Source organism: Ictidomys tridecemlineatus, chromosome 5 (genome assembly GCF_052094955.1).
Source record: "Ictidomys tridecemlineatus isolate mIctTri1 chromosome 5, mIctTri1.hap1, whole genome shotgun sequence".
Lineage (NCBI taxonomy): Eukaryota > Metazoa > Chordata > Mammalia > Rodentia > Sciuridae > Ictidomys > Ictidomys tridecemlineatus.
Genome location: NC_135481.1, coordinates 145,649,251 through 145,793,429, shown reverse-complemented (window position 1 = coordinate 145,793,429; position 144,179 = coordinate 145,649,251). Strand labels below are relative to the sequence as shown.

Sequence of the window (144,179 nt, the reverse complement as noted above, 5' to 3'; positions counted from 1 at the left end):
ATAAGTGATATTGGGATAAAGGAAGGTGTGGAGATACAAATAAAAAGAATGCAAAATCTTTTCAATGAAATAATATCAGAAAGTTTCCAAACCTAAAGAATACAATGGAAAATCAAATGGAAGAGGCTTACAGGACCCCAAATAAACAAAATTACAACAGACCCATAAGAAGGCACATTATTATGATATTGCCTAATATAAAGAATGATAGAATTTTAAAGGCTGCCAGAGGAAAACAACAGGTAGGTTTTAGAGGTAAAACTACAAGGTCTTGGAATAATATATACCAAGCATGAAATAAAAATGGATACCAGCCAAGAATACTATACCCAGCAAAATGAATCTTCAGAATTGATGATGAAATAAAAAACTTTTCATGATAAACAAAAGTTAAAAGCACTCACAACTAGAAATCCTGCACTATAGAATATATCCAATAAGATATTTCATGAAGAAGAAATAAAAAATATTAAAATAGCAAAGGGAAGAACAACACTATAAGTAAAATGAATAATTGGAGAAATGAATTCAAATGTTCAAAAGAAATAAATCAAAATGACAGGGAATAAAAATAATATTTCAATAATAACAATGAATGTAAATGGCCTAAACTCATCAACCAAAAAACATAGGATGGCAGATTGGATTAAAGAACAAGACTTAACAATATGCTGTCTCCAAGAGACTCTCCTCATAGGCAAAGACATCCACAGACTGATGGTAAAAGGATGAGAAAAACATATAATTCACATGGCTCTCATAAACATGCTGGTATTCTAGCTTCATATCAGATAAAGTTGGCTTCATGTCAAAGTTAGTCAGAAAGGGACAAAGAAGGACATTTCATGCTGCTTAAGGGAACTGTATATCAACAAGACATGAGAATCATAAATATTTATGCCCCAAACAGTGTAGCATCTACATACACCAAACAATCCTTCTAAATTCCAAGAAACAAGTAGACCACGACACAATACTGCTGGTTGACATTTACACACCTCTCTCACCACTGGATAGACTCTCCAAACAAAAACTGTATAAAGAATCTATAGAACTAAACAATACAATTAATAATTTAGACTTAAGAGACATATAGAATATTTTATCTATCAATGACTGAATGCACTTTCTTCTCAGACACACAGGGATCCTTCTCTAAAATAGGCCATATTTTGGGCCACAAAGCAACTCTTAGCATATACAAAAAATAAAGAAAATACCTTGCATCCTACCAGATCATAATGGAATGAAATTAGAAGTCAATGATAAAATAAAAAAAATAGAAGCTACTCTAACACCTGGAGACTAAATAACTTGCTATTGAATCATGAATGTACAGCAGAAGAAATCAAGGATGAAATAATAAAGTACTTAGAGGTAAATGAGAATAGCAACACAACACATCAAAATCCCTGGGACTGTATAAAGGCAGTACTAAGAGGAATGTTTATTTAATTGAGCTCATTCATTAAAAAAATAAAAAATAAAAAGTCAACAGACAAATAAACTAACATTACAACTCCAAGCCCTAGAAAAAGAACAAATGAACACCAAAAGCAGTAAAAGACAAGAAATCATTAAAATCAGAGCTGAAATCCATGAAATTGAAACAAAAGAATCAATCCAAAGAATTGACAAAACAAAAAAAGTTGGTTCTTTGAGAACATCAATAAAATTGATAAACCCTTACCCAAGCTAGTAAAAGAGAGTGAAAACTCAAATTTCTAAATTTTTAATTAAAAAGGAAATATAACAATGGATATACTGAAATAGAGATGATAACCAGGGCCTATTATGAAAATGTATCCTCTAATAAAATACAAAATATTTACAAATTTCTGGAGACATATGACCTAGCCAAATTGAATCAGGATAACATAGAAAATTTAAACAGATTAATTTCAAACAATGAAAGTGAAGACAAAATCAAAAGCCTACCAAAAAAAGAAAAACCCAGGACCAGATGGATTCTCAGCCAAATCCTACAAGATTGTTAGTTAGAAGAACTAACCAACACTCCTCAAATTGTTCCATAAAATAAAAAAGGAGGGAACACTCCTAACTCATTCTATGAACCTTGTATTGCCCTAATACCAAAACTAGATAGGCACATTAAGGAAAGAAAACTTCAGACCAATATCCCTCATGAACATAGATGCAAAAATCATCAATAAAAATTCTGGCAAATCACATACAAAAACATATTAATAAGGTATTGCACCATGATCAAGTGGGGTTCATCCCAGGGATGCAAGTTTGGTTCTATGTAGAGAAATCAACAAATGCAATTCATCACATCAATAGACTTAAGACTCAATAGATGCAGAAAAATAATTTGACAAAATATAGTAGCCATTCTTGTTCAAAACACTGGAAAAACTAGGGACAGTAGGAACATACCTCATCATTGTAAAAGCTACATATGCTAAACCCAAGGCCACCATTATTCTAAATGGAGAAAAATTGAAAGCATTCACTCTATAAACTGGAACAAGACAGAGATGCCCTCTTTTACTATTTCTTTTCAACATAGTCTTATAAACTTTAGCCACAGCAATTATACAAATGAAAGAAATTAAAGAGATACATATAGAAAAAGAAGAACTCAATCTATTCCTCTCTGCTGGTGACATGATTTTATATTTAGAAGACGCCAAAAAAACTTCACCAGAAAACTTCTTAAATCAACTGAAAGAGAAATTATGAAAACTATCCCATTCACATTAGCCTTAAAGAAAATTAAATATTTGTAAATCAATCTAACAATAGGTGAAAGATCTCTACAATTCAATCTCCAGAACACTAAAGAAATTGACGAAGACCTTAGAAGATAACAAAACTCTCCCATGTTCTTCGATAGGCAGACTACTATTGTCAATCTATCATAATACCAAAAGCACTGTACAGATTCAATGTGATTCCTATTAAGTTTCTGATGATGTTCTCCATAGAAACAGAAAAATCAGTGATGAAATTCATTTGGAAAAATAAGAGACACAGAATAGCCAAAGCAATGTTCAGCAAGAAAAGTAAAGCAGGAGGCATTCCAATACCAGACCTGAAATTATACTACACAACTATGGTATCAAAAACAACATGGTATTGGCACCAAAACAGAAAGGAACAGAATAGGAGACACAGAGTCATGCCCACATAAGTAAAGTTATCTCATACCAGACAAAAGTGCCATAAGTATACCATTAGAGAAAAGGTAGCCTCTTCAACAAATGGTGCTGGGAAAATTGGAAATCCATACAGAGTAAAATAAAATTAGACTCCTATCTAATTTTAGGAGTCACAAAACTCTAAGCACATGAAGGTCCAAAGCATTAGATTAGAGACCCTGTGCCTTCTAGGAAAAAAAAGAAAAGTAGGCCCAAATCCCCACCATGTTGGCTTAGGAAGCAAATTCCTTAAGATTCCTAAAGCACAAGAACTAAAATCAAGAATCAATTTATGAGATTGTATAACATTAAAAAGCTTCTTCAGAGCAAAGGAAACTATGAAGAATGTGGAGAGACAGCATACAGAATGGGAGAAAAATCTTTACCACCTGCACCTCAGATAGAGCATCAATCTCCAGGATATATATATAAAGAACTCAAAAAACTTAACAAAAAAATCAAATAACCCAATCCATAAATGGGAAAAGGAACGGAACAGACACTTCACAGAAGAAAAAAATACAAATGGTCAACAAATAAATGAAAAAAATATTCAACATCAACTAGTTAGAGAAAAGCACATTAAAACTGCACTGAGATTTCATCTCATTCCAGTCAGAATGGCAATTATCAAGAATACAAGTAACAATAAATGTTCGCAAGGGTGTGGGGGGAAAAAAGGTACACTCATATATTGGTGGTACGACAACAAATTGGTGCAACCACTATAGAAAGCAGTACAAAAACTCCTCAAACTTGGAATGAAATCACCATTTGACCCAGTTATCCCATTCCTCAGCATATACTCAGAGGACTTAAAATCATCATACTACAGTGACACTGCCATATCAAAGTTTACAACAGCTCAATCTTTAATAGCTAAGCTGTGGAACCCATCCAGGTGTCCTTTAACAGATTAATGGATAAAGAAAATATATATACAATGGAATATTACTCAGCCATAAAGAAGAATTAAATTATGACTTTTGCCAGTAAATGGATGGAATTAGAGACTTTCATGTTGAGTGAAATAAGCCAACCCTCCAAAACTGAATGCCAAATGTTCTCTTTGATATGTTCTCTTGGATATGTTCTCTTTGATACACTGGGGGAAGGGATGAGGGGTGGTTCATCAAATTGAACAAGGGGAAGGAGGGAAGAAGGGAAGATAGGAATTGGGGAAAATGGTAGAATGACTTGGATATAACTTTCCTATGTTCCTATATGCATACATGAGCAGTGTAAATCTACATCATGTACAACCACAAGAACGAGAAATTATACTCCCTGTATGTATAATGGTCAAAATACATTCTACCGTCATGTATAACTAAAAAGAACAAAGAAAACAAAAGAAAAAGAATACAAAAATAATATTTGTTATTACAAACTTCAAAAGGAGAAATCTTGACCCAGATTATTTCTCTTTTAAAAGTAACCAAATATCTAAAAAAGTAATAACATTAGTTCTATAGGTTTACAGAGAATACAAGAGGAGAAAATTAAATTGAAATGATTTTATGAGTGCAGTGCTACCTCAGTACTTAAATGAGATTAAGACAGAACCCCCAAAATAACAAAGATTAAAAAAAAGAGTAAAAGAAAATAGTACACCAATATCCCACATACATATGGCACAACATTTTCACCAAAATCCGAACAAACTATATCCAACAGCATATTAAAATACTGGATGGTAATAAAGAGTTATTTGTTTCAGAAATACAGGGCTGGTTCAGTGTTTGAAAATTAAGAATCTTCCCAAGCAATTCAAAGAAATCACTGGACAAAATTCTATATCCACACCTGATAAAAAGTCTCGTACAGTGTTAATAGAGGGGGACATCTTCAACTTCATAAAGAAGATCTTAAAACCTAGAGTTAACATTGTTCTTGACAGTGAAGAATTGAGTGTTTTCCCCCAATGATTAAACAAGGCAACACAGAAAAGGAAAGACAGAGGCCTACAGATAGAACGGAAGGAATAAAAGTTTCTACTTGCTGAAGAAATTATTCTTGTATGTAGAAAGTCACAGGAATCTAAAAGTAACAACAACAAGTCCTAGAAATAATGTTTAGAGAGATCATAGGAGAACATATCAGCACACAGGAGTCTGTTTCATTTCTGAGTACTACTAAGAAATATACAGACAGAAAATTTTTTAAAATCATGATATTTACAGCAGAGCCCCAAATGATGAAATACGTAAATGTAAATCGAATAAAAGAGGTGGTTAAATAAAGCCAAAGACAGAGAATGAAGAGGTGACACTATATGTCAAAAAATCACGAAAAGGCAAGGAACAGGTTCTTTTCTGGGATTTTCAAAAGGACCACAGCTCTGTTCTTCAGCTGACACCTGCTTAGTAATACTGATTTTGGACTATTGACCTCTAGAGCTCTGAGTGAATAAATTACTGTTGATTACAGTCACAAGTTTATAGTAAATTTTATGCAGCCACATGAAATTAATACACTGGATGAATAAGTAAATTATGGTATATCTAGTTAATGTAATATTATTCATCAATGAAAAATAAAATTGAAATGTACAACAATTGAGTGGACTTCAGAGGCATTATTTTGAGTAAAGGAATCAGTATGTTTTATTTTTTCTATAAACCGCAAAATTGTAGTGAAGAAAAACATGTTAGGTGTTGCTAAGAATAAGGGTTGAATGATTAGTATGACATAAAGGTGTAGTAAGAAGGAAGTTTTGAGGGAGATGTGAGAATATTTCACCCTGATTTTGGCAGTGGTTATACAAATGTATGTATGTGGTGAAATTTGACAGATATACACATCAATAAAATTATATTAAAACTGATAAAGCTGATAAAATTCGATATACTAGTCAATTTCTGGTTTTGATAATTATACTATTGTTCTCTAAGATATTATGACTGAAGGAAGCTGGGTAAAGCATACCTGGTAATTCTATTATTTTCAAAGCTTCAATATGAGTCTAGAGTTATTTCAAAATCAAAAGTTAAATAATGGGGGCTGGGGATGTGGCTCAAGCGGTAGCACGCTCGCCTAGCATGCGTGCGGCCCGGGTTCGATCCTCAGCAGCACCACATACCAACAAAGATGTTGTGTCCGCCGAGAACAAAGAAAAAATAAATAAATGTTAAAATTCTCTCTCTCTCTCTCTCTGTCCCCCTCTCTCTCACTCTCTCTTTAAAAAAAAAAAAGTTAAATAATGATTTTATTTGACATCTCTGAGTGTTTTCTCTGTGAAGGTATGGTGCTTTGTCTATTAGCTTGTTTAATCTTTACAACCCAAATAAACAAGCACTATTATTGTTCTGCCCATTTTGAAGAAGCTGGAGCATAGAGAAGATGAGTAATTTTTCAACATTTTAAAATCAGAGATTTGTTAGAACCAGACATGAAACTCTGGCAGTGCGACTTCAGAGCCCATCCTCAAAACCACTTTCTTTGTAGGGTGGCACTGCTGCCAGATTTGTTTTAGAAAAACAACAGGAAGTGGAAGAAATCTGTGTGTCCATCAATCAGGGAACATGACTCTTAGAACGCATGGTACATAATACCACCTGCTAGAAGAACAAATAACAAAACTTAAAAGATATAGGAAGAATTCCAAGGCTAATATGAGGCTAAAAAAAATCCAAGATGCATAATAGTTGGTATATTATACCATCACTCACATGGAAGAAAAGTTAGCAAAGACAAAGACACAATAGAAAGGGTGGTGTGTGGTGTGTGTGTGTGTGTGTGTGTGTGTATGTGTGTGTGTGTGTGCGTTTTGAAGCATTTGGAGTTGACAAATAATGGGAGTTCCAGGGGAGCAAAACAGAGTATACATGGTAAGAAGGACTTGGAGCAGAAACTGCTAATTAATACACGACATCCATTTTCTTCTTCCTTTTAATTAGAAAATCAAGGATTTTTGCTGAGCAGTAGCTATCCAATAAGAGGCTCTTTTGCAGCTAGCAGTAGGTGTACCATCAAGTTTAGAACAGGAGGAGGTGATCTGAAGTGATGCCCAGGGCTCTGGGCCAACTTCTTGAAGAGGTAGCTGCTTCCAGGATTTCTTCCCCATTCACCATGGCTGGAGAGTGGTGCACAGGCACCAGGCATCAGTAGGAATCATGAGGGTATCCCTGTGGGGGGTGGAAGAGTAATATGATAGGACTTCTGGAGTAGAGAAGCTGTGTCTCTAGCCAAAGGCTGCAGACATAGGAACCACTTGGGGAGAGAAATACATATGTCTATCCTGTTTAAGCAAGTCTGCATTTGGATGTCCTCATGTAATAGTTTAGCTTATTGCATAATTATTACAAATATTTAATTTTTATTGAACTCTGTTTTTGAATTAATTTAATATGTACTAAAACAATTTAGATTTTATCCCTAGCAATCAGAGAAATGCAAATTAAAACTACTCTAAAATACCATCTCACTCCAGTAAGAATGGAATCCATTGTTAGGTGCAGGACAGGCTGAGTAAGTTGTCTGCAGGGCATGCCAAACAAAGTTAGCTGCAGGATGACCTGGCTTCTCAAACCCTCTGTCTGGTTCTTTATCACCTGTTTGCTTCAAGCCCAAACGCCCAAGCCCCTGCTCAAGGCTGAGTGCTTTGCCCCCCTGCTCAAGGCTGAACACTTAACACCCTTGTGCCAACAAGGCAGCTTGCAGACCCAGAGACCCCATTAGATTTGGGCTATAAAAACTCCTTCCTGCCAGGCCCCTCTCTCTCTTGCTCTTTCTTGCTCTCTCTGTCTCTCTTGCTCTTTCTTCTCTCTCTCTCTCTCTCTCTCTCTCTCTCTCTCTCTCTCTCTCTCTCTCTCTTTCTCTTTTCTTCTCTTTTGCAATGCTGCAATAAAGATCTCTTGGTTGCTCTGAGTGTTGTGGTCACTTTCCTTTCATCCATGATGAAGACAAACAACAACAAGTGCTGGCAAGGATTCGAGGGAAAAAGGTATACTCATACACTGCCGGTCGGACTGCAAATTGGTGCAGCCAATTTCGAAAGCAGTACGGAGATTCCTTGGAAAGCTGGGAATGGAACCAACCACCATTTGACCCAGCTTTTCCTCTTCTCGGACTATACCCAAAAGACTAAAAACAGCATACTACAAGGACACAGCCACATCAATGTTTATAGCAGCAAGATTCACAATAGCTAGGCTGTGGAGCCAACCTAAATGCCCTTCAATGGATGAATGGATAAAAAAATGTGGCATATATACACAATAGAATATTACTCAGCAATAAAAAATAACAAGATCATGGCATTTGCAGGGAAATCGATGGCATTAGAGCAGATTATGGTAAGTGAAATTAGCCAATCCCCAAAAGAACAAATGCCGAATGTCTTCTCTGATATAAGGGAGGTGACTCAAAATGGGGAAGAGAGTAAGAGCATGGGAAGAAGATTACCTCTACACAGGGAATAGGGTGGGAGGGAAAAGGAGGGAGAAAGGGAATTGAATGGATGGTGGAAGGAGACCCTCATTGTTATACAAAATACACATATGAAGATGTGAGAAAAAAATAACACTACCTTAGATTAGGTAGAGAGAAGTGATGAGAGGGGAGGGGTTGGGGACATAGGAAGATAGTAGAATGAAACAGACATTATTATTACTGTGTGTATATATGTGAACACATGACCAATGCGATTCTGCAACCTGTATACTCAGAAAAATGAGATATTGTATCCCATGTGATTCAAATGTATGATATGCCAAAGTCATTGTACTGTCATGTGTAACTAATTAAAACAAATTTAAAAAAATAAAAAATAAATAAATATCGAATTGCAACTTTGCTGAGAGCTATAAAAGGGATGATCACGGTCCAATGGAGGTCAGCAATATTGTTGAGTGGTTTTAATGTCAGAGAATGGTGCATTGAGAAAGAGAGAGTTAATTCAGGATTTGAGGAGTGGGAAGGAACTGTGTAGACTAAGGAAGAAATGGAGAGCACTCCTAGCAATACAGTGGGTACCAAGGTCCTGGGGAGGGTGGAGTTGGTGGTACAGGGGTGAGTGTATCTGCTTTCCAGAGATCCTGGAGCAGGAAAGTGGGCTTAGTAAGAAGGGCTTAAAAAAATAAGACAAAACAAAACAAGGCCAGTATCAAGAGGGAGGTAGTTTAAATTGGAGAAAGAGATCAGTAGATAAGGAAGACCACCCTGGATCTCAGAGGACATGATAAGGATTCCATCGTCCTCTAAGAGAAGTTCTCAAAGGGATCTTAAGTAGTCAAATTTATGTTTTAAAAATATCCTGTTTGCATTGTGTAAAATGTATTGGCAACTGGTAAAAGTGAAGGACAGGAGACCATTGTGAAACGATTTGCATGGACTAGAGAAAGGCTGGTGGGCTATGTACAGTCTCTGTGGTAGAGATGGAGAGCAGAGATCTGGAGACCTGTCTCAGCACCGAGTCAGAAGAGGGAAGGAGGGAAAAAGTACCTCCATATGATTCCTACCTATGTGGTCTTAGCAATCAGATGGGCAACACAGGGCAGCAGCAATCTCAGAAAAGAACCAATGGAAAAGAAAGACAGGGATTTTCCTTTTGACATGTTAATTTTAAGGTTCATTCAAATCTACTTTAGTACCAATTGGATTTCTGATGTAGTGTTTATGGTCATGTAATTAAAATAGGAGTCATAATCAATGTTTTCTCCCTTATGTTGTTGCACTGTGTAAACCTTTCCTCCCATTTTACACGTTAAATGCATTGAAGGCAGAAACAGTTCAAACTTCTTCAGTGTCCCCAAATTTTTAATTGATAAAAGTGATATTTGAATGTGAAAATAATCTCTGAACATATTTGATGTTTGATTAAGTATACAAGTGTAAAATAAATTTCTAAAAGAAGAACTATGTTTAATTAATTATTTCACCCACAAAGCACAGAGTACTAAGAATATTTTGCACATAACTGGCAACACAAAAATTTTTTAGGCCTATAGAAGTAGATGGGAGGGATGGGAGGTGGTACAGCAGTTGCCTAGCATGCATGAGACCCTGGGTTTGATTCCTAGAACCTTCCAAACTTTTAATATTAATTTATGAATATTTGCCCAGTCAAGAAGACATGGACAAATACATATATTAGAGAAACATTGATATTGTCTGAAGAAAAATCTTCAAAGTAAATGATATGTATTTCAAATAGGTGGTACCATAGATCTTAAGTTATCTATCTATCCACCCATCTATTTAATTTGTTATGGGGTTGAATCATGTCCCTGCAAAAGAATACCCAGAAGTTTCAGTTCTGAGGGCCTTCCAACTTTGACCTTATTTGGAAATATGATTGTAAAGACATAATCAGGATAAAATGAAATCATTAGGATGAGCCCTAATCCAACATAGCTAGCATCCTTATAAAATGGGAGAATCTCGACACACACATGGACATGCCTGTAAGGAAGATGGCAGGAGGAGCACACAGAAAAGACACCCATGAGACTGGGGTCATGCAGAAACGAGGATTGTTGGCAAACACCACCAAAGGCAGGATAAAATGGAGGAAGATGGTCTCTAAGAGATGCCCAAAACAGCACGTCTTGGTCCATGCCTTTCTTTCAGAACTTCAGTTTCCAGAAACACACCTTAATCCCCACCCTCCACCCCACCCCAGTCTGTGCTACCTTGTTATGACCCCTAGGAAACTAGCACTAGCTCACCGATTAACTATCAATCAATCACCTGCCTTTGCATCTATAATTTGTTTCTTTTTCTTTTTTATTTGAGGGTGTATATGAAATATCAGTTATGATGTTTTATTTCCCAATTCTGTGGCACAGGCATTAATGCAACAAAACCTCAACACATCCTTTAAAACATGCACACACACACACACTCACACACACACACACACACACACACACACACACACACAGCTGACCTAACTTTTTATTTGATCCCGATAATACCTTTGGGGTTGTTCTCTCAGTGTGTGCCTCCCTGAATTTGCAGCCCTAGCAGCTAAAACACTGCTTTAAACTGCTTCTATACTGACCTTCTGAATAAGGTCCCCTCTGGAAGGTAAAGAACAGAGTTCCCACTGTGATAATGTCACTCTTCAGGTTGTTGAAAATCACTGTAAAATGCACTTGTAGCAAGGCACTGTGACAACAAGACGCATGCCCTGGAGTGGCCCACAGACTAAATGATAGATCCTGGAAAGCAGCCCCAGGGGAGTGTGGGAGGCTGAGGGCGTGCACTCGCGTGGAGCACTATGCTCGCTGCCCAGGTAAGAGTCCTTGTGTTCAAGGATGGGATAAGACCAACTGCATTATTTCCCGAGCACTCATGTGTGCACAGAAAATAGTAGAAAGGATAAAATTAACAAGAAAACCAGATGAACAAAAAACGGAGGAAATCACATTATTATTAAACATTTCCTTCAGTGAAACAAGAACATTTTTATTTTCTATATGAAAAGGTGCCTATATACCAACCAAAATACAAATTTATGAAATCAAATTACTGAGGGCTCAGGGGATGGAGGGATAAATATGATGAATATTTTTATGAGTACAAATCCACGATGAATCCAGCTAGATCAATTTGAGTCAATTGACTCCCATAAGGATCACCGTTTAGTCCAACTCCTTTGGGAATTTGTTTTGTGATAGAGAAAACCACAAACATTATGACATTTCAATCACCTTTTGCATTGATACGGGGAACTCAATTCATTAGTACAATAGATACTAAAATTGTGTTTGTGTATCTGACTTTCCGTTCTTCATTATTTCGTCTTATCCTGTTGCCTCATCAATATTAACCCACATTTAAATTAATTGTGTTTGTGAGTGTGTGTGAGTGTGTGTGTTTATCAAGCAATGCAAAACACTGAATGAGTACAGAAACGATCACGGATTTGGTACCAAAACCACAGCCCACACCTGCGTGTGTATGTATGTGTGCATGTGTGTGTGTATCCCTGAAGTGGTAAGTGCCATAACAGATACCTAGCCTTGTGAACTCAGAGTACGTCTAAATTATTGTTGACAAGTAAAGAGTCAGGGAATACGTTTGACCTGTGCCTCTCAAGGAGATGGGAAAGAGCACACATTAGCATGAGCCTAGGGACAAAGCCCAGGACTTTCAATTTGGCAGGAGCACAGATCATAGAAGAGAAGGGGAAAGGGCTAGAAATTCAAATCATGATTTCTCATTGTCAAAAAAAAAAAATGTTTGGAAATTTCCAAAGACTCACAGTGGCCTCATCAGAGCACTCTTCCAAGGCAATCACCCGGAAAGTGTCTTAGAGGGAAGGAAGTAGACAGAGAGCCCAGGCAAAGAGTGTGAATGTCTTTCCAATGTTCACAGTGAACACTCAGGAAGCTTTTAATTTCACAGTGGCAGTATGATGTAGTTTCCACTCTTAATAATCCCTGTAGGAGGAATTTAAAAGGGTGTTCCACTAAAACTCCTATGAAGTCATGGTCACATGACACATGGGTGAGTAAGCTTTTTAGAGTATTCATGGCCCCCGGTTTTCACTGTTCTTGACCTTCATAATCTTATAGGTTTAAATCATGTCACAGTTAAGTAGAGCTTCATGTGTTTTGATCATCTCTGTGTTTCTAGTCTGGTGAGTAACGGGGAGTGAATTGTAGATGCAATAATATTTTCATGACACGGATTGCCATTTCTAACACTTTAACATTTATGATCTGAAATCTATAAATGGCTCCTGACAATTTGAAAAGAAGCACCCATGAGGCATTGCTGAAATAACTGTGTATGATGTAGCCAATGAGAATTTACTCATATACTCTCTTAGCACCGCTTGTAGCTGGGCCTGTTTTTATCATCTGTAGAAGAAATTAATCAGACATAAAACATAATAAGAAAAAGCTAGTAATGTCTAAAACCCTGTTATTTAAATGATTATATCTATTTGAATCAATTCAATATTAATTTTCAGTGCCCCCCTTAGGTTGGATATGCTATACATATATGAAATTGATAGCATTACTAATGACTATTGTGAGTAGAACTACAGTAATAACTACTATTTATGAAGCAGTTAAAACTTGACAGAACCTCCTATGAGCAGTTCATTTCATAAATATCTCATTTAATTCTTACAGTAACCAGTAACCCTAAGGGCGTGTGTGTCTGTGTGTGTGCATGTGTGTGTGTGTGTGTGTGTAGTGTGTGTGTGTGTGTTGGAGATGATTCTATTTTAGGAATGAGAAGAGTGGAATTAAAAGGTGATAATTAAAAAATCAAAATAAAATATCATCTGTTAGAATGGCTACCATGAAAAAAAAAAACTAAAGGTAACAAGTGCAGTGAGGATGTGGAGTAAAGGGACTCTCACCTGCTGTTGGTGAGAATGTAAATTATGGAAGACAGTATGGATTTTCCTCAAAAATTAAAAATAGAACTTCCATATGATGCAGCCATCCCACTACTGGGTATACAGCCAAAGGAAATGAAAAGAGCATGTCAAAGAGACATCTGTACCCCCGGGTTCACTGCATCTCACTTCATGATAATCTAGAAAGGGAAAACAATCTAATTGTCCATCAGTGGGTGAAGGGATGAGAGAGTGTAGCACATGTCCACAACTGAAAATAATTCCACCATTCCACAACAGAAAATAAGGAAATCTTATCATTTATGACAACCTGGGTAGAACTGAAGATCGTTGTGAAGCTCGGCATGGAAAGACAAGCTCACCACATGATGTCATTCCTACGTGGAATTTTAAAACGTTTTCCTAATTATAAGTTGACAACAAAATCTTAGTCAATAAGAACAGGTTGATCAGTGGGTCTTAAGTTGCTAGATAGGAGTACACTGTGCCCTGTATTGGGACCATAGATTACCATAATATAATATGTATTTCAAAAAGCTACAGAAAGGATTTTGAATGTTTCGACATGAAGAAATGATGGCTTAAACTGACTTGAGTAGCTAGACAGACATAAACATGACATGGTACCTACCCATGGTACACAATTTTAATGTAATTATGTATCAGTAAAAATTAATTTGACCGTAAAGATAATAATTAACTTTCTCAAGTAAGTCATCTATTAAAGTTGAGACTCTCATAATTCACAGAAGAGAAGAGTCTACCATTGTCCCCATTTAGTCAATCAGAAAAGGGTTGATACTTTTTTTCTGTGAGCTTCAGAGAGGCTGGAAGCTGTCTTTGGGGTGCAAAGTCCTCACCACTCAGCCACATGAATGAACTGAGGCCTGTGGTGCATTCTGGGAAATTCCTAGGAGTTACCAAGCAGCTTGGTTTGTTCTTTTCATTTTGATGCTGAGATGGTATAAGGAAACCTGGTCATTCTGGGGACACCTCAGGATTGTAGAAGCAGGTTACACAGCCACACCTGCTCCCCATTTTCTTCTGTGACCAAAGTAGAACTCACACCCCAATGCTCTTGATCAAACCCGTCTCTAGAACCAACACCTGGGAGGTCCCTAGTCCCTTTCTAGAGTTCTCTTTTCTATTTTGACTCTTTGGTTCTCTCTTCATTCAGACAGAGATGGAATCCATCTTGGTATTTGACCAATGTTCTCATGGAATCTGTCGATGTTCGGAGGTAGTTAAGAAAGTTTAATTCCCCCTTTTGAAGGATAGGCATGGCTTTGAGTCAAAGAAAATTGGAAATTGCTGTACACTCAATTCCCCCTCAGAGATTTATAAGTCAATGAAAAAAGAATTGGGAAATTCTTCAGAGAAGTCACCTGTTTCATTTTGTTAATCCACAGATCCCCACAGGCTTTTGACCAAGGACCAACCCTTCATCAAGGAACACTTACTAACCTACCAAGGACTTAACTTGGAAACTCTGAAGAGTGGATGTCCAATGCACCTCCCAAGTCCAGAGAACCATGAGTTAACTAAAAGTATCAGAAACCTACTTTTGCCATTTACTCAAGCAGGGTTGATAGATGTTTCCTGAGAAAGGAATTGATGAGGCATTGTTTTTTTTTTTTCAGGACTGAAAACTACATTAGGAAATATTCAATAAATGATTCAGATTTATACTCAATGAAAGCCTTAGAAGAAAGAGAATATCTGAAAAACAAGCAAAAATATAAGTTTAAAGGTATTAGTGAAAATCCATTCAATCCATGAATTATGTGGGAGGTCTCACTTTACTGAACCAATTTTGCAATGTCAGGGATAAATTTTTTATACTTGTTAAATGGAGATTTAGCAAAGTCTTCCAAAGGAGGAGAAAAAAAAATCTACTCCTTTAATGTCCTTTATGCCATTATTCTTCTTCCTCCTCCTCCCTAATTTAAAACACACACACACACACACACACACACACACACACACACACACACATATATATATAAGATTTCTTTTAGGTTTTCTAATTTTAAAAAATAGAACAAGAACACTATCTACCAAATGAAATTTCAGTTGAACAAGTAAATGACCAATCATAAACCTACACTCAACAATAAATTATTTTAATATTTTATTGGTTCTTTTTAGGTCTACATGACAATAGAATTAATTTTGACAAAATTAAAAAAGCATGGAATATAACTTGTTCTAATTCACTCCCCAGCACTTTCCCTTTCCCTCCCCTTCTCCATCTAATGTTCCCTTCCTTCTGTTCTACTGATATTTGTACTGTTTACTTATAGAATTTTTCATAATTAGTGTCTTGTGGGTGTACATGGTGGTGAGATTCACTGAGGTATATTCATATATGAACATAGGAAAGTTACATCCTATTCATTCCACTGTCTTTCCCTATCCCGTCCCTTCTTTTCTCTTCTCCCCGCATTGTGTACTCCACTGATATTTCTTCTAGTCCTTTGCTTACCTGTTTCTTTATTTGGTGCACTTTTTGATTGATGTTCTTTAGTTTTCGTTTAATCAAACAGTGTGTATAAGTGCATCTTATATTTCCAAATTAATTATTGAAATACAAATTTTACATATTAAAAATGTCTCAAAAACCTTTTAACAACTATAATAATTATTTTATTTTTATGTTTATTCTATCATGTACAATATCACATTTACAAACTTAAAAATATAGTTACATTTCTTGCGGAGTTTTGTTATAAGTAATGCTGTAATGAACATTTTTATGCCAGAATATACTGTAGGTTGTTCACCTTTTATATATTGTAGGTTGTTCACCTTTATATTTTAGGTTTTTCACCTTTCTTTCTTTTCCAGTTTTCTAACTTTGTAGGACCATACATAAAAGAGATATTAAATCAAACTATATTAAACATTTTAGTGAATGGCAGCATCATTATTTATTACAATTTATGTGTCAAGGTTGACCTGCAAGTAAAAAAAATATTTTTCTTAATAACTGAACTGTCTTTCCTAATGATAAGGAGAGGAAAAAATTAACAAATTTTAATTCAATCTAAACAAAAAGAAGTCCAATAGAAGCACTTAAATGCACTTTTAGGAGCTGCTTTGTTATTTAGGTAAAATGATCAGTTTATTAGATTTTATTTCATTTCCATTGCTTTCTCCAAAATTATGTTTAGGGGAATCTGTAGTATGTGGTTTCTTGGTGTTCCAGAGTAGGGGAAATGAAGGTCAGACTCAGTCCTGCAGATCCTCACTGTGCCCCAGGATGACTCCTGCCCACTGGTGATGTGGGCAACATGACACCATTGTTCTACTTAGCTTTTCAGAACCCCTTATCCACCGGTTATCTATGCATCATCATTTAGTTCCAGTGGCAAAGCCACATCTTCTGGCCTCTTCCCTCGGATTCTAGGCCTCTGATGAGTTACTTGTGACCTTGCTCATTTTTCATGCCCTTGGTAGAGAACATAGGTGCCTTTGTTTGCTATAATCCCCCAAAACAGGCTTCAAGGAAACCAGGACCTTCCTGCCAAGCTCAGGTATCTACCTGTCCTCTGTCACTTCTAGCCACCATTTCTGTATTGTGTGTGAGAAGTGGCTGCCTATGGCGAATCTCCTAAAAACATCTGTGGATTTCCTCTGCAATGAACCTATGAAACTGTGATCCATATGTGCACAATGCATTCAAAGTGTCATGGCCCCACACTCAATGAAATAAGAACATGTATTCTCAATTTCTGACATCCATTGCCTCTTTACTTTGACCCACAGTGTTCAGACTCAGAAATGATAGGTTAAGGACTTTCATTTCCTCCCCTATGCCCTTTAGTTTTCCACTCTGAACATTCAGTAAAACTATGACTTGGTCTGTCAGGTTGCGCTTTGTTCATGGTGAAATGAATGGAACACTTTTCTTTCCCCCTTTTGACTAAGTCAAAGTTTCAATGACATCATCTTGTTATGGAGTCAAATAATACCATTTTGCATGCCAAAGAATAACTATGAATCCTTTCTTTCTCCTCTAATTTGTACTGTAACAATGCTAATTGTCTTTCACCATCATGATGATAGATAGCTTGAACTGATGGGGGGAATGGTCACGTATCAAAACTACATGAGAGAAAGTCTCATGATAAGATTGGGAAGCATCACCATCATTACAGTCTACTCTTCAAATGCTCTGTGGGCTTATTGGGCTCTTTGTGTTCCTAATGTTCAGTGCCTTGTATGCAGATAAGCCAAGCATCCTGCCTGAATGTGTGTTCACACCAGAGGAGGGACTGTCCTTTGCTGCTCTTGTCCTCAGCACTGCCTCTTTCCTGTCAAGTTGGTCCTGGTTGAACTAGCCACTTATTCTGTTGTTTAATTGGGCAGATGCTCTTTGAGTTCAAATAGGATTACATTTCCATAAGCCCATCGTAAAATACAAATATCATAAATTTAAAATGCATTTAATACACTTAACCTACCAAATATTATAGCTCATCCCATCCTACCATAAGTATGCCCAGAACTACAGCTGGGCAAAATCATCTAAAGCAAAGCCTATTTTGTAATATAGTACTTAATAATTCATGTAGTTTATTGAGTACTATACTCAAAGTGTAAAACCAACACGGTTGTATTGATACAGTTTCACACCATTTTGCACAGCAGAAACATTGTAAGTCTAAACACTAAGCTGTGTACATTCTGCAATGTAATACTTAATTTTGCATTCATTTTTAATGTATTTTTCTTCCCTTAAAAGCCCCTCAAAATTGGAGACCATCTCTCATTCTGCTGTGCATTTCAAATGCATTTAAATAGAGTTCACTAAATATTTGTTAAGTGAATAAATACAACAAGTACAGATTGTGACAAAAGAAGACACCAAAAAGTAAGCGTCTATAACACCTTTCTATGTTCTGTCATTTTGGCTAAGCGTTCTGAGCAACCCCCAAATGATATCAATAATAGCAAAAGAGGCAACAAAGAGTGTGCATGCTGCCAAATACCTAGTGCTAACAATCCCTCAGGCCAACCATGATCATGGCTCTAGTGCATGAACTTGCCTGAACTGTTTCAGCCCATCTCTAATGGAAATCTAATGGAAATCATAAATTACTGAAACAGGTCCACAGGTGCTGAAATTTACTACTGTGTTGACTGCTGGCAAGGTCTGAAACTGAAGAACAACACACGATGTGCTACAAAAATGAAATATTTATTACATTCATATTTTCCCTCAAGCTTTTTTTTTATAAATCCTTTTTCTTGGTGGCAAAATAACAAAGCACCAGAATTTCAAGACAAACCAATTTGCACTGGCATTTTTAGAAATTTTGTTAAATAATTCTCTTTAATGGTTCAAAGCTTTTATGTACAGATACAACTTCATGAATTCTAAATAAACCTTAAAGCCAAGGGGAAAAGGGTGGAAATGTTCTATCTCACAAATTAATCTGCACTTCACTCATCACCAGATACTCCATATGATTGATTCAAATCCCACCAGTCCATAACCTCCCAAAGCCAAATTAGTCACCAAGGAATTGAAATACTTGGTTATAGGGTGACCATAATGAACGTATGGGGAACCAATGTTCCAAACTAATGCATAAAAAAGGGAATATCATTTGGCTTGGAAGAAGACCATGGAGAAGTAAAAAAAAAAAAATACAATGAAAAATGTTGGAATCTGAGATTAGAGAGTGTAGGGTGGGAGGGGATTCATGGCAGCATGGAAACTTGACTGCAGAATACCTCCATTAGTACAAGAGCTAATATCACTTCACCTGAAGTCAATGTTGTCTTATTGGCTGAGATTTAATTAACAGTTTGTCCTGCAAAATATAGGAGGCAAACACTACACCTGCAGTTATTAAATTTGGAATGCTGCTAAGACCCTAAAAAAGTAGAAAACCCTAACTAAAAAGCAATTCTCCCATCAAAGATAATTGCATCTTACTATCACAAGATAAAAGATTCAGATTAATTCATTCTTTTAAGTCCTCATTATTTTTTAAACAAATGGAGACACAGAGCCGTGGACATGCAAAATATAATGCTCAAATTCAGAGACTTTCATTTTACAGCATTTTTATAACTATCTACTTTCCACTTTAAAAGAGTGGTTCTCAACTTCATTAGTCATCAAGCATTTTTAAAAAGTATACCTAAATATTTTAAATGACTCAACATTTCATATGAATACAAAAATTAAATAAAGAAGAGTATATTTGGTACTGATGTGACCACATCTTCACAAAGCATTGGGGAAAACTGATGTAGTGGATACATCTGTGTCTACTCAAGCAAAGACAACAGACTGGGCTAAGAAAAAGCCAGGTAACAGCCTACAACCTGAGAAGCACAGCTGGTCAGGTTCTAATTTCCTGAAGTGGGCCAGGATCGGAGATGTAATCAGATCCGGGACTTTATACCTTAGACCCAAACTCTCAGTTGAGGGTCAGGCTCTTCCAAAGAGCTCAGTTAGCCCGACTGTGAACTGGACCTCAGTGAAATTACTCACAAGCAACAGATGGAAACCACATGGGAAGAGAAGGAACAATAAAATTGGGTGTTGGGATGCTGATAGCCCTTTCTACCTCATTAGCTCATATATACTTCTGTGTTAGAATTTTCACAAGTATTCTTCCATGATCATTATTAATAATAATATTATTACTAATTTCATCTATGTTGTCATCAACACTGGTGCACGCAAATTGATGAAACAAAGCAGTAAAATTAAGGGAAAGTGACTAGGTAGCAAAGTTATTACCTGATAGGAAATAAAAGAGAAAATAAGAATCACTCTGTTGAATCAAAGAACAAAAATGAACACTTAAAAATGGTGCTTAGGAAATAAACTCATTTAAGTGAGTATGTAATATGTAAATTTTAAAATAATACGAGCTTTTAACACCTAAACTGGAGTAAGAAATATAGGTGATAGCACCATATTCTGGAAGGCTTTTCTACCCTAAGAAATTCAACTCCATTACCACACCTGACAGACTTAGAGAATGTGGAGGAGTCTGGAGGAAAGGTATGTAATTGCCTTTTTGAAACTAATGTTCAAGTGAAAAACCAAAACATACAAGATGGAAGTTTAATCTTGTATCCCCAACTGCGCATAGTTATAGAAGCACTGGTCAACGTTAAAAAAGACTAAAACTATCAGGATTAAAATGAAAATGAGAATAATACCAATATATCTTAAATAAACATTGTTTAAACTGGGGGCATATATTAATATGTTATTGAACACTGTTAGAAAGATATCCACAGCAAAGAAAAAAATGGTTTGGCCATGCAAAATAAAGAAGTCTGAAAATCAGATCAACCCTTACAAAAGTAATCTTCAATGGAAAAATAAGTTTCCTTATATATAGAAGACCATGTAAATGACTTAAGGCAGCAAAAATGGATAATCTTTCAAATATATTGTAATAATTCCTGTTTCAGTTTAACTAAGAGATTGACTTGTATATACTAATGAAAGAAATTTGAGAGAAGTAGGATTTTTTTTTATAAATTTAAAGGATAATGTTTTAGTCATAGACTAAAGAATTCAACCAGCAAAGTCTAGACCCCTTTGCTATATTAAAAGAATGACCATCTGATGCTTTTCATTCTTTATGGACACTATGGAAGGGATTCTTAGGGACTTTATATTGTATGCATTCTCTCCAATATGCCTTTTTGAATCACATTCTTTTGTAGTACCCTGCCATAGTGATTCTGGGCTTGGTTACATGGCTTGTGCCAACGGGACAATATGTAGCTTTAGTTAAACAGAACTTCAAAAAAAAATGTCTGCATTTCTATTTCGTCTTTTGGTCTTTCACAGCTCTCATGAGGTAAATTTGGTATATCTTGGTGAAAGGATATTATAGACAAGGATGCCAATCATTGCAGTTGACTGATGTACATTTGGAAGCTCTGACCTGGAGCTGATCATGGACATAGGACCAAGCTAGACCGAGATAAATGAGTTCACCTCAGATCAGGAGAGCTGCTACCCAGCTGATTTGCAGACTTGTCAATTGTTGTTGCAAGCCACTACATTTTTGATGTGTTATATAGCATGAGTGTGGCAATGGAACTATTTTGTTCAAAGTGGTATTAAATATGACTTTGTAAATTATAGAAATAATAAAACAATGACAATTTGCAATGCAGAAATGTTTTCAAATGTGATCTTAACATTAAACATATTTGTTTTTATTGCCCAGTCCTTCAAACTCCCATTTATAATAATAGCATTATGGATGGAACTGTAGACTTTCATGCCAAGTCTCTTCATCTCTAAGTTTGAAAGGAGCTGTTCTTTAGAATTTTATAGGCAAATTCTACTGGATCTCATTTCAGTGTCTGATTGCTTACTTCCTTGTCTTTTCAGATCCTAATTCTCTCATTTCTGGCCTTATTAAATAACCTTCAAACTGTGATCAACTTCTGTTGAATTGAAATCTGTTCCACATTATACAAAAGTTTTTTTTTTTTCTAAAATAAGAGTACTATTATGGTAATGCTCTATGCATAAATCAACGATAATTCTCCATTTTCTGAAGGATAAAGACATATTGTTTTGTAGAAACAAGTTTTCAATGCTGAATTTATTTCGATGGTTAATACTAATTAATGGTGATGCTTAAATGGAGTAGGCAAATATAAATTCTTTGTAACATACAATTTTAAATAAATACATTGTTGCTTTGTATATTTAACATTATCCAATCTATATGTGGGTGCTTCCCCCCCCCCTTATTTTGCCTCTCCCCACCCATTAGCAAATAGAATGGTTATGGTGGCACTTTGGTGTCTGTTTTATCTGGTCCTCAAGTTATTAGGCTCTTTACACATTATCAGTCATAGAGGACTGTTTTATACTTTTATTTGTATTTTATATTAGTCATTGTTATTTGGATGAAGCATATTTGTTACATTTAAAGTCTATTTCAATAATGACAAAACATGAGCATTCACTTGTTTTTATAAATGGTCTCAGAGGAACTCTTAGAGTAGTACTTGCCACTATTTCAATCATTCTTTTTGTATTTCTTTTTTTCTTATTTATTAAGCACACATATTTTTAATTTGTTATTTTTTAATAAGCATACTGGTAGAGTGTATTTTGACATATTATTCATATATAGAGTATAAATTATTCTAATTAGAATCCCATGCTTGTGGTTGAATATGATGTGGAGTTTCACTGGTTGTGTATTCACATATGAACACAGGAAAGTTATGTCCAATTCATTCTACAGTCTCTCTATTCCCATCATCCCTCCTTTCTGTCCATTCTCCTTCATCTAATCCAATGAACTTCTAACCCCCGACCCTCACCCATTATTATGTATCAGCATCCACATAAAAAAAAATTGGCCTTTGGTTTGGGGAGAATGGCTTATTTCACTTGGCATGAAAGTCTACAGTTCCATCCATTTACCAAAAAATGACATAATTTTCCTTTTCTTGGTGGCTGAGTAATATTCCATTATGTGTATATATATATCATATTTTAAGCAACATATTTTATAACAACCCCAATTTCTACAGTTATCTTATTAAGACCTACACCATAATATAGGGTTGTTATGCAATCAAATAAAGCAAAATTTTCTAAGTGCCAATCATGATTTAGTTTCTTTTGCCTCTCTAGATGGCATGTCTAAACCTCCTTGGATCAGTATATCACCACCCAACTTGCTTCCTCTACCCAGGTGTTTTCATCAGCAGTAATATCGCCACCAAGGCACTTAGGTGATCATGCTGATTGTAATATTTTTCCGAATCCCATCTGATATATTTATAGAACTCCTTCAGAGCTGCCATGTTGTACATATGCAAAGGATGCTATTCACATTACAGTCCATAGAAACAGTGTGTCCCCTGAAGTGGTTTTAATGATATTGATACTGAAAGTTCCATTCTAACATGTTTTTATCTTAACATCTTTAGGGAATTGTCTCTCATCTACATACTATTGCCTGTATTGGTCTTCATACTGATGGCACCATTTATACAAATATTCTCTCTGATAGTAATTTTCTTGGCATTTTCCTGATTTCTGGTTCTGATTCTTTTTGGCCACTCCTCTTGTACTGCTAATCTGCTTATGTAATGCTCAAATTTATTATTAAACATGTACTTTTTATATTATGCCTTTAAAATAAAATTAGACTTAAGGAAAAATAAAATCTGAATATTTTGTTCCAATTCTATTCCCTTCGTTCCCTTAATGTGTTTATTAATTTAGATGCTATCAGTAGACTAAATTTTTTTTCCTAAGGAATATTTAATATTCCACAAATAGTGAAATTTAGTTTCCTTTACTACATCTGACATGCTAAAATGAAAATATTCTCTGTATTTAAAGACTAAACTGTTATACTAAACTATATTCCCAAAGCATGATATGAAAGAACTTTTTAAATAGATGTGTAATATTATTTAATGTCTCTATTTATACAATCTCTTTCTGAATCCATTTATCAAAGCAAAAAAATTTATATAAAAGAGATTAAGTCTGGACAAAGTAAGTTACATTTCCATATTTTGGCTAGATATGAAGTTCTGATTTTAAGAAGATGGAAGAAAGAAGGAAGAGAGAGAAAGGAATGAATAATGAAAAGAAGAAAGAGAGCAAGGGAGGAAAAGAGGGAAGGAGAGAAACACAGGGTCACTTATATAAAAGCTAGCTTCATATCTTTGTCCTTTTGAACACTCATGGAAATCCTCAAACACTGAGAATGAGTTCTTTCATAGTTGATAAATGTCTAATAGAATTTTTTTTAAAATAAACCACATTTAATGGTTTGGAAAGACTGAGAAAGTAAATTATCTAAAAAATGCTGTTTAATAAAGTGTGAGAGAGCTAAATGAAACAAGGTAAGAAATTAGTACAAAAATCTAGAAAAAAGATAATTAGAATAGTGTACTTAGCAAGATGGCAGAATAAGAAGCCTCAAGCTTTGTTTTCACACAGAAACACTGATTAATCACAATATACTGTCCAAAAGCCCATTTGAGAAGGACAGAAATAATTAGAATTTGTCTTATCACAGATGAGCTCAAAGCCAAGAATGGTTACATGGAAATAGATATAGGCATGTCATTTCATTTTATCTTCTTTAGGTCCTCCCCTAGAATCAACCTCTGAAGTGAGGTTAAACCCAATGTACAGCTTCCCCCCCCATTGGGATTAAAAGTTGAGAGTGGAATGCATACACAATGTTCCCGATTTTAGAGGATCTAGTCACTGGGTTTTATGTCTCTGGACTCAGAGTACTCACTGATGGAGCTGACATATTTTGGTTGCTTCTGGAGTACTAATAAAAAGTTTGACAGCATGTGCAGTGCTGGAAAACTTATAGTACTACGGACAGTGAGAGAGAGAGAGAGAGAGAGAGAGAGAGAGAGAGAGAGAGAGAAAGAGAGAGAGAAAGAGAGACAGAATAAGCTCCTGAAAAAGAAACGAGGAAACCTCTTTCATTTGTAGATGACTTACAGAAATTTAGAGAAAATGCACTTCTATAATAAATTTGAAAGGTTCACAAAATTCTCACCAAGTTGACTGATGAAGGTCACAAATTCTACAAAGCCAATCTCTATAAACTGGGAGAAATCGAGTTTTTTTCCTTCTTCGCATTTTAAAAAAATTACAACAAATAACATGGCTTATGAAGAAACAGGAGAACTTGTCCCAGTGAAAGAACTAAAGTAAATCTTCAAAAACTGACCCTAAAGAAATGGACATGTATAAATTACCTGACAAAGAATTCAAAATGATTTTCTTAAAAAAGATGAATATGCCACAAGAGAATACCAGATAGACAACTAATCTAAGTCCAGAAAATTATGGATGTCCAAAACTATAATTAAAAAAACACAAAGAATTTGAAATTATAAAAAAGAGCAAAAGAGAGCTTCTGAAAGTCAAGAATGCAATAACTGAATTGAAATATTCCCTGGAACAGCTCAATGGTAGACTTGAACAAGCAATAGAACCAGGAAACTCATAAGACAAGTCATTTGAAAATATCAAGGTAGAACAAAATATAAAAAGAATCAGGAAAAGTGGAAAAAAATCTCCATTATATAGGGACACCAAAAAAGGTGTGAATTATTACATTCCTGGAGGCCAGAAGAAGAGACACAGATTAGAAGGAAATGGAAATCCAGATTCAGGAAGCTGAAAAGTCTCAACTAGGATGAAAGTAAATAGGTTTAACACTAAAACAGACCATGATAAACAGACAATGTCAAAATAATCTAAATGGCAGCAAGATAAAAATGGCTTATCACATAAAAGATAACCCTCATGATATTGTCAGTGAATTTCTTAGCATAAAATTTGCAGATAACATGGGAGATGGATGATATTCAAAGTTCTCAAATCAAACAACCGAATAAACAAACAAAAGATCACCCTGCCAAATAAGAAAACTACTTCTGACAAAACTACCCTTTAAAAACAACACTTTATAAATAAAGGAGAAATAAAGACCTTACCAGACAAATGAAACTAGAATTCACTTGCCAAAAAATGGTAAAAGGGAGTTTTTCAAGTTAAAATGAAAGGATGTGAGATGGTTGCATGAAAGCATACAAGATTATAAAGCTCTCTGATAAAAGTGATACATAAGCAAATAAAGATTTCTGTAATGTTGTAATGGTTTTCTTAAGTAGATTTCAATTCAGGCAAAGAATTTAAGCAGAAAAGTATAAAATAACTACACCTCTAAAAACTATGGTAAAGGATACAAATTTTTTTTAAAATGTAATTTTAACTTCAAAAACAAAGAGTGAGGAAAATACAAATAATGTCTTTTTTATGTGATTTAGGATAAGTTGTATTAATTTAAAATAGATTGTTATAACTATAAGATGTTTTTGTGATCCCCATGGTAACCACAAAGAAAATGTCTACTGAAAATGCATAAGACAAAATAAGAAAGACATAAAATGTTGTTACAAAAAAATCTGCAAACACAAGGAAAGTCAGCAAGAGAAGAAAAAAGAGCAATAACAACAACAAAGAAAAACCTTATGAGATATAGAAAACAAGAAAATGGCAGTAATAAGCCCTACTGTATCGGTAATTACTTTAAATGTAAATGATTAAACTCCAAAATCAAAACACACAGAGTGGATGAATGAATTTTAAAAACTAACAAACAAAAAAAGATCCAAATATATGCTGATTATAAGAGACTCACTTTAGATATAAAGACATATACAGACTGACAATGAAAGGATAGAAGAACATTTTCTATGCAGAGCTTAACCAAAAGAGAACAGGGTGGCCCTACTGTTATCAGACAAAATGGAATTTGAGTAAGAAGATGGTCGATGAGACAAAGAGAGTATAGAATGATAGAAAGTATCAATTCAACCTAAAGATGAAATAATTACACACACATACACACACACACACACACACACACACACACACACACCTAATAGCAGAGAACATGAAACAGACACTGACAAAACTAAAGACAGAAAAAGACCTTAACACAATAATAGTAGGAGATTTCAATATCCTACTTTCAAAAGAGATAGGTCAACCAGAAAGAAGATCCACAAAGAGAAGATTGAACAACACGGCAGACCCACTGGACCAACAGACATGTCCAGTACAGCCCATCCCCAAACACTAAACAAAAATACATCAGGGGAAAGAAATACCCAGGATTAAAGAAGAAAAAAACACAACGTAGAATGGAAAAACCATAGAAAGATGTCATGAAACCAAGAGTTGGTTATTTGAATAAATTAACAGAATCTTAAAAAGTCTTAGGTAGACTGAAGGGAAATAAAGGAGATGGCTTAATTAACAAAAATCAGAAATAAAAAATGTTTACTACTGATTCCAAAGCAGGAAAAAGGATCATAAGACAATCCTATGAATATTTATATGTCAACAAACTGAGTAGTTTTGAAGAAATGGATGGATTTCTAGAAATGTGTAATCTCCTGAACTGGATTATGAAGAAATAAGATCTGGACAGATTTCTAACTAGTAAGATTTGATTGGTAATTGATCAGTGATTTACAAATCTTTCTAGCAATGAGTAGCTGGGGACCAGATGATTTCATGCAGAGGTAAGAATCATTATCCAAAAATCAATTGCATTTCTACACATAACAATTAACAATCTAAGAGGGAAATTTAAAAAATTCACTTGAAATAGCTCAAAAAAGAAAAAGGTACTGTTATTGTTTGGATGTGAGGTGTCCCCCAAGATCTCAGGAGTGACACAATGCAGGAGGGTTTGGGGGTGAAATGACTGGATTACAAGAGCCTTTAGTGAATTAACCCAATTTGTGAATTAATCACTGGATGAGATTCATTGAGTGGTAACTTAAAGCAGGTTGGGTGTGGCTAGAGGAGGTAAGGCATTGGGTGCCTGGCTTTGGAGTATATATTTGTATCTGGAAAATAAAGACCTCTCCCTCTGCTTTCTGATCATCATGTGAATTGCTTCCTTCCACCACACTCTTTTGCCATGATGTCCTGCCTCACCTCTGAAAACGTAAGCCTTCAAATAAACTTTTTCTCCTCTTCAGTTTTACTGGTTTGGTCTTTTAGTCACAGCAGCAAAAGAGCTGACTAAAACAGGTACTTAGGAAGAAACTTAATGAAGGAGGCAAAAAAAAAAAAACTTTTACACTGAAACTACAAAATGTTGCTGAAGGAAGTTAAAGAAGATACAAACAGAGAGGTAGTCTGTGTTCATGGATTGAAGACTTAGTTATGTTTAAATGCTCTGTTATCCAATATGATCTATATATTCAAAACAATCTCTATCAAAATTCCAATAGCAATGTTTTTTTTGCAGAAATGCAAAATTCACAAATCAATCGTTTTGTAGACAAAAAGAGGCCTATTACTTCCTGATTTTAAAACATATTGTAAAACTACAGTCACTAAAATGATATGATACTGAAAAAAAAAGCCAGATGTGTAGTCTGATGAAACAGAACAAAGAAACTAGAAACAAATTCTTACATATATGGTCAGATAATCTTTGACAAATATTCTAAGGCTTTTCAATAAAAGATAGTCTTTTCAATTGTAAAGGTCAGGCGAGCGTCGGAGGAAGAGACCACCAAGAGACTGTCTCATGCCACAGCAAAGGGTTTATTGGGGGTCCAGCATTCTGGGGCTCAGAGCTCACTTGAATAGAGCAAAGAGCCCCGAGAACAGCTTAAGCAGAGCTTATATACTTTCCTTGGAGAGGGCAGGGAGGGAAGTTCATTGACAGGTCAGGGCGAGTAGGCGGTTTGCATGCAACCAGGTAAGTTAGTACATTCTGCAGTTTGGCAGTTGGGGACAGCACATTCTGGGAACAAGATTAGCAAACAGTTCTCAAGATTATTAACCGTTCATTCCCCACTTCTTCTTCTGGCTACTTTTAATCATAAAAGTGATCATTGGGGGGTGTCACATTCTATGTCTGCTAATGTGGTATATTGTTGTCTGATTACCATAAGTTTAACTTGTCCAATTTGAGCTTGGAGAAAGGAAACTACACGGTTGAGCAAACAGGGTCCTACAGTTAGCAATAATATGAGGATTATTAAAGGACTGGCCAGGGCTGATAAAAGCACAGTTAATCAGGGAGACTGTGTGAACCAAGACTCATACCACCCTTTTTGGGCCTCTCTCTCTCTCTCTCTCTCTCGCTGACACTCTTCAAGGCGTCTTCTTAATTTACTCATAGATTCTTTTACAACTCCAGTATGGTCGGCATAAAAACAACACTCTTCCCTCAATGCAGCACAAAGGCCCTCTTCTCTCATGAAGAGGAGGTCCAACCCTCGCCTGTTCTGTAAAACAACTTCAGAGAGAGAGGTTAAAGATTCCTGCAAAGCTGTGATGGAGGTTTCTAATATCTTTAAGTTTTGGTCTATTGCTGCTTCTAATTGGGTCATTTGTTGTGTCCCACGGACCAGGGCAGTGGTTCCTGTGCCCACCCCTGCAGCAACTCCTATTCCTAATAGGATGGCTAAAGTGAGGGATACAGGTTCCCGGCGGAACCGGGTTGTATGCCCCCCTATTTGATCTTCAAACGAACCTGCATCATGATAGAGCACTCTGGGAAATATCTGCATTATTACACAATAATTTACAGAGCTGTTAAATACCTGGCCTGAAATGCAAGGAGTTAACCCTGTGTCATATGCCCACCATGTTCCATTTTATGAAAACATAAACAATGTTTAAGTATATAGAATTATACTGTTGTAGGGACAGACAAGGCAAGGCACCTAAGATAGTACCGAAGACAGGGAAACGGTCCTATTTGGTTGCAACCAGATTCAGAGGGCATTGCTTCTTTTGTAATCCATTAACTGAACCCCAAGTTTAGGTAGTTTCAGAATTTTATACCAAACATGTAAGGGAAGGGGCTCAGAAGTTCACAGTCTGCAGAAGTTTATAAAAAGCAGTTTTTGTTTCTGTTTTTTCCTCTGTTCTGGGCAAGTTAACTTTTCAAGGACACCTGGGAGGGGGAGAGCTTTTTCTTCCCTTTTTTTTTCTCCCCCTGCCAGCTGTTACCATGGAGCTCAGTTGGTAACTTCTTTATCTTAGAAATGTAGCCATCTCTGTGAAGCCCCAGCTCAAGGCCAGAGGCCTTGTTCACATATTTTGTGAAAAACTAGTAAGGGGGTGTCTAGCTTAGGAGTGCTGATTTTTCCAGCCAGTGGCCAAGTAGAACAGGGCAACACGAAAAGAGGAAGTTTATCTATACTGAACTCTTTCATAGGGACTCTTTTGCCGAAAGTCCTAAAGTCAGCCATGGTGAAGACTTCTGGAGAAGGTCAGTTAAGACTTTTCTGTGGGCCTGGTACAGAGGGGGAGGACGGGAGTGAGTATCCCAAAAAGCCTGTGAGGGACTTTAGATTCTTAGTAACCTGTTTTCAGTGATGACAAAGCAACTTTAAAGGCCATTTTCATTACACCTTGGATAGGGGTCTGAGGGCTCTCCTCAGCTGGTTTGAGCTTTGGGTTAGCTGGTAAGAGGACCTGGTGGGACCCGGTGTGGGTACTGACAGGAGAAGAGAGGAGTGAGTGGGTGGAGGGGTACCTCAGTACCTGCTACCTCAGCAAGGGGGCAATGGTCTGAGAACCAGCAGAGGTTTGGGTTTTTGATCTAGTAATTGGAGGGGAGAAATCAGGTTGCTGAGGTAGGAGTGACAGCAGAGAGTCTGGAGCAGAAGGCTGAGGGTGAGGGTCTATTGGAGAAGCATAATTTAGGATGTGAGCGAAGGAGGGAAAAGGCCTCCACATAGGGGAATCTCCTTCCACCCTTTTGAGCACTTGCAGAAGTTAAAAAGTTCACGCAGAATTTGAGGATCTAGAGACCCCTCTGGGGGCCATCGGTTTTGGTTATCTAATTGGTAATATGGCCAATGCTGTGTACTGAATTTGATGAGGAGTTTGGGTTCCATTAGGCAGTCCCTGTATGCTCACATCCTTATGACTTACAGAAGAAGTCGGCTTTTCCCCCACACAGCCATGACTGTTTGTGGCTTCGATAGTCCGCCGGGCAAACATAGTAATCTAGGTTAGCCAACCTGCATCTGGCTCGCGTGTCCCTACATCCATAATGTTTGCTTCCATTATCTATGGTATGGAAGGGATTTAATGGAATTTTAGTGGGATCCTCTTCATCAGGGATATCCCAATAGGAAAGACCTATAGCCAGCTGACAAATGTCTGGGTGGAGAGATGGCCACCAGGTCCCTAAGGGGGCTGTATGCGAGATAGACCATACTTCCTGTTCAGTAGGATTTGTGATCAGCCATCGCTGCTGAACAGGCTGATGAGGGTTAGGACTACTGGTAGTCAAGGGGAGAGTCTATAGCCCTATCCACATGGCGAGTACACAATTTGAAAGGGTTACCAGTCTTTTTCAGTTTCCAGCCAGTGTCTGGACAGGGCACAGGCTTGAGATGAGAGGCATGGATCCAGGAAGTGATTCCGTCTACCTTTACTGCTGTAGGAGTTATAAGTAGCACCTGGTATGGTCCTTTCCAGGGGGGTTCCAGGGATGACACCTGATGTCGTCTTATGTAGAGGAAGTTTCCCACTTGATATCAGTGTGGAGTCCTTTTGTTCCCAGGTTGGTAGGCAGTGGCCAGCTGTTTTCATAGGTATTGCTGGGTTCTTTTAAGAGCTTTAAGTCTGTCAAGCAAGGGGGTGTGAAAGGAATCCTTAAGTCTTAGAGTTGGGGTTAGGTCCCTTACTGGAGGAGGGGCACCATAGAGAATTTCATAGGGGGTGAGGTTACACAAAGAAACAGGAGGAGTATTTTTTTGCACGAAACAGTGCATAAGGCAGGAGCATAGTCCAATCTTTTATGCCGGTCTCTAAGCTTAATTTCGTTAAGGTATCTTTAATGGTTCTATTCATTCTTTCTACCTGTCCTGAGCTCTGGGGTCTATAAGCACAATGTAACTTCCAATTAATCCCCAGGGTCCTGGCTAACCCCTGACTTACCTGGGCCATGAACGCCGGTCCATTGTCAGACCCTATTACCTTAGGCAGGCCGTATCTTGGAAAAATATCTTTCAGGATCTTCTTGACCACCATTTGTGTCATTTCTTTTTTTGTGGGGAAGGCTTTAATCCATCCTGAAAATGTATCTACAAAGAATAGGAGATATTTAAGTCCATACCTTGCTGGCTTAATTTCAGTAAAGTCCATTTCCCAGAATTGTCCTGGTCTGGTTCCTTGAAGGTGCTTTCCTGCAGGAATCTTGGAAGGGTAAGCACTAACCAATTGACAGACCTGACAGGCTTTTGTTACCCGTTCAGCTATTTCCTTTCGCTGTGAGTCGGTTAGTGGAAAACTCTGTTCTTGATCTTTCAGGAATGCCTGCAGTTTCTTTGAACCAAGGTAAGTGAGTTGATGTACATTTTTAATGTAGTGTAGGGCTTTCTGAAATTGCAGGCTAGGCTCAGTGAAGTCGAGGAGTTTAGTGTCAGTGTCCTTAGATATTAAGTTGTCGGGTGCTCTGACATAGTTAAATCTCCTGACTTATGTTCCCCCAGTGTGGAAAGTGTTAACATGATTACTCCATTTAGGGCTGTCAATTTAGCCTCTTCATCTGCCCTCCTGTTAGATGGGGTGGTATCTGCACAACGGTTTGTTTTCTGGGCTCAGTGAGCCATCATTTACTGCCCCTAAGGGAATAGCCCAGGAAGATTACTTCTTGCTGGCAAATTTGGGCCTTTTTGGCAGAAGCTTTATACCTGAGTTGAGCAAGCTCGGATAATAGTGCTTGGGTCCCAGACTCACAGTTTTCCTTGGTGTCGGCTGCCAGTAGCAGGTCATCCACATATTGAAGCAGGGTGACTTCAGGGTGCGTAGTTCTGAAGTTGTTGAGATCTCTGTGGAGGGCTTCATCAAAGAGAGTGGAGGAGTTTTTGAACCCCTGTGGGAGTCTGGTCCAAGTTAGTTGACCAGACTTCTGGTTTCTGGGTCTACCAACTCGAAAGCAAACAGCAACTATCTTTATACAGAAGCAAGCAAAAGAAAGCATCTTTTAAGTCCAGAACAGTATACCATTTTTGCTCAGGGTTCAGAGTGCTAAGCAGATTGTATGGATTAGGTACTGTGGGGAGAATGTCCTGCACTCTGTTGTTGATCTCTCTTAGGTCATGAATGGGGCGATAGTCCCCGGTTCCTGGCTTTTTTACTGGTAGCAGGGGAAGGTTCCAGGCCAATTGACAGGGCCTTAGGACCCCTAAGGCCAGATATTTCTGAATATGGGGCCTTATCCCATCTTTAGCTTCTTTGCTCAGAGGATATTGTTTGACATTAATTGAGGAGGCTGAGGTTTTTAACTCCACTGTTATTGGAGTTGTTTCACGGCTAGGCCTAACCCAGCAGTTTCTGCCCAGGCATCTGGGTAATCTGTTATCCATTTCTGGGGTAGCTTGCCTGTTTGATCAGTCTTGGGGGGTGTGAAGAGTTGATGTTCATCTTCTACTGACATAGTTAAAGCAATGAGTATAGCAGTTTTTACTGAAGGATTTAGAAATTCCATTTGGGGGCCTTCAGGGTTAAAAGTTATTCTGGCCCGGAGCTCGGTGAGCAGATTTCTGCCCATCAGTGGGGCCGGGCATTCTGGGATCACTAGGAAGGAGTGATGGACTTTTCTTTTCCCCAGGTCCATGGTCCTCTTAGTTGTCCAAGCCTGATATTTACTGCCGTTAGCCCTTTGAACTAGAAACCTTTTATTTGATAGAGGGCCCAATGGGGGCTTAAGGGCTGAGTATACTGCCCCTGTATCCACTTCAAAGTTTACTGGGGTCCCCTCCACTTCAAAAGTTACCCTGAGTTCGGGGAGGGGATTTGAGCCTCAACTTTCTTAGTCATCCTCCAGAGTCAGAATGGCTGGTTGGTGTGGCTGTCTCTTTCTAGGGCACTCTTTGGGAGTGTCCTTTTTCTTTACAGTAGGCACATTGATCTGAGGCCAGGGGTGGCCTCTGGTGTGGGCTCAGGTATCTCTTCCTGTCTCCCTGTTTCTTAATTTCTGGCCTATTTGTTGTTGTGACCAGGACCTTAGTCAATGCCTTAGTCTGTCTTTTGCTTCTTTCATCCTCCCTTTGCTCCCTTTCTTCCTCAGTTTTTCTCTTATAGTACACCTTCTCAGCTTCTCTGACTAAATCTCTCAAAGTCATATCTTGTAATCCATCTAAGCGTTGTAACTTTCTTTTAATATCCAGGGCAGCTTGCCCAATAAAGGCCATCGTGATGGATGCCTTTTGATCCTCTGCCTGAGGATCGAAAGGAGTATGTCTCCTATATGCCTCCATAATTCTCTCTAGAAACATAGAGAGAGATTCATTAGGCCCTTGAATAATTTCTCTTACCTTGGCCAAATTAGTCAGTCGCCTAGCAGCCTCTTGGAAACCCACTATTAGAGCCCGGCGAAAAGTGGACAGATGCTCCCTACCTTCAAAGATGTTGGGGTCCCAGTTGGGTCGGTTCAAGGGGAAGTTGGCTTCGATTATGTTGGGAAGTTGTGTCGGGCGCCCATCTGGTTCCTCTGTCATGAAGAGAGTGCCTAGGAGTTGTTGGCAGTCATCCCAAGTAGGCTGGTGTGAAAACATCAATGACTCAACCAGATCTGTGAGCCGGGTGGGGTCCTCGGAAAAGGGGGATTGTTATTTTTCCAGTTATATAGGTCTGAAGAGGAGAAAGGCCAATACCGGTAGGCTTGCATTTCTCCCCATGGCCGTTGTCAATCATTGGCCCATAGGGACGGAGGGGGAGTATCACGGGGCTTCAGGGTTTTTAATCATTCGCCACCGGCGAGTTCCTTTAACCAGGCCAGCTCCCTCCAGGGGAGGAGGGGCTGTGTGTGCTGTGGGGGAGTCATCTGGAGGGCCCTGGGCCGGCTCAGCTTCCTCCAATGGCGGAGAGGCTGAGTCAGCAGCAGGGGAATTACTTAGAAGGTGTTGGGGGTTGGGGGATGAGGGCAGGGGATAAGGAGAGGGAGGAGAGTCCAGTAGAGTCAAATATTGAGACTCAGGGAGAACAGAGGGTGGAGGAGGAGGAGGAGGAGGAGCAGAGGGTTTGAGAGATAGAATCGTGGGGGAAGGAGTAGGAGTGGGGGCAGGGAGAAGGAAAGACTTCACCCATGGAGGAGGAGATTCGCAGAGGTTCTGCCAAGTTAAGATATACGGCTTTTGATCTGGATGGCTATGTGGCCCCGGCTGAAAGACAAAGACAATATCTCTGACTTTTTGAATTAGTGGGAAGTAGAAAGATCCTTCTGGGGGCCATCCGACTCCCAAGGTGGGCCATTCTGAGGCACAGAGAGTTTGCCAGGTCCAGCGTTTTACTGAAAAAGAAAGATTCTGAGCCCTTAAGTGGACTTCGGTCCAGTGATCAAGGGTCAGGGACAGAGGTGTTGAAGTGCTCTGTCCCATAATGAAAGATACACAAACAGTGAAAGCAACGACACACGACACAGACAAGACAAGACAATAAAGACAGGCAATAGATGTCTAACACTGAGACCAGGACTGAGTAGTCAGCAAAACCCGATCGGCTGGCAATACCGAATCCGAAACAAAATATCACTGAGTCCTCTGGGGCGTCCCCCAGGGACGTGGCCTGTGGCTCTGTGACATGTCTGTCAGCCACCATCAGAGAGAGCTCACACTCTTCACCAACAGCCATTTTGCCAATCCCTAACCTGAAACCTGAAACCTGAAACCAGAAACCAGAAAGAGGCGCCTTACTTACCCCGAGAGGAGCCCATTGGGGGTCTTTCGCCGCTGCTGCCAGATCTCGGTGGAACCTCCAGATGTAAAGGTCAGGCGAGCATTGGAGGAAGAGACCACCAAGAGACTGTCTCATGCAACAGCAAAGGGTTTATTGGGGGTCCAGCATTCTGGGGCTCAGAGCTCACTTGAATAGAGCAAAGAGCCCCGAGAACAGCTTAAGCAGAGCCTATATACTTTCCTCGGAGAGGGCAGGGAGGGAAGTTCATTGACGGGTCAGGGCAAGTGGACGGTTTGTATGCAACCAGGTAAGGGAATACATTCTACAGTTTGGCAGTTGGGAACAGCACATTCTGGGAACAAGATTAGCAAACAGTTCTCAAGATTATTAACCTTTCACAATAAGTAGTACTATATGTGCCTTCATGCAAAATAAAAGTTGTATATCCATATGAAAAAAAATGAAATGGAACACTTACCTTACACAATATATAAAAATTATCACCAAATGAATTAAAGATCTAAATGTGAGAACTGAAACCACAAAAACTCCTACTAGAAAACATAAGAGAAAGGCTCCTTGACTTTGGCCTTAGCAATGTTTTCTTGGATATGACACCAAAAGAACTGACATCATAAGAAAAATAGACAAATGAGACCATGGAATTTAGAACACTTAGGTTCAGCAAAGGAAAAAAATCAACAGGGCAAAAAGGCAAACTGTGGAAAATACTTGTAAACTGCAAATATGAAAAAAGGGTTAGCATTGAAATTACATAATAAAGAATTCCTACCACTCCACAGCAAAAGTAATTCAATTAAAAATGGGCAAAGGAGTTAGCAGACATTTCTTTAAAGGAGACATAGAAATGCCCAGTGAGGATATGAATGGATATTCAACATTACTAATCATTAGGGAAATGTAAATCAAAATTGGAACAAGATATTACCTATTAACATGCCATTATTCAAACAAATAAAACAAGAAAATATAACAACAAAAATATTGTTGAAGCTTTGGAGAAATTAGATCCGTTGTGCACTGTTGATGGGAGTGTAAATGGTGCTCCTGCTATGGCAAACAAAATGAGGTTTTCTCAAAAAATTAACACAGAATCATTATATAATCCTGCAATTCCACTCCCGGTGGTGTGTTATTCAAAAGAACTGAAAACAGAATTTAAAAGAGATATTTGCATGTCCTTATTCATTGGAGTATTTTTGCAATAGCCAAGAGGTAGAAGAAACAACAGTTTATCACAGATATATGGATGAAAGAAAAAGCAATGTATATATACAAAACCAAACATTATCCTACCTTTAAAAAGATGGAATTTCTATCATATTCTAAACTGTAAATGAACTTTTAGGACATTAAGCTAAGTGAAATAAGCCACTGGCATAAATACAAATATTGCATCATTTCAGTTGTAAGAAGTATCTGAAAGAGTCAAGCTCTGAAAAAAAAAAAAGAAAAGAAAGCAGAAGGAAGGTTGTCAGAGGCTTAGGGGGAGTAGAAAAGAACATATTGTTCTAGGTTTATAAGCTGAAAATGTTCCAGAAATCTATTGCACAGCAAGTACATGTCATTAATACTACATATTTAACTATTGAATTTATTTAATTATTTAAGTAATACTATACATTTAAAATGGCTAAGATTTTAAATTTCATGTTGTATTTTTAAGTACAATTTTTAAAAATTAGAAAAGATGTCCCTCTCTTTTGTTTACTAGTGTAAAGTTCTTTCTGCACTTACAAACATTGAAACTAAGAATTATAGGAAGAGTAGGGTTACACTTTATGCCAACATTACAGTGCAAAATTTTTAAAAGTTTCTGAATGTTGATTTCATTCATCAACATGTTTTGCAAAAGAGTGGTGAGTTTTGATTAAATCTATAAATTAGTTGGAGGATAAGCAAATTCAACTGGTGTAAAAACGTTTGGAAACAAACATAATTGACTTGGTAAGCAAACAATTCAAGTAGGAAACAAAAAAGTGAAAATCATATGAAAAGAAACAGAGAAGACTGATCTCCAAAGATCAGTGAGAAAAGTCAGCATAATTTACTTTAAGTTAAAATGTGTTCTAAGACATATATATATATATATATATATATGTGTGTGTGTGTATATATATTTTCCTGTGTTGTCCAACCAGGGACAGTCTGGACCATAAAACACACTTCCATTTCTATCTCTCAATTGGTTATTTCTACTACCAAAAACATCTCAAAAAATTTCCTTCTCAAAAGTATTATTCTTTTTAAATGTTCCCCTTCCATATTTTGTTCTCAGTGCTATTTTAACATAAGCCATAAAAATCATAGAATTTCTGAGAAATTACAAATGTTTCACCAGATATATCTATTTTCCAATAATGCAGAGCTCTCCTGGTAGCATGAGTTTTAATGTCCCATTATTACTCAAGAATCTCATTACCACCATCTATTTAGCGGTAACCTCTCTGCTTAAACAGGGGCTGATCTAAGGGTTCCTTTGCCATCATAGGAAGCAACACATGGATTTCCCAGTTCCATTGGCAAGCACCATCCAGAACTGAATTTGTCATGCATTGAACTCATTGACTAAGTTAAAAATGGCCCTCCACTTTTCTTATTAACTCTTGGTAATGTGTCTCTCTGAATTAGAGCTTGAAAAGCTAAAAACTATGTTTCTGACCTTCCTGCATACAAATTAGGTCCAACAAATGAAAAACAATTTTTAAAAACTTGGAAGCATATTCCTAGGTAGAGGGAAATTCTTGAAGCTTTTGGTTCTTCTGACAAAGCCAAGTTAAAGAAAAGTGAAGGTGATGTAGTCGTTTTACATGCCATAATCTTGATGCTGTCAGAGTTCAGCTTCTGTGGTGTCCAACCACAGGTACAGCAGAGGTAATGGTGGCAGCTTCTAGATTCCTAGATGGTAGTTTTCATTGGGTGCAATTGGCTACCATATTTCCAAAGGCAACTCCCCAAATTGCCACCTTCCTGATTCCTGCAGAAATTTGTAGCTTTCCTGGCACAACATGTTTTTAGAGTGCTTGGAACCATTCCTCAAATCCCTGCTGAGAGAGCTTGCTCCTCCAGCCCTTTCAACAATTTTAGAAGCAGTTAATCCCCTTCTTAAATTTCTCAGAGTTTCTGCATAAAATCTTATAGATCTGTGCACTTTCTAAGTCCAAATAGACACTGTCACTTGAACGTTTGAATAGTGCATATTCCCCTGGAGTTTGTATGTAAACCTTTGTGTAGAGAATAGACTGCAGCTGTGTTCAATTGTATGTATTGAACATAATTGTCTTTCTTGAGATGACTTATTTTATAGTACTTGCCAAACCCAAACACAAATCATATTTACCTCCATTACTCTTAAAATTATATAACTAGGAACAGTTGCTACCAAACATTTGTAGAGATAATTCTAAAACATAGGTAATGTATAAACTGTTAATAGATACTACATATTAAAATGATTCTAGCAGGGTGTGGTGGTGCATACCTATAATCATAGTGGCCAGGGAGGCTGTGGCAGGAGATCCTACCTTGAGAGCCAGCATCGCAACTGAGATCTAAGGAACATAGGCCCTGTTCCAGCCAACAAATAAATAAATAAACAAACAAATAAACAAATATAAAGGGCTGGGAATATGGCTCAGTAGTTTAAGTGCCTCAGGGTTCAATCCCTGGTACCAAAAAATATGTATTCTAGAGATGAGTTTCAAAATTTGGCAACTATCACTCTGCGAGTCACAAAACTCTCTCATAAGGGACTTTGAGAAGTTTTGCAGTATGTAAAAGCCTTTGCTGGCACCCAACAGTTTTCCTAATGTACTTAGGAATAAAATATCTGTGGAGGACAAAAAAAAATATTACATTTTACTTAATAATAGCTTTTTTTTAAAAAAAAATTGGGAAATATTGACTTATGATGTTATCCTTATTATAGATGGGAAAATCATAATCTGAGAACACCATACCCATATTTTAAATGATTTGGAGAAAACTCTGTCAAGGACATGAGAAAATTGAGAGACCTCATTACAAATCGTTGAAATGTTTAATTCAAGAGATAAATTACACACAGTATTGACTTAGCAATTCCTTTTGTAGCAAAGAGTTCGTAAAGAAATATTCAATTTATTTCTTCAAAGAAAAATGACAACATAAGAAATCATTTGGGTGTAAGAAGCTTTCATTTTGATTGTGATGTTTCCAACTTTCAATTTTTAAAGTTCTCAAGTAGTATATTATTATATATAACCTGCCATTCTTGCACATCTATTTTCTTTCAATTGCCTTGATCAATACAGGTAAAAAAAATACTACAAATAGGGCAATTGAGACTCATTAGTGTTTGACTTTCAGGAAAAACATTCATGTATAATTCTTGTTTATTTGGAACTTTATTTTTGAAAGAAGAGAATGAAAAAAAAGAACAATTTTTAAAGGCCATAATGAGTTTTGTGGGTGAACAATAGATATACCTGCCTGGTTCACCAATGCTCTGGGTTCTGTGAACCATTAACTATTTTTCCATATATTTCTCTAATTGGAGGAAAGAAATCTACAGCCACCAATGCAAGATGTGATCTGTGATTTTCGTCTGTAATGTATCAAATATACAGATTTCCAGAGGGTACAATTGAATAGAATAAGTAATAATGACTACTCTGTCTGGAGTTGGACCCAGGCTTGTATTCGAGAATTACCTTTTACTAGTCCTGTGAGCTTGGCCATAGGAAGGAACACTTCCATGCTTTAGTTTTTTTTTCACATATTTAATGGGGCTAAATTGTCTGCCTGCCTTGTAGAATAGTTGCAAGAATTAAATGAGATAAACAAATGAGCAATATAGTGCATTAGTAGATAAATAAATCTGTTTATTTTTATGGATGTCATGTGACAGAAGTAGAAATGAAAGGGATGTATTTGTAAACCATGTCCTTAACCAGCACATGGCTGGATAGCAGTATAATTGAGGGGAAGGTACCCACATCAAACCATCCAAGTTCAAGGCTAGCTCACAAGGTCCAGCCCCAGCTATTCCTGATTGCAGTCAAGTCCAGCTAACTCTAACCAACCACACTGTAAAATCTTAGCAAGCAATTCAACCCTTTGGACTTGTGTAATTACTAATACAAAGGTGATGATATAGCTTTACTCTGAGGTCATGTTCAGAACTGCGTTTTCAGATATGTTGGAGGTACTTAGAAGAGTGGGTGGCACAGACAGAGCCTTTGCTGTCCAGGGGGTGCCTAAGCATCAATACAGTGTTGTATCTGGTAAGATCATTAGGATAAAATCCTACGCTGCATTTCTATTCTCTTGAAAGCCCTTAGAAATCTAACCTGGAAAGTGCAATGTTTAGAAAATTATCTTCTGGGGAGCAGTCTGGAACCTTCCAAACCTTCGGGGCAACAAGTCTCTGAGTATTCCCCAAATGAGCCCTGGTTCTCTTCTGGGTTCACACTTTCTGCTTCCTTCTTGTGAGATGCCATATGTGCTTGAAAACCTGCAAGAGGCTTTGATTACCCATCTACACCAGCTCCTTTTATTTGCTCTCCTGAATACTCAGCAAGATTAAAATATCAGCCCAGTACTCCCTAAAACCTGTAAAGCGTGGATTATTTCCAACCACAGTGTCTGGATGAATTCCAGCAACTCAGTACCACAAAGCACATGCTTGCTGACGATCTGAAACAACAAGGAAGTGTATAGTATTTGTTTTGACAAGTTTTGCCCCACAGTGTTTGAGAATATGCTACTCTTGCTGTCTCAACCCTGGAGATTGGAAATATCATTAACATAACAGAAGAAATCATCTCCTCTTGCAAAGAGTCTTGGTGTCTTTTCATTGCCTACAGAGGATAGTCTGTCTTAATCTACTACCTAAATCTAAAGGTTCCTGTAAACATATTCTAATTTTACTTCCTCTCCTAGCATTTGCTACATTGTGTTTATAAAATTATCCTGACAGGATGAAAGTATTGTGGGGTGTGGTGGGAACAGATTAAATTTCTGAGATCAAATTTGTTTGGGAAATACTAAGTTACTCTAAGTTATTCATTTTGTATTTTAAAGGTACTGAGAAGTCCTGCATTGCAGAAGCTTGCCTAATTTTATTCAATTCAAAAAGATACTGTCTTAAAGGAAAAAAAAATATATTCAATGAGACTGAGTTATTTCCTACTTTTATTTTTTTGGTGGTGCTTGGTATTGAACCCAGGGCCTTGTGTATGCAAGGGAAGCACTCTACCAAATGAGCTATATCCCCAGCCCTGAGACTGAGTTATTTTCTTTGATTCCACATAACATGTCTCTATATTCCATTTTATGTGTGTATATGCAAGTATGCAAATTTTCTCAAGGTGACCACAATTCTGTCTCTACCCCCCCCCCGCCCCAGAATACTTTCATCCTATACCTTGTCACAACCAGTCTGTGCCACTCCTGTTGTTCATAGTGGATCCCCTGACATATCTAACAGACAGAGACTTTCTTCCCCATCAAGAGAGCTTCAACCTTACTAATATATATCACCTACCATGTATGCCAGATAGCCCATTATTTATCATTTTTAACAATTTCAAATTGGGAGCCTAAGCATCTTGAAATCAACAACCACAATTTAGTTTAAAAATGCAAGACAAAATTAAACAAAAAAAAACCTGTATCAACTTCATAGTCAGGCGAATGAAGGAAATCTCCTAACACCCCAACTCCAGTCTCAGTGGTGGTCACATCTTGAGTAAGCCTCTGCACTTCCTAGTCATCATCCAACATCCCTCTTGGATCCCCTGTCAGTATACACTCAGATACCACATGTGCAGAATCTAGCATACAGAGGACACTCAATAAATATCACTAACATCATTATGGTGTGGCTCCATGATATCTAGCCTTTTACAGTTGCTTGACAATTTAGTCATTGACTTAATTAATGTAATGAAACTGTTTGCTCTCTAAAAAGTTCTGGAGCTTCTGTCATCCCATCTGTAATATGGCAGGCACTGGGCAGAGGCAATGGAGTGGTGAACAGAACATGCAAAGCACACTGCAGGAATGAGAAGGGGCCGGGGCTCCGGGGCAGAGCTGTGGGTTGATAGGGCACAGAGGAGACGTGCTGGTCAGCAGGGCTGCCAGGGCTGGCGCTGCCTCACCAAAGGTACTCAACTGCTTCTCTGCCCAAGTACCATGGAAATGGCACACCGACTCCCTCTCCTCACTTACAGTGGTCACCTTCTTGATCTCACATGCTAGAGAACATGCTGATTTGCTATTACACCAGTCAGCCAAAAGGGAATGATGATCGATTAAAAAAGGAATAGCATGTCTTGCAATTTTAATAGTTGAAATACCCCCCCCCCCCACGGCAGAATCTCTGTGAGAATAGAGTGGCCCTCATTAATGCTGTCCTTACAGACTCCTCATTGTTTTTACTTGTGATATTTCTTTGCACTTGGATATAGAAGCAATAAATTTCCAGGGAAATGAAACTCACTTATCAGATTTCCCAGCATCAAGTTTCATATTAGGAAAGAAAAAAAAATCAGTCTAACTGGACTCAATATAGCTGTAAACCAATATATGTAAGCCATATCAGAGATTAAGCCTTTATCGTTGTGTTTATAAGCTTCCCATTTCTGTCTGGAAAGAATAACAATTTTTCCTAGCTGTTATTTAAGGATGCAAAATATCCTTAAATAATAAATTAATATAGGCAATGTATGCAAACCAAATATTGTTCTCTGTGGAAGAAAAGCATGAATCAAATGAGCACACCTTCCCTTTAAAAAATATGTGAAATTTCAAATATTAAAGACAATGATATTTTTACTCTTTCAGTTATCAGAAGAACTTTTGGCTCTCAGAGGTACTGGAAACAATTTGTGGAGCAATAGTTCTCATTGAGCAAAAAATTTCTTTCTTCAAAATCTTTTTTTTTAAAATTTACGACCAAGTTCCAACCAGTATAATTAACATTATTTTAATTTACTATTCAGTACTTCCATTTTCTTCAAGAAACGACACTGTTTCATATTAATTTTTTAAATGTAAATACAGAAAAAATATTTACAAAAGAAGCAGCCATAACCACAAATGAATTGATGTTTAACATTGCCCTGCTAGTTTGGAGAATGAGGAATGGCTGAGACAAACAGTAATTATCAGTATCTTCATTTTATGTCTGGGTTCTTATAAACATGCACGTATAAGCATAAGTGTGCACAATAAATGTATGTGCAAGTTATTGTATATGCTATGTATGGTTAAAATTCTAATTAAAGCAGTTAGCTATAACTCTCATTTAGCAGCACGTAAAATGAGTAATTACGCTTGTTGAAAGAAGCTAGAAAACATAGCGTTAGTAATTGTGAAAGAGCATCCCGTGGACCCACAACCTTCAAATCAAGTAGAAGTTGGCAGGGAGAAAAATCAGAGTAAAAACTGAATGTGATTCCTCACTAGTGCTTTCCCTGCCCAAGTACACTGTGATGTATTGTTTATAAGCAATGTTTCTAATTTATAGTGCAAAAGGTCTGATGTGCTTCCTGTGAAATGCACATGCCTTCAGATTTATTTTAACCAAAAATTTAAAAGACACAATATGTGATGGCCATTACATATGATGAACGTCTTCAATTCAGAGCATCTGTATAGTGTCTAACTTAAACATTTGGACAAACAATTTCAATTTGAAACTCCTGTTTAAAGGAAATCTTTGTTTAAAAAGGAAAAACACTTAGGAACTGCATAGTTGCACAAAAAGACACTGGTTCCTGCAAGGTATGTACTCAGGTTGGAAGAATGTTCTTAGGTCACATGAAATTAAGAGATTTTGTAACCTGGAGGGAAAAAGGAAAAGAAAAAAAAAAAGCAAAAGTAAAAATAAAACTCTAAACTCTTGTTGTGGCATTAATAAAAACAGAAGAAAGAGTAGAGAGATTCTATAGCTCACTTTGCAGCTCACCCTCGTTGAATTTTTCCTAAAGAACTTTCCTCTGTTACATTTTCTATGACAAATTTGTTGTCTTTGATCTTTCCTTTTTCACCATTCCAGCTGGTCAGATAAGCCATAAATAGTGCACTGGTTTAGTGTAATATTTCAATTTAAATGACATTTTACCAAATTATTATTATTCCTTAACCTGTAAGTGGTTGTTAATTTTCTTTTTCTTCTTTCAATATATGTGTTCCAATTCAAACTCTGTCGGGATCTCCGAGTTAACCTCAAAAGTGCTTGCGAGATCGAAAATTTCGGTTTCGTCCATTTCCGACCTTTGCCACTAGGAGGCACTGCAGCCTGCTTTATGATGGGGCTGCGATCTGGCAAAGTGAATATTCCACACAACTATGGCTCCGGTGTCATTCCCTATTTAATGGCTGTCAGTGAGGGGGAAAGACAACGTGGCGGGTAATTAAAACCAAATTGCAGGCAGGAGATGACTGCACAAGAATGATATTGTCATTAATACTGATTTAACATGCACCTGGGTAAGGTGAGGGAGAGCGGCAGGGGAATTCACACTGAAGCCAGGGTTGCCTGATTTAAAGATGTAGTGTTTCCAGCTGAAGCATGTTTAAAAACTGAATAAAACCATCATATTATGACAGCAGAAATAAAACAGAAACAAATGTTCTACATATGTCTGAAAAAAAAAATCTTCCATTTCTTCCAGCTCCATGGACTGAGCATGTTTTTCATCCTCTGAAGTTCAAAAGTATTTTTGCAGAAAGCATTTTTCCCAGTGTTGGCTTCTCCTGTGTAGGTTTGTAATCTGTTCATGTAGTTTTCTGTTTTCACAAGACTGTGGAGATGGAACCTTTGATTGAAGCAAACACCATTGATTTACAAAACTACATATCACTGGTAAAATATTTCAATCCAACAAACATTTTAGGAGGAAAAGTTATCCTTTGAGATTCAGGGATTTTGCATTCATGATGAACACTTGACCAGAGCCATTGAAATCTGGGACTGCAACCTTAAGAATATGGTCAATAACACTCATAACTGAGACAGTAGGCTTTCCAAGATGAACCCCCACATAAGAAAAAGATTGATCCCTTGTTAATGTTCTTAAAATTATGAAGTCTTTTTATTTCTAATGGTAAATGGCAAATCTCAGAAAAAAAACCACTAGTCAGAGTTCCAATTAAGTAGTCTGTTTTTTTTAAAGACACATGAAATAATCTAGTGTGTATTTCAATAGTCTCTAAATATTTCCATAGTATGGCTAAGGTTAAAATTCCTCAGAAGAAAGTATAGTGGTTTAGATCATGTACAAATTAAAAGCAATCTCTTCTTTAAAGTTTATGGGACATCAGGCAGAAAGTGTAGGGAAGTTAAATGTGTTTATGGAGGGGGATAAATGGTTATCGTTTAGCTTATGCCTGGAAATCCTGTGCTGATTGATAAATCTCCTGGTTTCACCTTAAATGAAATGTGTGCAGTATAGAAATGGTTATCCCTCTGCCCAGCACCAAAAGAGATGAATCATTAGGGATGTCATGAAGATTTATAATCACTCCATAAAGAAAGTAAATTCAAAGAGCATTCCTTGGGCAATAAAGAGCATATTATAGAGAAAGAGCTCCCTAAACAAGGTCAGATAGGAAAAAAATGATCACATTCCATGGTTGCCGGATCTAGACAATGAGAGTTGTTTTAATATCCAAATCATGAATTATAGAACAGTGATTAGATCCTTTGATTTTTTTTCCCCTCCATCCTTTGTTTTAATGGGTTTCAGGTTTGCAGATTTTTTATGTATATATTTATTTATTTTTTTAATTCTTTCACTTTAAGGGACGGTAATGAGATTCCAGAGATGGTAGAAATAAAAACAATTCAAGTGAGCCTCATATAATTGAAAAATAGGGGTAAAAGTTGGAACTTTTGCCTTTATGAAGGAATGCACAAATTCTATCCTAACATTTTATCTGCTACTATTGATCTCTGAAGTTTAAAAGGCTAAAGTGGAAGATGCAAAGGAAAAGAGCTTTTTCCTCTCTTGCCCCTTTATAAAATGTCAGAGAAATATTTTCTGTAAGGAGACGTTCTGGAACTGGGACACTTAATGACCAGACCTGCCCAGTTTGGGCTAAATATTCTTTGACACCCGAATTTCCTACAGGAGAGCTGCCCTCTAGATATGACACAGAAATTTGTTTTCAAATTCTGTTCTCCGATTTGAACAGAAAATATCAGTGGAGCTCAGGTCCACTCGAGTCTGCAGAGTATCTGGGATCTGGGGCTTTTATGAGAGGAGAAAAAAAAAAAGGACCCTGTGGTCTCAAAGGAGAAATAACTGTGGAGATGTAGAGCATCCTCACATTTCAGTCTGTACAAAAGTCGCGCAGCATCTGAAAGCCCAGTTGCTAAGAAAACTTGCTGACACGAGTGAAAAGAACAATTATTGGAAGGAGGAGGATATTTGGTTATAATGAATATTGACTCTGGGATGGCTATGTGTGGCAGGTTCTGTGGTTCTGACTGGTGTGCACCAGGGTTCATGTGCTGGGGACATGCTCTGTAAGTAAAGGATCAACCCTCAAGTCTTTTTCTGATTTTCACTCCATTTACTGTTGGATGGGACCTGGCATTCTCCATCTCTTGAACTATTCTCCCAGGTTGCCGGTGTAACAAATATAATTTTTCAGCAAGATGGCTGCTGCCAGAAGCATGCTTAGAAATGTCCATTTTAATTAAACATTTTACTTTCAATTACATTTCACAGTTTGCACATGGTGACACACACTTTCATCACACGGACTTTCAGATTACTATATTAGTACTGTTTTCCTAGGCAGGGAAATTTGTGCTGAGGGAAAATGACTCATGGATGAAGAACTCAGTTTTATTTTTTTTCTTTGAATTGATCTATGAGAAATTATTTTCGAAAGAGAGATGTAGCCATGTGTCTAGACTTCTGGGCAGATTTGGGGATGTTCAATTGCAGGAAGCCCCCATTTAACAAAAAGGGAATCATATAGTGACATAGCAAAAGTAGACTTTTTTCTGTTGCTGTTATGTTTGCCCTTAAATGACATATGAAAAAAAAATATGCACATACAACTAATGTTTTTATACCAAAATTTGAAGGAAAAAAAAAAAGATTTTTTATAAAACTCTGACACAAAGTGTACAATGCACCCATAAAAGCAAATCGGTCTTGATACCTATCCTCCAGAGTCCTACAATGCAAGGCATAGTTCATAGAGATGCATTTTGTATCAAAAGGATACATAAATACATTTCAAGAATCTTTTTAGATGCCTCCATATTAGGAAAATATCTTTACTGCAACAAGATAGGAAACTCATTCAGATTCCTCTCTGAAACACATCACTCGAATAACTGATCGTTCCAAAAGGGAGGAAGAAGTTTTTGAAGGTGTGCAAGTTGTGTTATTTCATTTCACAGATAAAGTTGAGGAACAGCACAGGCCAGGAATCACCCTTTTAAGCGCATATCTGCCAGGGGTTTCCTGCAGAGGAAATAGTTGATGGGAGGCATTTCATACTATTTAAAATGAAATGGCTTGGGTGATCATACCCCAACTCAGACTTCTGGCTAGAAATCAATCAAGAGCTGAAATTTCCTGGACCAATGCTCTTTCTGCTGATTCCTCTACAAATAACCTCTTGGCCATTGCTTGGTTTAAGTCAGTCCAGAAAGGAACTCTTTAAAGGTAGGAAGAGGATTAATCTGATGGTTTCAGTTTCACTTTTTAACACAGCTTCTTCTTTTCTTAAATTATAATTACTGTATGAATATTAAATATGGTTACCCTTCCTCTCACCTTTCTTCTTCTCTCTCTCTTTCTTCTTTCCTTCTTTTTTTTTATTCTTTATAAGCAAATAGACTCATAAAATATATTTGGCTGTTTGTTTATTATTGCTGTGTCCATTTTAGGATAATCATCTCTAAAAAAAACCAAGGGGCCAGATTTTCTATGGCATGTCCATATCTGTTTCATGGAGGGATATTCATGATTGCATTTAATTCCTAAAGGAACACATCTAGGAAATATCTTCACAGAATTTAGATTCAACGTTTCTTAAGTTAGATAAGTATGCAAAAAAATATATACCAGTATAACTGTGAATGATGAGGGCACTAAGATTCAAAATTAGCACCCTTCATGGAACAGATAGTTCTTCAAAGTTTACATTCATAAGATAAATTTTTAAATCTCTTTTATGATTGAAAACTGAGAAGAACCATATAAGATAGGAAATCATTGTTTCTCAGATGAAGAAACCACAATACCTATGTGAAGTTTCACATTTGGATTGCCCGTGTAGAAATAAAGTTTTATCTAACAGGCTTAGTTCATGAATCTTCAGTTACCCACAGAGATGTATGTGGAAGAGGAGCCAAGCAAAAGGGTCCTATTTGAGGAAATCAAGTGTGCTCCCATGCTGACCCCTGGAAAGACTGAGCCTTAAAAACTCAGCTGAACAAGAAAACTCCCTAAAATGTGACTGTGGGCCACCCACAGCAAATAGGCAGGGTTGACCTTACGTTGCAACACATGTTCAGGAAACAGTCATACAAATGCCCTGTCACAAAGATATCTTCACACTCATTGGGGCATGTGTGTGCAGACACATGCATGTGTGTGCAATAAACACACACAACACGTGTGCAGTTGCATCTGGAAGATGGAGACAAGTCTTTGAAAATAATTATTCAAATTTGAAATTAACCCATCAATCAAAATTGGAAATCTTGGTAATTTTGTAATAACAAGTAGCTTTCCCCCATATAATTATTATTCATGTGGGGTTTTGTTTTTTTTTTCTTTGTTTTGGTACCAGGGATTGAACCCAGGGGTACTTAACCACTGAGCCACATCCTCAGTGCTTTTTATTTTTTTTTTTTTTTTACTTTCAGAGTTGCTCAGGACCTTGCTAAGTTGCTGAGGCTGGCTTTGAACTTGCAGTCCTCCTGCTTCATGTTCATAAGCCTCTGTAATGTTCTTATTGCTGTCATTTTACCATGCTAAGGGTGAAGTGAGGGTTCCTGGAAATATACAGCTAGCATCTGAGCTCTTCTTTCATCATTTACCCACAGTGACCCTGAGCAAGTAATTTACTTCTCTAGACTTATTTTCCTCTTTTGCAGCATTCTGACCATAATAATAACTGGTTTGCCTTGGCATGCACGAATTAAAGAAGCAAATGCATATAATCTGCTGAGCCTAGGACATAGAAAATAACTGACATTTAATAAAGGTTAGCTAATTATTATTACTATGCATAACTGATGATGGTGCACAGATATCATAAACTGGCTTATTTATGAGCTTAAATTTATTAAGTCATGCTCAAGTGCCAACTACAGAGCTCAACACCTAGAAATTTCTTGACAAATAATTTGGAGTGAGATCAATATTTTTCTTGATTCTGTTTTAAAATGCTAGTCTTAGTGTCGAAGCTAAGGATTAGAATCAATATGCATTCTCCAGAGAGCTATCCTTGCCTTCTCATCTCTTTATATATTTTTTAAAATTATTGTAGAATGTCTTTCTCTTAAATTATTTCAATTCTGTTGGCTATTGTGATTAGTGGTGTTATTGTGCATGCTGCTTCAATCGTCTTTCATTTCTCTTGGCATTGAATTTCCGGGTAATATAGTTAGTTTATATTTAACTTTTAAAGGAAATTGTCAAACAGTTTCAAACAGCTTTAGAAAGTGGGGGTGCCATGGGCAATATAGGAGGGTTCTAGTTTCTCTACCTTCTCACCAACATATGTTTTTGTCTGATTTTATGATCATAATTATCCTACTGGGTAGGTCATCCTATGTATTGTGGCTTATATTCATTCCTCCCTAGGGACTCATGATGTTGAACAAATTCATGGTTTTATTAGAACTTTGGTAAAGGTGTTATTGACATCTGCTCATTTTTAATTGTTTTGTCTTCTTTTTATTGAGTTTTAAAAGATCTTTATATATTTTAGATCCAAGTGGTTTTTTATCAAATATAAGTTGAAAATACTTATTGCCAGGCTGGTCCTTCTATTTTCATTCTCTTTACTCTATCTTTTGAAATAAAACTTTTGGATGTGGGTGACATATCAAATTATTCTATGTGTCAAGACCTTGGCATCATACCTAAAATCTTTTATTAATTTGATAGGAAGGTGTATTCTAGACCATTTATTGTTAGTCATTATGTTTAGGCCTATGACCCATTTAGAGTTGGTTCCTCTATCTCTGGTGAGGTGACAGGTCTGTGGACATTATCTTCTTGTCTTAGTACCACCTGTGGAGAATACTGTTCTTTCCTTATTGAAATAACTTGTCAACTTTGTTGAAAAAAAATAACTGATCATAGATGTAAAGTTTTATTTATAGTATTTCAAATCTGTTTCATGAATCTAAATGCTTATGCTTACATAATCACAACCCTTTTTTTGTTTAATCTGGATTTGTAGTAATCTTTTCATAAGGTATTGTAGAAGACAGAATCCCAAAATGGTTTCCCAGATTTCCCACTCTAATCCCTGGGACTGTGAATAAGATGAGAGAGGATGGCTTTATTATATTATATTACTAATCAAAAGGGACTTTGCATTTGTAATTAAGGGTACCAATTCGTTGACTTAATCAAAAAAGCACTTTACAACATTCAACCCACATTTGTGTTTAAATCATTCAACAAATTGAGAATAGAAAGGAACATCACAACCACAATCCAAGAAACAAGTTTAATATTTAAAGAACAAAGACTTTCCTCCTGAGATTGGGGCCACGACAAGGAATTGACTTTAGTCTCCTCTTCTCTATGCATGGGCACAAGGTTGGTCAAGATTCTGTGCATGGTCATCTTCATGTCATATGCAGGTAATGTCAGTCAGGGATTTGCTTTCCAGAACCATTACAACCACAACCCAAAACTGTTAGAACCATTGACCTTCTTTGCACACCTACCACCAAGATTGCTTCTGCCATTGGCAACAGTGCTTTATGCTTCAGCAACCATTTGAAATGGAGCAAGCCCATATTAATTATGGCAGGATTGGCTCCAGTCTGCCAGTACTTCCACACCCAATGAATTGAATGGGCACTGATCAAGGTGAGAAACTCACAGATTCAAGTCTTTACTGGAAGTTCAGCCATTTATAAAGTATAAAGTCTTCTTAGATTATTGTATGGTATTATTGATTTCCATGGTGCTGAAATGATTGTTTGGTCAACTTTGTTTACCATTGAATTTGGTATTTGAAAGAGGATTGGATGACCTCTTTATTTGTCTATAGCCAGTAGTTTATCCAGCAAATAAGAATTTAGAGCAGCAATTATAACTATGTTTAATGAGATCATGAAAAAAAAATCCATATCATAAATTTCAAAATACAAAATGTCAGGAAAGAATAATTTAATATGGAAAGAAAACAAATGAAAATTATGGATCTGAAAGTAAATTTAACTGAAGCAAACATTCACCAGGAAATACTTAACAGCTTAATAGAAGTTAATTTAAAAATTTAGTGAATGTTAAAATAGATCAATAGAAACAATTACATCTTAAAAATCACGTATGTTTTCCCTAGCAGTCTCTAAGAAATAAAACAAAGGTATGTAGACAATAAGCCAATAGAATATGCAAAATAGAATAACACAGAATATTAAATTAATCTAAAAAAGGAAGGAGAAGAGGCAAAAAAAACCCCCAAAGAACAAATGGTAGAAGCAAAAATGACAAAAATATGGAATTAACTCATATAATAAAAAAATTACATGGAGGGGCTGGGGTTGTGGCTCAGTGGTAGAGCACTCGCCTAGCATGTGCAGGGAGGGCCCTGGGTTCAATCCTCAGCACCACCTAAAGATAAATAAAATAAAGGTATTGTGTCCAACTGCACCTAAAAAATAAATATTTTAAAAAATTACATTCAGTGTAAATTTCTCAATATTTTAATTTAAATACAGAGAATATCAGACCATATAGAAGCAAACCTAATCTCTGTGCTATCTATTAGAAACACAACTTAAACAAAATATAAACACATAATTTAAAAGTGAAAGAATAGAAAAGGAGAGATAGTGTATAAACACATCATGTAAGTGAGATACTAGAAATTGAGGTATGAAAATATAAAGCACTTGTAAGTATAAACTATGCCAAAAGATACTCTCCATACCTAAAGAAAGATAGAAGGCATAAGATACTTTATATATTCACACCACTGTGCACTCTAATACATGCAGTCATGGTTTTAGCAAGACCAGGGGAGATCAGTGCACTGAAAGGTTGTGAGTATTCTCGGAGAGTATGTTGCAAGCCCCTATTGTTCATCTCTATAATCACAATTCTATTAATTTTTTCTTAGGTATTTATTTGGAGAATAACATCAACATTTTTTTTCTTAAATTGTGAAAATTGATTAAGTAGTTATTATTGCACCTGGAATGAATTGGAAATAAATTTAGGCATAATTAAAGAGATAAAAGAATAAAACTTCATTCTTCAACTGATGGCATAACTATACTTTGCTTTGTGAAGAATAAACCTGGCAATTTGAGAGTGAGCTTGAAGTCACTGTCTTTTATACCCCAGTAGTGTTTGATGATTAGACCTGAAATATTCTCTCCACCAAACTGAAGAAGGGAAACCAGGTGTTTTTTGAGAGCTGTAGTGTGGCTTTTGTCTGCTGTCTCTAACGTTCTTTAAACATGTTGTCAGAAAATGAAATTCAAAATGATAACTTCAAGTGAAGAGACAGACATGGCTGAAGAAATAGACAATGGGAAATTACATGAGAATTCTGCCCCCCCCTCAGTAAAGTGAAACAGAGGCAAAGTGATAATAATAGAAATACTAATAATAAAAAGTAAAAACAAAGTTACTTCTAATTCTTTCTTTCCACCTCAAAGAGAATTAAGATATAAGTGACATATTATGATCTCTTATAATACAGCAAAAGACGATGATGTTTAAATTACAAAGGAAAAATTATATTCACATAGTTAAGCAAAAATGTCATCTGATTCATAGATATACTTAAAAAATGCATATTAGGTTGGACTCAAACATTTTTTCAGTGTAAAATAATGAAACATACCAGAAGTATTCTTATAGATTTATGTGGAGGAAATGTTTTGATAGAGTAATTTCTAAGACGCCAAATTTTCTATTGAGCATTTCTATTATGTAAGAGGTTTAAAAGTATACAATTCAGACATTCTTTGAAATAATATATGAAGAAAATATTCCAGCCAACCAAGAGAAAAATAAAAATTATGATTTTCATTTATGATTCAAAATGATAAACATCTGAATTCATAGGAATATAATTAATTCTTGATAAAAATGTTAAATTTGATTATAATATTGAATGTTAACATCAGTGATTATGCTCTTAAAAACTGTGAAGCCGAAAAAAACTTAGTAAAAATAAATGGAACTAAAGACCGATTTTTAAGAAAAAAATTTAAATTACAGTGTTAGTGGGGAATAATAACTCCATACTTTCTTCAGGAGAATGTTTTAAATTTAGAGAAATATAAATTAAAGAAGAGGTTTGTAAGTATTGAGAATAATAAGGCAAATTTAAAATAAGATAGTTACTTTCAAAATTTTGGGGTCCTAGAGTGATAATAAATATCAAAGAGTCAAATAAAATTTAAAAAAAACAAAAAATGAACTTTTCTCACCAAAAGAATAGAAAGATAATACATTTTTAAAATAAATTTAAAACAATATTACATAAAAAATGAAATATTAGTGCAAGAAAGATAAGTTCTGATAAAATCAGTTAAAGTAAAACAGAAAAGGAAATTACAACTAAGTTTGTAGGACATTCACAGAAGAGAATATTATAATAAAAGTCAAAAGGAGCAAAGATTCTTTAAGAAAATTCTAACAAAAAATCAAAAGGTCATACACTTTTTACAAATGTGATTTCAAAAGGAGTCATGAAACAGGACAAAATTCATGTCCTATTTCCACTTAAGCTACAGTCTACAATGGCAATAAAAAGGCAATAAAGGTTTATGTCACATAACATAGAACAAAGTACAGGGACTCTTTCTTTGGTATTTCAAAAATAAAGCAAAAACACATAGTAATACAGCAAATATAAAAAGTATATTTAAGAGTAAGAAATAAATAAATATACATTTATTCTTCTTAATAGCCTAAAAAAATAAAGGTTGTGGTGTCAAAATGCTTTCTAAAGGGGTGTGTGCCTGGCTTAGCGAAGACAGTGCTTATAACCACTCAAGATTCTTACTTTCATTTTTGTTTGATGTTAAAAAAAAAAAAGCTAGAGAAAAAGATTATTTTTCTCTGGATCTGATCACTAAAAAATGCGATAGGAATATTCCAAACTTAGATCTATCTATTTGAAAAGCCACAATCTTTTTAAAATATATTTTTAATTTTTAATGGATATTTTTAAATTTGTTCTAATTAGTTATACATGATACTAGAATGAACTTTGACACATCATACATACATGGAATATAACTTCTCATTCTTCTGGTTATACATGATATAAAATCACACTGGTCATATAGTCATGTATGTACATAGGGTAATAATGTCTGATTCATTCTATGATCCTTCCTACCACCATATGTCCTCCTCTCCTTTCACTCCCCTATATCTAAGCCAAAGTACCTCTATTCTTCTCTAGCCCTGCCTTATTATGAATTAGCATGCAAATATCAGAGAAAACATTAGCCTTTGGTTCAAAAGCCACATTCTTAACCCAATAGTCACAAAATACAAATTTTAGAGAAAAAATTAGATGATATATTTTTAAAAATCCTTAGAAATAAGCAATTCTTTTCTACACTAACAACCATAACCTTTCAAATGCTTAAAATACAGAAATTCCCCAAATATTTGTCAAACCAAAAGAGTATATTATACTTACATGTACAAATTTAAAATAATAAATAGCAGAGTTAAAATAATATAATTAAACATGTGTATATAATTATATATATATGTATACATATGTATGTATGTGTGTTTGTATGTGTATGTTATGTTTTTTCAGTTGAAAACCAAACCATATACAGAATATAAATTTATTCTACTGAAATATTAATATGATTAATTATTTAGCTAAAAAACTTAGAAACTATCTTCAATAGAAGTATAAAGGTAACAGGTAAATTTTAATTAAGCAAGAAGGGTGGAAAAAATTTTAATGTTTCTCTCTAAAATTAAACAGTGAATACAGGATAATATTTGTGAAAAGGTAATGCTCTATTATCATTTCAATATAATTGCAATTAAAATTCTAATATTGAAATAAATCTGAAGATTTTTTTGGTGAATAAATAATGGAAATATTCAGCCATATATTGAAAATGAGTAGTAAGAATGACAAACTAGCACTAACATATTTTAAAGCACATTAAAATGTCTTCAAATCATCACATTTCAATAGTAGTTCACCAGTAGACTTTTTTCAATGGGATCCCTAAAATAAATCTGCAATCATGTGTGGGAATATAATGCATATAATAAAAAGGCACATAACATCTCTGAAAGAAAATATGCACTAGTTAATATATACATATTTTCTTTAATTGAGAAAGTAAATTTGTACCACACATACTAGTCTTATAACTATTTATTCTAATTTTTACATATATTTAATTGGTAAGATAATAAATAATATTTTTTTCCACCAAAATAATGGTCAAAGACCTATACAAAATATAAAAAATAAAATATACAAGTGGCTGATAAATTTAAAATAGAACTTTTATGTTAATAATAATTTAAAAATTCACATTATAATACTATCACATATGCTTCAGTAATGGACTGGAAACAGTATTAATATACAATGAGAAATGTGCAATCTAAATCAGGAGTAGGGGCACATACCAATAATCCCAGATACCTGGAAGGCTGAGGCAGGAGTTTCACTCATTCAAGACCAGGCTGGGCAATTTAGCAAGAACCTGTCTCAAAATGTAAAAACTTTTTAAAAGGGACCCAGAGTATGGCCTAATGGTAGATCACCACTGAATTCAATCCCAAATACTGCAAAAAGTAATTTTTTTAGAAAGTATATTCTAAGTATATCTTTAAGAGAGTGAATTGCTACAAAAAGCATGGAGATCTGTTTAGTAATATTATTCAATTTTAAGCATACATACTTTTAATTCAATAAACCCATTTATATGACTTCATTTAGGCTAGTCTTTCTCAATTTCTTTCAAAGAGTAGAAATGAGAAAACACTGTAATGTATTTAATGGTACCTCCATAAATTTGGTTCCAAACATGACAGGGAAATTTCAAAATGGGAACACTCCTTGTCAGTCATTATAATTCATAAAGGCAAAATCAAATACCATTAAATCATATTCAGCAATAGAAGAGACAAATAAATAAGACCAAGTTGACTTTATTCTAGGAATGCAAGGCTGGTTTAACATTTTATAACTGTCCAATGAAATTGACCTATAGATGATTTAAAAAAAGTAAATCATATCATATGATCATGTTAAAAAAAACTTGATAAAATTTAGGATTCAGGAATAGGGATGTGGCTCAGTGATAGAGCAGTTACATAGTATGCATGAGGCCTTGGGTTCAATTTCAAGCTTCAGGAAAATAAAAATTGAAATCCAGGATTCATATTTTATAAAAGTTATATGCAATCAAGAAATAATAAAGAGCTTTCTAAGTCTGATCAATGGCATTTGCAAATCTCTAGTAAATATACTCAACAATAACATATTAAAAGCTTTCCTCTAGAATTGGGGTGCATTTGTCAAATATCATACTGAAGTTTCTACCCAGTGCTAAGTTAAAATATAGAAAAGAAAAAAAGTAGCCACTATTTGCAGATTTATATTAAAAATATAAAGACAAAAAAGTAGATACGATAATAAAAAAATTAATGTATTAGTTTCACATCACTGTGATAACACCTGGCAAAATCAAATTAAAAAAAGGAAGAAATTGTTTCAATTTGCTGAGAAAAATTTGCTCTGCCCCATTGCATTTGGACCTGTGGTGGCACAGTACATCATGGCAGGAGCATGTGGCAGAGAAGCTGCTAAGGTCATGGCAGCCTGGAAGTAAAACAAGAGAAAGGAAAAAGCCAGGATCCCAGTATTCACTTCAAGGACATGCCACAATGACCAAGTTTCCTTCTACTAAGCTCCGCCTCCCGAATGTTTCAGCACCTCCCAAATGTTTTACCATCTCCTATTAATACCTGAGGTCACCGAATAGTTTCTTAACACGTGAGTCTTTGGGGGTCCTTTTATATCCATATAACAACAAATATTAAGGTGTTCCACCAGGAAGCAGGGTACTATGGAATTGTAATAACTCATAAAGAATGTTATTGGAAATAAATACTGAGCAAAATAAGTTGAACAGAATGGGATAATGGATTCTATTCCACTTATGTAATTCTCAGAAAGCAGGCAAAGCACAAACAAAATTCAATTAAAAGAAAAATGTCTTGTATCAAGGTAAAACAACAATATCTAGCTTCTTATATGATCCATAAATGTTAGCTATTATAGTGATATACAAAGTGATTGCTTCTTCCTACTAAAGACAGGCTTAAAGGAACAGTAGAAACTCTGCAACCAATATGGAACATTGGATATAAAGATGGCAATGTGCAGTCAACCCTCCCAGGCTAGGTTGCCTTTGAAGGTGTATTTAGAGATGAGGTAATCACAGAACTTCTTACACTTGATAGGTCAGAAGTAGGAAAAAACAATGCCTCTTGTCTTCCCATATTGCTCCTCTGACTAAACATCTTAAGAGGTGATGGATGCAGGAAGGAAAAATCATGATAATAATCACTACTATTAAATGGACAATTGTATATGCTAATAACTGCACTGGGAGCTCAAAATACATGGCTCATTTGTTACTCAAAACAATGAATAGGGAAACATGGAAAGCAATGTGAACGCATCACAGTTTTTCCTATCTGAAGGTCAGCCAGGAGTGGAAGGCCCTTGCATTGAGGTGTAGCTGAATGAAAGACCCTGTGCAGACTGAGATGGATTAATTCACTTCCCTTTGAGCAGTTGGTGGGTTTTCTAAGTGGGAATAAGGGACTTTCCTATTAAACTCTGCCTATTTTAATCTAAATTACTCACCCCAAACAAACTCTAAATTCCTTTCTCTTTTTGAAAAAAATTAAAGACAAATTAATGTGAAGCTTTTCACATTATAGTTTAATTATAGTTTTTAGAAAGTTTTCTTTGTGCACTAAGAAATGAGGTCTTTAGTGTCAAAGACAAAAGTGAATAGGTTTTTAGAATCCTTTGACGATTTGGAAATTTTAATCTCTGCATTTGTGACGATGTGGGTTATATCTTGGGGCCAGCTGCCTTATTTATACGCATAACAATGATGAGGAATATCTCCAGTTTAATTAAAATAAGGAGGTTGTTCATATCAAAAAGTGTAATCCAGCCAGCACTTTCATAAAAAGAAAGTACAGTTTAATTCCTTAAGAATATTTTAACCTTCTAACAAAATTTATCTTTCCAAGTTTCTATCTTTATGCATGTAAACTCAAACTTAGCCATAATCTATTATTTGTATTTTTATCTTACTCTCTAACTTTTATGATCAGCTGCTCAAGCATTATAAAATCGAACAGCTTGAGATTAGCATTCCAGGTTTTAGTCAGAAAAGCTTAACTCTCAAATACCATATTATAGTTTAGCTATTTATCCATAATTAAGTGTATAATAATTAGATAAAATGCAGAAGGATTTTAAATCCATCTTTCAAAGTAATCTAATTTATATTTATAACTTTATAATTATATTAGGGACCAATGATTACTAGAATCTTACATATTGAGAGTGAACAATAGATTAAAGATAGACTTTTATCTTTTCTTTGGTTATTTGATCTCACTAATTATACATTTAATAATGATCAATTACAAGTTAATGTACATAATTGTTTTATTAAATCCAAATCATAGTTAAATGTTTATTTAATAATGTAAGTTAGTATTGCCCTTTAATCTCTCTCAGTAAATTAGAGTTGCACTCACTCACCTAAAATTTTAAGTGTTTATATTGCTGCTTTCTACATTATTATCTTGAATTTTGGAATAAACCAATCTCCTTTTTCTAATGGATAAGATGAAGGAAAAGGCTGGTGTGATGGCACAGGCCTATAATCTTAGCTGCTTGGGAGGCTGAGGTAGGAGGATCAAGTTCAAAGCCAGACTCAGCAACTTATCAAGAACGTTTCTATAAATAAAAAATTTTAACAAAAGGGCTGGGATGTGGCTCAGTGGTTAAGTACTCCTAGGTTCAATCCCTGGTAAAAGGAGAGAGAGAGAGAGAGAGAGAGAGAGAGAGAGAGAGAGAGAGAGAGAGAGAGAGAGAGAGAGAGAGAGAGAGAGAATGATGAAGGGAAATGAAAAGAATTTTTTAAAATTTCAAATTAGAACTTGAAGAATATTTACTTTTTACTTTTCACTCACCCAAGTCCTATTTTAAACTCTTTACATCAATATTACATCATTTAATCTTCAAACAATGCTTATTATATGACAAATGTTTCGAATTAAGTCAGGTTGCAGAAAAATTTCCCCTTCACTAAATAACATATGATTTGTAAATTCTATCTGTTATTCACTATAAACTCATCAGTTACATATTCTTTCATTACAAATGAAATTAGGAGCTGAGAGAAAATTCATTACACAAGATTGAAGCAGTTACCTAAAGTAAGAGTAAATTAAGGCAAAAATGTGCATCAATAAAAGAGGGAAGCATTCTGAAAATTTGAATATATGTAGGTGTATATTCTCAATTTAGAAGAAAATTGAGGACTCTTCCTTTAGGCTTTGAAAGAATCAAGTGTGTACACAATTTTTATAGTGGTTGAATACAATACATTGAAGCAAACCTCTTAGGGAACAAAGTTCACAAAGAAGGAAGACAGAATTTTTGTGCACATCTTGTGGCCAAATCCTGGACATGGCACTTTTCATAGATTCTCACCTAATTTTCTGAACAATCCAGTAAAGAAAGCTTTGTGCCTTTTAAAGTTGACAGGTGTTCAGAGAGGTCTGAACTAACTAATAAGAAAATAGTTGTTTTAGTCAGATTTTTGCTGCTGTGACTAAAGGATCTGACCAGAACAACTATAGAGAAGGAAAAGTTTATTTGAGGGCTCACAGTTTCAGAGGTCTCAGTGCATAGAAGTCTGGCTCCTTTTCTCAGGGCTGGAGATGGGGCTGAACATCTTGGCAGAGTATGTGGCAGAGGGAAGCAGCTCACATCATGGTGATCAAGAATCAGAGAGACTCCACTCTCCAGATACAAATATATACACCAAAGCCACACCCTCATTCCCACTTCCTCCAGCCACACCCTACCACTTGAGTGACCACTCAGTTAATCCCTATCAGGAGATTAAGTCATTGATTGGGTTAACACTCTTTCAACCCAATCATTTCTCCTCTGAACCTTCTTGCATTGTCTCACATGTGAGCTTTTGGGGGACACCTCACATTCAAACCATAATAGTAGTGAACTTTTATTGCAAGCCAGATCTTATTTAATGCTAATATTTTTGTCCCGTTTCCTCATGTACGATTTATAAACTCAAAGGGATTTAAATATTAAAATGGGCATGAAGGGTCACTAATTTGCTAATATAGAACAAAACATGGAACATAAGTGAACCCTTGTGATTAGTGAGACCAAACTTTACTATGTACGTTATAAAATTGGTCTCCAGGATATGTATTATTTTAAATATTTTTTTTACAATGGTGTCCAAATTTTTGTTTAGGTAGCAAGTGTTTTATATTGTAAGCATATAACAGCTGAACATTTTAATAGTTCTCATGAGCTTTTAATTTTTAAATTGGCCTCAGAGTCCAGTTAGTTAATTGCAATTTAAGCCCCTAAAATAAGCTTTTGCCCTCAATTATGAATTTTAAACCTTTTACAATGGTAACTTGCTTTACTTCTAAGAAGCAAAATATATAAACACAAATTGAGCACATTTCAAAGTGCTCATATTTGATACTCATTCATGTTCACTATGAGGAAAAACATTTGAGACTCAATGAGCCTGGGTTGATACCAGCTTGCTTCAAAGCAATGTCTTCCAGAATGTCTCCAGACTGGACGGTAGGTGAACTCAGCTCACTCTTCAGGCCTGGAGACTGGCCCCCAATGAGATATATTGACTCATTCTGCTTCCTCGCTTAATATCTTCTCTAGGTAGCAGATTGGAGAGATGGTATCTGAGGGTGATTTGGTGAAAACAGTGGTAATTTAACAGCAATTTTTGTGGCTACTCCACCCCAGTAGGAGTCATTTCATTCCCTCGAAAGTAAGAGCTTTGATCAAAGATCCAAGTAGGGAGGCTTATGTGCTCAACATGGAGTTAAGTTGAAGAAATGGGTAAAAAACACAGAGCTGATTCCAACCTAACAGGCAGTGCTTTGCACAAGATGTGATGTGGGTATCCATTGAGACAGAACTGCAGCGAGGGTTCAGATGAAGTCTCACGTGCTGCCACAAGCAGTATTCTCTCTCTTTGCTGCTTTCCTATTTGGAAAAAGCTCATAAACACACATGACTTCAGAATGATGAGTGAAACGAGAGATAAACAAAGAGAAAATGTAACAGCTCTCTCTCTCTTGCTTTTTTTCTCATTGTTCTTAGTAAAACAAAAGAAACACATTGACATCCTGAGTGTTACAGTGGAATATTCACAGTTGCTATCTTGTGACTGTGATAATAACTCTTAAAAAATTATCTTGGAGGGTGAATTGGAAATATATTTTTCTTAACCTATCTTTAAGAACATATAGAAGAAAAATATGAGCCTTACCGAATATGACATCACAAGTGGGGCTCAAGTTCATCAAAACTGCAAAGCATATTTCTGTTCCATTCATTCATTAACTTATTTATTAAACCAAATGTAGTGAGCATATATTGTGCGCTACCTTGGTTTCTTTAATGAGATTGCAAACTCGGTATCACAAAGACATAAAGCAATTAGAGGAGGATTTACCATGGTCTGAAAAACCTTATGCTTCAAGGTCTCCCATGTGCCATGTAAGCCTCAGGAGAAGTTTGAGGAAAGTGTCTGTGTGATCATTTGTTTTTATCTAATTTATAAAAAAAAAGAAAGAAAATGTTGAAACTGCAATTGTTTATCACTTTTCACTTCATACATCTTCCCTCCACTATATTTCCCTTTATTTGTTGAAATACGAAAGTGTCCCTAGGCATTTGAGGATATGTTAAAGGAAAGTGGAATCACATGTTCATTTATATTATATCCATTTGGATATACAGATACTTAGAGTTCTCATAGCTATGTTTTTATCTAGAGGTAGGTATTCTGGTATGGGATAAGTTTCTGAGGATCCTTCTACACCCAATTTGTAACTCACCCCCTTTGTGACATAAAGGCCAGTCCAAAGTCCCTGTCTTAGTATTTGTGAGGGCAGAGGGTTGAAACACACAAAGCCAGAAATTAGAGTATGATAAATTCTTCCAAATGGTAAACACATAAAATTTAGTTAGAAGATTTTTCTTGTAAAAGCAGAGACAGAACAAATTTTTTTAACATCAGTTATATAATTGGTATTACAGTATACATAATTATAAATGTAAAGAAATATTTTTGTTTATTTGAAGATTTTACAAAATGAAATGTATTAGAATCCTTGGGTTTGTAAGACATAGACCTATACAAATACTATTGGGGAAAATATTTGACAATATATTCATTAAATAAAATTAGTTGAGATTTCTTCATTTTGATGACATTGTGAAAATTGCAAGACATAACTAAGAACATCTATAAATCTGAAAGGAATTCTTTAATCCATGAAAAATAATGGTTGATCAAATATGCTTATACAAAAGTAGTTTCCAGTTTTCCCTCAAGAAAATAATATTACAAAATAGTTGCTATATAAAGAAATAATTAAATAAAAGGCATCCAAAATTGGAGAGAAAGTGTATTGTAGATTTGTGTTACAAGACATAACTAAGATTGATTTACTAAGACTTGTTTGTAGATTTGTGTTACTAAGACATAACTAAAAACATCTATATATCTAGATAATAAAACTCTTTTGGCTTTTAAAAATTGGAAGGTCTGTGGTATTTCTCAGCTTTATAAATTTGGAATTTGGAATGGTTTCTTTTTCCATTTGAAACATTCACTTTTGTACTTATTTTTGCATTCATGATTTTAAGATGCTTTTTCCTAACTATGGTTTTCTAAATCTTGTGAAATCAAGACTCTGGAAGCAAAAATTACATAAAGCCCTATAATCAAGTATTATATTGTTCTTTATCCTGTATGAGTAAGATACAAAGAATTATTCTTAAACTCACTGCTTCTAGAAAGCATGTGGTTTTGAGAGACTCATTCTTTTATATTGTAAATTCTGTTATCAAGGTCACTAACAAATAATATACTCATAGTCTATTAACCACCAGATCTAAGGGCTTTTCCTTCATCAACTTTTTTTTCTGTTCATAAAGGTGAAATCATGACTCAGCACTCAATGTAGATGACAGCTTGGTTTAAAAAAAAATTAAAAATATTGCAAATGAAATTTTAAAAATTGACATTTTAAATATCATTAAAAATTACTCTTTGAAATAATCAACTGTAGAGAGACAAAATTCATTTAAACTAGACTGAACAGAAAATTGGAGATTACAAACAAAACAAACAGAATAAAATCCTTGAACTTGCTATTAGAATAGTAGTAATTATTCAGAAGAAATAAAGTGGAGAAAAATGATAGAAAAACTTTTAAAAAGTAGTAAAGGTCTACAGGAAAATATTTACAGGTCTAACATTGATATGCCTGAGCAGAAAAGATAAAGAATGGGTCTTCCAAAAGAAGTCATAAAACTGGTAGAGATTTCCTCATTTTGATGGCATTCCTAAAAATTACAAGACATAACTAAGAACATCTATAAATCTGAAAGAATTTATTTAATCCATGGAAAACAATGGCTGATCAAATAGTTTTGTTAACCAAAAATCTTCAAATTTTGTTTTAAAATGCCAAATTACAAATTCAAGCAACTCTAAAAACTGACCCCAAAAAATCAAGCAAACAAATAACAACAACATACACAATATTGCAATTAAACTGCCTAAAACTATTGTTGTAAGATGGAGGAAAAATAGAACATTGAGTATAGGAGCAACCACTGCACACATGCCTGACCTCTCATTGGAATCAATGGAGGAAGGTCAATGAGGAGCAGTAAAAATAATAAAACTTCCACCCCAGAATTTTATATCCAGCAAAAGTATCTTATCAGAATGAATATGTGATAATGGCACTTCCATTTAAATAAAAAAATAAGAGAAATCATTGCCAGTAGACCTGTACTAATTAGTAATGCCAAAAGGGGTCCTTCAGAAGAAAGGAAAATAAAACCAGATGGAATCCAGATCTTCTGCAGAAATGAAGGAAATTATTGGGTAAATTACTTAAAAAAATTATCTTTCCTCTAAATTTCTTCAGATTACATATGGCTGTTTAAAACAATTTTTTTTACATTGTAACTTGAAGCTTATAATGTATATAAATGAAAATTATGGCCTAAGGGATAGAAAAGGGCTTATAAATGGAATTATGCAATTTTAGGGATTCTATCTTTTCCATGACATAGCATAATATCAAATCTTACAGTTAAAGCATGTATATTTTAATCTACAGAATAGTATCTGAAAATTAATGCCAAGATGTTTACCTAAGAATCCAATATGCATGTTCCAATGGAATTTTAAAATATGCTATTAATTCAGAAGGAAGCAAGAAAGGAAACACTAAAGAATTAAAATAAAATAGGAAATCATTATGGTGTCCCCCAAAAGTTTAGAGGTAAATATTTGGACTAAGAGAGTTTTGGCCTAATCAGTACATTAATTTGCTGAGTTGATTGGGTTGTCCCCTTGGGGTTTATATTTTATCCTTGGTGAGGGGAGAATACTTGCGGTCTCTCTCTCTCTGTCTCTCTCTGTGTTTCTCTCTCTCTCTCTCTCTCTCTCTCTCTCTCTCTCTCTCTCTCTCTCTGTCACTCTCTCTCCTTCCTGGTGCTATGTTCCTAGTTGCTTTTCTCCTCCACATCTTTCTGCCATGATGTTTTGCCTCCCCTCCACACCAGCAAAGGAGTTCGCCATCAATGGAATGAGACCTCTGAAATTGTGATTCCCCCCAATGAACTTCCTCCTTTAAAATTCTTCTTGTTAGGTCTTTTGGTCACAGCATCAAAAAAATTGACTAAAACAAATGACAAATGATAAAATTGACAAATGATAAAATGACATCAAACATTTTGTTAAAATGTGGTTGACGGAAAAATTTGATTAAAAGGTATGGATTTTGAGAGTAGGTGGAAAATAAAGACCACGCAGGATGTTACCTATAATAAATTATTTTAAAGACACAAATGAATTGAAAGTATATTAAAAAAGAATTATTGTGTATATAGTAGGCATAAATAAGGATGCTGGAGTAACTGTGTATAATGTTGAAAAAGTAGATGTTAAGATAAATTGTGTCAAATTTGAACATCTCCATAACCTATGGGTTCCCTGTGCTAAACAAATTACGCAAAAGTTCAAATTATTTTGATTTAAATTTTGACATAATTGAACAAGTCAAAATCTGCAGGATGCAAAAATGGAAGTGCTTAGAAAGAAATTTATAATTACAAATAATTATATTTTTAAAAAAGACATGACATCAACGACCCTCACTTTCCACCTTAAAAGGTAAAGAAAAAATAAAGTAAATCCAAAATAAGTACAAAAGAAAAAAATGAAAGAAAACCAGAAATCAATGACAGAAAAAAGTAAATTTCACATAACAAAAAGATACAACATTTCGTTATTAGGGTAATGTAAGTCTTTCTACTTTTCAAATAGTAGAAATGAAAAGGTTTTTGCTGAAAAACATGAATGAAGTTGAGAATTTTCTAGTTAGATTGATCAGGAGAAAAATATGGCTTCTCACTGTAATACCTAAAGGTGGTACACTCGTATAATGGTGAAATGATATGTTTATACCATAAAATTCAACAAATGTAAAATTTTTTGAACAATAAAAATTCACATTGACAAAGTTAAATTGAAAAACTTGAATCTATTTTGAAAATTAGTGAGTTATCAAAATTATTTCTAAAATTCTTAACACAAAGAAGTGCCCAGGACAAGATGATTTCATTGATAAATTCTATCAAATATTTAAGCAAGAAAATGATCTAAACTATCATTAAATTAGGAATTTTTAAAATATATATATTTTTGAGTGGCTACCACTTGCATCTAATTTTTATTTTTATTTGCTTTTTAAATTTTTATTTATCTTATATAATAGTAGAATGTACTTGGCATATTATATATATATGGAGTATAATTTCTCATTCTTCTGGTTGTCCCTGATGTAGAATTACATTGGTCATGTAATCATATATGCACATAGAGTAATAATGTTTGATTCATTCTACTATCTTTCCTATTTCCATTCCCCCTTCCTTCCCTTCATTCCCCTTTGCCTAATCCATAGTACTTCTATTCCTCCCTACTCCCGTTATTGTGAGTTAGCATCAACATATCAGAGAAAACATTCAGCCTTTGACTTTTGGGATTATTTCACTTAGCATCATAGTCTCCAGATTCATCCATTCACTGGCAAATGCCAGAATGCTATTGCTTTTTTGGCTGAGTAATATTTCTTGCGTATATATACTACATTTACTTTATCCATTCATCTGTTGAAGGGCACCTAGATTGGTTCCATAGTTTAGCTGTTTTGAATTGAGCTGCTAGAAATTTTGATGTGCCTGCATCAAAATAATGTACTAATTTTAAGTCTATTAGGTATAAACTGAGGAGTGGGATAACTAGGTCAAATGGTGGTTTCATTTTAAGTTTTCTAAGGAATCTCCATGTTGCTTTCTATAGGAGTTGCACCAAAAATTTCCATCCCACCAGGAATGTATGAGTGTACCATTTTCCCCACATCCTTGGGAGTCTTTATTGTTACATGTATTCTTGATAATTGCCATTCTGACTGGAGTGTGATGAAATCTCACTTTTAATTTGCATTTCTCTAACTGCTAGAGGTGTTAAACATTTGTTTCATATATTTTGACCAATTGTATTCCTTTTTTGCAATATCTTGTACAGTTTCATTATTAGGGTAATGTAAGTCTCATAACATAACCAGAAGTTCTCTTTCCCTATGTATTTCCTAAGAGAGTTATAAGATTGTTTTTTTTTTCTTTTTAAAATATTTTTCTAAAAAAATCTTTTTTTGGCTTTTTTTGTTGGTTGTTCAAAACATTACAAAGCTCTTAACATATCATATTCCATACATTAGATTCAAGTGGGTTATGAACTCCCATTTTTACCCCAAATACAGATTGCAGAATCACATGGGTTACACATCCACATTTTTACATAATGCCATATTAGTGACTTTCCTATCCTCAACTATCCCCCCTCCCCTCCCCTCCCATCTTCTCTCTCTACCCCATCTACTGTAATTCATTTCTCTCCTTGTTTATTTTCCTATTCCCCTCACAACCTCTTATATGTAATTTTGTATAACAATGAGGGTCTCCTTCCATTTCCATGCAATATCCCTTTTCTCTCCCCTTCCCTCCTACCTCATGTCTCTGTTTAATGTTAATCTTTTGTTCCTGCTCTTCCTCCCTGTTCTGTTCTTAGTTGCTCTCATTATATCAAAGAAGACATTTGGCATTTGTTTTTTAGGGATTGGCTAGCTTCACTTAGCATAATCTGCACTAGTGCCATCCATTCTTAATCTCACAAAAAAACTAAGTCTAAAAAATTTGTAAAGCTCATCAAGTAATAGTGAAATATTGTCTTAGAATTTTTGCTGTTGTGACCAAAAAATCAGACAAGAAAAATTTTAAGGAGGAAAAGTTTTATTTGGCATTCATGATTTCATAGGTATCAGGCCATAGAGAGTAAAGTCCATTGTTCTGCAACTAACCTGAGTCAAAACATCATGGTAGAAGAGTGTGGTGGAGGAAAGCAGATCAAGACATGGCAATCAGGAAGCAGAGAGAGCTCTGCTCACCCGGGACAAAGTATATACCCCCAAAATTTGCTCCCAATGATTTATTTCTGTCAGTCTCACCGAACCATACCAACAGTTACTGCCAATTAATACATTCAAGTGTATAAATTCATTGATTAGATCACACCTCTTGTAACCTAATCAATTTGCCTTTGAAACTTCTCACACAAGAGGGAACTCCTCATGTCCAAAGCTTTTAGAGTGTGTAAACAAGTCTGGATGGTGCCTGGCAAAATGCCAGAGGGAGTGGTTTGTGAAATAAGGCCAGCGAGCCATTAAGTGTGGAGATTTCTTATTGGTTGACTGATGTATCTAGTTTATGATAATTAAGATAAGCTTTGTGGAATGTATAAATACTGCTCCTGTTCTACAATAAACGGCTTCCACTCCTGCTGTATCAACCTACACAAGTTGTTCGTCAACCCCCTACCCCCCCATCCCCCCCACCCCCGGTTATTTTACTGCGGCCGGACTGCGGCACAAAGCATAAAAAAACATTGAATGCTTTCCCTCTTAATTCAGGAAAGAAACAAGACTATTTGCATTTCTATTTAATTTATTTTTTTTACTAATAAGTTTACTGAAAAAGCACTTGTTAATGTGTGACTATTTTTTTTTTTCTTATTTAGTATTGGGGCCGCACACGTGCTCAGCACTTGCTCTATCATGAAGCTACTATAACCATATCCTTTTTCTGCTCTTGTGATATATCCTTCTTGGGGATAAAGAAGTTTCATGATGCAGTTTTGATTTTTATTTTCCTAATACCTAATGATGTTCCACATTTTTTCATGAATTATTCTCTATTTATTTATGTGGTAATCAAGACACTTTGTGTTTACTCAGACACTTTCCTATTTGAAATTGGGTAATATATCTTTCTATTTTTGAGTTACAATAATTTATATAGTCTTTATTAGTCTTTCTGAGATATAGGCTTTCTAAATTTTAACTCCATATTGTGTTTTATCTTTTCACTTTGTTTATGGTGTCTTTTAAGGCAGTAAATTTTCAAATCTAGTTTTTTATTTTGATACTGAGGATTGGGCCTAAATGCACTTTACAACTGAACCACATCCCTAGTCCTCTTTATTTTAATTTATTTTTTAATTTTTTTTTTTGAGACAGGGTTGCACTAAGTAACTTAGGGCCTCATTAAGTTGCTGAGGCTGGTCTCAAACTTTCAATCCTCCTGCCTCAGCCTCCTGAGTTGCTGGGATTTTAGGGATGTGTCACTATGCCTGGCTTAAATCTTCAATTTTTACAAAATCCATTTTATTTATCTGTATGTTTTTTTAATTTGTGCTTTTGGTACAAAAACCATTTGCCAGATACACGGTCATGAATATCTAAAAATTCATTGCTGAATATGAGGTCATAAAGATTTACCTCACAAATTTCTTCTGTAAATTTTGTGGGTCTTTCTTTTACATCCAGTTTGTGTTCTACTCTGTGTTAATTATTGAATATAAATGTGATGTAGAGGTGTCACTTCATTCTTTTGCATGTAATCATATATGCACAATTTGTTAAAAAGTTCACTTCTTCATTTTTTTGCCTTAACATCTTTTGAAAATTCAATGTGAAAGTTTGTTTATGATCCTCAACTACCTTCCACTGATCTGTAGTTGTATCCTTCAACTAACACCACACTGTCTTGATTGCCACAACTTTTTATGAGGTTTAGAAGCCAAAATGTGACTAATTTAATTTTTAAAAACTTTGTTTTCTCAAATATTTGGCTGTTTGGATTTTTATTTTCATATAAATATAAGGAACAGAACATCAATTTATGAAAAAGTATAAATAGGATTTTGAAAATAATTATATTGAATCTAGAAATCAAATTGGGAAATATTGCCATATTATTAGTAAGTCTTGAATTCCATGAACATGGACTATCTTTCCATTTATTTAGGTCTCTAATTTCTTTCAATTATGTTTATAGTTTTCAGAATGCAAAATATGTACTCTTTGTGTTAAATTTCCATGTAAAAAATTTGTTCTTTTTTAAATCTTGTAAATAAAATTGTACTCATAATTTCATTTCCTGAGTATTCTTAGTGTTTTGGTCACTTGATTTTTTTTTATATTTTTCCTTGATGATGTTGGACTTTTTTTTTTATCATGTCTAATGGTTTGGTTGTGCTTCTTATAATTTTTTTTCTATGAAATACAGTGCATTTTTTAATAGAAATAGAATTTTTCCTTGCTATCCCTGGGGGACTGGTTCCGGGGCTCCTGTGGATACCTAAATTCATTGATGCTCAAGTCCCTTGTATAAAATAACAAAGTGTCATAGTGTTTCATATAGACTACACACAGCCTTCTATATACTTTAAACAATTCTTAGATTACTTATCTATAGCAATGTACATATTATGCAGATAATTGTATTATTTAGGAAATACTGAGAAGAAAAATGTCTGTACATGTTTGATACAGACATAATTTATTCTTAAACATTTTATTCCAGTGTTGCTTGGATCTGGAAATATGCAAGCCACAGTATATGGTTTCAACCATAGTTTTCTTTTTGCTTTTCAATTTAGATGTATTTTTGTCTATTTCAGTTACATAATTGCTCTGATTAAATGACCATAACAATATTGAATAAAATAAATATGAAAAGACATTCTTGTCTTCTTTTTTATCTTAGGTTAAAGCATCCAGTTTTTAACCATTGATATTAACATTTTTTAGTGTTTTTTTTCAGTAATGATTTAGTATCTACTTTTCTCCTTATTTTTGTTGAGTGTTTTGCAATGAAACTTGTGGTTTTTTTTCAGTTATTTCTCTGTTATCTTTTGAAGCAACCATGTGTTTTTGTTCTTTATTTAATTAAATTATGTGTTGCGTTCAATAATTACATATGTTAAACTAACTTTGAATTTCTGAGAAAAAAATTCATTCAGCCATAGTGTATAATGCATTTTATTTGCTGCTGGATTCGATCTTCTGATCTTCTAGTATTTTGTTAATGTTAATTTTATCTGTATTCATGAAAAGTATTAATATGTAGTTTTCATGTCCTGTGACATTTTTATTTTGTTTTGTTATTAGACAACACTAACCTGATTGAACAAAATGGAAAGTGGTTCCTCATCTTGTATTTTTGAACAGAATTTGAGACAAGATATGTGTATTAATTTTTCCTTAAATAGTTGGCAGAATTCATGACAGAAGACAGTTAGTTGAGCCGGGGTATTTTTTTCATGAAAAGATTTTATACTAGTGTTAAATACAGCAAACACCATACATTTTCCTTTTTTACATTTTATTGATGCATTATTCTTGTACATAATAGTAGAATTCATAATACCATATTTGTACTTGCTCATAATTTGATCAGTCTCATTCCCCAGTATGTTCCTTTTCCCTCCACTCCTGCCTCTGATCAATTGCTCTACTTTACTGATCACCTTTCTATTTTTGGTACTGTTATTTTAATTAGTGCATTACATATATATATTATATATGTGTGTGTGTGTGTAGTGTGTGTTTGTGTGTGTGTGTGGAGAAGAATCTGGTTATTTCATCTCTGACCCTCAGAGCTAAGACTCACAGGTATCTTCTGCCTTGGTCAGCTGCTAACACTAAAATGGGCTTTTTGGGCTGTAGAGAACTTAGCATACAAAATTCCACCCACCAGCAGAAGATGAGACAAATCTGGTTTCACTACTACATATAAAATATTCAAGCCTTGACTTTCTGAGTTTAGATTATTTTATTTAGCATGATGTTCTCAAATTTCACAAATTTACCCACAGATGACATAATTTTAATCTGTTTTTTAAATCAAAGTACACCTATGCAAAGATATTATCAAACATTTCAATTGATATATCTCACACATATGAAAGTAAAAATTATTAATGATATTAGCAAATCAAACCTAGCACTACAAAAGATAACATTTCATTATCACATGACTAAATTTTTTATAAGATAAGCAAATTTGGTTTGTATTTAAATCAGCATCATAAACATGAATTGCCAACTCATGTAAATATACACATTTTCTTTACCCATTCATCTATTGATGGACATCTTGGCTGGTTCCCTAACTTGGCTATTAGAATTGCACTGCTGAAAATTTTGATGTTTCTGTATCACTATAGTTTGCTGATTTTAGTTCTTTTGGATAAATATCAGTGAGTGTGATAGCTGGATCATACAGTCATTCTATTTCTAGTCTTTTGAGGACTTTCCATACTGCTTTCCAGAGCAGTTGTACTTATTTTGCAGTGTCACCAATAATGTATATGTGTACTTTATTTCCCACTTCACTTTTTAATGTCTGTTAATAGTTTCTCTTCCTTCCTTAGGCAGTTTTGGTAGTTTATATTATATAGGAATCTGCTCGTTTTATTTAGATTATCTTATTGGTTGGCACACAATCATTTACAATATACAGTAGCCCCCTATAATTATTTTATTCATATAAGATTTGTATTTATACTTTCTTTTATTCCTGATTCACTATAAAACTGTATTCTTTTTCCTTACTTAGTCTAGCTAAATATTGTCAATTAAGCTGCTCTCTTTTTAAAGTTTTATTGACTTTCTATATTGCTTGTCTTTTTTTAAAATCAATTTACCTCAATTGTTTTTATTTCCTTCATTTTTCTTGCTTTACATTTAGTTTGCTCTTTTTTTAATTTCTAAAAATCAGAAGCTTAAGTTAATAATGTGAGATTTTTCTTTTTTTTCTCATATAGCCAATTGGAGGAATGGATTCACATCTAAGCACTGTTTTAGCTGTATACCATAGATATCATGTGTTGTGCTTATTTTTCTCATTCATCTCAAAATGTCTTATAACTTTTCTTGAGATGTTTTCTTTGAACCATTTATTATCCAAGAATGTTTTAATTTCCACATATTTATTAATTTTCTAAATTTCATCATTACTGATTTTTAATTTTATTCCATTACAGAGAACACACTTTTTATGATGTTAATCATTTCACTTCACTGAGAGTTTTTTTGTAGCCTAACATATGGTCTATCCTGGAGAATGTTCTATGTGTAACTGGGAATAGACTGTGCATGGTGTGTAGATGTATTAAAGATATCAGCCAGGTCTGCTTGATTTAGTGCTTCTTAAATCTTCCATTTCGTGATTCCATCAGGTGCCTAATTGTTCAATCAACCACTACAAGTAGGTATTTTAGTCTCTAACTATTATTGTTTAATTATCTATTTCTCTCATCAGTCCTACATTTTCAGTTCCATTTCATGTATTTAGGTCTCTGTTCATAGGTACATAGCTGTTTATAATTATTATGTCTTCATCATGGACTGATCATTTTGTCACTATAAATTGTATTTTTCTATTAACAATTTTTCTTTAAAGTCTATTTTATCATTAGTATGAACACTGTAGAATGGATCAGGAAGATTTGCTTAAGAACCCAAAAGACACTGACATGAAAGCAAGAAAAACACATAAAACAATTAAAATTTCACCAAAGTTTAAAAGTTCTTCTCTTTGAGATATCATTATGACATAATTAAAAAAATAAACCAGAACCACAGACTTGAAGAATATATTTTTAAAACATATATATGGCAAAAACTCACACTTGAGGATATATAACTTATTGCTATAACACAATAGTAATGAGACAACTATCTCAATTAAAGAATACAACATTACTATGCAATATATTTTATGTTACTGTATAACAGAAAATATATTGCATAATAAGCAAATTAAAATGTGGTAAGCACTATTATTAATTAGGAATTTTAAATGAAAACTATAAGGAAATTTTACCACACACTATTATATTGTCAATATTAAAGAAGAAAACTGGCAACACAAAATGATGGAGAAGATGTAGAGCAGAATTGTGACACATCATTGTTAAGAGTCAAATTATAGAACCTCTTTGGATAAATTATGTAATGTACTTTTAAAGCTTTACATTCATCTATGATATGCCCATTAATCTCACTTCTAGTATCTATCTGAGAGAAAAACTAAACATGCAGCCATGACCAAGTTTTTCTATGAAGTTTATATCAGCTTTATTCACAATAAATTGAAATAGCCAAAATCAAAACAGTTCAGGTTCCCATCAATAGGGGAATACATAAGCACACTATGATATATGTACATATAATATTATTCTACTCTTCTGTCAAAACCAGGATTAACTGGTACATGCAACATGAAACAACATGGATATATCATAAAAATAGGAAATGAAAAAAGAAATATAAAGTTTCACAGTGTGTGACAATTTGAAATTGAATACAAATTTATTTGGTGGGGGAGCAGAAGAGTGGTTGTCTCTGATAGTGATGGGAAGTGGCATAAGGGAAATTTCTTTGGTGATAATATTCTGTATCACAGATTGATTTGCACAGGTGAATGCATTAGTCAGAACTCATCAAATGGCATACTTAAGATTTATGATTTTTAATATATGTTATTTTACCTCAAAGAAAAATCACCTTAAACAAATATTGAATTGTAGTTATTTTTATGTCTGAGGTGAAGTTGACTGATCTGAAGCTTACTTTGATATGCATGAAAATCATTGGAAGGATTGATGGATGGAAGTACAGATGGGTAGATGCATAAATACGTGACAAGGCAAATACATTAAAATGACAAATGTAGAACTACATTGGGGTATATGGGTATTTACTAAAAAAAAAAAGATTCTTTCAACTTTCTGTGTGTTGGAAATTCTTTATAATAATACTTCTGGGGATGAAAAAAAATACAGACCAGGATTTAATAAGTTTACAGTCTGGAGACAGAGATTCTCAAAAACAAATAAGTGGTACAACAATGAGAGAAGAAATAGAAAGCTGTTCTTTGCATGGTGGTGGCACAGAGGGGAGAGTTAGAATAATCATAAGATTTCAGGTCAGTTGAGAGTTGAGTAGAGGTCACAGGTGGACTAAGAAGTTTGGACTCTATTCTCTGATATTGCAGAGATTTCGAAGGGCAGCTAAGCATTGTTAGCATTCTCTTTTCCAATGCTGTGGATAGCCAACAAGGGTTAGGAAGTGTCTGCAAAGACAGTTAATTTTCATAGCCATTGATATGTCTGTCTTGAAATGAGTCTTACTTACTCGATTATTTGTGGTTTCTGAACAGAACCAGCTGATTGCTCAAGGGCACAATCTAGACCATGCTTCCCCTAAGAAAAGCTTGGTCAGCCCTACAAGGGCATACTGCTCTTTCTCAGTGGGACTGTGAGCTAAAAAGACTCTTCCTAATGGGTAGATAGCAGTGGACATTTCTTCCTCATGAAAACTCCAATGCAAATGACATTGAAAGAAAGAAAACAGAACACATTAATTCTTTTTTTTTTTTTTTTTAACAAATGGACGCTTGATTTTTTATTCACCAGTTACCTGTCAGTCTCCTTCTTGCTACCGTGGGTGAGGCATAAGGGGTGAGGTAGAAGGGGAGGGAGGAGGGGCTAGGAGTGGGCAGACTGCAGCTGCCCCTTATAGACCTATTTCAGTGCAGGGGCAGTTGTGAGCATATTCATTTTTATGCTCTGAGCCCAGTTCTCCAAATCCTCCATTTTCTTCCTTTGCAGTTCTCCTCCATCTTGATCCACTGGCCTGTCTACTTGGCAGATTTGGCAGCCTGGACTTGAAGGGACTCATGGTCCAGCTTTCTCTGGTTCGTGCAGGCCTGGGCAACACCCACAATGAGGTGATCCACCAAAGCTTCTGCCAGGAAGGTAGCTGCAGTGATAGTCTCGCGCCTCATCTTCTTCTGCAGCTCCTTGTGCCCCTTCTGCTCGGCCTGGTGTTCTTAGAGCAGGCAGACAGCAAGGTCGCCACAAATACTTGTATGGAAGCCAAACTCTATGACAAGTACCTAAGACCATTACACGTTTAGCTGGGTGTAGGACTGAATCAGGAACACATATCATGATAATGCATCTTTAAAATAAGTGCATCAATTTAGAGAGAAAATACAATATTTTTACCACATTATTAGCGGTATAAATACAAATAAATTTCAGAATGTGGATCTATCAGATGGGGTTAGTCGAATGTGAATTATTCAGATGTTAATGGTGTATAATAGTTCACATGCAAATCAGAATACAATTAGGTCAATTTTAAGATTATTTCAATTTTTTCAAAAGTGAAAGGAAACACAGGCTCAGGTTTTTTGGTACACCTACCCCTTAAGGAAGAATAAGGAAGGCACAGAAAAGCATATTAGTGTTTTTATATTAATATATAATTTAAATATGTTTATATTAGTTAAATCTATTTATATTAACATGTTGAATTAAATATATTAACTTTGATATGATAAAAGTAAGTGACCCAGGAACATATTCCAGGAAGCACCTTGTTATATAGTTCTTAGGTAATTCCAGAAAATACACCCAAATGATAAGAGGAAAATACTGAAGCTATTTTATGATCCCAGACTATTGGCACTATCTGCGATCAAAATTTTGGAGACCCTTCTTTACAAATTGTATTCATCATATTATTGTGAATTCTACTTTGAATCCTTATTCATTTCAAAATAAACTCATTATAACAATGAATATAAAATAACAATGAATGTTTATTGTTAATTTAACAAATCATTCCCAACTCTGAAACAAATGTGTTTTTCCCAAAATGTAGAGCTCCACTGCTATTTCGACAGTAGTACAGTGGGACTGAAGTGTCCTTATCCCCTCAGTATCTGAGTGAACACTTGATTGGCGGGAATACAGCAAACCAAATGAGCCATCTCCTTGGAAATGCATCTTCCCCTCTGGGCTGATTCCCACATCCAGACTGAGGAGTTAATCATTCACAATTGGACGGAAACAAATGCAGCCATTTTCAGATGGACTTTCAGTGTCTACAGCTGTATAGATTTTTCAAAGAAAATAGATTCAAGCTCTATCAAACTGAAGGCTTAGGAAATAATAATCACAGATTCTTCTCTTCCGAGCTATTTGTTCTCTTGCTCTTGATTTTCATCAATTCTCTGTAATTTTCACCTACTCTGTCTCATGATCATGAGTTATCATTGGTTGCCACCAGAACACTCCAGAGCAATTTGTCTTATTGAAACATGAGCTGGCCTCATGACTGTGAATAATCATTCACTCTCTAATATATCATATATACTCTAAAATTCTTTTCTTTCCTATTGAGGATGTAATGCTGTCCTAGAGCTGATTAGACCAGGAACTAATTGTTTTCTTGCAGTTTGAAGAGTACTATAGTTATTATAACATGTTCATTTTTTAAATTTGCACCAAATCGAAGGCATTTCCTGAAAACCAAAGAGCTAAACTCTGCCCTAATGAATAAGAATAACTTTGACTCAAGAAAAGATCCAGGTAAAGATCTGGAAGAGACACTGGAGTCTACAAAGCAATTGTATTGGACATGTCCACCTCCCACCAATCCACCATCACCTCCCACCCACCTCTCTTTTTTGCCTGGATCTAGTTGTGTTGAGAATGAGTTGACTTGAAAGACTATAGCTTTGCTGATTCTATAAGGGTGTACTACATTTAATTTTGCCAGATATTTATATTTTAAAAATGATATGTGAAGGATTTTAGTATGTCTTAAAATTATACATATGTCTTTCAGTATATGGGAGCAATTTTAATTCTAATAGTAATAAAGCTGATTAGTAATTGGGGGTGACAATGGCCAAACTTGAGTCCATTGTAGTTTTAGTCATGCATACACAGTATTTCCTTTTGATTCATTTTCTTGAATGACAGCATTTCAAAGAAAGAAAAACTTACAAAATTATGTGGAAAGGCCTTTTAGACTCCAATGTAGTTTCTATAAGGAACAGTTTAGGAAATTAAATGTAATCATGTCAGTAAAATACAGACTGAATATTCCCTAAAGTACACATGAACTGAAGAATTAAGGAAGCTAGTGTTTGGCAAAACCAGTCTTTTGGTTTGCCCAAGATGAAATATTTGAAAAATAATTTTATGTCATCATTAATTACTAGACAACAATGACAATGATCATTTTGAATGCAAAACACACTTCCAAATACTCAAACCCAGATGCAAAGTCTGACACCAAGTAGATAAATCGCCCTGAAAGCTACCAATAGGTTTGTTGAGCCACAATATTCATGGTCATCTGCACTGGATTGAGGCAGCTAACAGTTCCCTCCTGCCCTCTCAGTGAGGAATTTAGAGGAGCTGAAAGCAGTATACAACTATTGTGGCTACTCCCAGACGGAGCTAGACACATAAAGCCCCACATGAAGGGTTATTAAGCCTAATGAAACATTGATTTTTAAATTCTTATTGTGAAATACGTAGACTTATTCTATAATATTAGAACAACGAATGGAATCCTTTGCATCCTAACTCTGTGCCCTTGTGAAAGTTGCCCAGTCTCTATGAGCTTCAGTTTTCTTAACTAATAATAAGGTTAATAATACATATAGAACACAAGGTTTAGTGATAACAAATAGGCTGTGCCTATCATGGTGCAGGCCAGAGTGCTCAGCCAATTGGCACTCATGTCATTAGGTGAATTTAGCCTCTAAATGGCCAAGATGAATGTGATATTATTGTATGGAATAAGTTATTAAACTGAACAATAGTTATTACTTATTTTATTATTATTTGTTGTTAATAAAATAACAATCGTTGCTTTTATTATATAGATAATTAAAATATAACAGAATATTTCTTATTTGAATTATTAAAATGATATAAAATTATAGCAATGAGTTTCTAATAAGAACATTTTTGAGACTCTCACTTGAATACAGCTCTATTTTTCAGTCCCATCAATGCAGATGGAAAAATACTCCATAGGAGTTATTTATCACTGAAGCTGAGAGGAGGCAACTTTATAATATTTACAAGTATTAGTATTAATATCATAGATTCTCCTGGGACCATTCATATTATTTTTAAATTTGCACCAAATTTAAATATTATATGTTGCATATCAATTATTAATCAAATAAGCCCTCTTCTATGGGACAATATGGGTAAAGCACACATGCACACCAAAATACAAGTTCATTTCCATCTGTTAAAGTCTTCATTTATATACTCTTTAAATAGTTGTTATAATAAGTTACAATATACAGGAATGTAACTGAGGTGAAGAAAATCCATATTCTTTCAACCGACATTCACATGACTTTTATATCATTGCAGTTTTTGTTCTTGAGAAATAGCTAAAGAAATATGCAGAGAATTTTTAACACTTAGGAGTTTTTATGTGTGAACTATATAGGGGGTTGTCATTTGCTTATTGTGGTACTTCTTTCCTGTCTGGAATGCTCTCATTTACTGCAAAGTTTTGATCCAACGTGGCTAATTTATAGTTTTTAAAAGAGAAGAAAATAAATGAGTGAAAGTGGCATCTTAGCATTTTCTCTCTTTTTTTTGAATTCACTCAATTGGGAACCAATTGATTCAGATGCAATTGAACTGAATACACAAATGAACTGGGCCTAACATGGCTTATAGGAGCACATTTAAAAAAAAAATGTGTCTCAGTGTATTGAAAACCTTTTAGTGCAAGGTAGGGGGTTCTCAGCCTTTTTTAAACCATGACCCTACATTCAGGCACACTCAACCAGCCCTCTTCAGATGTGCCGAAGAATCTTTTGTTCTCCCTATTCTTCCAAAGACCTGCTCACAGAATCCTACAGTGAGACACAGAGGATGTCATGGGAATTAGCACAAAGGTTACGGGGTGCTCCTGACACATGAAGAGGTCCTCACTGCACGTGACAGAACAAATCCACTGCGACAGAGAGGAGGTCAGCTCCTGGGAATGGGTTCCAGCCCTGTGACACCTCACACCCTGGCAAGTTGCTGCTCCAGGACCCTGAGATTGAGACTTCTTATGTCAGTGGCACCAGTTCCCTGGCTCTGGCCCTTGTGATAGTCCCACAGCATGAGTTTAATTGCTGTTCGAGCAAGATTTTGCAGCTGGCAACTCTAAGCATATGGGAAGATTCTCCTTCCTTGTATCTTCCCTGTCTAGATGTTTTAGAGAAGCAGTCTGAGCTTTTGAGGGATAAGGTCCCTATTAGTAACTTCCATCAGATAAAGGCAACCTGGGCATGTGTTTTGGCTTCCTCCCTTCTTTTATTATTTATTTATTAATTCATTCATTTTCTTTTCTAAATAAGATGTCTCCTGAGAATTAAGTCTAGCACCTGTGATTTCTCAGTATTTTAAAAGGATGTGTGGACCTAAGCAGGGCTTAGGCTCTGGAGTAAAAGGTCAGCTCTGAATGTTCCTGGAGATTGACAGTATATAAGATCACCTGGGTTGCATCTCCACAGTGCTTGTCTCCAACCCAATCTTTTTTCTTTCCTTGATATTAGCAGTATTTGCAGAGGTGTTAAAAGCATGCTTTCATGCAAACCAGAACTTGTAAAAGCAGAAAGTCATCTTGAATTCATTCTGTCTATGTTCAAAGTAGGCCATTACTTGGTGGCTAAAACAATTTCATTTCCGGCATAGCTTCTTGCGCTACTCAGGGTTTCCCTCTTAATTTTTTAAAAAACGAGAGAGTCCATTTTAATATTTTATATCCTCTGAAATTTGAGGCTTAAATCTCCCTTTGCCTGGAGATAAATTGTTTTGGTTTGATTGTTTTTGCCTGGAGGTAAACTGTTTTTTGATCCTAAAAATTTTGAGTTAGCAACAAGACTTCATAGAGCACCACACATTCAGAATGCTTTTCTATTTCTGATTCTTGGCAATTTCCTAGTACTGTTGGACTGTTTGTGCTTCTTTATATTCAGGATTCCCCTTTGTTGGTCTTTCTCTAATTTTAGTGACTGATTGAGGATTCAAATTGAGTATTTTTATTAGCAACCATACCAAGCACAAAAGACCTTATCAAATCTAGTCCCTAAGGTAACTGCTATTCTCAACTTCACTACACCATTCTACAACTATTTTGTATTATTAGTAAAAATTTTCCTATGAAACAGGTAAAAAATAAGTTTGAAAGTATAAAGCACCACAGACATATGACCATCAGTAATAGAAATATTTGCTCAATGCGTGTCATTGCAGAATCAGCCCTAATATCTCTCTGCCTTCACAGATATGACAAATGACAACATGCATCTTGTTAAAATGCACTCATGTTTTTTGGTAATTTCTGTTGCTTTCTAAAATCTTAGACATGTACCTTTTTGCTAATAATAAATGTATGGAGAATGGAAATGTAAAATATATTTAGCACAGCACAGATAAAGTGGCCAAAGTTTCTTTACTTAAAGTATGACTCTTGGAAATAGGAGAAATTCCCAGGGACTTGCTTTGAATGCAAATATATGCATTATCAGTAAAACTAAAACAGCTAGCATTAGAGTGGACCACAGGGAGACTTCAATAAGATAAGAATGAACCAATGAAGAGTCAGTGTTACTGAGAGGTTACTGTTGATCCAGAAGCAAAGAATTACTTCAGAATGTATTTTACTTTGTAGTTCTGTCATTTTAATTTTTATATATGACTACATTCATATATTTAAAAACAAACAAAATAAATGTGGTTGCCCTCTTTTCTTATTTTAGCAGATGAGAAATACTTAAACTGCAATAAGGTTTTTATCCAAAACTATTAAGTCACTGGATCATTTAAGTAGTGGACTTACTTTGTGAAAACATAAGATGAATTATGTAAATTCTTAAAATACATGAGTATAATCACAGGCATCATTGTTGTTATTGACTATTTCTCATTGATTATGAGATAAATCAACTATTAATATTTTTCCTTTAGTAATAATTTACTTGATAAAGAACTTTTTGGAGGCTCCTGTTCCAGTCAAGCAGGAGAAACTAGGGCAAGATTGATCTTCCCATCATGAATAATCAAAATTAAGAAAGTCAATGAAAAAAAATTGCTTGAATCAATAGTTTGTTAAGGCTATAGACATCAGGCCAAAAGGGACAGTAATCCCTGAGAAATGTTAAAGAAATAAAATAAGTGATTGACCAATATTCCTAACCTTAAAGAGTTTCTGAGCTACTGCATGGGGAGGTAGACTACTGGGGTCAATGAGAGGTTGAGAGACTGACATGGTTAGAATTTTCTGGAGACAGTACAGGAAAAGAGACACCATGAATACTCAGCATAGTGCTAATCTGCACATGATCATGGAAAGAATCCCCCAAAGGGATAAGAAAAAAGAACACTTGGCATCCAGGGACATTTCCTGCTTCCATCAGCCAGAGAACTGGGAAGAGTCTCCCATAGGTCTTTACTTCATATGGGGAATTATTGCCTGTAGATTGGACAAAACTCAATAATTGCCTGTAGATTGATTTCACTTAACAAATGCCAAAATGAAAATCTGAAAAGATGAATTTGTTCCCAAACAACTGCATTGAAGAATAAAGCTCAAGAATTTTATAAGAATGCAAAAATATCAAACATCAATGAAGCTAAAGGTCACAATGTGTGGCATTCAAATAAGCTTTCCTGGTGCTTTCAAGAAGCAGAAAAATATGATGATAATGAACAGAAAAATCAATCAACTGAAAGTGATAATGTACTGATACAGATGTTAGCATCGCATCCACATACAATGATACAAAGCAAGTATCATATCTAGATTCCATCTGCTCAGAGGTTAAGTGGAAGTATGAAAATATAAAAAGATCCAAATTAAATTTCTACAGTCAAAATGTAAAATGACTGCGCTTAAAAATTGTACTGGAGGGCTTAAAAATTGTACTGGAGGGTTGTAACACTAGATAGGATGCTGCCAAAGATAAGTGAATTTGAAGATACAGAATAGAAAAAAAATCCAAAAGACCCATATAGAGTAAATATAATAAACAGTAAAAAAAAATAGTAATCTGTGGGTCAGTTTCATGAAGCTTAATACATATGTGATTGAATACCACCCAAGGAGAGAAGGGGAAGAAGATCAAAGATATTCCTAAGTAAACAATGATACAACATATTCTAAATTAAATAAAAATTCTAAACCCATGGATTCAAGAAGCTCAATAAACAGTGACCATAGAAGGAAATCAAACCAGATTATATCAGTGAAAATCAGTGATGAAAAGAAACATTTTAAAGCATCTAAGAAAAAGTCTCTTTAAACACATAGTAACACAGAGAAAAACTGCAGCATATTTCTTCTCAGAAAAAATGCAAATAATAGAGAAATAATGCAAAAAAGATAAAACAAATATAAAACTGTTTCAGAACTTTCCAGAATTATAGGTGATAAACCAATAAAAAATATGAAAGTAAATGAAAATTACACAAAATTCATACAAAAGCAATAGAAGAAGTAAAAGGGAGAAAGGAACATATTGAAACAGATAACAAAGAAATAGCAAGACAACAGACTTATTCTAAATATTTCAGTGGTTAGATTAAATATAAATGGTATAAGTTTTTAATTAAAAGGGAAAGAATGTGGGATTGGATCTAAAAGCAAGACCAATTATAAGTTGAGTATAAAAACATGTAATTTAAATATTAGACATCAAGTTAAAAAAATGAAATCCATGCTATAATAACACTAACAAAAAGAAATCTGAAGTGATTTTAGTAATACCAGATAAAACAGATTTCAGATGAGACTATTTTACGTAGGAAAAAATAAAGCCATTGTATAATGATAAACAAGTCACTTTTTCTGGAGAATATTACAATCCAAAATTTCTGTGCATCTAACAACAATACTTTATAGTGCACACATGCAAATTTTAGAGAGTTAAAAGGAGAAATAGAAACAAATTCTGGAAACCTCAATGTGACTTTCTTAATAATTGAACAAACAGAAAAATACCAATAATGATAAAAAAAACAAGCAAAAATTAACTGACTTGATGTTTAAATAGTAGTAGAATACACATTATTTTCAAATGCATGGTGTGATTATCAAGGTAGACCACTCTGTTGGTTGGAAATAGTCATAAGTTAAAATAATTCCAAACTTTCAAAATGTGTTCTGTGATCCCTATGGAATTAATTTAGAAATAAATAACAAAAAGTTCTCTGGACAATTCTCAGATGTTCATAAACTAAATAACAGACTTATATAGATAACCCATGGTTATAAATAAGTCAGTAGAGAAATTATAAAGTATTTTTAATAAAATTAAAGTCAAAACATCAATTTTGTGGGTGTTAAGAACAGGAAATTTCATAGCCTTAGCCATTAATTTTATTTTTTTATTGGTTGTTCAAAACATTACAAATATCAGGATATATCATCTTTCATACATTTGACTCAAGTGAGTTATGAACTCCCATTTTTACCCCAAATACAAATTGCAGAATCACATCGGTTGCACACTCACATTTTTACATAATACCATATTAGTGACTGTTGTATTCTGCTACCTTTCCTATACCCTACTATCCCCCCTCCCCTCCCCTCCCATCTTCCCTCTCTACCTCATCTGCTGTTGTTCAATTTTCTCCCTTGTTTCCCCCACCTTTCCCCTCACAACCTCTTCTATGTAATTTTGTGTATCATTGAAGGTCTCCTACCATTTCCATATGCTTTCCCTTCTCTTTCCCTTTCTCTCCCCCCCACTCGTCTGTGTTTAATGTTAATCTTTTCCTCATGCTCTTCCTCCCTGTTCTGTTCTTAGTTGCTCTCTTTATATCAAAGAAGACATTTGGCATTTGTTTTTTAAGGACTGGCTAGCTTTGCTTAGCATAATCTACTCTAATGCCATCCATTTCCCTGCAAATTCCATGATTTTGTCATTTTTTAGTGCTGCATAATACTCCATTGTGTATAGATGCCACTTTTTTTATCCATTCATCTATTGAAGGGCATCTAGGTTGGTTCCACAGTCTAGCTATTGTGAATTGTACCGCTATGATCATTGATGTGGCAGTATCCCTATAATATGCTCTGAATAGTCCAAGAAGGGCAATAGCTGGGTCAAATGGTGGATCCATTCCCAGCTTTCCCAGAAATCTCCATACTGCTTTCCAAATTGGCATTACCAATTTGCAGTCCCACCAGCAATGTACAAGTGTACCCTTTCCCCCACATCCTTGCCAACACTTATTGTTGTTTGACTTCAGAATGGCTGCCAATCTTACTGGAGTGAGATGGTATCTTAGGGTGGTTTTGATTTGCATTTCTCTAACTGCTAGAGATGGTGAGCATTTTTTCATGTACTTGTTGATTGATTGTATGTCCTCCTCTGAGAAGTGTCTGTTCAGGTCCTTGGCCCATTTGTTGATTGGGTTATTTGTTATCTTATTGTTTATTTTTTTGAGTTCTTTGTATATTCTGGATATTAGGGCTCTATCTGAAGTGTGAGGGGTAAAAATTTGTTCCCAGGATATAGGATCTCTATTTACCTCTCTTATTGTTTCTCTTGCTGAGAAAAAAACTTTTTAGTTTGAGTAAGTCCCATTTGTTTATTCTTGTTATTAACTCTTGGGCTATGGGCATCCTATTAAGGAATTTGGAGCCCGACCCCACAGTATGTAGATCGTAGCCAACTTTTTCTTATATCAGACATAGTGTCTCTGATTTGATATCTAGCTCCTTGATCCATTTTGAGTTAACTTTTGTGCATGGCGAAAGAAAGGGATTCAGTTTCATTTTGTTGCATATGGATTTCCAATTTTCCCAGCACCATTTGTTGAAGATGCTATCCTTCCTCCATTGTATGCTTTTAGCCCCTTTATCAAATATAAGAAAGTTGTACTTTTGTGGATTGGTTTCTGTGTCCTCTATTCTGTACCATTGGTCCACCTGTCTGTTTTGGTACCAGTATCATGCTGTTTTTGTTACTACTGCTTTGTAGTACAGTTTGAAATCTGGTATCACTATACCTCCAGATTTACACTTCCTGCTTAGAATTGCTTTGCCATTCTGGGTCTTTTGTTTTTCCATATGAATTTCATGATTGCTTTATCTATTTCTACAAGAAATGCCATTGGGATTTTGATTGGCATGGCATTAAACCTGTAGAGAACTTTGGGTAATATTGCCATTTTGATGATATTAGTTCTGACTATCCATGAACAGGGTACATTTTTCCATCTTCTAAGATCTTCTTCTATCTCTCTCTTTAGGGTTCTGTAGTTTTCATTGTATAAATCTTTCACCTCTTTTGTTAGGTTGATTCCCAGGCATCTTATTTTCTTTGAGGATATTGTGAATGGAGTGGTTTTCCTCATTTCCATTTCAGAAGTTTTGTTGCTGATATACAGGAATGCCTTTGATTTATGCATGTTGATTTTATATCCTGCCACTTTGCTGAATTGATTTATTAACTATAGCAATTTCTTTGTAGACCCTTTTGGGTCTGTTAAATATATTATCATGTCATTGCAAATAGTGATAATTTAAGTTCTTCTTTTCCTATTTTTATGCCTTTAATTTTTTTTGTCTGTCTAATTGCTCTGGCTAGTATTTCAAGAACTAAATTGAATAGAAGTGGTGATAGAGGGCATCCCTGTCTTGTTCCAGATTTTAGAGGGAATGCCTTCAGTTTTTCTCCATTTAGGATGATGCTATCCTGAGGTTTAGCATATATAGCTTTTACAATGTTGAGGTAAGTTCCTGTTATCCCTAGTTTTTCTAGTGTTTTGAACATAAAGGGATGCTGTACTTTGTTGAATGTTTTTTCTTCATCTGTCAAGATGATCATATGGTTCTTATCTTTAAGTCTATTGATGTGGTGAATAACATTTATTGATTTCCATATATTGAACCAACCTTGCATCCCAAGGATGAATCCTACTTGATCATGGTGCACAATTTTTTTGATATGTTTTTGTATTGGATTCGCCAGGCTATCATTGAGAATTTTCGCATCCAAGTTCATTAGAGATATTGGTCTGTAGTTTTCTTTCTTTGAAGTGTCTTTGTCTGGTTTCAGGATCAGGGTGATGTTGGCCTCATAGAATGAATTTGGAAGAGTTCCTTCTTTTTCTATTTCTTGAAATAGCTTGAAAAGTATTGATATTAATTCTTCTTTGAAGGTTTTGTAAAACTCCGCTGTATACCCATCGGGTCCAGGGCTTTTCTTGGTTGGTAGTCTTTTGATGGCTTCTTCTATTTCTTCCTTTGTTATTGGTCTGTTTAAATTTTGTGTGTCTTCCTGACTCAATCTGGGCAGATTGTATGACTTAAGAAATTTATCGATATCTTCACTATCTTCTATTTTATTGGAATATAGGGTTTCAAAATACTTTCTAATTATCTTCTGAATTTCTGTAGTGTCTGTTGTGATATTGCCTTTTTCATCCCGTATGTTAGTAAGGGCCTGGCCTCTAGTCCCCTGGTTTCTCCTGCTAGACCAGATTTCCCCTGAGTGATGCCTCTTGTCAGTTCAAACTGTACTCTGGGCCTGCCGTTTGCTGGGTGTGGAGGGTGGCTATTGGAACCCCGGCACTCTATTGTTTTGATTTTTTCCTCTTGCCCCTCCCCCAGCACTGGCAAGACAGGTTTCATTTTCGCCACTAATGGGAGGGAGAGTTGAAGGTCAGGTGTCTCTAGCATTCCCTGCATCTCTATGCAGGCTCCTTCTGATAATCCCTTCCCCGGAAAACCTAGGAGAGATTTTATGCAAATTTCTCGCTGTATGGGAGATGGGCTGGGTAACACGCACCTGTTTTATTGTTGCAATCTGTCAGAGACTGGCGGTGGTTATGTCAGCTCTCCAAGATGGTGGCCGCTGGTTTCCTTGGTGGAGTTTCCGTTGTGGGGGATAGAACTGTACTGCTTCCATCCCCTTCTGAAATCCCGAACTCAGCCCTGGGCTCAGTGAGGGCTCAGCTGGCAGGATTCCACAGATTCTGTAGCAACGTTTCTCTCTGCTTTCTGGTCACTCTCAGCGGGGCCCCACCGTCTGTATCCGCGGGGCGGGCCACTCGGATCAGTCAGCCTGGATCTCTGGTTGCACAGTTGGCTCGTGTTTGAGACTCAATTACCAGACCTCAGTGCTGGAAATCCTTCCTCTAGATTTCGGTGCACCCCAATTTTGCTGTAAGTTCCTAACAAGATAGTTTTTTGTCGTTCTAACTCGTTATTCACCTGCGCTGTGGCGCGGTACATGGGGTGTGATGCACCCTCTTCGTGGCCATCTTGGAGTCTTCGCCTTAGCCATTTAAATACTAACCATCTACATACAGCAGAATAGAGAGACCTAAAATCAGTGTCTATGACTTCTTTCTTAAGAAAATGAAAACATGAATAAAACCCTCAAGAAGCAAAAGAACAGAAATAATAAGAATGGAAGAAGAGACATGAAATAGAAGATAGAAAAAAGTAGGGAAAAACAATATAAAAAAAACTCCTCAGAAAAAATCTGTTGAACCACTTACCATAGGGATCAGGGAAAAAAGTGAGAAGATTGCAGTTTTCAGTATTGGGAATATGAAAAGTTAAAACACTATATATGTATTACAAAGATATTTCAGGGGTATTATGTATAGTTATTATGCTAATAAATTAAGTAAAAAATGAAAGAGATCATTTCCATGAAAGATCAAAACTGCTAAAACTCTCTCAGGAAGAAAACTTTAATAGCCCCATATCTAAAAGAAAATTATCAACTCTAATAATAAATGTAGAGGATTATATATCATGACAAAGGGAGGTTTATTCAAAGTTTATTTCAACATTTGAGAAAAAGGGCTATTTTGTCATATTAAGAAACTCATAAAATAATATCTATATGATCTTGTCAATAGGGAAAGAAAAAACATTTGACAGAATCTAACCTCAATACTGAATAAAAACTTTAGAAAACTATCGGCAAACAAGGAATTGGTGAGAACATTCTGATCCTGACAAGCACATCTGGGAAAAACTAAATGTAACATTTCAATTAATATTAAAAAACTAAGAACAGAAATAAAGCAATAATTTTCATTCTCATCACTTCTGTTCAAGATTGGATTGGTTAGAAGTTCTAGCTAGTGCAACAATGTAACAAAAACAAATAAAAGAAATCTAGTCGGAAAGGAAGAATATACAAAATCTATAATTTTGTTAGCAGACTACATGATTGACTATGTGGAAAATTTTAAGACAATCAACACCAACAGCTACTAAAGCTAATCAATTTGCAATTTTAGCAAAATTGTAAGATGCTAGGTTAATACATAAAAATAAATTTATATATATTGTAGCAATAAATATTCAAAATTTAAATTTTAAGGAACATTGTTTATAATAGGATCACTCAATTGAAAAATGGTAAGGAATAAAATGTAACAAAAGATGTGTAAGTTTTCCATATCAAAAAATTACAAAATTTTGTAGACAAAAATGGAAGAATAAATGAGGAAGATATACCCTTATTCCTACATCTAAGTGCTTAGTATTTATAAGATGTCAATTCTCCCCAAATTAATATTTATATTCAACACAATCCTACTCAGAATTCCTATAGGATTTTACTGGAGAAACTGGCAAACTAATTCAACAAATGTAAAAACATAAAAGGTCTAGATCAACCAAAATAACTTGGAAATAAAGAATGAAGTTGGTGAGTTAACACTACCTGGTCTTAAGACTTACTATAAGTGAAACAGTAATCAAGACCCTATTGTTGTAAAGTTAAACAAATATACCAAGGGGAGTGTTATGGTTTGGATATGTGCTGTCTCCCATAAGCTCCTGAGTGAGACAATGCAAGAAAATTCAGAGGTGAAATGATTAGATTATGATAATGGAAACTGAATAGGTAGATTAATCCACTGGTATGGGTTAACTGGTTGATTACTTTAAGCAGGTAGGGAGTGATGGAGGATGTTAGTCTCTGAGGAAATGCATCTGGAGTTTATATTTTGCCTCTGGGGAACAGAGCTCTCTCTCTCACTCCTGGTTGTCATGTCCTGAGCTGCTTTACTCTGCCATTCCTTTCCACCATGATGTTTTTTCTCACCTTGGTCCCAGAGCAATGGAGGCAGCCATGCATGGACTGAGACCTCTGTAACTGTGAACCTAACAAACTTTTCCTCCTCCTGTATGATTTTTGTCAGTTCTTTTGGTCACAGCAAAATAAAAGTTAACTAAAACAGGAACAGCAAAGAATTCAGAAGCAGATCACATATATTCCTGGATAATTGATTTTTTTAAAGTTATGGAGATAATTCTGCAGATAAAACATAATCTTTCAACAAATGTTTCCTGTAGAAATGAATATCCATATGCAAAACCATAATAACTTATTCCTTTTAGCACATAAAAATTGAGCTCATTATGGAAAAAAAGATCTAAACATGAAACCTAAAACTACAACATTTCTGGATAAAAACCTGGAATGTAGGAGTTGGTGGGAGTGTTGGAGCTAGGAAGTACAAGGAGGCATGAGGGAATTATGAAGTGAGGGCTACATTCACTGTCATCTGCTGTGATGATTTCATGTGTGTATGTCAAAAGAGATTGCAATGTTTAATTACAGGTGGTTAATTGTATGGTACGTGTAGCACCAATAAAGCCTGGGAAACATGCTCTTTTTTTTCCTGCCTAACATGGGAGAAATCAAAATGAACAGAGGAATTAACATTGATTAAACACATACAGGATGCAATCAGTGGATTCAGCTCTTTCATCCCTCTACAGGATTCCTGAGAGATTCCTGCATATCTTTCTTCTGTACATAAATAAAATGAGGTTCTAAGAGACAGAAGTTATTTTCTAAACTCACCAATAGCGAGTCAGTCAAAATTTATATCCAGTGCTCTTAGTAAATCCAACCTTGGCCCTAATGAGCTGAGATGAAAGAGCTTCACGATAATCAGAGTCAGAGATGTGGATTCAAACCTGAGTTCCCCCCTTTGCCTGTTTTGTAAACTCATGTCAAATTACTTAGAAACTGATCTTCCCTTTCTCATCTAATAAATTAAAGCAAAGTATCCATTTCATACAGTTTTTGTGATAATTATATATAAGAATAAATAAACATGGGCAAAAGTATAATAAAACATGTATATATATATATATATGTGTGTGTGTGTGTGTGTGTGTGTGTGTGTGTATATATATATATATATATATATATGAGCTAAGGGTCCATTGTAACAGCATGGACAGAGTGGCAGAAATTAGCTTCTCACGGTTTGGAAAGGCTGAAGTCCAGGATCAAGGTGTTGGCAGGTTTAGTTTTTCCTGAGGCTTATCTCCTTGGCTGACAGAGGGCCGTCTTCTCACTGTCTCATCATGTAGTCTTTTCTCTGTGCATCAGCCTAGTACTGATGCCCCTTCCTCTTTTTTTCATAAGGACATCAGCCACTTAGGATTAGAGTTCCAATCAATTTGATTGCCTCTTCAAGGTGCTATCTTCAACTGGTGTTAGGACTTAAACATGTGAATTTGTGGGAAGATTACTAGTGTGTAACCCGCAGGCGTGGAAACTGATATGAAGTACCCACTGGTTTCCACTTTGTTTTCTACAGCTATTATTTACTCTTGGTTCTCTTCTCACCCTCACTATAGGAAATTCCTCATTGGTTTTAAAGGTTTTCAGTCTGCAGTCAATTTATTTAAAAAAAATAAAAATTCTTTCTAACTTCTTCTAGAATAAAATCAATACTAGGCTATCAGGCCAGTAGTCAGAACCAGTGAGGCAATGTGACTTTACAATTGCTTAGTTTATTGTTATTGGTTTCACAAAGCAGAAAGAACTGATAAATATGCTCAGAATCTCCAGAGCCCAGGTCTAGGTCACATTTTACATATAATTGAAATGGTCTCTTGTGTCCCCATCTTTGGTCAGCTACATGATCTCTCCTGTGCTTCTGCCCAGATACTCCTTCAAGTTTCAACTAGCTGGGGTCTGTGTTATGTTATTTTAGTTATTCTTCATTTCTTTGTGTATATTATTTTTTTATTTATCATTTTATGAGCTGGAGGCTACAATGAAAAAGAAGAACTTTATAACTTAAAGCCTCTTGGTTGAAATCAACTCCTGGTTTTGATTCACCTAATTTTGAACTCATAAGAAAGACAATATTTTATAATTCTACTCCCTATAGTTTGGATGGAGTCATTTTTCTAAGATATTGTTAACCTAGGCACTATTTCCATATTTTTTTCTTAAAACATTTTACGTGCAAATCCTTTTGGTACCTGTCTCTTCTTTGGTAAAATGGGTTCTCTATTCCCATCAATGTCGCTCCTTCAAATTTCTTTAGGGTGGTTTGGAAAAAAGAAGCAATCAGTTGTAATGACTGGGTATTCTGATTTCCTCCATTGTCCCTGAATATTTTAAAACTGTTTAGATTAATAGAAAATTGTTTAAAGTACTTGTTAGATGTACATTTTGGATATGATCTCTCAAATTTTACAAACATATGAAAAAATCCCATGGACTGTAAGCCACTGTGGAATTACTTTCTTATTAGCATTTCCACCACAAATGTTTAATATGAAGATAGATTCATTGGGTTTTGGGAAATAAGCAGGAAAACTGAGTTAAGCAGCACTATTGTGTTGTTTTTTTTTAAGAGAGAGTGAGGGGGGGGGAGAGAGAGAGAGAGAGAGAGAGAGAGAGAGAGAGAGAGAGAATTTTCAATATTTATTTTTTAGTTTTTTTTGGTGGACACAACATCTTTGTTTGTATGTGGTGCTGAGGATCGAACCCGGGCCACACGCATGCCAGGCGAGCGTGCTACTGCTTGAGCCACATCCCCAGCCCAGCACTATTGTTTATTACTTATCATTTTAAACTTTTTAACCAACTAAATTGCTAGCTTCTTCATTTGATTAACACATGCATGTCTATTATTGAAAGTTTGAGTAGATTGAGGAGGTCAAAAATTCTCATGTTTTACAATGTTAGGATCTGAAAATTAATGTCAATATGGCACACAAATCTCATAAGTCATTTATGATTTTTAGATGTATTTTTGACTATTTGCTAACTATATTTAATATTAGTCTAAATAGATTTATACAGTTTAGGTGGGGGATTACATTATATTGCTTCTTTAGGAATTTCATTTCTATACATAGAAGTTTGATTTTAGAAAATGTTTGGTTGTAAAAATTCTGGGAAAAACAAAATGTGTTAGAAATGTTTACATTACTGCAACAGAGTTTGTTATTCAACACTTTGCTTTTTTTTTTTTGTTCCTGAAATTCAATATTTGAAATACATGTTTGCAAAAATGATTCTACATATTAAAGGGAGAAAGTTTTTATGATAGATCAGAAAACCAGTAAGTTCAGTGTTCTGTCTCAATCAGGAAAAATATGAAATTAAGGAAACAGGGACATTCCTGAAATAAGCCATACTGCCTTCTCTCAGTCTTTGTGTGTATTGAACCACACGCCACAGTTTAGAAATCCAGGCTTTCTAGACCCATGCTAAGGGCTTTCCAAGATGCCTATTCAAGGGAGAACTGGAATGTTAAATTCTATGGCATCTCAACTGTCATCACGTCCTGCTGCCAATCACATAACTTATGAGGACCACTGCCATCAAAAGCCATAAATGCTTCCCCTCCAGCAACCATCTCTCTCCAAATTAAAGCCATCTTCACCTGATCACTTTGAGACTGAATACTAATTCACCTAAGCTCTGTGTACAGAAATGTCTCTTAATGTGAACTATAATAACCTCTGGACTCTGTGCTTGAATCTTGTAATATATGCTCTCAATTTTTGGTTAAGTGGTCCAGTGACATCTCACCAGAGATAGAGAGACACTTGAGTTCCTCACTCTTGACATGGGAATGCAGAGGACATGCTCAAACTTCTTTGTAAGAGGGACAGGGTGGCAGTGGTAAACAGAAAGACTACTTTTACAGATGGCTATCTGTTCCTTTGACAAGGTTCCACTAACCAACCAAAACATTGCAGGAAGTGGGAGACTTGTCCATCAAATAGTATAGCCGCTGAGGAGAAGTACTATTAAGAAACTACAGATTGAACTTCCAAGCTAACTGTTATTTAAGCTGCATAATTCTATGTGGCAATGAATATTGTGTTAAAGTATTCTCCAAAATAACTTCTATTAGCCAGACATAACCCTAGATTACTGTTCAGAAACTGGATGCCATGTCATTCAATTAACACCGATTCCATGTGCTGGACAATTAAGTTAGCATATCACCCCACTGTATCCTACTCTCATTTCACCTTTCTCAAATTTGATCACCATTTGATATATAAGGCATTGCTGACACGGGTTACTGTGATGCCAGTTTACCAAAGAGATTTTAAAAAATTTGTTTAGAGTGTGTACACACTTCTTCAAAGATAAATGCACACCAGAGAAAATCCTAACAGCTTTTAATTTCCATGCTTTTCAGTTTTATTGTTGTAAATGCAACTGTTTATAGGACTAATGACACAGGCTGGCTCTGTTGAGTCAATTACACCAGTAGGCAGTTGGATCAGATTCTTTACTCATGTTCCATTTACACTGTGTGGATGTCTGATATTCGACTAAATTGAATTGCACCAGAGTGCCTTGGTGCTTTCCATCCTCTGCATCTCTGCACACTTTATAGCACAATGAAATAAATGATAATATGCTAGATGCAGGGTGGTGACTGTGCACAAGCACATGTGGCCTTAGCTACACAGTGAGTAATAGTCAACCAACAGCTTGGTTTTTTATATTAGATGCCTCCACTATGGCAGTGTTCCATGGAAGGAATCTTATCAGACTTATGAATGGGCATTTGTGGTTTGATTGTGAGTTTATTATCGTTTTTGTTTCTTGATTTTATAAAGGAGAATGTGGGGTCAATGAAAAGAGAAAAAGGGGGGAGATTTGTGACCTCGAGTGCTCATATTAGCGATGGTAACATAGGACCATCTGGACATGGGTAACATGCAGGCAGATGCTAAGCCAGCTCCCTGCACGCTCCTAAATGCTAGAGTGCTTCTCTGTTGACCCACAACTAAGCATGCAATTCTGGTAATGAGTCGCCCAGTGTGCAGAGATCTTGATGGTTCCAATTTATGCCACACTCTGGGAAGATGTATAATGCAGGGAGGGGTACCCTTGGAGAATGCCTATGGCTTATTCACTCATTTCCCTTGTGATATATTCCATAATATTGTTGTCATCTACTTCATTCCTGATTATGAACCAGATATAGTATGTAAATACTCTCATCCAATTCCAACAGCAAACCCCCGAGGTAGCAGTAATATCCACCACAATCCATATGGACCTGGAGACTTAGGCAGTTTATTTATCCTGGAGCACCTGGCATTAGTATTGGAACCCAGATATATCTGAATCAAACCATATTCTTTAGCTACTATGTTGTGCATTTTCCCCAACCAGCATATTTCATGTTAGGTTGATTTTTAGGGCTACACTCATCAAAAAACTTACAGTGGTTGTTTTTTGAAGAATTTTTTGTCATATTTATATTAAAGCACCTCAATTCTAAAGCAGGGTATCAAAAGATCGCCAGTTAAAACAATCTATCCTAACTCTTCACATAGCTTGAAAAGAAGGAGATAATCTTGAAAATCTCTGATTTTTGATCAGTTGGAATTAATGGCCCCTGATCAGAAGAAATCACTTAATCAATGTGCAGGTTTTTTGAAATTTTAAATAAGTAACTATGCTATCAGGGTACATGGACAGGTAATGAGAATGCTAACCAATTCGTGTGTATTTGTGAATCAATCCTGGGGTGTCCTTTATTGGTTAGTTTGAATTATCCAAAGAAAATACAATTACTTTAACAATCACGGGCAAAAGGAAACCTAAGCTCTCGTTTTTTTCACCTAGAATCATCAGGAAATAACTGGTGAGAACTTACTCCTTTGTCATTTCTGTCCTTCTGAGACCTCGCTGCCATTCTCCCTCTTGTGTATTTTTGCCTTCTTCCATGAATCAGCATTTTAGGATCTGACACTAAAGAACAAATGCCAACGAGAGGAAGCCCCTTGAACCAGATGCACAAGGCCCAGGATGATCAGGGCTGAGGCCTTTCATCACCCTAAAAATATAACCCCGAGTTGGGGCAACCTATTATTTCACTTCAGACTCAATTCTTCCTTGGTAAAGGCCATTTACAAGGTCCTGGCAATAGTGTCCGATCCCCATCGGACCCTCGCAGTGAGTAAAGCATTGGTAGTCATTTCCATTCAACTAATGAGGAAGTACAGTTGAAGTTCCAGTGTCTGCACCAGTCAAGAGACCATGAAGTAAAGTGTAAATAGACGCACAAGCTGTCACTGCTCAACTTCCAAGGGATGTAATGATATGGTTTGCCATGGGTGGGAGTGTTTTAACCACCGCTTTTTCCAATTCTGGCCAACTTGAAGGATGGAAAAAATATATAAAGAGTATCTACCTACCAAATGAATTTATGTTTTCTACTTCAACTCTGTTTTATTTCTCTGTTTGGAGACTTAGTACAGTTCTTTTAGGCTTTATTGCAGGAGAAAAAAATTCTAATAAATATTGTAAATAGTAAAGCAATGTTTTAAATATATTTCTCAAGAAGAAAACTTGAAATGGAACCACCATTTGACCCAGCTATCTGACTTCTTGGTTCAAACCCAAAGGACTTAATATCAGCATATTATAATGATGCAGCCACATCAATGTTTATAGCAGCTCAACTCATAATAGCTATGGAACCCATGTAGGTGCCCTTCAACAGATGAATGGATAAAGAAGATGTGGTACATCTATACAATGGAATATTATTCAGCCTTAAAGAAGAATGAAATTATAGAATTTGCAGATAAAGGAATGGAGCTGAAGAATACCATGCTAAGCAAAATAAGCCAACCCCAAAAAAACCAAATTCAGAATGTTTTTTTTCTGATATTTGGATGCTAATTCACAATGAAGGGGGTGGGGCTGGGCTACGTAAGAATAGAGTTATTTTAGATTAGGTAGAGAAGAGTGAAGGGAGGGAAGGAGGTATTTGGGGTTAGGAAAAATATTAAAATGAATCAGACATTATTACCCCGTGTGCATATATAAGTATATGAGATATTCTACATCATGTACAACCAGAAGAATAAGAAATTATACTCCCTCAATATATGACGTATCAGACTGCATTCTACTATCATGTATAACTAATTAGAACAAATTTTAAAAAAGAATGTTGGCTGGGATGTGGCTCAAGTGGTAGCACACTCGCCTGGCATGCACGGGACGCTGGGTTCAATCCTCAGCACCACATAAAAATAAGATAAAGATGTTGTGTCCACCGAAAACTAAAAAATAAATGTTAAAAATTCTCTCTCTCTCTCTCTATCTCTCAAAAACAAACAAAAAAGAATGCATGTTTCTTATTAACTAGCTCAGAAATTTTTAAAAATTGGGGAAAAAATCTAAAAATGCTTCTTTGAAGATACTGTGACAATCATGAACATCAATAACTTCAACTATGTGCTTTATTAAGTTCATAAAACAAAGACATGTAGAATGATATAGGATCTGAATAAAGCTGAATGAATTTTCCCAAGTCCATGGATGCATAGGAATTCAATAGTAATAACAAACTCAATGTCATAACAGTCACCACACATGAATGGAGGACTTGCTGGGAGCTGAACATCATGTGACAGCAACCCTGACTGTGAGCATAAACCCTTATTTCACAAATGAAGAAACTGGGTGTAGAAAGGTAAAGCACTTTCCCCAGTATTATTAGATTAGTAAGCTTGAGTGAAAGAATTTGTGTTACTTATTCTGTAGCCCCTGTTATATTCTTATTAAGCCATCCTAAAGAAATGTACCCTCTCTATCTAAAACTGAATCAAATATTTTTTTAAAAAAAAAAGTAAATAAATAAAATGTATGATACAGGCATTGCCTCCAATTAACTTACTGCTGTTTCCCCAGTTGCTATGAGTAAGGGCACAGCATATCACTGCTCCTTCCAGTGTATGCAGGAGGCTGCACTAATAATGTTTATTATTATTATAACAAATAATAATAATAAACATTATTAGACACTGGGTTCATATTGCTTGAAAATCAAGGGTACACTTACCACTCACCAACTGGAAATATATTTCATTTCTTTGTTTGTTTTTTCCTTGAGGCATTATCCTGGAGATTTTTCCCAAAGTGGTGAAAACAGTTTTTCAGAATAGTTTTGCCTATTGTTGGCCAGCCATGCAGGGCAGAGAGTGCCAGTTACCCTTGGAAGACACCAAGGTATAATCTGACATATGATCTCAGCCAGGGCACTTGATGACACCTTAGTGCCCCAACACAATCACTTCTGAAGCCAGGTGAGGCAATTATTCGAGGGAATTTCACTCACCTGATCTTCCATTAGCGCTGCTTCACAAACCACAGCATGTGTTATTTTTAGTGAATGACGACCCTGCTCCAGAACACAGGCACATTAAGGAGACCTAATTATGGATGATGGTCCTGTTTGGTTGTTAAGGGAGTGAGGCATGATAGGAATTTGTGAAGTTAAATTATAAGATAACAAGAGACTTTGTTTGGTACAGTGAACTCATGATTTAAGTAGAGGTGAGGATGAAAATTGAAATACACCATCATTTTAGAGATCATTTTATGAAGGAATGAGGGTTTCACATACATTTGGCACATCCGCAGCTAATTTGACCCAATACATTTCCAGGAAAATGTCAATTAAAAATGTGCCCTTCAGAAGCGAGGAAGGGGTACAGATTCCAAGATCATAAATAGTGGAGGAGAGGAGGGTGAATCAGAATATGGGCTTCCAGCTGGCATGATAGAGGTGGTTATAATTGAGAAAAATAAAAACTGGAATTAGGCAGCCATTCAGTAAGTCAAGCTGCTACTCTGCCATCATGAGACCAGTATGGCCCCAAATTCAGTTCTGGTCATTTGTTAACATTGTGGTTCCTACACTGTTATAAAAGTTCTCCTATCTGGGCCAGTGTGGGGGCCGGCTAGAGTTGTGGCTCAGTGGCAGAGCGCTTGCCTAGCATGCATGGGGCACTGGGTTCGATCCTCAGCACCACATAAAAATATAAATAAATATTTTTTAAAAAAGTTCTCCTATCTGGTCCCTGTGTTTTCTTCATGGTTACCAGTTATCTTTCTAATTTAAGTAAACCTCACTTTTTTTTTTTTCTTTCCTTCTGCTTTTTTTTTTTTAACCCAGGATGTTGAAGACTACTCTGTGTGTCTCTTACCTTCAAGCCTCAATATATCGAGACCACAGAGTGGCAGCATTAAGAGTGAAGCAAAAATCAGGCTTGTGGTTTTCATGCTGGAGCACTTCCTAAGATGTGCACACTTGCTCCTTCCTACAAGGATCCGAGGAAAGAAGACAGAAACTGGAGAAAGTAAGCATAAAGGAGGAATCTTTCAAACACATACATCATTTTTATTTTAAGACTGGTGTTTACCTTCTTAGGTACAAGGGCCTCTGCTGGAAGCCTCCTCTCTCTCACCTCCCCATCTGTTTGGAGCAGTTTTAAGGCACAGTCTGAGATCTTTATTTTTCTACTTAGCCACTTAATGTACTTACATTTATTTTAGAGATAAGAACAAAAGTTAAATTTTATCTGAGCCTGTGCTATTTTGAAATCAAGCATCTGGATGGCTGAGAAAGGCTATGGGACCATTTTGTTTTATAACTTGGAAGGTGCTGAACTCCATTACGAGGGAATTAAATTCTCATAGGGTATTTTCTGGTGCCGTCTTTCTCAGAAATCAGCATCCTTAGCACTCTGCCTGAATTGCTCTTCACCTAATGAAGTCCGGGGGACTCCAAAAGCAGTGTTAGGGAAGCAAACACTCCAATCAGCGTAGGGGACCCTCATCTCTCTGTGTCAGTCAATAAATCAGAACTGGATTCCCTCCCTGAACTCCCTCTGTAATTTTGCCAGTCACGTCTGCAGGTCTCTGCATCCACATCTCTGTATTTTTACCATTCAAACCTAGAATGTCCCGTTATTTCTCTCTGCCTTGCTTTTTTCCTCATCCCATTTTTCTTTATTATACTTCTTTTTCTATGCCTTTTTATCTGTGGGCAGCTGCTTCTCCTGAACTCTTACATCTAAAACGACTGGGGTGTGTGGTTTCATAATACCTCATGGGGGTCTGGTGGAAATTGTCTTGTTTACCATCTCAAAGAAGCACCAGCTTGTCCACAGATCACACATAATGATTGAGGCTGGTAGAAGCTTCTGTGCACTGGCCACCTTGATTCTCAGGATGGAAGGCACCCGAGGAGGCAAATATTTCCCCCTATGATGTTGAATAATATAATTTCTATTCACATCTCAACTACCTGCACTTTACTTGCATAAGCATTCTGCTCCGTTTTGAAACTTGAATGTATGTTGGGTGCAGAGAGAGCTTTCGAAAAACAAACTGTGTTTATGGACTCTTCTGAAAGAATGAGTCTCCTTTGAAAAATTGGAGGGGTTGGACAGTAGTGTAATCTTCCAGCACCATGAGAACTCTGTGTCTGTAGGAAAGAAATTTCTTTATGTGCAGGTGCTTAGCAGGGTGGCCCTGGCGCTGACTGACAGGATTGAGCTGCAGCCACTTCTCCAGAGGAGACAGGGCACTGTGACAAGGTAAGGCAACCAAGTTGTAGCTCCTAAAACACACTTGATTTCTGTTGTTGTGGCCCCATCCCCTTGGGTGTTCTCCCCGAGGCCTGTCCCCCTGGACCTTCTGGAGAAGTTACAAGAGATTCCTGGCAGCCTCAGGTTTCTTGCCAATGGAACTAACCTAGTGTTTCAGCTGGAAAGAGAACTGGACCTCAGAGACAGGCCAGGCCATTTCCTGCATCGGCTATGCCGAGAAGGAACCTGATGAGAAAGGAGTTCTATTACAATACAATGAAAGCCCTTATTCAGAAAAGGAGGCATTCTGTTAATTTTGCTGAAAGCAAAGATTGATTTTTTCTAAACATAACTCTGAACTTTTTTTTTAATATAGCAATTTTGTTTTACCATTGCAATTCATAGCTGAACTCATTCACCTAAACCAGAATATTAAGCATAAGTGCCATAAATGTATATTTTCATGCTTGGATATTTGTAAATCAGAGCCTTGATTCATAAGAACAGAACTTTACCTGTCCTTATTCTCAGCATCCTTTTAGTCTTTAAGAAAACTTTCCTTAAGTAATACTTATCAAGCCAGATAGCTAGGGTAAGAATTTTTAATGTAAACACAGCTTCTATCTTCTGTTAAAATGTACTTTGAGTTGAAATTAGCAAAAGTTGGTGATAAGAAACCATGAACTACTCCTTTCAGAAATTCATATTTTTCTCTACTTCTCTGAGGAGGCAAGGGGTGATGAATTTGCAAATATTTTGTTTTCCTCTTCCAGAATTCTTATTTCTCTTATATTTTATTTTAGGGGACTTCTCATTCATCACAAGAATAAATCATTAGCAATCTAGTTTTAATTTCAGATATCTGAGATGTTATAACAAGCTAAACTGCTTATTTCCAATTTTTCCAGCAGAGTATGTAATTCTTTGAGGCAGTCAAAGATGAGAATAAACCACCTACACACAAACACCCAACTCTAAATCTTGCCATTCTCTGTCTGTGCCATAAAACTCTATCAGCACCTCCTCAAAGGGTTAATGGTGCCACTATCGGGGGACAATTCATTCTCCTGCTAAACTCGATGACAAATAACCATTATTCTTTCCAACTGCACTGATAATCGGGACAGCTTAAACATTTTCGCCAGTATAAGTGAAACCATTAATCCTCTTGGATTTCATGATAAGTGGTGACTGTGAAATAATGACTGTGTCATTGTAGGCAAGAAAAAATGTTAACAATTAAAACAAGTTAGCCATTATCTTACCCGGTACTGAATCGCTTTCACATTTCATTAGCAATATTGTAAATGATATGTACCTTATTAAAAAGCTCTTATTATCCAAGAAACCTAATTAGTCAAAATTCTCAGTCACCAGTATAATTTTCTAATGCTATAAATGCTACAGTGGGTATTACAATGTGGGGGACTGTTTCTGTTTATGTACTTGAAAAATCGATAATATGTAATTGTTTTCCCCCAAATATGGCAGAGAATAAGTATAACTCTTTTTTTTCAGATATAATGATGTCTTATTTTAAGTGACTCACCTGCCCATTATTGAGAAAAATACAAAATTTCTCCTTAGTTAGCAGCACTTTTGAGCCAAACATTAAGCTTTCTGCCAAAAAATGATTAAAGTCCAGGAAAATAGCAATTACAGTTCTATATGACTTTGGAGATTTTTTTCTCTTCTGATGCTTAACCTTAGAGCTTCTTATAATTGCACTGATAGACTGACCTGTAGGATTCTAGTACACCTATCTTCCTGAAAAGTGGGATCTCTACATTTCTCAAAAGGAATGTCCAAGACTAAGTTTAAATACAATAGTTTTATTCTCTAAACCCACAAAATAATGACAATAGCGAGCAATAACATTTCTGTGGAAACAGCATGAATTCAGATATTGTACCATATATTGCCTACATATTTATTAGAAAGCAATATACATTATCAGCTAGGATAATCCTACATTCAAATATAACTATAAACTCTCTCTATGAAATTCCTATTAGAAAGGGGAATAGTTGGTGATAGATAGACTGGCAATAACCTACCTACGACTTATTGAAATGATATGCATGTCAAGCACTTAGAATCCTTGTCATGTGTAAATGTTCAATAAATGTTAGCTATTTTAGAATCATCAGCATATCAGATTTTTGCAGTAATATCTAATGGAACATATATGCATTCATATGGATATATACCAGACATAAATGGACTGTCCTACATAATATGTGTCATAATGGAAATGATAGCAATTGGTGACCTTCTTTCTGGAGTTAAACTCTGTTATTGTGACTATAAAAATGGCACTTTACAGAATTTTTAAATCTTGCCTTATATCCTCCTTTGGTTTAAACAATTTTATTTAGAGCCTATATCATGGCCAGCTCTGCACTTGGCACTAAAGGGAGGGGGGGGAGAATAAAAGGGAACTTTGTATGAGGCCCTTAACCACCAACAAAATATTTTATTTATCTGGTGGAAATTTTCCCTGTGCATCTTTTTTCTTTAAAAGATTATAAAATTTTGTGGAAATATGTTTTCAAAATTCTGTATCAAATAACTAGAACTATATATAAATAGCAGGAAGATAGGCCAAGGTGAATGGGGAATGGAAGTAAACGTAAGGAGGAGGGAAGAAACAGGGGAAAGAAAGGAGGAAAAAGAAGAAGGGAGGGAGAGAAATAATAATAACACAAGAAAAAAGCATTTAAGAGCAGGTATTTGCTTATTTTCTATTTGGTTGAACCTTAAAACTGTATGGAGACATATTATCCCCATGCTGTGGTTTAGATAAGTGCCCTCCAAAAGCCCATATGTTGAAGACTTGGTCCCCTCCTCATGGCACTATTGGGAGGCTGTAGAACCTTCAAGAGGAGTGGCTTAGGGGGAGGAGGTCAAGTCATCTGGAAAATACTCTTGAATATTGAGACCTTGGCCTGTTCCCGTTTCTTTGTTTGTTCCCGGTACCATGAAGTAAGCAACTTTTGCAACATGCTCCTGCTATAATGAATTGCATCTCCCCAGGCCCCAAACCAACAGGCCAGCTGGCCATGGACTGAAACTTCCAAAGTTAAGCCAAAATAAATGCTTCCTCCTTTTAAGTTTATTATCTCAGGGTATTCTGTCACAGTGATAGAAAGCTGGCGAACACACTCCATTTTACAAATGCATGTCAATGCCACTCTGTTGGTTTACATTTGAGATGCATTTTAAAATTAGTAACTTGACCTTATTCCTTTGGTTCCAATGGAAGCCATGTCCACACAATGTTAGGAATCAAGTTCGGATCCAATGGTATCAAGTTCAGGACCTATGTAAGCCTCAGGAGTTCCCAATGGATCTGATCCCCCACTGGATGATTGCCTTTACTTGACTATTTCTGATGTTGACTCTTGAGTTATGGGTTCTGGAACTTCTGCTTCAAATAACCTTGACATGTGCACATGAATATAAGTCCTTAGTTTCCTGCTTGCTTTCCTTCTACCAATACCATTATTGGTTTATCTTCTTCCCCATTAAATGATACCACCACATCCAATGCCTTAACCCAACTTAGAAAAATGATTCTTTTAAAAACACACATGTAGAGAAAAAAATTAGAAAGTATAAAATGCAATATTATCTAACAAAATGGAAGGGGAAACAATAATTATATCACAAACCCTTGGAGCTGGGAGTAGGAGCACACACCTGTCATTCCAGTGACTTGGTAGGCTGAGGCAGGAGGATCACAAGTTTTAGAACAAGATTAGCACCTTAATGAGACTCTGCCTCAAAATAAAACCTATCAATAAATAAAAAAGAGTTGGGGATGTTGCAGTTGTAAAGCACACTGGGGTTCCATCCTTAATACCAAGAAAATAAATTAAAAAATAACCCTTGATGAGGGAAGACTGGAAAACTTGAAGGTAAACTTTGATCATGTTCACTGGGATAGCAAACATAGACCAATGCACTCTAAGATTTTCTGATCAGACTTTCCCATGTTCCTGCCAGTAGAATGTGCCAATGTCTACTCTCTCCTGTTCCATTTGGTAAGTTCTGAGATGTCTTACCCCTTAATATCAATAATAAGTTTGTTGGAGAGAAGTCTCTATATTTTCTTGCCTCCTTTTTCGTTCTTCTTTTTAATTTAGATCAGGTCACTGGTGGATGTCAAAGGAATTGAAAGGCTACTGTAACTGAAAGCAAACATTGTGTAATGTTTCCAAAACAAACTGGCCATCAGCACCATTTGCTACAGGCATCAAGTGGTACATGGGACCTATGTGAACTGAACTTGACTATTCCCCAATTTATGTGGTGAATCCTTAATCTCCCAATATGATTGTATTTAGATCTTTAAAGAAGTGACGGAGGTCAAATGAACTCATAAGGTTGGCCAAATCCAATATGGATGGTTTCCTTATGAGAGAAACATGCCAGGGAGGCACTTGCACCTAGAAAGACCACGCGAGGGCACTGTTATATGGCTAGCTGCAAGGAAACAAGAGAGGCCGCAGAAGAAACCCATCTTGTGGGCACCATGATCTAGAACTTCAGTCTCCAAAATTAGGGGAAAAGTGTGCCCCTCAGATTCTTTCCATAGAATATTAGGAAAAGCAGACATCCATGGAATTTGAGAAAGAGTGCCTTGACATATTCTATCACATTTCTTCATGATAATAATTTTCCAAGTTTAAGCCATGCTACTGATAACATGCGCTGGAGTCTTTCTTATGGAAATATCATAGGCAGTGTCCCAGATTATAAATGAAAGCCAATTTAGGGGATCATTTTAGGGCATTTGCTTTCCTTTAAATAGAGTTCACACCCACCTTGTGCTTATGCAAAGGAAAGGTTTGGGACATGACAGCAAAGGGTGAGTTTGGGGTAAGTCTCTGAAATATTCTCTGCCATGTGTGTATTCACCATCCTGGAAACCTGATCTATGAATGTCCCTAAAAAAATGAAACAGAGGAAAGGATAAAGATGTAGGTAGGGTTGTAGACAATTACATAGAAAGGGAGCTGAAGGAAGGATTTGGGCACTTTGGGTTTGAAATCAGAAAGCCATTTGACTGATTGTGACAGTTTTTTTTTGTAACCTTCATTTCTTTTAGTTGAACATGTGATTGAGCTTTGATTTACTATCTATTAAATAGAGATGACAATGTTCTGGATATAGTAAATGCTCAATTAGTAAGGGAGATCATGGAGCAGAAGGGATAAGTGAGAAGGAAAATTTGGCATGCCAGGGACCACAGGACATCCCTCTGCCCTGCTATATCTGATGGTTGTTCCCTGTGGTCACGTTAGCTGTTTAAGTCATGAGTATGAGAGTTTGTACATTCTTTAATCGGGAATTTGTCAGTTATCACAAAAGAATATAAGACTACCACAGGAACAGGCAGTTTTGAGGAACTGACTAGTGGACTCACACAAAAGGTGCTTGATACACAGTTTCTTGCCTCCATAAGCTTCCCCCTGCCATGTCCTTGCTGATATTGTTTTCCATGTGCCCCTTACAACTTGACTCTTTCTACTCTGCACCATGTCTTCATTTACACCTTACCTCTTTCTAAGGCATCCCCTGCTCTTCGAGGTGAGGGTTGGGATCTGGCTCTCCTGCTCTCTTCTTCACCAGGTATCTTCTGAAATACAATTATCTCCTTGCAATCCTATCACCTTCATGTCTACCCAAGCTGGGACATACCCAGCATAGAAACCATAAGAAACGTCCTTGGGGTTTTATACAGGGCCCCTGGGGGTCCCAAAGACATTGTGGTTATGTTTTTAGTTTTAATTATATTTTGAACTGTGTTTAGTGTGGGGGGGGATTACTTTTTATCTTTTACTTAGTTTTTGGAATACATATAGATGTGGATATATACATATATGTGTAGACATATATATGCATGTAGTTTCTAAAATAAGATTATCAACAGACATTTGTAGAAGAACAGATTAAAGTGATTATTTTTTTATAACCTCAAATCAGAACACATCATTTTTATATGTCCATATATCTGTATAAAATTTCTTAAAAAGCCATACATATTAATCCAGAGTTAGATACATGGTTCATGAAAGTACTTCACTGGAAAGATAAATTGGATAAACTCTAACCTGCCTTGACTTCAAGTGGCCATTGGCACAATATGTGCCTGCGTTCCCCTGGTACATGTAATACAACATGGTTTGACCTTGTCTTGTTCTCCACGTTCTCCTATTATCTGGATGACCAGGATGAGATGCTTCTCAACTTCCAAAGTAAAAATAAAGCATTTAAAGGAAATAGACTTGGGTTAACAGTCACAGGCTATTTCTCTAATATCCATATTCACCAGGAAACCGTTTTCCCTTAGATACATCTTATAATTTAAGGGGTCTGGGATCATGCTGAAGTCTAGGCATAAATCCTACTAATGGTTTTATCCCCAGAGAACCACTCAAGTGTTTTCCTTGGGAATACTTCTTTTCTTCCCATTGACAAGAAGCCTGAAAGTGACCCCTTTTGGAATCATAACTATCAGACTTTCTTGGCCACTGTGGTTCCTGGAAACTGCCTTTGGTGATCCTTATAGCTTTGGTGGCCCTAGGGACAGAGTTGGTCCAGTAAGACTGCACGATGGATTCAGTTACCACTAACATTAGTCACACATGAGCACTTTCTTGTACCTGCTGCAGTGGGATTTACTTATACATTGTTCCCTGACCAATTCATAAAATGTACCCCATCTTCCAAGTCATCACAGATCTCTTTTTTATCCTCTTAGATATATTTTCAGAAGAAATGTTATTGTTTTTATTTTCACTGTTTAGTTTCATTTTCATGTTTTTGGTTTTGTTTAAATTTAATGTCTTTGTTTTAATTGACATGTGAGAATCATATACATGTATGGGATCCAACGTGTTGTTTCCACACATGCATACATAGTGCAATAAGCAAATCAGGGCAATTAGAATATTCACCACCTCAAACATGTGTACTTTGCTTGCAACAAAGAACTCAACATCCTCTCTATTTTGAAATGTGCGATATTTTATTCTTAACTAAAATGAGAGTCACCCTACGGTACAACAGAAATTATCTAGAAATTAATCCTCCTATTTAATTACAATGGGACCTATTGACCAACCCCTCCTCATTTCTCTTTTTCCCTTCTCTCTTCAGCCTCTAGTGGCCATTATTCTTTTAAATTTTTTTCTCATAACATATTCAGAAAATTTTAAATTTTTTATATCAGCAGAGTAATTTACAAATAACAAAATGTTTTGAATACCATGCCTCATGTATTGCTCATGACTATGTGAGATGTATTTCACAGAAGAGGAAAACAATGTTTAGCAAAATTGATTTTTTTACACAGCAGGTAAGAGGAGAAACATGACTGCAAATGCAACATTTTCAACTCCAGTTCTGATTTTCTTGTTTTGGACCCTTTTGTCTACTTGGCAAATGGAGTTCGAAGAACATTGAGGGAGACTCCTGTTTGAGGATATTTCTAATGAATCATTTGCCTTGGAACTATCCACCATCATGTTTTAATAGGTCTGTGAAATGAAAATTATAATTGCTCTTTTTGCTGATCTGATAACTCACTTACCGAGACTATCAATTAGTCTGGGTAGCTGAAATCCTCAGACTTTGGCAGAAAAGTAAACATCGACTATAGGATTTTCCTGCCAAGTCCATGTCAGATCCTGAGCTTAAATGAGAAGTTATGGTACAATCACCAATGTATATGGCATTGCTGTTTAAGTAGTCATGGGCGTAAGAATGCTCTAAAAGAGATGTGAACTGATGGACTCACATAGAAAGATCTTTGCTATAAGCTCTGTAACCTGAAACCACCTGGAAAATACAGTGTGAGAATGCAATATTCAAAATGCCCAAAGAAAAATGTGCTGGATTGTTCTGACCTGAGACACTGCCCGATCTGAATTCTGTCCACTTTGCTTTGCTTTTTGTTATTTCTTAAGAGTGAATAAAATACATATGCATTTTTTCCCTTGACAGAGGACTGGTCCAAGAACAAGCAGTAACTCATGCAAAAGCAACCCCAGGCAAACACTTCAGGAAAGGACATAGAACTGTCGCCCCAGTGCTCTGACAGGGAACCAACGTGTTGCTTCAAGATGGGCTGAAGGGAGTGGGAGTCAGAGCCTGGCTTTGGCTTTGAGTCACAAGTTTATCAGAGCCTGCCTGAGGTCATTACTCCCAAGGTGACCGGCTGGTAACTAAGGAGATGCTACAGGCAAGCGGGGCCTGTCGTGTTCTATCTACTCTCCGGGCCTCAGCCTGAGTCTGCAGGTGTTTCTCTGTATTGAATCTCCCTGGGGAATCCTTGGCTTCACAGCAAAAGCCGGCTGAAGTGAAAGTGATTTGATTTGGATCCTATTACAGGCACTTTACCTCTTCTATTTCCGTGATAATAGCAGATTGGAGTCGATTATTGTACTGGGAGGGGAGTTAATGTGATGTCGAGAAACATTGGGGAAACTGGCACAGGGAGAGAGGGATAGATAAAAAGTTTAGCACAGATTGAAATCTGCGGCACAGGCCTGTGCAGCCATCAGTTAAGCATCCACCTCCAGTGGTTGGGGTGTTTTGCAAAGGGTCGGATCATTTCCCTTATTGGTGCTGGTTAGGGACAGAGAGCACTGGTTAATTGAACCCATGACTCATGCCCTTCTGATCCTTTTGCCCTCCCTGTGCAGTTCTCTACAGTCCTTGCTGCCTGCTCATTGGTCTGAGGGCCATAAGACTCACAAGCACTACTGGCCTACAGTCCTTTTCCCAAGAGGGCAGAGGTATAGACCTCAACCAAGTCACCTCTAATGGCCACACAAACCACAAAGAAATCTGAGCTTATATCTAAACAACAGCTTCACAGAGGAAAGGGAATACACTGAAAAATTTCACAAACCCTCCTGTTATAGAATCACAGAGCATCTGCAGGCATGTCTGTCAGGACTTCCCCTGTGGTCTCCAAACCATGTGTCCAGCATCAAAAGGAAGCAAGCTCGGGTTACAAAAACATGGTACAACAGAGAAGACACCTCTAATAGAATGGAACAACAACATTGGATCAGCCGAAAACTGAGTTTATCAAGAAGTAAATATCACAGTATGATTTATCCCTTGCATTTTAAATCTATGCCTATTTATCCTTTGCATTATAATGATATATCACTATCATTATGATGATTAACACTATCAAACATATTGTCTTTGGCTGATAAGTGCCCAACCTTATATGCTTGCTCTTGAACATGCCATCCTAATAAGATACATTGTACATGAGATTAAATTTTCATTTTCTATGCTAGTATCTAAAATATATAGACAGAATGATGTTTGAAAGGGTAACCGAGAAAGGTAGAGAAAGTATTTTTTTTCCTCAGTTTTCTTTTTGTCTTCTTTAACTTAAAAATTAGGTATCCACAAGAAGAGCACATTTCATACATTATATGAATTTAATATCTCAAGAACCAGAAAGAGAACAATATACAGATGCAAGAAGCCCTGATCCCTGTCTCCATCACCAAGATAGTCTTTTTCTGGACATCAGACAGCACAGTTTAGTTCTGTCTGCTTTTGAACATCAGTGGAATCATGTTCAGTCGCAGTGGAATTAGTATTTGTTCTTCCTGAACATACTATTATGTTTGTGAGACTCATATATATTGTTGCATAAAATTATGACTTGTTCATTCTTGTTCTTGCAGGGTCCATTGTGTGAGTATTCCTCAATTTCCACTTATTTATTCTTTTTAAATGTTTTGGATGCTTGGGTAAGATTCAATTTCTGACCACTACAAACAGTGCTCTCTTTGGGTACATATATGCAAGAATTTGTGTTAGGTATGCCTTCAAAGTGTGATTGCTCTGTCACAAGATAGGCAAATGCCTGCCAATATTTATATCTGCTGTAGTGTATAATAGAGAGCCCTGGTTGCTTGTGTATCATCACCAATACCTAGTATTCTCTAGCTTAGTCTTTTTTGCTATTATATTTGGTGTGGGATAACCCAAGCATGATTAATTTCCATTTCCCTGAGGACCAAAATATGGAATAATTTTTATACACTTAATAGTTATTTGCATGTTTTTGTCAAATGCACTTCCAGCAGATTTTTTCAGTTTTATCCTGAGTTGTCGTCTCTTTATTCATTAGTAAAATTTCTGTACATTTTCTGGATATGAGAGATCCAGTTTTGGTGTGCTCCAATTTCTAAACTAAGATGATGTAGCAATAAATAAAGTAGAGATTTTTTTTGGGGGGGGGGTTCTGACATATTTGGAGTTATTGACTCTGCCATTAATCAGTTGTATAAGTAAGCATGATATTTCACTGGTTTTCTGCAATAATTACATGTACTCTTGTTACTTATCTGGACAGGGTATGAACTAGAGACCAGGTCCCATGTTAGCAGAGTTGAGAAAGGATGGAAGGGGAAAATTTGGCTTTTTCTCTATCCTATACTTGCTTCACTCCAAATTCTGTTTTTAAAAATTGCAGACATTTCTGATTCAATAGTCTTTAACCTTATTGTTTCTAAGAGGGGAATAATAATAATAATCACCCCACTGAGCTACTGTATGTGTTAAAGGAAATAACCACATGGCACTTTATCCAGCATCTCATTAAAGTAAGTTTGATAATTCATGAGTATGATTATTAGCATTAATTATGATCTACTTAACTAGTGCCTTTTAGTTTGCAAAATGAAAGCTAATTTAATCAGAAACTCAGTCATCCTATGAAATGGGCATTTGTTCTCTTGTTTAGCCTCTATAGTATTTTAAGTAATATAGTCAACTATTATTGATTGTCAGGCACTATTTTTAGCATTGAGAACACAGCAGACAGAAGGCAGATGAATTCCCTGTTTTCAGAGAGTTTTTATTCCATGAAAGAGTGAGAATTAATAAAACAAATAAGAAAATCCTATGTGCTAGAAGATGGTAAGCCTCACAAAGTAGGTAGAGAATGAAGATATCATAAAGATTAAGGGGAGCACTGGGGCTGTGGTTCATCGGAAGAGCACTTGCCTTATACATGTGAAGCACTGGGTTCGATCCTCAGCACCACATAAAAATAAACAAATAAAATAAAGGTATGCTGTCCATCTACAACTAAAAAATTTAAAAAAAAGATTAAGGGGAAAGAAATTTTAGCAATATGTGACAGGGAAGCTTCACTGAGATTTGAGGAAGAATAGTAGCAAGCCAGAGTGAACAGCAAGAAGGGAGCAGAAGGGAAGTGAAGAGGGGGATAAGGCCCAGCAGGTGACAGGAGAGAAGACTGGGCATCACACAGAAGGCCATGGAATGGGCTCCAACTTTTACTCTGACAGCAGTCTTCATGGGTGAGAAATGTTATGGAAGGGCAAAGTCTAAATGAGTGTAGTGTCAAGGTTCTACTCTGAGAGACCAATTAGGGGGCAATTGCAACAGCCTAGGTAGAGCTGATGGTGGTAGCATTGGCGGTGGTGAGACAGTAGGCACATTTTGAAGGTATTAACAAGAAGATTTACTGAGGCAGTGAAGGGTTATGAGAGAAGGAGAGTACTTTGAAATAACTGTAAGAATCGGGGCTGGAACAACTGGAAGGATAAAATTTTCACTAACAAAGAAGGGGAAGATCAGAAGGAAGGTCAACAGTCCAGCCTTCCGAGGTCCCTACTAATCTGTGGCCCCTGGAATCATTTTGAGTTTTAAATTCTCTACCATCAGCCTCTAAAAGTTCTCATCTACCTTCTTACTGGTGTTCTTAGTATCGGAATCTCCTAAAAAGCATTGACTCTGCTACAGAAAAGCCATAACACAAATAAGAAGTGAGTGCTGGTGTCAAATATGCCAACAATTGTACACTTCTTTATTCACTTATGGATGTGAGAATTCAGGAAATGCTATTTTATATGTGTGAATAATAACAGATTAGGGAGATGAGAATGTATAAAAATAAATTTACTAGTACTCATGAAATAGACTCTTACATAAAATAGCCCCCAATTATATAATCCAACTTGATTTACAAAGCCTCTTTATTGGGAGAGCTTTGCCCATATCTAACTGTAGTTTCCCTATAGTATAGTATAGAGGGAAAACATGAACGGCAGTTGACCTCTTAAAATATATGTATTGGTATTTGTAGAATTAAGTGGCTAAATCTCACTCTGAAGATATACAGTTTAGTTCAATAATTTCTATGGAAATGTGTTAAAGTAATGTGAAGATGATGTTCCTCTCATGTTATCAGCCTTCAACCCTTTTCTATACTCAGGATCAATGTATTGCCATAAAATATTTGCACATGTAAGCTTTTCTGTGCATTGTATTGCCCTACATGACCTTTGCTAGAGGGAAGGTTACAACTGAGTTAGAAAGTTTAACCAAGGCTCACTACTCTGTGCTCCTTCCCCACTCTACCAGGAAAATGAAAGGAAGATGCTGTTTTCTAGCCTCCTTTGCAGTTGAGTTGGATTCTGTCTGGTGGAATTGGAAAGATGAATGTGCACTAATTCTTAGTTGCAGATGAATCACACTAATAAAATACATGGGATCATTATTTTTAAGTCAGACCCTGTGACTAGATGGAAATATCAGTCCCCACCCTTGAGGATCTCTGGTTCTCATTATAGCTATAGGCAGAGCACCTAGGCCAGGGATGTATTGGCCATGTGTATAAAGAGCTATTTTATATAAGACAGAAATTATGTATTTCTCTTTCTCATCTAAGAAATGGAGACACAAATATAATCTATAGAAGGAAAAAAAGACATTGGAGGAAGAATTCAGCTGGTTTAAATGAAGAGATAGTTCATGCAGACAAAAAAAATGTGTGAATTAAAAAATTAAAATAATGCAACTGGTTTTAGATGAAGCAAACTCAGGGAATTTGGGGGTGGTAATTATAAACCCTTTTTTCTTAGTTTCAAATTCATCTTCCTATATTCTGCGATGATGGAATGGAAAGTTGATTTCTTCTTTGTCAGGTTAGGATTGGATAATTATACTCTAGTGGGAATTCCAGGGCAGCAGAAGCAGAGAAGGGATGTGCTCTTTTCTGTTTGCTTCTCTTTTTTCTTAGAATTATGCCAGCAATCACCTTTTACCATGATGCAATCGCAGCTCCTTTCTACACTACAGAACCTGTCATTCCTCAGCACACACCAGAAGCATCTCAGAAGATTCAGGATTCAAGATTCTCAGAAGACTCAATCCCCAGTTCTGAGGAGTTTCCTCTGTTTTCACATGATGACAACCCCATCTTTTTCTCCTTCTCCTCCAGTTCTCTCCGTGGGAGCTCTTCCTGCCATTCAGTTCTCTGTGTTATTTCATGTTTCCTTTATGCATTCTCATTCTCCCTGCACCTGTGTAACCAATATGGAATGCTGTCTATTGAAATAACTCATGTGTTCTCTGTTTTCCTGGCCAGATAGTTGAGTGATACAGTCGTTGTTTTAGTCGGCTTTTTCACTGCTATGACAGAAGGACTCCACCAACATAATTATAGAGGAGGAATAGTTTATTTGAATATTCACAGTTTCAGAGGTCTAGTCCATAAGAAATCCGGCTCCATTCCCCAGGGCTCAAAGTAAAGCAGAACATCATGGCAGGAGAGGGTGGCAGAGGGAAGCAGCTCATATCATGGTGAACAGGAAGCAGAGAGATAACTCCACTTGTAGATACAAATGTATATATACCCTGAAGCTATGCCCTAATTCCCAACTCCTCTAGCCACACCCTACCACTTCAGTTACCCCTCAGTTAATCCTTATCAGGGGATTAAATCACTGATCATGTTAAGACTCTCACAACCCAATCATTTCTCCCCTGAACCATTTTGCATCATCTCACGTGTGAGCTTTTGGGAGGCACTTCACATTCAAACCATAACAGTGGTCTACCTAAAATGTTTCTGAAAAGAGAGCTGCAGCATAATGGAGAGGCAAAGGTGAAGATGTAGAAATCTGAGGTAGAAATGGAAGGGGTTTGGTCAAGTCACAACTCTGAATGAGAAAAAAAGTAGTGACACTCGTGGTTCTGTTGGAAATTTATGAGATGAGTGCAAAATCAGGTATACTCAATTCTGAAAGTACACTTGCAAAACAGGGTGGGGAGAAAGCAGCATGAAATGTTGGTAGTAGTATAAAGTTATAGTTTTGTGCAGTTAAATGCCTGGTTTGGGGTTCGTGGAAGTGTTCAACATGTCTTTGTCTCTGCTCTGAGGTACTATGGATTCCAATTAGGTCCATGGAGTGGGGAGGGGATGACCAACAAGGGAAAAGGGAGTCAGTGAAGGGACAGGGAGAGAACACAGAATCACTCAAAGCCAATTCATCACTAGGAGAGTATTAAAAGGACAAGTTGGCAAATGTCTATATGGGGCTCTGCTACACTCCTGGGATAATGAATGGCTGAGGATGACTCCATGGGACTTCTTAAAATTAATTCAGCTGTCAAGGAAGAGGCAGGGTGATGTAAGCTATAGGAGTGAGGTAATTTATGAGATTTTGGAGAGTTTTTAGCTTGATTTTTCAGTAATATCTGCAGCAAGGTCAAGGACAAAAACTCTACACATGTAATTTTTAAAATTAAATGGTTTCTTAAAAAGGCAGATGGGTATGGTTGCTATAAATCAGCTGAATAGCATATTGGCATGATGTGGAGTGTTGTTAAGGGCACATAAATAAATTTACTGAAATCCATGCTTAAATTCTGAGTAGATAGTATAGTATAAAACTGTATTATCTTTAAAACACTTCCAAGCAAGTAATTTTTTAAAACATCTACCACTGATTTTTTTTTCTCATTTTGGAGAGTAGTTGCATACCTCTAATGTATAAGATATTATGGTCCTCTTTACATTCTATCAGAGAAAGAAGGAAACAATGGTCAAGTTGACACACATCAGCATTTATTAAACATTATAAAGAGAATGATTAAATGTCATATGACAAGCCTAGAAGAATATTTTCAATATGATAAATTATTAGCCATATTCACTTCTTGAAAATGGTAAGAGAGAAAAAGGATGGGAAAAAAGATGTCTCTTTTGAAATGTATTCCTGTATATTGTCTCAATGTTCAACATAATTTTGTCATTGTCCTCTAATTTTAAAATATTAATGAGTAATTTAAAGAAAAGTTGTGTAACAAAAAAGGTATCATGAGATTTCCAAGGAGACCTATTGTGGTTGTCTTTGAGAACCCCAAACAGGTTTGTGTAACAGGCAGCATTTGATCTGTGATTTGAAGAATAGATAGAATTAGATAGTCTATTTTGTGACAAATGAAAGATCCCTCAGAAAATGAGAACATCATGATAAGTGAGGAACAGGAGCTAGACAAATAAATGGTATTTAGAAGAAGAGGATGGTGAGTACTAAAAGTTAACTCCAGTTAGACTAAAAGAACCAGACAGACCATGATTTCCAGAGAATATCAGTTAGAAGACAGTCCAAGAAAAGAGAAGATGATGGTGTTGATGAGGGTGTGGTAGTAGGTAAGTTTCATAGGATTCAGAATGTGTATTTGTTGATGGGCTGGATACAGGCTGCAAAGAAAGAAAGGAATCTCATTTTTGTTGAGGCCATCTCAAAACAAAACAAAACAAACAAACAAACAAAAAATAGGCCAGGTAGAGGGGTCCCAGGTTCTATTCCAACTACTACTGAATACATAAATTAGGAGAAGAACGACTCCAAATTATCTTGTCCAAAATAACTGGATAAAGCTTGAAGTGATTTACTGAGGAGACCACTAAGGGTGAATCCTACCACCTGAAGAAAATCAAAAGGTCAGGTGGGACACATATGTTTGAAACACTTTTTAAATGAATGGAGATGACGCATAGACATTTGGATTCAGGCTGAAAATCAAAGAAGGCCAGGGTTGAAGACAGCTCAAGGATCACTGGCTTATACATGGTATTAGAACATATGGGAATGAATGAATTCACCTTAGGGAAGGGAAAGGATTTGTGTTCATGAGTCTCTGTAACCATCTGAAGGACTATGAATTGATGACCTATATTGAGGTACAGCAGACTTAAGGGGGTCTGATGAATTTGAGAAGACTTTTTTTTTTTTTTTAAGAAGAGTAAAAAGTCACGAGCCAGTAACAATTAAATTATCTCAGAATTTCATGTGGCACCGACAAAGAAGTTGAGAGATTAAATAATTTGGTCAATGCCTTAGAACCAAGCCGTAAGCTCAGTTCTTTCTGACTTCAAATCTTGCCCCTTTTATACTGCAGGCAATGGACAGATTGAAAATCTATTGTAGACACAAGAAAGCAACCAGGCCAGGGAAGACAGGGATAGAACCTAAGAGAAGAACATATAAGCAAGACAAAGGTAGAAATTTAATCCAAAATCACGACTCCAAATGCCTAAAGCAAAAGACTTAATGAGTCCCTTAGTGAGATAGGACAGGGTATACTAATGGAGAAGATAGCTGAAATACCATAAGGCATCTAAGATAATTCTAACAAGTGTCTTTCTAAATTGCTCCAAATTGTGATGAGTTTTTCTTCTTGTCAATTCTTTATGTTTGGAATACCAAGAACGAACTTTTGTGCATCATGCTAAAAGTGAAATTATGAAATTGCCAAGGGACATGGGCAGTTTCTTTCTTTCTTTTTTTACCACACACATAAGACTGAATCTGAAAGGAAATGAGTGTAAATAAGAATTAAACTAAACTTATCAGTGTACACAAAATCAGCCCCAGATGGATTAAACATTTTGGCTTAGACAAATTCAAAGAACAAAAAAAAAAAAATAAAAAATTGTGCAGAGCAAATTAATGACTTTACCAAGAACCTACCTTATAACTATGGTCACACAACAAGTGGTCTTTCCAAAAATTGGAAACAGAAGAAAACATGCAGGGAGATGCAGCTGAGTCTAGCAATAACAACTCCATACAGTGAAGAGGAGCAGAGCCTGGTGGTACACACTTTTAATCCCAGTGACCTGTGAGGCTGAAGCAGAAGTATCTCAAGTGCAAAGCCAGCCTCAGCAACTTAGTAAGACCCTGTCTTAGTAAGTGAGGCCCTAAGCAACTTAGTAAGACCCTGTCTCAAAACAAAAATGAATAAATAAAAAGACTGGGGATGTGGTTGAGTTGTTAAATGTCCCTGAGTTCAATTCCCAGTACCAAAATAAATAAAATTAATTAAATGAATAGAAGAGGGAAAGGGAAAAAGTTTGAGAAAAAAAAAACCCCTAAGGTTTTTGGATATTCTTTCTTGGATATTCTTGAAGAGTCTCCCCCAAATCATTTGCTAGTGTGGGGAAAATGATGTCCATGCAGCATGGAACTCAGATGAAATCTTGTCTGGACAATGGCTGCCCTCTATCTCCAGATGTGATATGCTAAGAACTGAATTCAAATTAACCTGCATCTGACCATTAGAAAATATTATGAATACCCAAGACACAAAATATTCGATTCTCCAAAACCTCCCTGTTTTATGGTTACTCAGAATTAACACATAAATGGTCTTATAATTTGGTTAAATATAAAACTTTGTCCTTTGGTATTTACAGTATAATGGCTAATTTTATTCACTGCTTACATCAGGGGAAAGAATGTAAATATATAAAGCCTGAATTCTTAAGGTTTTATTCCATCAAAAATTTTATATGTTGCAATGTAACAAATCAAATCAACTTTACTATATTAAAGGAAAAAGATTAAATCAGGATCTTCTTATTTAATAGGATCCTTTTAGTTCCATCATGTGTTGGTCAGTTAACAATAGCACTTTCCCCCATTATCTTGTTTATTTTTTCAAATGTAGGATGGGTGCAGTTGGGAAAGCTGGGGTTAAAAATCCCGTGGCAAATTCTCATTTCAACGAGCAGAAGAAAAGAAGATGGATATAGCACAAATTGCTATGTACAATTTATAGAAGAAGTAAAGGTAATTTAATATTATTATGAAAAATACCTATATAATGGAATCATTTGGGCTATTACAGCAGGTCTAGAAGTATAAAATAATGTGAAGAGAAAGTGACCCATTGTTGCAACTTTACATTACAGAGATATTACTATGTCCCAGCCAACCACTTTTGGTCTAGTCAAATTTTAATAACGAGTTAGGGATAATATATTCATTAATCACCCTAGATAAATAATCCTAAGAAAAACGATATAAAAACTAAGGAGCAATACAATCTGGATTTATTAAAAATAAGAGATTTCCATGTGTTATTACATAATTCAATGGCTTCCTATCTGAATTTCCAACTTCATTCTAAACGTGTTAGCTTTAGTGTCTATGATAGAAGAATGATATATCTAAGGCACAATTACAAAGAAGTTATTTTGTTTAAATTCTGTTATTAATTTTTCTAAAACAATATTCTTTACAAAATGTAGATGAATAATATTTCATAAGAAATAAACATATAATCAATATGAAACCAAAAATGTTTATGCACATATGTGCATGATACATTTGACACGTACAGTGTAGTTTATCAATATTAGTGATTAAGATGCCCTGAGACACGTGTTTATTTTCAGACGGTGAAAATGTTTTATAATACTTCCATTTTTTTAGTCATTAGTTGATAGATGTAAAAACATTGCTTTGCTATTTGAGATGCTGCATAATTTACAGCAACCTGGGAGAAGAGCGGATTTGCCAGTGGTGTTCAGGGATTGGCCCATTTCCAGATACAAGTGTGCATCAAGGGGAGCCTGGACTGGATTGCTGGCATTCTCCTCCCTACCTCCCAGGCAAAGAAGATTCCAGAGCTCCTTAGGAGGTTCCCCAGAGGTCTGGCTTCTCCTGTTGTTATGGGAACTGTTTCTCACAAAGGAAAGCCAGAAGTGACAGTTTCTGAATTCAAAGAAAGGCATGCGTGCTGTTTGCCGGCCAGGTAGATATTTTCTCACTGCCTCACATGCAATTGGAAGATGTTTGCAGAAGTGAGAAGTACTCATTTTCCCTGAAGAAAAGTGAGAGTACCAGTAAGAAGTCAAAATGGTTCCATTTCTTTTCTGCTCATACAGAACTGTGAATAGATTATTTATTGAAAAAGCATAGGGGGAATGAATGTACCAGGATTGCTCAGAAGGACATGTTGGATAGAATGGAGAACATTAGAGAAAGAGGATTGAGGGGGAGGGAGGATTAATGGAAAAGGGAAGAAACTGCAGGATGACATTGACTAATTTATGCTATGTGCATAATGTTTAAGTATAATGCACCAATTTAAAAGAACAAATTAATAGAAGGAAGACCAATAGAGTAGAGGAAAGGAGTATGGGGAGAGAGAAGGAGAGGGAGGGGCTCATCATATGTTAAAATGAGCCCCACAGTTTTGTATAACTATAATGCATCAACAAATACATAAATTTAAAAAAATAAAAAGGATATTTTGGACTTGTCAAAATTCAGTGGAAATACAAGTTTATTTTTTTCCACAAATCTCTGCTTCAGATTGACTTTCTTGATTCTCTTGTGATCCCATCCTGACTCCCTTTTGTTTTATTTTCCAGCTTCTTTTCACTGATAAAAGAAGCTCTCCTGCTAGGCGCAGTGGCTTATGGTTATAATCCCAGCAACTTGGGAGGCTGAAGCAGGAGGATCATGAGTTCAAAGCCAGCCTCAGCAATTTAGCAAGGTCATAAGCAATTCAGTGAGACTCTGTCTCTAAATAAAAAAATACAAAAATGGGCTGGGGGATGTGACTCAGTGTTTAAGCACCGATGGGTTCAATCCCCAGTATCAAAAAACAAAAACAAAAATACAAACAAAAACAAAACCAAAACTCTCCGGACATATTTATTATTTTCATTTAATTCATTCCTTTATTCCTATTCTCAAATACCCCCCACTGTTCCACAGACCTTTAACAATACAAAGAAATTATAATTAAAAAAGAAATTTATGTCCATGTGCATAAGGTATTGCATATATGTATATATAATATATATATATATGTGTGTGTGTGTGTGTATATTTGTGTGTGTGTGTGTGTGTGTATGACTTTATAGTAGCTTAAATGACAAACTGCTCCTTTGTGACTCTCTTCTAATCAACTTTTTATCTTGTTTGGATGAAATTTTTCCTGATGTGGCCAATTTTTGCTTTCTGCAGAGCATCTAATGATTTTGTTTCTATCCAAATCTATTAAATAATAATGTTTATAGTTTTGAAAAGGATGAATTTGCTTCGTCAGGTCAGACAATAAGGTTTAGTTCAAAGAATGCATGTAGAGAAATTGAATTCATTAATAAGCAAAGAGTACCTGTGAAAAATATAAACTTACAACAGCCTTCAAATAGTAGTAAAGAATTAGAAGCCTGTTCATATTTTTTCATTCCATACACTCATAGCTTTTCTACAATAGAATTGACAATTGGATCTTTCATCCCATACAACTCCCAAATCTGATGTTTTTCAACTAAGTCCAAGTGAACAAATATATTTTTGTCCTCTATCTACATTCTCACCTTTTGTTTGCCACTTAAAAAAAAAAAAAGAAAGAAAAAAAAAGTGATTTATATAGTGCCCAAGTTTATTTCTTGAGCTAATATCTGTCTATCCAAAACATACATAATTAGCTTCAAATACATGCCAGAAATTGTATGCGGCATGAAAAATACAGCAGTGAATATATCTGTCTCACCTAGGCCTTGCCTTCTATTCGGAAGAGACAAAAACAAGGAAACAAATATTGATGTAAATACAAATACTCATATAAGAGATTCAAGAAGTAATTTGTTGTGAAAGAAATAAAGCAGGACGTGACAGACTGTGGCAGCTACTTAGGATACATGTGTCAGGAGGTGACTCTACAGCTTGCTTTCCTTACCTTGCAGGAAACTGTAAATGAGAATGCCAGAAGAAAAAGATGGGCAACTGCAAAGGTCCAAGCAGAAGGTGTTGGTGGCATAAGCAGGGTATCAAAGGTAAAAAGAAGAGGTAGCCAGCTCTGGCCGTATGTCTCCCAAGGACCCAACAAGATTGGCTTACTGCTTGAAAATGAGAGAAAGAAGTCCAAGAAAACGCCAAGATTTTTTCATTTTTTTAGACCAATTCTTGTAGAATATTAGAATAGAGAAGACTGTGAGGGGAGGAATTTGTGAGGTCCAGGAGGTAAGCCCTGAGTTTCTATTTGGACTTGCCAGGTTTGCAATATCCCTGAGATAAAATGATAGATCTGTGAAATACGTGAGAGTGGGTGGAGTGAGTGTGAGGGAGAGTATAGATGACACTCAGCTTTCTGCTTCAATGACCCTGGTGAGCAAAGATGCCATATATTGTACTGTAGCTACAGCTAGAAAAGAAGGGTTGGGCCAAGGGCCAATAGGACCAGTTCAGAGGTCACATTGATATAAAGCTGAAGCCCTGAAAGACATGCAGCCTGGAAATAACAGATGGGGTACCAATCTCATGAAGATGACAACAGCACTCATGAGAGTGGATAACAGCCTCAAGTCACTGCCTTATGTCCCTTCTTGTCTCTTTAGAGCCATCTTCTCTGAGAAAGTTGTAAATACTCATATTTTCTATCTCCTACCCTTCAGCTTGTTCCTTGATCCACTGTATGAATATGAGGATGACTAATATTTATTCACTTGGCAAAGCAAATTTTTAGCACAACACGAAGTTGCTAAATTTTTTTTAGTTCTAATGTTGGGTCTCAGACTATTTTATAGTCTTAATTACTCCTTTCTTTTCCTTTGATTTTCACAAAACAATAGTCTCCTAATTCTCTTCTTGCTCTGAATCTCTTCTGCTCATCAACCCCTACCTAGTATTTAATATTTAAATCTCCATCCAGTGCTACTTCTTATCTCTATTTTATGTGCCTAAACAATTTCATGGAAGGGCATTGCCTCAATTATTGGGAACCTAAATGTTAATGGTTGACAGTTATAGATATGCATCCAAAGACCTCTTCCTACCTTTAAATCCAAATAGGTAACTCTCTTCTCTTCCTGTGCATTTGAATAGCCTAATATTGTTTGAAGCTGGTGTGTAGAGTTCAATCTCTTTTCAGTGTTAGCTGAATGTTCAGTGAAGGACTCTACCATGCAGCCATTTCTGCAATTCTAGAATTTTCTTCTGATTTTCCAGACTTTGTCTCCCAAACTGTCCAATCCGTTGGCCATTTCTTAACATATTACTATGCATACTTGACCAGTCCATTTATTTGTTTATATCTCTATTACCATTCCCAAACCTCTATTGCTCTTTCCTGCAGTACTGTTTTGTACAGACCATTATTCTCACAAAAGCCCACATAATCTTTTCAAAGACTAAATCTCATCTGTCATCCCTCTGCTTAACACAATTGAAAGATTTCTGCCACTCATAAAGAAAGACAAACATCTTGAGGATGACACTGTGTGGTTGGCATTGCATGTCTTTCCTGCAGCATTGCCACTTCCCTCTTCTTCATTTGTAGGTCCAGGGACTGTCTTTCTGGACCTCTAATGAACTGCTCTTCTTCCTACACTGGGTCTTTATATGCTGGTCCATCTGTATATAATCCTCCCTCCAATCCTTTCTAGCTTTCTCTATCCTTTAGATGTTAAGCTCAAACCACAAGTACTTCAGGAAAACATTTCTTAGAATCCCCTCATCTCCCATTTAGGTCATATTTCTTTATTATCTCTTCCCACAGATCCATTTTCCTGTCTCAGTACACATTTTATTTTGTCTCTAGCTGTCTTTAAATGCTCATCACTGTTTATTGGATGAAGCTCTATCTGCTCCACTAGAGGGAAGGCTCTGTTAAAATAGAGAAGTCTGATGTTCTTGCTTACTTCTGAATTCCAAGCACTCATGCAATGCTTAGCACACAGTATGACAGTATGTGCACATTAAACATCTGTTGAATGAATGAAGGAGTAAGCAATTTTTTTAAAAAGAGAAAAAAAAGTTTATTTTTTTCAACATGAATAAGTGCTTTCTGAATTTTGGGGGTATTCCATAAAATAATTATTATAAAAAGAAATTAGTTTTTGAGGATATTGTGTTAACATTGACTACCAAAAATACATGTGATGGCTTCAATCTCCTCTAAAGTAAGATCTGGCACAAGTTCCGTGAGCTGTAGAAACCAGTGGGAACATCAGCAAAGCATTTGACACAATGTGGCCTGTGTACCTTTTTTCTCACCTCAGAGGTCAGACCTACTGGGCTTAACTCCACCCTCTCCCCTGCATCCTGTGCTTAGAGGTACCCCTGAGATTCTTGGTGCTAACTTTTAGATCTTAAAGGCAACATTCCAAGTTTTTAGGTTTCATCTGGATGAATTATACGGTTTCAAGAACTGGAAGAAAGATGCTATTATTTCATAATATTGAAAGGTGACTTCTGTATATACCTTCTCCTGTGGAGCTGCAAGAGTAAATGTATTGGGTTATCCTGGAGTAAAAATGATGAAATTTCCTTGTTTAGAAAATTCTTAAACCAAGCGTTTCTTAAACCAAGATTGAATGACTAAAGGGTATAACATATTGCCACATAGAGAAAAAAAAGTGATTGATTACATAAAGAATCCATGTAGGGGGCTGGGATTGTGGCTCAGCGGTAGAGCGCTCACCTAGCACAGGCAGGACCCGGGTTCGATTCTCAGCACCACATAAAAAAATAAAGGCATTGTGTTGAGTCCATCTACAAAAAAGTTTCCCTCTCTCTCTTAAAAAAAAAAAGAATTCATGTAAACCTCAAAGGACTTGAATTCTGTATTTGTTCAGAGTATATATTCTAAGCCCATTTCTCAGATTATTCTATCCTCAGAAATTTTCTGTTGAATAAGGCCTTATATTATGCCCATTGATACAGATAGAAAATGAAGTTTCAAGAGGTTAAAAACTGTACCCAACTAGTACACAGAATTACCAAGGGGGAAACTGAACCCAGTGCCCCAAGTTTAATCTACAATGTCACTCAAGAGAAATAAAAGGGAGATAATGAGCAGGAAGATAACTTGTAAGCACAAGGACTTCCTGAAAAGGCAGAGGGATGCGATTGACTGCCACTGAATTTAAAGTCAGAAATAAAATGATTTTGAGGATTTACTCAAATCTTCATTAGTTTTTAATTACTCACTTAGGCTTGGAAGGTAACTTTTCTCAAATGTAAAATGGGACTAATAATCTCCTTATTTCAAGAGTGTATCGAAGATGACCACATGACCTAATTGCATCACATAACACCTGTGACATCACCAAATCTTGGCTCATTACTTTTCAAATGGCAACAACATTATTTAAGGAGAAAGTGCTTTTAAGTATTACATAGGTATACATACACACACACACACACACACACACATATATATATGTATACAGGCAGACAGAAAGACTTATTTTAAAGAATAAACTGCAACTTTAAATTTCAACATCATTACTAGACATGGCACACTTCTTTCCTCCTTGCCCAAAGAGAGAGCTGAATTCCCCAGGCATTTGGCCATCTGTGAATTTTAAACCTTCTGCAACACATTCACAAGTCCAGTCTTTTTTGTCCCCAAAGCCCACTCTCTCTGCTTGAAGTGGGCAGGCAGGCTGCATGCACAGCCCTGCAGAATGGAGGGTTCAATGTAGCTACAGGAAAGCAGCCTGTAGAAACACTTAGGGAGAAAGCATTAAGTCCAATCTTGAAAATTAATGTTAACTTCAGATGTTCAGATTTGAGTGGGGAAGGCTCTGGTCTACTTCAGACAGGATCCAGTTATCTCACTTAATAACACAGTTGTAAATCTGAATAAAATTAAAAAGAGATCAAACCCTGTAGACAAATGCTTTGGCTAAATGCCCTCTCTTGTGATCTGAATACCAACTACTGTGTTGTATAGTCATTTATAAAGGGGCTTGGAGGTAGGCAATAGTGGGGGGAAAGGGTCATTAATTTCAGCCCACCCAGAAAGGTGTTAACTATGCCCCATCCTTCTGGCTAGATGATAATTAAGCCGCCTCCTTTGTGCCTCCCCAGAGGAGGTACATATACTGTATTACTCTACAACACAGTTAGTACAGTGCAATTGCAGTGAATCAAATCTTGTTTATCCTAAGGATGGGGCGGGCTCACCCAGCTAGGGGTTTTATTTTTAATTGGGGTTCACAGCACAGTGAACACCCTCTTAGCTGAAAATTCTGGATGGCTCTGGGGCACATTTGATTAACTCTCTCCATGCCAGTGCCTACCACCACTCTCCGGGATTTCTAAATGCCACTCACAAAAACACTTCCTCCCTCAAAAGGCCTAGCCCACTTCTCACGTGACAGAAATTCTCTCAATTCTTTCTGAAGAGCTTGTAATATCTGCAGGAAACTATTTGATTAGTCTTCACATATTACCTTTGTGCCTTTGGTTCATAAATCGATTGTTAGATGCTAAGACTATGTTAAGTCTTTTTCACATTCATTTTGCACATTATGATCCTGAGCCCTGGAGATGCTTAAAGGACTTGTCCAGTGTAGGAATTCAGTTAATTGGAAAGCAAAGAGTAGGTTCTTCCCATGCAATGTGGGCTGAGCTAATGTGATTTCTGCCCTGACGACTGCCAAGCAGTTATATTTTGAGAGAATGGAAAAGTGTGTCATGGATTTCATTTAATATTGGCTGAAGTCATAGGCTGGCCACTTGGCAGTTACCAGGTGGATATCTTTTGGAACTGTTAGGTGATATTTCCGTTGATCTCAGGAAATATGAAATGTAACAGCAAATCAGGAGCATCACGGAGAGGAGACCTTTGCTTTGTAGATCTAGGGTGTCACATGGTACACATAAGCCTCAAGGTCCTGTTTATTAAGTGACTCATAGGCAATGTACTGGAATGGGAAGAACATGGGCTTTGAAATCATATCTGATTCAATTAACCTCTCTGTGATTCAGTTGCATCATAAATAAAATAAGGGTAAAATATAAATTTTAACACTTGCAATGATAACTCAAATAAAAAAAAAATGAATGGAAAATGCCTGGCACCCAGCAGGTCCTCAGTACACACATTTATCTGTGTCTAGTTCTCTTTTCTGAACAGTAAGGGCTGCATCTCACCCCTTACTTGTCTGCAAGCATTTTGCAGGCAGGGGTATGACAGATTCATCTCTGATGTTCTCTGGTGAGAAACTCAATGAATGTACATTGAATTAATGCAAGTATTCTAAATGGTATCTAAGTGGTGTTTCATGGAGAGGGAGACATATCCCAAACACACACTGCATTGTGGGTGATAATCCAAGCCCAAGGCAGGGTGTCCATCTGCTTTTTAAGCAGCATATAATGAGTTATTTTTTTTTTCCAGAGTCTGGAAGTTGAAGTGACTAGTTGGCAAAGGAGTGAGGACTGTTCACCAGGGTGGAAGGGTTAGGGTCAGGAAAGATAGTGGAGGCGATCCAAGGATGTGGGTGGATCAAAACAATTGAGTCATTTTTCTCTGAAGAGAAAAGTAAGAAAAATTTTGGAGGAAGGCATGATTGTTGAGGTGAATACAAAATAAAATGAGCCTCACTTGTGCTATGGCAAGAAATGTGTGGTTTATATACAAGCAGTGTCATGTTCTGCATCTCAGGAAGAAAATGGTCTGAAAGCACCCAAGGAAGAGTGGATTGACTGGCAATAAATTCCCTCCATCCATATTTCTCACTAGGTTCAGAGAGTGTCCCTTAGAAATGACTCTGAGTTCTCCGAGACTGCAGTAGATGACCTCTAGAAAACACACCATCCCACTCCCACTTCCCTTTCAATCAAACCAGCACACATCTCCTTTTGTCCCCTTTGAAATTGGAATTTACATCAGTTTACATTAGGAAAAAAAAAGATTATAAGAAAAAGCAGATGATCAAATTATTCTGGAAGTGAATAAAGATTTTTAAACCTCACCTCAAAGATGATAAAGCTTAAATTCTCAGTTTGGCAATTTAAAAAAAAATGAAATTCTTTAATCTACCTGGCAGATTTCAAAATATGCCCATTTGAGCAAAAACATCAACAACCACAAAATCTCTGAGGAGACCCAGTGAGAAAGCTAATTCAAATCCCGGGGCCAGCACTTCTTTTGGTGGCATGCTACCTGACACTGGACATTAATATTTCAGATTCCAGAGAGGAACTTGTGTGTCCCACAGCAAGACTGCGGCCAGGCATCCATTTGCCCTGTGCTGAAGAAAGGGCATACTTGGAAAAGGGGAAAGGAAGGGTCTGCCTGAAGGCAAGCTCAAATTTTAATTGGCACTAAACAAAAGGAAGAATTATATGTAGGTCAAATCAGAGCTTGGAAGAAATTAGCAGAGATAAATGTAAAAGAAATTTCTGTATTGTTTTTAAGAAATAAGATGCAATCACCATGCTCCTCTGAGAGAAGATGTTATCCGTCCTAAGAGCAATGTGACTTATTTCTTTTAAAATGCACATGACAATAACTTCTCCAGTTCTAATAAAGTGCAGCAACAGAAAGAGCACAAGGACAGTGAATATTCAGAGTAAGAATAAGAATTAACTTAGACATATTGAAATCTCTCTACTTTATTCAGCAATACAGTCTCTGCAAGTCCTGTCCATGCATGCAAATATCATTAAGTCTGGGTCTAATCTTGTCCCCAGATAAGCAGAAAGAATGGTTGTTCATGTATCTAATGTAGACACTGACTGTCATGCTGCTCAACCCAGATGCAGCCTCTGTTTGCAGGACTGATCTGAGCTGAATCTGAGCCAGAGAGAAAAAACACCTCACATTTTATGAAGTTTTCTGTTTTATTTTTCTTACTTATAAAAGTGAGCTTTGTATTCAGCTTCATAGTCTCTGGAACTAGCACAAAGCAGAGAATTGAATGGTTTTTTAAGCACTGTTTTTTTTTTTTATTGTGGCAAACTATGCAGAACAAAAAAAATTTACCATTTTAACTGTTTTTAAGAATACAGATCAGCGGCATTAAGTGTGTTCACATTGTTTTGCAACCATTGATCGCCAGGAAGTTTTTATCTTCCCAAAGTGAAATTGAACCTATTTAACAATAACTTTCCATTCCCGCCCAACAACCCCTGATAACCACTATTCTCCTTTCTGTGTCTTTGAAGTTTGCTACTCTAGGTACCTGATATAAGCAGAATCATACAGTATTTGGCACTCTGTGGCTACTTCACTCAGGATGGCTTCTTTGAGGTTTATCCATGTGCAGCCTATCTCCGAATTTTCTTCCTTTTCAAAGGCAGAAAAACAACCTATATGCTACATTTTACTTATTGATTCATACAGCAATGGGCATTTGAATTACAAAACATGTCTCCTGAATAAATGAATGAATGAATGGATAAATGGATGAGTGAAAAAAATTGCTAGGCAAGTAAATGAATGAAGTGGAAATAATTCTACACTTTGGAGGAAAACAATCAGATCAAGGCCCTGTATGGCTCTGTAATCTTAAGTAGAGGACTTTGTTTCCCTAAAACTTATTTTTTTCATTTGTAAGGAAGGGAAGGGATTAAATTAGAAAGCTAACCAGCACATAGTGACCCTGCTTCTGCCAGAGGATAGGGGGAGCTGGGGTGATAGACACTTGCACTGAGGTGAAGGAAGATACAGCATGAGGTGAGGACATTGTATGAATCTACCACAATCACTACAATACACTTGGCCCTCTTTTCAACCTATGTTACCCACCCAGAGAAGAGAAGTAAATTGTGCACAGTTTTTATAAAAATAAATTTTCATTCATCAAAACCATGCATAGCAATATTTGTTTGGTATCTGGTCATGCTGTGCTTGTAAAAATGAGCTTAGGTGAATATATCCCAAACTCCTGGATCTGTATTTCTGGGGTAATTCTTGCAATTATGTCACCTCCTGTCTTACTCCAGAAAAGTCAAAGAGAACAGTCAAAGTGTACATGACAAAACTGTCATACAAGGGAGTCCCCTGATACCACTCTGTCTGCTCACAAATGAGCATTTGTCCAGCCTTGTGGATATGTGTGCCTGAGGAAGATGTTCTCTTTGAAGCCTAAATCTGTGTCTATTTGGACGACCATAGCTGATTGTCTTTCCCTCTTGTCCCCCGAGAGCTCTCCATTAATTGAGGAGGAAGCTAAAGTATGCCCCCATTTTCTCTCCTGTGACTCAACATGGCCCCTTGCTCCCAAGTACGATGGACAAGTCAAGTACTTTGGGCTTGGTTTCCAATCAGCCTGAGCACCTCTGAGAAAGGCAAAAGAGCCAGCTACCTCAGTTTCCAAATATGTCAAACGAAGTACCAGCCTTTTGTGCAACAAGTGCCCCACTGTAAGCAGATGAAAGATGCTCTGAGATCGGCCATATTTCTTTTTATTATTACTTTGTCATCAATGATCACCAAAGCCCTCAAGTGTTTGATGTGGTTGCCTAGAAGCAGCAGTTCTCAGCAGTCCCTGCTTGAAAGGGGTCGACAGTATGTAAGTGGTTAACCCTTGCCCTGCTGAGCGGCCCAATGTGATCACACACATATAAACATTTTCTCCGTGCTGGCGAGCAGAGACAAGTAGCTATTTGTTTCCTCGGGGGTGCTGTGCACACGATGAGCTCCACCTGAAAAATCGAAGCCTTGCAGGTATTATAGGTGAAAATCCCATGAAGAATATTAAACTGGAGCTACCGACCTCATCTTGGCTCACGGAACCTGTGTGCACAGTTTTAAAAACAGGTCCTATGTTTTTGAAAGTCTGGTTAATGGTCCTCACTTGCAAATTACTACTTATTTGGGTAGTGACCAAAGGTGTCACTGTCATTTCAATCCTTCTACACTCAGAAAGTAGAATACTTGAAATTCAGCATCACTCCTTCCTGTTGCATGAACTAGAGCCCGAGCATTGTAAATATTTCTGTTTCTAAATGTCCCATGGTCCCTAAGACTAAATAGCTCATGGTTCATCTTTCTTTCTTTCTTTTTCTTTTTTTTTTAAACAAATACAATCGATATCTAAAATAAAATTTTAAAAAATCGTCCACCCTGCTTTCGCTCACAGTACAAGATTCTTGCATTTTTCCTCCCTTCTGAATTAACTAGAAATGACTTAGTTGAGATCATTTTATTTTTCTAATTTATCTAAAACAAATTAAAGAAATAAGAACAGTTATAAGGGTTGCAAAAGAATTAACAAACCAGAGAGCAAATTCACTATGCTTAAGACAGATAAAATATTGAACTTCAGAGATCTGAGGGTGGAAGATGTGAAAATATATATATATATATATATATATATATATATATATATATATATATATATATATATATATATATATATTTAAATTCTCTTTTAGATTTTGCATCCTAATGTTGAAAATGAAATATTCAGATATTTGGGGGTGGATGATTTTCAGAGAAAAAGGTTTATAATTTAGTAATTGGAGAAATAAAAGATGCCTTTCCAACCTGGCATTAAAAATCTCTAATAAAATAGGGAAAATGAAGGTCTAAGATGACAGTCTTTATCAAAGTGTTTATAGAGACATTATATGTTCCCGTAATTGTTTAGGCCAGTGAATTAATGAATCCTCCCTGTAAGTCTCCATTTGAAATGATTTTGATGGTGTCTGCTGCTCGGCTGCTCTGGAAAAGCCTGTTGTCTGCAGCTCCGGAGAAGGGCCTTGAACCCTGCCATTCAATCCCTTTCAGCCCATCAGCTGAGTCTAATTGCCAGAAAGCACAGGAGACCCCTGAGCCTGATTGTTCCCCGACCTCCTTTGAGGTTTGGAGGCATGAAAAGCAAAAGGGAAAAAAAGCTCCCTTTTGATCTTCTGTTTCTTTCTCTCTCCCTCTCCCTCTCCCTCTCTCTTCCTTTTTTTGTCTGCCCACTCCTACTCTAAGAATGACACATTTCTTTATAAGGCTTCTTCTCCTTCTTATAAGGACAATAATTAATAAGGCCTTTATAAAATGAGGCTTGAATTGGTGTCACCTCAGGGGTGGTCTGGGGCTCTGAAGTGAAACCTCGGTGGGCCCGGGCCTTGTCTGGCCTCTGCACAGGTCAGGTTTAAATACCCTGACCCCAATTTTCAGTCTCTTTCCCTAATGAGGCGATTCGCACAAGGATACAAAATTATAGGAGGAGAGAGAAAAGACAAAAGGGCCAAGGTGTAGTTGACATCACACTGGCCACATTTTATTATTATCTTTGTGCCTGTGACATCACAGCTGTGTATGTCCTTACAGCAAAGCACTCTCCCTCGGTTCCTATGGTGAGCTTTAGAGAATGACTTCACAGACCCCAGCGAGCTGCCTGCCGCTTGACAAGCTCAGAAAGGAGTGGCCCTGGCAGAGCGAGTGACCAGTTGCCATCCCCTTCTCCAGCTACATGAGTATTACCAGAGGGGCTTTCTAAATTTCTGCACCACCAGTTTCCGTCAATCGCTTGGATAAAATGGCATTATTTGTGTCCATATAATTTTGCAGGACTTACCGTGTTGACATCAAGAGTTTAAAACATTCTACTGTGCGTGTTATCTGTCCTAAATCTGGCTAAAAGCAGGCTGTCTCTGAATGGCGCAGGATGAGAATACAGCCTCTTGCAGAAACGTCTAAGAGGCTTTTAAAATAACTGAGTAACCTTAGTAAATTGTCGCAGAGTCACTAATAGGGAAGAAGACCTGATGAATTCTATCTTTTTGGCTCAAACATTTTTTTTAATAAACTGCAAAAATGATGGGTTTTGAGGGAAAGAAAGACAGCCAGTAAATTGGGGGTTTTTAAAGGAATTATAAAGAAAAGTCTCTTTCTCCTGTTCAATGTGACTTCTTATTGCATTTAATACATTTCTATCAATTATTGAAAGGTTCTCTGTTCAGAAAAAAATTAAAAATAGAAAAAAAATCTCACAGAAAACGTATACTTAAGTCCCAAAGGCAAAAGAAGTATACTGAATTCAGAAGAAAAATGTGTTGCAAAATAAATATTGTCAACACAATTATACAAATGAAATGGGATTCTTTCATTTGAAAATAATGTTTTTGTTTTTTGTTAAATGGATAGATCTGTTTAATTTCTGCTTATAAAGAATGGTATCAGATGCCAGCAAAATAATCACCCTCCCAAAAGGATCACTACACACTGACTTTATATAAATATAGGTAATTAAATAAAGACCACTGTGTCTGAATAATGAAGAAAGAAAATGCATCATAATGGCAGATTTTATTATGGCATGGCTGATCCTTAATAACATTTATCTAATAGGAAATGCAGGCTAGCCAACTCTGGTCAAATCGGTTTCATCTCAGAATTTTGTTCACGGTTACCACAATGGTATAGAAATTATTACAAACATGTCAAATAGCTCAATAAGGAGGTGACTTTAGAGAAAAATGAATATAAAATGGTAAAAGAGGGAGCTTTTTAAAAAAGAGAGACAGAGGTTTCTGCGTCCCAGGTGAGTGAACTCTTGCCTTCCTTCTGAGTAGATGGATTCATGTAAAAAGTTTCTGCCAGTGAGCACAGTCACGTGTGATACTTCTGAATCAAACACATTCTGCTAAGACAAGATTCTCAGGAACATTTGTCCTTTGGTGTGACAACTGACCATATTTAAAGTGATGATGCATAGTTGACCTGAATCTCTTTAGAGCCACATGTGTCATTCCACAAACAGCTTGGACAAGAAATTGATCTTAGCTGTTTCAAATCATGGAAATTTTAGGACTGTTTGTTACTGCAGCATAACCTATATATCCTGACTGATATAGAACAAATCCACCACACAATTGAGTTAAGCTAGAAGATACTACCTCATATTGAAAGGGAAACAGATAACCAAAAATTGGGATGCATTATGTAGGTTAGTTTTCCTTGCAGCTTGGCATTGTTAATTACCATTGAAAACCATATGAGCATGTGTGAAGACTAAACATGTCAATTAATCAAGTTCTTCTTGGCTATATATAGGTTATGCAATTAAACTAGAGTATGGAGAAATGTGAAAGAACAATAAATGAAAAATATAACAACCTATGTTCCTCAAAGAATCATTTTGATTTTAGGAAATACTGTAAGTGAGGTTCCAAATGCATTTATCTGATAAACAATATAACCGTTTGTTTAATAAACTAGAATTCAAGGATGCCAAATTTAAATGTTTGAACCAGATTAGTTAGGTGATGTATATTTATGAATGATGAAACAGGGAAAGCATAAAACATTAAAGACAGGTAATGTCCACATCAGCTGGGAAGATCTTCCATTGAAATGAATAACAATAATAAAAGTAATAATAATAATAATGTAATTCAACAATGAACAGACCATGCCTTTGGCTAAATTTAATCTTCTGATACTAGTTTTCTACCCCAAGGCTGTGATGTCTTTGAACTGAAAGTGTTTTCTTTATACATCAAATATACATCACAGAATCCTTCATCAAAACAACTTCTTACTATAAAATTGTAAGATTATGTTATAGTATAAAGATTTCCATGATTGGAGATTAGTTTTGGCCAGTGATAGTAACCAAAAATGATAGTTTCAAACAAATTTCTGTCAGACCCCAACTTAAATTCCGGCTCTGCCGCCTACTTCTAGTGTGATTGTAGCCACATACGTAAACCTTTGATCTCCACTTTTCTCCTGTGTAATGGTGGAGAGTAGTGGAGTTAAGGCACTACCTTGTAACAGCCATACAATTGAAAAGTGAGTGTAAATAGATGAAGAGTCAGCGCTCACCATTAGATCAAAGTTTTGGGTTCATGGCTTACAGACTGCCAGTGAGCAAGAGTCAGGGATGTGAACAGATGCAAGTGAAAAAGAATCCCTAAGAGCCAGAATTAGTTTCAGCTACACATAAAGAAGAGAGCAATCTGGAACCCAGGCAGCTGAGGACAACAGTTTATTACCAGTGGCACTCCTATGTCTTATGAATTGGAAAAAAATTGCCCTGCTGATGGAAAACTCAAGTTTTTAGGATCACAATAGATTGCCCATAACCTCAACATCTAGAAAAGGAGGACTTTTCAAAAATCAACCTCCCTTTTCTGTTCTTTCTTCATGCACATAGCAACTGGAAGGCAGCTTGACCTTTGGCCTTATTAGTCAGGCAACAACCCAGTGAGTCACCAGCTGCACCCTGAGAGTCTACATGTAATCACACCATATTTGCTTCATTATCATGAACCATTCTATTCATCCCCAGCTATTCATCAATATCACAACATTAGTTACTATTTTGAGGCCATAATACAGTTCACTAAAATGATTAGGAGTTTTAAAAATAATGTTTTCAGAATGACTCTTTCCCCTAGTGTATTTGTAGGATGTATCCACTTTCATGATTTGTTTAACGTTCGAAGTGACCACTAGTTTCCTAATTGGAGAACTGACTTCTCAAATTTGATTTGATTTTTCAATATAATCAATGATAGATAAGACAGATCACTGGATTTCCAACTTAATAGCTTCTCAAACTGGATATATTAATCACCCAGGGATATCATTAAAATACAGATACTGATTCAGTAGCTGTGGGTGAAGTCTGGAATTTGGCATTTCTAGCCAAAGCCCCAGTGATGGTGATACCACTTGACCACAGACCAACCACACAGGGAACAGTAGGAGCTTAGATTGGTTTCTCAACATTTTCAATTTTATTTACCAAAACTGCATGATTCAATAACTAATCCACCTTACAAGATTTTCAGGGGTATAAATACAAATTAAAATGTGCCTCACTTAAAAATGGATATCAAGAAGGTAAAACATAAAACCTAAAATTATTGAACCTGGGAACACCTTTGATCTGATAATTCAGGAAAGAACTGTGTAACAAGTTGTTTTAGACATTGAAGAGGTTTTTGAGGGTGGTTCTTACTACAAAAAAATACCCACAAAACTTTCTAACTGTCGTTTTAATTGTTCTCTTCACAAATGCTAAACAGGGAAAAAGCAAAATATTCTTTAAAAAATGAAGCTGTTATCCCTGCAGGATCCAAAAGTGAGGGCTGCATTTCCTCACTAGCTAATATCTCAGAGACCAATGCAGGTTATAAGTGACCATTCACCTCTGCACAAAGACCTGTGGTGACAACTCACAACAGTGATGAAGAAATTGAAAATCCTACTTGTAAGAATCAACATGGGGTCAAGTGGCCAACACTGTATATAGCACTAAAGATCAGAAATGGCTTGAGACAGAAAAGCAGGTCAAAATATTGACAGGTCAAATCAATGAATGAAGGGATTGTTGAAATGCACATCCACAACTCTCTGCTTGAACATCTGAGAGCTCGATGTATTCAGGAATGCAAAATATTCAGATTTTAAAAGTGTCTGGTAGCCCCAGGAAGTCAGCCAATTTTTTCCCCTTCATTATGTAACCAACATTTCTTACATAAATGTATCCATAGTCACTCAAATAGGATAAAGTGAGATAATTATTAGTCTTATGGTGATGCCAGGTCAAGGTTTGTCAAAAATAAATTTTGGAGAAACAGAACTTGGTTTTGGAACTTTTTCAATTTTGAAATTGCAGATGGAGTATTGTAAATCTCCACTAGTTGTGGCAGGCATGATGATGATTATTAGACTCATCAACATTACAGAAACATTTCATAGACAAATTGTAAACTTTTTCACCCAATCTCTTTATTAATGCTTAAGTCCTGATTTCAAGGTGCTGCATCTTGTTGAGGCCTGTGTCCATCAATGAACCCAGGAAAGCTGCCATGATTGCATGAAAGTGATTCCTTCTGTGAATGAGCCCCGTCAAGTGGTGACAAAGGCCCCTGAACATTCTTCCCTAAGATTGAAGAGCTCACGTATTCCTTCCCTCTGTAAACTCCTGAGTACCCTGGGTGTGGAAGAAGATCCTGCAACCAAAAAGTATCTGCTCTTCCCTGACAGAAAGGAATGTATTTCCCGGTCAACCACTTGGATGAGGAAAGTTTCATTTCTACATGTAACTTGACTGAGGCAGACTTTAAATTTTATATAATGGGAAGAGTGTTTTTAAGAAGCTCATTTGTCTTTACTACCATAAACTCATATCTCAAACATACTATTTCAATCTCCTGTATTTGAAAGAAATTCACTAATTTTTATCTGAAAATTCCAAAACATCTACTGATGCATTTTATAACTTTGTCTGGCTTATTATTTTAAATTAACATCCTTTTATTTAATTCATTCTGCGATGTGTTCTACTTTGCAATTTTGAATGTATTTTGTAGCTTATAGAAGCTAAGATTTAGACTCACATCTTTGGGTACGCTAGTGTGTGTGTGTGTGTGTGTGTGTGTGTGTGTGTGTGTGTGTGTGTGAAAGAGAGAGAGAGAGAGAGAGAGAGAGAGAGAGAGAGAGAGAGAGAGAGAGAGACCACACAGACATACACTTTTTAAATATTTATTTTTGATGTAAAAAATGTCAGGGAAGGAGTTGCAAAGAGTAAATGTGTAAAAGATCAGAGAGGTGTGAAGAACTATTAAGATTTTAAACAAACTTCTCTTAGTTCTATGTAAATTAATTCCCTAATGTAAGGTTATAACTTTCATATTTTTTTAACAAAAAGAAATCTCCTTAGTGTCAAAGACTAACTTTATAATTCTCTTTTCACCCTCGCCAACTCCCAGCAACAGTGTCAAACTTAATTAACTTGTGGCTTAACCACATTTACAGTGTTCCTGAGCCAGTTTCTATTAAACAAGTGACTCAAAGCTGGGGTCAAGGCTATTTTTTCCCCCAAGTGAGTCACAAAAAGTACTTTCCTATGTAGGTGGACATAAAATCAGAGAAAATATGCAAAGTCACTGAGTTTGTAATGACTTCTCTTTTTAAAGAAAGGTTTTAAAATGAGTTTTCTTTTGCTAATTTCCCAAATGAATATAAGGGAAATGGCCATACTATCATAGATTGGGAAGAAGTACAATGGAGTGATGTTCTCTGTAGTCCAGGGTACTTGTTACCATCACAACAGAGATGATAGAGATAATATAGAACTCTGGCTCATGATTCTCATCTGGCTTCAAGTGCTTAAAGGAAGGGTGTGTTTTAATGGAAAGTGTTATTATTTCATTTGGGATGAAATTTAAAAAACAGTAAATGTTTAACTGTGTGGCATTTACTTTTGGTTAAGAAAGTACTGAGATGATACTTAGGGGAAGATTCAAAAACAATTGCAAAAAGTGCAAATATTTAAAAATACTTAAATAGATATGAACATAATTCTTACTTTAAAAGAGAGAGAGGGAGAATCTCCACCAGAGAGACACAGAGAGACAGAGAGAGACAGAGAATCTCCACCAGAATGGCTGTTGTCACAGAAATCAAACTGCTTATGGCAAAGAAGATGATTTCTATCACTTTCTTTAGCATAAGCTGAAAAGTTTCCTTACAATTTAGAGCAAAGCTGTTGGGTTTCTGTTCACATGACCTAAATCATGGAAGAAGTTTTTCCTGAAACAGTAAAAGAACACAAGAAAAATTGAAATGAAGCATTCACTACTTCATTTTTTTTCACAATAAACTAATAAATGAAATTCATAACTTGAAAAATTCTTTGGTATTCGTGCAGCCATTTTTGGGGGTGATATGGTTAATTGAAAGCCCAAATAAGCAGACACTCTGGACTGCAAATACAGATGTCATATATGTGAATATCTTACAAAGGATTTCATGATATAGAAACTGCATATTGAAAAGTATAGTGAAATGTTCTCATGATTTGTACATGAACAATGATTCCTTTTGAGAGTATGCATGTGGAATCCCACATGCTTACCCCTAGAGTAAACACAAGGCCTAAGAATCAGAGAAATAGCAGTACCGTGTGCCTCCTTGTGAGGTCACCCACCGCTAATGAGCACCGTAATGAGCACAGAGATTCTCACAGATTAGGCATCAGCCTGCTAATGCTTACCCGCCAGGGTCCCCTCCAGGGAAGCTACTTAGACTACAGCCTAATAAAGACATCTGTGCTTGTCTCCACTCAGATACAGCTCCCAGAGAAGCAGTAATTGTAAGGATTCTTTTTTTACATTCCATAATGTTCTTGCACATTAAAAAATAGCCCAAGAGTTTCTGAATTAAAACGTTTGGGCATTATATTCTCTGGGAAGAGCCCCTGTATCTGTGACCATTTACTTATTTTTATTAGTTCCCCCCACGGATTCTTCTTATAGCACATGAAACGTGTGCTTCTCTCCACTATATGGTATTTGAACAAATAATAATGTCCCTATCCTCTGACGATATCCATAAATAGAAAACAAATTGAGACCTCAATACCATCCAAACATCAAGCCTTTTAAAATATCGACTGCTATGTCAGACTCACTCTAGACACTCAGCAAATTGTCTTAATCATCAAACAGAATCAAAGACACGATTTCTACTCTTCAGAAGTGAAGGAAAAGTCAGAGAATGAAATTTTAATGTTATTGTCTAGAAGGAGCATCTAGGTGTTCTTTTCATAAAACATACACGCTTGTAAAAAATACCAACACTAGGAAAGTTATTGCAAGTATCTACACATCAAGTTTATTCCAATAAAATTACATACTTTTAAAACTGAGATTAGTACAATCCTTAGTTTTCTTCTTTCAATCAAGGCCATCAATATGCAAAATGAGACATAGATACACTTCAGTTGAAATTCAATTGTCAGTCACCAGCTTCCTCTTGAAATCTCACTCTGCATAAAGCAGGGAACAGGGAGGGCCAATATTAAAATTTGCAGCTCTGATCTCTGCTCTCTGGGGAAAGTTAAGTATGTAAATAAAGAAAGCAATATGAACCCTGAGCAAAATAGGAACTCCACTTCTCTAAGGCTCATTTCAGCCTAGTGATAAGTGATAAAAATGAACATTATGTCTGACTTCAAAAAACTTGATAGATAATTTAGGCTTTTACTAAAGGTATTTTGAAGGCATTGTGTTACCACAATATTTCAATAAGTACTCACCAACTACACACAATTACACTTCCTAAAATTGTTTTTGTCTACTTCTCTACCCAAAGTGACCCTCAACAGGACTCTCCTTAACTCTGTCTTTGCAGAGAGCCCATTCTCCATTCTTAGTTTCACTGTTTTGTCTGCCTTCTTTCCTCCCTTTCCCTTTTACATTGTCCTTTTCTCTCTTCTCACTGCCTCCCGTATTCAAATGTGGAGCAATTTTCCTGCTTTATTCATCTATCATAAATCCCTAGCAATGATTGTGATGAATTCAATGAAAGCCTAGCAGCAGAGTGACCAGGGAAAAGTTGCATGTTGAAGTGTCATTAACATGGAGTAAAATACATCCTTTTGAGACATAGATCATTTGATGAGTTTTGATAAATATCTACCACCATCAATTAACCAATTTTCAATATCCACAAACTTCATTTATGCCCCATGACAAGAAAACTCTTCCTTCTCCCCTGTGAAACAAACACTCATCTGATTTGTTTCTATGGATTTTGCCTTTTCCAGAAGTCATCTGTATTAGTTTGCTAGGTTTGCTGTAACGAGAAAACACAAAGCGACCTGAATTATAGATATGGATGGCCTCATAGTTCTGGAATCTGGAGTCCCAGATCAAGATTTTGGCAGGGTTGGTTCCTTCTAAGGAACCTTCTAAGGATCTGTTCCAGGCTTCTTGTTTGGGCTTGCAGATATCATTTTCTCCTTGTGTCTCGTTACATTGTCTTACTTCTATGTATGTGTGTGTGTCTGTCCCCAAATTCCTGCTTTTCATAGGAACAACAATCATATTGAGTGAGTTTCCTGAAGACCTCATTTTGACTTGATTACCTCTGTAAAGTCCTTAATTCCGAATGAGGTCACATTTTGATAAACTCTTATTCTTTTGTTGTGCTTTCATTCAAGTGCTTATTCTTCTATTGAATAGCAAGTGTTCTTGATGCTGTTTTGATATAAGACTATTGTAAATTTATGTTTTTGCAAAGACTGTCTACAGTCTGTGGTTCGTATTTTTCATTTTCTTAATAGTGTCTAAAAAAGAAAAGAAGAAACAATTCTGTTTTAATATTTTGTTCTTGTCACAGAAACATCCAGAACTTATGTCTTCTTTTGTGAGTAGTCACAAAAAATTTCTTAACTCTGAATATTGAATGGAAAATGAGAATTTTGATTGAGGTAGCTTCCTCTAACTGTCTGGATTCCTGAAATCTCATGAAGATTTATCCATAGTTCATTGCCTGAAATTAATATTATTCATGTCATATTTCTTGGTGATTTCAACACTTCCATCACAGATTATGTTTAAGAATGGAGCTGACTTCTTGACAAGGTCTCATTTGGAATGCCTCAACCACCCATTTCCATGACCAAGCTCAAAGTCCCTACAGAGTACAGATTCAAAGGTAAAATGAGTAAGGATTTCCAGATGGCAAAGTCCTTCTGAACACAGGGCTCAGTGTGACTACACAGCTCCTATAGCTAGGAAGTCAATTTTTCCTCACTATTATTTCTATTCCTACTTAAAACTTTATCGTTATTTATCCTAAGCATTTTTTTTTTTTAGAACCTCAACTTCCTTAGCTCCACTTAATATGGTCTGAGTGAACCCCAGGCTTGGTGCTGGCCATTGCTCCTACCATACTCAGGATCTGCTCTCAAATAGCTCTCCTCTGATAGAGAAAGACTCCATTCTTGTTGTCACCAATGATAGGATTTATGTTTTCATGGTGGACTAGTATTGCAATGTGTGGTGTGTGTGTGTGTGTGTGTGTGTGTGTGTGTATGATATTTTGTTTATTCACTCATCTCATTTTAATTATCGTAAATAATGCCACAATGAGCGTGGAGTACAGACAGCTCTTTGACATGCTGGTTTTATTTCCTTTGCTATGCATCTGGTGTAGGGATAGCTGGATCCCATGTTGGTAACCAGCCTCACTTCCTATACATGTTTGCTAACATCGCCTGCCCCCTGGAAGTCCTACTACATGTGCCACATTCTTCTGTTCTCATGCTTATGAGACTGCTTCTCACTGAGCATCCCACCTGCCCCTCCTCAGACTCCTGTTGGGATAGTCCACCTCCACATTCATGTTTTCCACATCTTCCCCAGCACAGTCTAATCAAGTGCTTGTCCTTGACTCCCAAGATCATTATCATCAGTGAGATCATCTTTGCCATTTTTTAGAGTCCTCCTTTGACCTGGTGCACCTGCAGATTTGGCAGAGCTGATCTTTTTCTTTGTGCTCCTCCTCTTTTACTGTTTTTGCCCTCTTTGAACCCTTCTCAAAATCCTCCCAGTCTCCTGGGCTTCTCAGCTAAATAGATTCAAGGGTTAATGATGTGCTTCTTTTCTGTCTACACTCATTCTCCAAGGAGAAGCATTCTCTTCTATGGGTATACTACAACCCATAAAAAAGTGACTCCTGGACTGGAGTTGTGGCTCAATAGTAGAGCACTTGCCTGGCACATATGAGGCACTGGTTTTGATCCTCAGCACCTCATAAAAATGAATAAATAAAATAAAGGCATCGTGTCCATCTACAACTAATATATATATATATATATATATATATATATATATATATATATAATATTTATTTTTAGATTGACTCCCAAATATCATTAGTCACATAATTTCAAGGTAGCAAAAGCTATTAAATTTTTAAAACAGTTTGGACCTTCCTTAGTCACCTAGTTTCAGAAGGGATGAGGATTTATATAGTAGGCTAAAAAAATGGTTGTCCTCCAAGTAGGTTCTAGTTCCTATAATGTTACTTTATGTGGCAGAGACTTTGCAGATGTGATAAAATTGAGACCTTGAGATGAGATTATCCTGGATTATCTGGTGACATCTAAATGTAATCAAAGGGTCCTTATAAGAGCAAGGAAGAGGGATATTTGAACACAGAGAGGAAAAAGTGATATAAAGAAAGGCAGAGATTGGAGTACTGTGGCCACAGCCATAATAGCCTCCAGAAATTTGTATAGATTTAAGGAGAAGATTGTCACCTACAGCCACCATAGAGAGTAAAACATGTTGATTTTAGCTCAGTGATACAGATTCTAAAATTCTGGACTCCAGAATTGCAAGAGAATAAATTGTGTTCATTTTAAGCCATTCAGTTTGTGAATTTTGTTTTAGCAGCCACAAGAAACTAATCAACTTATCCTGAACCCATGATGGCACAAAAAATTAAGACTAGGCATAGCTATAGATAACCATGTAGACTGAGAATCCCTTATTCTCCAATTGACAATGATAAAGATCAGAAATTCTGATAAAGTCAGAAATGGTATTAGCCCATCAACATGAGGAACTTTCAGTCTCCAAGTTAGCTTCATTGGGGGGCCAAACAACATTTTAGATATATTTATATTTCAGTAATGCATTCTCTAACTGAACATAAAAATCAAAACTCATAATGATTATATACATGTGATAACATTGATGTCATATCTAATTTACCATTGCAGTATAGTAATTTTCTGTGTTTTTTCATGTACTTATCCAAGAGTAATGTGATAAATGCTGGGTTTGTATTACTTTTGTTGTCCTCGATGGTGACAGGTTTATAGGATTTTAGTAGTTCTTACTATGCACCCTACCCATTTTGGACAGCATATGAATAAGACCCATCTAGGATATGCAAATGTAACAAAGCAACGTTCATTCTGTGTAAAAGGAGCTGTAAATACTAGTTGTTATATACCATGAATATCTAATTTCCAGAAGAATGAACACACATACACAAATTACCTACCAAAAGTAAATTATAAATTGAGGCAAAGGGAAACTGACAAGAAACCTCAATTGCTCCTTTGATTTTAAATTTACTTGCTGTGTCACTTGGGTCTTTTCACTCAAACTCTCTGGTACATAATTCTCTTAGTCAGAAAACTCAGTCCTGGTTACAGATTTTTAAAAATTCTATTAATCTATAGTTCTCTCTAAATATATTGATAGTTGCTGGTGGCTATGATT

At 36.1% G+C, this 144,179-nt stretch overlaps 1 protein-coding gene across 2 annotated transcripts; it reads left to right on the top strand.

The window, feature by feature from the left end:
- Nucleotides 1-30,067: 30,067 nt before the first annotated feature.
- On the top strand, nt 30,068-137,293 carry LOC144378023 (uncharacterized). 2 transcript variants are annotated; one of them, XR_013439475.1, is made up of 5 exons: nt 30,068-30,308; nt 99,879-100,062; nt 119,110-119,231; nt 122,147-122,423; nt 136,910-137,293. XR_013439475.1 is itself a non-coding variant. In XM_078051241.1 (5 exons), exons 2-5 carry the CDS (start codon nt 99,984-99,986, stop codon nt 136,943-136,945), a joined length of 327 nt encoding a protein of 108 aa, XP_077907367.1. In that variant the 5' UTR covers nt 30,068-30,308; nt 99,879-99,983; the 3' UTR covers nt 136,946-137,293. The 2 variants fall into 2 exon arrangements, 1 of the variants encoding a protein (XP_077907367.1); XM_078051241.1 differs by having other exon boundaries at nt 122,147-122,236.
- The last annotated feature ends 6,886 nt before the right edge of the window (nt 137,294-144,179 follow it).

Excerpts from the sequence above, each read along its gene's own strand:
- LOC144378023 (XM_078051241.1), top strand. The coding sequence starts at position 99,984 with ATGCTGGAGCACTTCCTAAGATGTGCACACTTGCTCCTTCCTACAAGG. Across the intron at positions 119,232-122,146 it reads AATTTATAGAAGAAGTAAAG|GAAACTGTAAATGAGAATGC; the intron begins GTAATTTAATAT and ends CTTACCTTGCAG. Across the intron at positions 122,237-136,909 it reads GCATAAGCAGGGTATCAAAG|GTGCTGCATCTTGTTGAGGC; the intron begins GTAAAAAGAAGA and ends CCTGATTTCAAG.